A 144179-nucleotide genomic window follows, 5' to 3' on the forward strand; every position below is an offset into this window, starting at 1 on the left:
CTGAATCAGCTTGCTGGGCTGGCTCCTTTAGGACAAGTCCTCTGTCAGGAGGTCCCCTGCTCCTTCTAGAGTCCTGAGGGGTCTGCACTGCCAATGAGAACATCCTCTATATGCCTGGTTGTGTCCAGGACTTGATTGCAGCTCGGGCTGTACCCACGCACCTTTTGTTTGCATCTTTCAGTCTGTCCTAGTGGCTGCACCTAAAATTTCTCTCCCTATCATGTGCTTTCAGTAATGCTTCCCCTACTGTTCTTGTGAAAAAACTATTGATTGACTTTTTGGTATTTGGGATCTAGGGGCTGGGCTGTTTTTCTTTTTTCTTTTTAAACAGTTATCTGCTCAAGGTAAAGCTGGTTTAATGATAAACTTTGTTCTTTCACAATATGACCTGTTAGACTTTCCATGGCTTCTTTCTTAACAGGCTCCTTCATCCTTCCAGAGTTATAGGACACTTATAATACAAAGAAGGAAACCAAGAGAAAATGAAGCAATGGTTCCTGAGGAAATAGATAATTCACAGAGCAGAAAAATATAAAACCAAACCTCCTTGAACTCACAAAAATTAAAGAAACTAAGCCAGTGGTGGTGGCACATCCTTTAATCCCAGCACTCAGGAGGCAGAGACAGACAGATATCTGTGAGTTTGAGGCCAGCCTGGTCTACAAGAGCCAGTTCCAAGGCAGGCTCCAAAGCTACAGAGAAACCCTGTCACAAAAAACAGAAAGAAAGAAAGAAAAAGAAAGAATTGGGTTTATAAACAAAGATATTAAGTAGCAGGCTATGATGGATGTCACAATGCATCTATAAAATGAGGGCAGGAAACTAAAATCTTCAGAAATAACTGTTTAAAAACACATCATAAATTGATCTGATATATAGCATAAAATCAGCAGACAAAAAAAACCTAAATAGATTCTAAGCTATTCATAGAAACAGCTGTCTGTTGTCTGGGTAATTAAGATCACATAGAAGAAAATAGGAGTATATATCCAAAGGTGATTATATATATATATATATATATATATATATATATATATATATCAGGAAAAGCACAGTATTAAGAAAAGTGGAGCTGAGTTGTGGTGGTGCACACCTTAATCCCAGCACTTGGGAGGCAGAAGCAGGTGGATCTCTATGAGTTCAAGAGCAGCCTAGTCTACAGAGTTAGTTCCAAGACAGCCAGAACTACACAGAGAAACCTTGTCTTGAAAAACAAACAAACAAACAAACAAACTAGAGAGAGATGGAAATCACCATCGAAAGAATCAAAGAAGCGAGGAATGTTGGTGCATCCTTTTAATCATAGCACTCTGGAGGTAGAAGCAGGCCATTCTTTGAATTCAAGGCCAGCCTGGCCCATATGTGGAGTTCCAGGACTGCCAGAGCTACACGGGGCAGTAGCTGGATTGTATGTATAAGATGCAAACTTCAGGGGCTGGACAGGTGGCTCTGTGTTTAAGGGTGCATACTGTAGGCAGGAGGTGCATAAGCAGGAAGTATGTCAGATGTATGTTGTCCCTTATTGTGTAAAGGTGGGAGTGATGTAGCTTTGTGAGTTTTGCCTTTATAAGCACCTAACTAGTGGAATCACATTTCTCTGGGAATCCTGGGTAGGGACCTGGCCAGTGTCCATCATCCTGGCAGGTACTCAATAAAGTTTGGTTCAAATTTATTGTTGTGGTGGTGGTCTTATTCTCAACTGCCTGGATTAACAGTTGGAGAACAACTGTGCCAAATATTTTGGAATGTACCGTTTAGAATAGAATGAAAGTATATCTGACTGAGTAAAATGTCTTTGACTGGTTTTGGTAGTACATCCAAATCTGGCACTCAGGAGGCTGGTGGAGATAGATCTGCTTCACACAGCAAGTTCCAGGCCAGCCAGAACCACAAAATGAGACCCCATTGCCTCGGACCACAGAATTGTGTAACGGGAGCTCTGTGAGTACTTCAGAGGTCAACCCCTCAGAGCTGTGTATCTCATGGAGGACACAGTCATTTATCAAGGTGATAAGGAATGTTGTCACCAGAGATGCACATCTCATCAACTTATCTGCAAGATGATAAGGAATAGCTCCCTCTGCTGTCCCCATTGCAGATTCCTCGCGTGAAGAGCTCTTTCCCCTCACATCACAGCTTGGAGATCCTTCCCACAGCACTAGAGTGTGTTAATTGTTTACCGGGCACGATTTCCCCGATGCGTTTGTATATTGGGTGACTTTTCCCAGTAATACATGATTCTGGCAAGAAAGTAATCACAGTCAATACCCTTCCTCTCTCAACCAGGTCTTTGTATAGACTTAGACGTCTGCCCTCTTACAATTATCTTCCTTGGCAGACAGTTGGTCAGTGTTGGTATCCAGGCAAAACAGACCTCTACTGAGACATTCACAGATGCCCAAGGACAGGAATTACAGCCTGTCTGAAGCTGTTGAGCCACAGCTCTCAGAGAGATAGAGAGCAAGAGCAAGATAGGATTCACTCAGCCAGCAGGGAGGAGAGTGCTCTCCCAAGCCAACCTCTCATTAACCTTAAAGCATGCCGATCCTTTGCTTGTCGGTCTGCTAACTAATGACCTGTGTCTCAAAGCTTATCTCACTGCACCCTCTGGTCACAGTCTTCCTTTTGTAACCTTTGACCTTTATGTTGCCACGGCAATGGCTCTGCCTTTGTTGCTCAGCCTTAGCCTAGGTATGTGTTTCTGACCAATGAGAGCTAGTCTTGTAACTCCTTCTTTTGCTTCAAGCCTCCAGAGGAAGAGAGATTTTGGAGAGAACTAGAATAGAAGAAGAAGCTGGAAGAAGCAAGGAGGAGTTAGAAGCAGGACAGGATTATTAGAGTAGAAAGAGAACAACGAAGAGCACATGAATAAAGAGAACATGTGTGTGAGAAGATTCTTTTTCTAGAGCCCTCAGACTCTAGTTCATGCACTTATTGGAGCATCATTTTCTGAACCCCAAGTGAAGACTTTGAAGGCAGGACCTTGAAAGCTTTAATACCCTGTATTTTTTAAAAATATATCTTTGAGTTGTTTGTGGTGGTACACACGTAAAATTTTACCATTTGAGAGGTAGAGGTAAGAGGATCACAGCAAATTCAAGGCTAGCCTGGTCTATGTAGCAAGTTATTGGCAAGCCAGGGCTCCTGGTGAGACTGCTTCAAAATAAGAGAAAACCAAAAAAAAAAAAAAAAAAAAAAAAACAAAAACAAAAAAAAAAAACCAAAACAAAACAAAACCCAGAAGTACCCAACAGGATTGCCATCTATGAATTTCTTCTTAAGGAGAGAGTGCTGGCTGTCAATAACAGTGTCCATATGCCCAGACAACCTAATCTGGCAGACAAGAAATACCCAACCTTTTTGTAGTGAAGCCATACAGTCTATTACATCTCATGCTTCAAGAAGGGACAGTTTTCCTGGAGACATTTCTACTGGTACCTTCCCAAGGAGGGCATCCAGTATCTCAGAGATTATGTCCACCTACCTCCTAAGACCACACACCTGTCGCCCTGCACATCAGCCATCCTGAGACTGTAGGTCCTACTCCAAATGTCGAGAGGGTGAGCGACCAGCAAGGTTTAAAAGGACCCACAGAAGGAGTGCTATGCCCCTGGGTGCTGACAGAGAAGCAGGGGCTGGGGCTGACTCAGCAATGGATTCTAGCTCGGAGGCACCTGTGGTCCTAGACGTGGTGTGGTGGAGAAGGCTGTTTCCTGTTGTATAAACTTAAAAGAAAAACAAGAAAATGTAAACACCATAACAAGGTCTTGAGTGAAACACCATTTCTGAGTTTCTCAGGATTCATCACATTTTCCTCTTGACCAGGATGGTGGTTTGAATGATCCTGCCCCTTACAGTATCTAGGCATTTGTGTATTTGGTCTCCAGTTCGTGACCCTGCTTGAGCAGGGTTAGGATGTGTGGCCTTGCTGGTGGAAGTGTGTCACTGAAGGTAGGCTTTGAGGTCTTAAAGCCTTGGACCATTCCCAAGGGCCCCTCTCTGCTTCATGCTTGCAATTGAAGATGTGAGCTGTCCCCATCTGCTGCTGCCCTCATGCCTGAGTGCTTCCATGCCACCCTCATTTGGTGGTGAACTTTTATCCCTCTCAAATAAACACTTCCTTCCATGAGCTGTCTTGGCCATTGTCTTTAATAGACCACAGAATTGGAACTAAAAAATGCAGGATTAAGAGAGGGAGCTCTGGTAATGTTGCTTTCTTTGCTCTTAGATAGGTAAAGTTGTCAGTAAGTCAGATAAAAAATTTACCCAGTGCTCTCTTCTAGAGTGTCATCATCAAGCTATTTTATCTTTTAAATTATGATTATTTTAATAATAATCCTAAACTGGGTGATGGTGGCACTCACCTTTAATCCCAGAACTCTGGAGGCAGAGGCAGATGGATCTCTGTGAGTTTGAGGCCAGCCTAATCTACAGAATGAGTTCCAGTATAGGCTTCAAAGCTACACAAAGAAATCCTGTCTCAAAAAAATAATAATCATAATCATAAAAGCCCCCAAATCTTTGGGCAATACTATAAAACACAGAAAAGGTGACCAAGAGTGTTAATTACACAACTTCTTGGCAAGTCTCCCTCAGTGAGAACAAAGTTTCCACATAATTATACATTGCGGCCTCCGTTGTTCTTACTGAAGGGTGACATTGAGTGAGGAAAGTAAAGGAAAGGGCATGAATTCAGATTACAGGACACACATAGGAAGGACCCAGAAATATGTCGTTCCTTCCTGCCAATATCTGGACCAACATCTCATTGGTCCGGAGATGACAGACAGCCCAGCACTCAGTTACTGTGCATCTTTCCAGAACCTAGACAACTGGTGTGGCCAGTCATCAGCTCTGCTATTGGCTCACGGGAGGTAAAAGACTGGAACAAGGGTGAGTAACGAAAGGAGAGGCAAGACTGAATCAGGATCAGAACAGGGGACTAGAGTACAAAACCTGAGGGCTTTTGGCATGCTAGAAGTCAAAGTAATTTGCCAAGAAATCATAAAATGAGACCAGGAGGAGTCCAAGATAAAACTCGGGGGCAGAGTGGCGGAGCGAAGGATCAAGCTGGGATTGTCAGGCTAAGGAACCCTTCTACCTCCTTATTCTGTGAGTCACGTGAGCTGACGTGGCCACTGCGTCAGAGTCTTGTGTTGCTTTTGTGATTCCTACTGGGAGTGTTCCGTACCTGTCTTACTGGCTGGTCAACAACCGGGATGTCACTCACCGATCTTTCTGCTTTCTTTATCCTTTGTGAAGTGCTTTTGTCATGCTTCCAAACTTGGGGTTAAGGAGGTGGTGGTGTAAAATACAAGGCTTCTATGAGTCATCACATGCTTCTGTATTTGTCTGGTTATTTATCTATCTACATATCTATCAATGTACGTATATATGTTTGGTAAGGGATACTTTGTTTTATCATTCATTCATGAGGCAATAAGTATTTATTTTTATTTATTTTTTGCTGCTGATTAAGAGCAAGACATAGGGTTTCTTTAACACATATCTTTTCATTTACACATTTATGAAATATTTGTTACAACAAATAGTTAAAAGTTTACTGTACGCTGACGTTGTTGTCAGTATAAAAAAACGAAGGCAAAATAAAGGTTTTAGGGAATAACAAGCAGGCATATAAAACAAAGAGCAAACGATATTTTAAATTACTTAGTTATTTGTTATGTGCTCCACAGCACACAGGTAGAGACCTGAGGACGACTTTCAGGAGTTGGCCTCTCCTTCTGCAATGCGGGAGTCAAATTTGGGTTGTGAGGCCTAGCAGCAAATGTCTTTGTCTCACAGGGCCAAGGAGATGACCTCTGAAGTGAACTCTGACTCATGGGTTTGGCAGTTTTCAGTGTGGGAGTTGGGAATGGAGAGGTCATTCCAAGAAGGGGGACCAGTGTGGACATTGGTGCACATTCCTGGTGACCTCATACATTTGAACAATTTCAAGCAGTTTAGTTTGCCTAAAGATAGAGAGAAGAGGGAAAGAGAACAACTAAATGAGCATGGAGAAAAGACAGCTCTAAAACCGGCATCAAACGACTGCAGGGATGCCCATTGGTTTGCAACCCACTAGACGTAGATTTAAGTAACGGCAGAGGAAGGTCATTCAAGCATCTGGCTCTGGTGAACCCTAGTTTTAGCTAACTTACTTATGTGGTGTGAAGCTGTGTGTGCTTCTCAATTTCTATGTGAATTGTGTGTGTGTGTGGGGGGGGGGGATGGAGTGTGGGGTTTAGATTGAACGGAGTCAAGTCCAGGCACTTACAATATCTTTGTAACTTCCTTTACTGGGCCAGGCTTTTACACCCCACCCTGCCTCAGTAAGGCTGATTATCTTTGGCAGAAGATTCATTTTGCTTTCTTGAAGATATAAAATTTGATAGATGAAATGAAAAAGGAAAAATAAAGAGTGTCATAATGACATCAGTGTGAGGGAGAGAAGAAAAGCCAAGTAACAAATAGATGGAGAGACAAAGAAAGCATGAACCCATGAGCCTGACTGATGAGTCGTTTTTATATGAAAGTCAGCGGAGGTGAATCAGCTCTACCTCAAAGCCAGAAACCGGAAAGGGGCAGTGGATAGGTGCAAATGATTCATGTGAGTTTTGATTACGCAAATCAAGAGTACAAGGATATGTGTAACTTTGCTGCTAAAGCAACACATGGACGCTTTGATGGGTTTTAGTCTCCAAGACAACAGGTATGAAACCCCATGAATGTCCTGCGGTGTCTGGAAGTGTTTCAGGCATCATTTAAAAAAAAAAAGACAATGATCTACTAATGTTGAGGCACACTCATGTAGCCCAGACTACTGTGTGTTGCAAATTCTAATTAGTCTTAATAATAAAAACCTGGAGTCAGATATTAGGGTGTGAAAGTTGAAAGGTCAGAGAAGCAGAGCAGCCAGACACTAGAGTTCTTACCTCTATGAAATCCTCAGACTGGAGGGTGAACTCCTGTCTCCTCCCACCTTATATTCCTCTCTCTGCCCAGCCTTATCACTTCCTCTCTTCATATCCCTAGTGCTTGAGATTAAAGGTATGCTCCTCCCAAGTGCTGGGATCAAAGATGTGTGCCACCATTGCCTGGCCTCTGTGGTTAACTGGTGGCTAGCTTCACCCTCTGATCTTCAGGCAGGCTTTATTTGTTAGAGCACAAACAAACTATCACTACACTATGGCATTTCATTTAGGTTACTATTCAGTCAGTGCCTCAAATGAGCATATTGAAGCTCTCTCTCTCTCTCTCTCTCTCTCTCTCTCTCTCTCTCTCTCTCGCCCTTTTTCTCATATTTTTCTACACTACTATTTGCATGATTTTACACTGAAAGCTAATTTCATTTGGTGACTCTGCAAGATCAAACTTGAGAGCACTGATCTTGACATTGGTTTTCTTCCAGTCCTCCTAGCTGTGGACAGAGGACGTGAAATGATAACCTATATTTCAGTGGGAGCTCCAGGATTCAAAGGTTCAGGGAGTGAAGCTGAGACTTGGTACATGTGGTATCATCAGAGCACCGGAAGGGAGTCCAGGAGAGGCTATGGGCGAAGGTGCAGCCCAGGTCTAGTTGAGACACCAGCATTTTGGAGATGCCAGGGCTGCAGGATGACCACAAAGACACTGTGGAGTGGAGCTGGTCTGAGCATAGGAGACACACTAACGACGGCTTGTAAGGTCCAACCTTAAGAATCTTCTCCGGGTTCAAAAGAGAAGCTACAATAAGCAGAGAAAGTCCGAGAGCTACAGAAAAAGAATCTACTCACAATGTGTTCTATCTATGTCTATTGTTCTACTAAAAGTTCTTGAGGGGACCGGTATATATACATTTACAACAGCGATTCTTTTGGCAATGTAATGCGAGACTTGAGTTTCTCGGAGTGACCAAGGTAGATAAGATTTACACGCAAAGCAATAACTGTCAGCTATCAATTATGGCACCAGGTAGTAGCGTGATAGTGAAGGCTCCTCAATGAGGTCAACTAGGGATTAAATCAATAAGGGAGCCTAAAAGGGAGACGTCTTGTGCGTATCTACATTCTTTAAGTATTAAGTATTAAACTAAGAATCTGTTAATCAGCAGATATCATAAAGTAAAAACTGATTTTTTTTCTCCAAGCTCCAGTTCCAAGCAGCACTCGGGCAGTTTTTTCCGACGGGCGGGGTAAACTACAGGTGGTAACTAGGCAACCTCCGTGAGCGGCAGAAGAAGCCAAGCGGCTTTTCGTCTGCTGCGGCACTTTCGCTATAGTCAGTGGCTTCAAAGAAGCTTTTTAGGTTTAAGGATAGCATCCATTGCTTAAGTTTGTAGAACAAAGAGAGGATTTAGGCTTAATTTGCACAAGAAACGGAACCTGGCACCTTCCAGCCAGGTCTTGGTGGCTCAGGTCTTCAGCGGGTGTGCAGGAGAGCTTACTTTTTCGTGGGGCCAAGCAAATGACTGATTACCTTTCCATTTATTGTCTTAGGGTAAACACAAGCAGTAAATCTCTAAGCTAAAATCTTGGGTTGCTAGGCCGAGATGAAGTTAAATGAAAGGAGTTAAGAATCTTTTGGTGCGAGGTTAGTTTAGGTCATCGCTTCTCTTTCCTACAAGCAAGGTAAAACCAGGGCATGCTTATTTTCAATCTAAGTGGCAATGAATAAACAGTTGTGGCATGTAGTAATTCTATGTCCTTGGATATCCTGGAATATCTTAAGTGAAATACTTTTGCCTGGACACTTAAGGCAGACCAAATGTCTGCCAATAAAGATAGTTGCAGGAAGGCAGATCTCTACACTGGAGAAAGGAACAAAGACCTGGCAGTGGGAAACAAGTCTTTTTGACTGTGCGACTGTTTTCACACATAGCTAAGGGATGTTGTCAACATACCCCAAATGCATAGAGCAAATTGTGCCCAATGAATGGTCGAAGAGTGCTGAACTGTAAGAGAAATATCCCAAATTTGTAACAGCTGGGAATGAGCTAGCGCGAGAAATCTACAGCAAGAAAACAGCCAGCCCATTCACAAGACAGCAACTCCAACACGCCTCACGTCTTGGTTTAATCCTCTAACAGAACCCTTGATTCTGATGGGTTGACCTTATGAAGTGACGACTTCATAATCCTGTGACTTGTAGAAACACACTGTGTGTGCTGTGGGAGGCAGAGCCAAAGAACTGGGGCTGCCCAGGCCTGTGGGAACCAGAAGATTGTGAGTGATTCCCAGTTGTCCAAAAGTGAACTTCTTACACTGTTAGACTTAGCTGAGACTATGCCCTGACTCTTCCTTCCAGGAATAAGAAAGGGTTAATTTAAACTTGTTTTAATTTTATAAGGGCCCACATCGAGAGACTTTGAACTTTTAAAGAGACTAAACGTTCAGAGTGTTTGAATTTTAAAAATCCTGGAATTTTTAAAAGTTAGAATGATTTTTTAAATTGTGATATTGCTATTAATATTACATATGATATTCTAGGGATAAACAAGAAAGTATATGCTCTTGTTTAATAGTGGGTTTTTTGTTGCTTTTGTGGTTTTGTTTGTTTGTTTATGTTGTAATAGCGTATCAGGTTTTGGTCCACTTGGCATAGGCTAGAGTAGTCCAGGAGGAGGGAACTTGAACTGAGAAAATACCTCTCTTAGACAGGCCATGGGCAAGTTTGTTGGGGGGTTTTTCTTATTAATAATTGGTGTCAGAGGGCCTACCCCACTGCGAGCAGTTCAACCCTTGGGTAGGTGGTCCTGGGTTGTAGGAAAAGCAGGTTGAGCAAGTCCTAGAAAGCAAGCCAGTCAGCGGCAGTCCCCTGTGGTTTCTGCTTCAGTTCCCATCTCCAGGTTCCTGCTTGAGTTCTTGCTTTATTTCCCAAGTTATCTACATCTCTACTTCCAACCCAATCAATATGTATGCCTCGCTCCTGCTGTTCTTGGACTTTCTTGTTTGGCATCTTGTTTTAACCCACATTCCCTGGCTGGTTGCTTTGATATAAGCAGAATGGAATTGAACCCCTTGTTTTGATACTGTTGTCCTGTGAGGATCCCACATTTATATTTGCTGTTAAGTTTTATGCAATTAGACACTTTGGGGGAAAGGCCTTTTGGTCTTGTATTCAAGTGTAGGACACAGAGGGTAGAAGAAGCTCTTTCTTTTGGGGTTGAGGAGCAGGAATCACTGTTCATTCTGCTTATCAGTGAGACATAAGGTCTCCTCCTCCCCAAGCTTTCGGTCTAGGGTTCCCTTCTTTCTAATCACTGGGAAATTCCTTGTTTTTCCTTCTTAGGGAAAGACTCACACAACACTAGGACTTTCTTTCTAGGCTCCCGCACCTTTATACAGAAATTGTTAAAACAAAGAAGCAACCATTGATGAATGTGTTGTTGCTTGTCCTGCTGAACGGGGGTGGGGGGTGGGGGGCGGAGCTCCTGGAGCTGAGAACTTGTCTTACCTCTGTGCTTATCAGTAGTCAAATTTAAAATTCTACAACTTTGAAGGTTTACTTAGTTGAGGGGGGAAAAGATTATTACAGAAATGGCTAAATGGGCTGCCAAGTTTAAGTTATACCTGTTGCCTTGATTATGTAATGTTTTCTATTTAAAACAAATGACACCTGACTCAACTGATAAATCTATTCCTTCTTGCTCTTACTGTAATGGTATGCAATCTTTTCCCAGTACTGGAGACTACTTTACATCTTTTTATATTTAAGACCCTTGGCATGAGATGAGTCATCTAAAAAATAAATGACCCCTTTCCCATAGTTCAAGAACCATTAAGCAAAGCTCTGTGGTAAATCATACTATCCTTGCATTATTATATAATTGGGTAAGTAAAAACCAATTGAGATTAACCATGATTAGATTTTAAATTCCATTTTACTTTATTTAATTTTTTTGGTTTCTTTTTTACATTTACTTTAGCAGATTTAATAATAATAGGACAGAAATTTTAGTGCAATGTAGCCCTAATTCATAGGAAATAGAAGAGGCCACTGACTCCGATCTGCAAGGTTTTTTTACTTCATGTCATGTCTATAGATAATCAACAGAGATCTTATTATCTTGGTTAAGCCAAGTCAACCCTCTAATATTTCCCTTTGGTCAGCAGTGCCATGCCTGCAGTATTTCATTATGAAATGTAATATTGTATGCCACTAAATTAAAAGGACAGAAAGAGAAAATAACACAATTAAAGGGGTTGAAAAATGTCAACTATGCTTTCATTATGGTCGATAATACCAGCCTTCAAATGAACCGAAATTCAAAGTGAGTTTGAGGAGGGGAAAAGCAAAACAAGAGGCTTCCTATCTTCCTACTACTTAATTAAAGTAAGACCTTGCATTTAATATCTGCTTTTTGTTTTGCTCCTAGAAATGAGAAGTAGAAGGAATGCTGTAGTCCTTGCTGTAGGGCTTGCTTCTGGGGGGTGTAACTTCCCACCCACCGGCGTTGATTCCCTGGCCTCATGAGCTGACTGAGAAGTGTTCTGAAGCCGTGTTTGAGTTCAGGAGTAGAAGACGGAGTATTTAGTGACCGCGTGGCTGTGGGGATGGCAGCTCATGTATGTGTATATTGTTACTCTAATGGTAGCTATTAAAGATAGTGCCAGAAGCCAGTCCTCAAGACCACAGAAGTTCTCATGTGATAAATATTACACCATGAAATAATATACATAACCACCCTACTTATGTATACAAATTTTCTTATACAAAGAGAGATTAGGAGGTTAAATGGCTTGACTGGCAGCCAGCTGTTAATCAGCAAAGCTAGGATTTCAACCCAAATGGGACTGATTTCAGAAAGTCTGATCTTTTACTTGGCAGAGAAGTCATTTTTGTCTCTTTGTTTGTTACAGGATCTTGCTGAATAGCCCAGGATGGCCTCGTATTAACATGCTCTCTCCCTTAGTGTCTTGAGTGGACTACAGGCATATGCCTGGATTCACGAAGGAACTATTCTTAGTTTCAATTACTAGGAAAATTCCATGGGTATATCAGGGATTTCCCTAAGTTGGAAGACTAGGTTATTTTACTTAGCACAGTGACCTTACGATTAGTCACTGTGTAGCACAGGCCACACTCTCCTCCTTTGTCTGGCAGAATAAAATGGATGTGGTGGTGTACTCCTGTGACCCCATCACTCAGGCGTCAGAGGCAGGAAGACTGGTGGAAGTTTCAGGCTATCCTTATCTGCATAGCAAGTTCTAGGACAGCCAGGAGCAAATAGTAAGATCCTATTTCAAAAGCACCAATGAATTCAAACACAGACAAAAATGAAGAAGAAGAAGAAGAAGAAGAAGAAGAAGAAGAAGAAGAAGAAGAAGAAGAAGAAACTGAAAAAGAAAAACAAATGGCTAATTAATCTTCTATTGTCTGAACACACAGCATTTTATCTATCTGTTGTCTTAAATGAAAGTTTTATAGCATTTGATAAAAAAGACTCATTTGATATTTCTTACAAAAGGAAATTTTATTTTATTTTAATATTTATTTATTTATTATGTATACAATATTCTGTCTGTGTATATGCCTGCAGGCCAGAAGAGGGCACCAGACCCCATTACAGATGGTTGTGAGCCACCATATGGTTGCTGGGAATTGAACTCAGGACCTGGGAATTGAACTCAGGACCTTTGGAAGAGCAGGCAACGCTCTTAACCTCTGAGCCATCTCTCCAGCCCCCAAAAAGGAAATTTTAAATTGGAAGTCAGGCGATAATACATAGCTAAGCAATGTGGCCAAGGCGTGATCCAGCTTGCCATGGTCTAGCTTCCATTCTGTCCTGCAAGGCTACAAGTACAAGTTGTAAATCTCTCCTGGAGACAAGTTCCTCTTCTGGCTGTCCCCACCAGCCTTTTTCTTTACCCTTGTAGAGTTTTCTGGGAGAGCTCTAATTTCTTGAGGTCCTTTGTCTCAGTAGTCTGATAGCCAAATGAAGGGATGTAAGACAGGCTGAGAGCTGTAAAGGGGCCCTGAAGGTAGGTTAGGAAGAGCTGATTCAGAGCCTCATGAGTGCCTCCAGTAGAGAACTTCCAGTGTCTTCGATTTCAGGCTCCACTGGACATTTTAAATAAACCTGGCCTCTTTTGTAATAACTGATACGCAGCTGAAGAAGAAGCTGGCTGTGGAGGTGAACAACTGGGGGTGGCTGATAAGAGGAATTTAGCTGTGGACTTGGAGGGAGGTGATAGGCCTGGGAAGGGTGTCTTTGGAAAAGGCTAGCCTCATCATTCAGCTCACCCAGCAACTTCCAGTCTTCGCTGCATAAGACTGTGGTAAGTTATTGGAAATGTTACTCGTTTTCATAGGCTTTTAGCAAACTGTTAGCCTGCAAAGCGAACAAGGCCTGTCTAATCACAGATGTGTGGATAGCTAAGCCACTGCCTTGCAGTAACCAGTCTCTCAGGCTGGGATGAAAACATCTAAGGGGACATTTGTACTCCTCCCTTTGGCGATCAAACTATTGAAATGGAATATCTCCAGGTATATCCTGCAGGGAGCTGAGATAGTTGAAGCTCTGCAGGGCTCCAGAGGAGGAATTTGTCTTCCAGAGAAAGATTAAGAACTTTATTTTCATATGACTTTGCAAGAGAGATCCTGAGCTGAGACTGTGGTGGGTCCGGGACCACACCTTGACCAGACGCCTCTTTGAACCCTATCCTTTTATCCTACAGGAAAGGCAGACTGGTGTGTGTGTGTGTGTGTGTGTGTGTGTGTGTGTGTGTGTGTATGTGTGCACATGTGGCCAGATCTCTTTGTTCCTCTTCCCTATTTAGTCAAATACATTAAATAAATCTTTCCTTTTGCTTTTCATTATTAGCTTGTCTTTTTTAATTCGCTTATGGAGGATTGCTGGCTTGTTGGGGAGGAGTGTGGCTTGTTGGGGCACGGGTTGGACCCCAAGCCTGTAGTTCTGTACTGAAAATCAGCTGACTTAGAAAGTTTTAATGTTCCCAGCTGCTTTAGGTTGGGAAACAGGATCTGGACTCTCATCTTATTTAAAGCTTCTCTTAATCTCCTGGGGCGGCGGCTGCTGTGGGAGTGGGGCTGGGACTGGGGAGGGGTAGATTGTTGCTCGTTACTAGTTCTTGCTAGACAGTTTAGAAGTGAGTGTTCTTCCCTATCTCTTCTCTGTTCAAATGGATTTAGAGAATTTACTGGTGTTGGGCAATGGGTATCCACAGGTCAAAGCACGCCTCGTGATCTTTCCCCCAGTCTGCACAGGTTAGTCAACGTTGGGAAGCGACGTGGTTAACATTTTTAAATACAGTTCTTTTCTTTAGCCCTGAACATTTTTCTTTGGCAAAGTAATGCAAGACACAGACTAAAGGCTTAAGAGGAAATGGAACGAAACAAATCCCATGCATTTCAGGTAGCACTTTATGAAGTAAAAGAATTCTGTCACATCTTTTATAATTTGTGCACTCTGATTCCTTTAGAACTTTTTGTAGGTGATTGAATAGTTTGTGGAGCACTGCTGGAGTTAAAAAAAGGTGTGTGTGTGTGTGTGTGTGTGTAGGCTAAAACCAGGTGTGGTGGTGCCTTTAGGATTAACCTAAAGGCAGAGGCAAGCGGATTTCTGGGAGTTCGAGGCCAGCCTGGTCTACAGAATGAGTTTCAGGACAGCCAGGGCTACACAAGAGAAACCCTGTCTTGAACAAAACAAAACGAAAACAAAACAAATGGGGGGGGGGGGGTAGCTCTGTAAATTCTCATGGTAAATTTGAATTCCATATTCAACCAATCATTAACACAAACACACACACAGCTATTAGCGTGTCTCACACTGCAAAATGAAATTCCAGTGGGAGTGGGTATCCTATCGTTTTTTTGAATCTGGCTACCTTGCTTAGACACAAGTAGGTGCCTTTTGTCTTAAGCATTATAGGCAACAGGTGTGCATTCAAAGACATTTGTAGAGAAAAACAAAAAAGTGACATTTCCTCAGGGCAACAATTACTAGTGAGTAAAAACCTAAAGAGCATAGAAACAGAACCCTTTTAGTTTCAGATACGTAGTCCTAAAAGCCGTCCTTGCTTGGAAATCAGGTTGTGCAGCTTGGCAACCAGGCAGCCAGCCTTCCCAGTGAACTGGCTCCGCCCAGCTGCTGCTCCGCAGTACCGGCTGGAACCGAGGCGGAAGTCGGTCAGGCTGCCTCTGCCCAAGGTAAGAGTCCCGCTCTGTTTAGTTTTCGCTGTCAAGACTCTTGGCAAAGCTTATAAAAATCGAAGCCAGCTGGGCGACAGCGGCGAGCGTTAGCAGCTTCCCGCCGACAGGGGCAGTCAGGAGGAGCGGGATGGGGGCTGCGCCTCGCCAGCTGGGTTTCTTGATCTCCCTGAAGGATTTAGGGTTCCGTAGCCTCTTTGACTTTGAGTGACGAGCACTAATCCCCAAGAAAGGAGGTAGTTGCAAGGACAGGCAAGTCGAAGGCCTGCAAGTACAGACTTTATTGTACAACAACCGTAAGAAAAATTGAACAATTGCAACCTGCTTTAACATTTAACCCTAATGTCTAATTCCATGACATTGTCCTCCAGTGTATCTGCATAGAGTCCAGTCTCTCTCTGTTTCATCTATCCTATCTCTCTCTATTCTCTATATTCTCTTTTGTCTCTCTCTCCTTCCTCTCTTTTGCTCTCATTTCTCTCTCCTCTCTCTCTCCATCTCTCTCTCTCTCTCAATCCTCTCCTCCGTCTCTGCCATCTTTGCTTTTGTCAGACGCCTAAGGTCAAAGGGAAATTTTCAACTACTAAATTGGTATGTGGAATTTTTCGTAACACAGCTAAACTTTGAACTTTAAGTTGAACTACAGTTTTCCTTTCCTGAATTAAGAGAAAGGAATAGAGCAAGTCTATTACACTTCGCTAATACAGAGGTGGGATTTATCTGTTGGTTTCTTAGTATCAAAGCTAGATTTGTTCAGCAAAGTTTTAGTAGTCAATTAGCAGGCAGATGTTTCTTCTTGCTCTGCCTTCAGTGGCTTACCTTTCTGCTCAGGGAATGTCAGACTCTTGAGATTCAATTTACAAAAGCATTGGGACATGTCTTTTTTGTTGCTACCTGTCAGTCACCAATTGTGGCAGGAAAATTATGATACAAGCTTTATGGTAATATTTCTAAGAGGAGGACACTTATATCAGGTTGGCACAGTTAGGCAAGATTCCAAAGAAAGAAGGTTATTATTTTCTTGTGTGTGTGGTTTTTCGAGACAGGGTTTCCCTGTAGTTTCTAGAGCCTGTCCTGGAACTAGCTCTTGTAGACCAGGCTGGCCTCGAACTCAGAGATCCGCCTGCCTCTGCCTCCCAAGTGCTGGGATTAAAGGCGTGTGCCACCACCGCCCGGCTAAAGAAGGTTATTTTAAATGGAGACCTGACTTATGGTCTCATTCAGTAGCCCTTGACTGGCCTGGCACTTTCCATAGACCAGGCTGGCTTTGAACTCACAGAGATCCACTAGCCTCTGCCTCCTGAGTGCTGGGTTAAAGGTGTGTGCCACGGCCCACTTACAGGGTAGATTTGATCAAAGAATTATATGCATGCATGAAATTCTCAATAAAGAAGTGAGGCTCTGGGCTATAGCTGGACTGTTTCCCACCAGTTTAGCCTTGGCTGAGTTTATGACCTTGACTTCTGGCAGCGGATCCCAGAGTCGGATCCCAAGACGAGCTCTGCTCTCATTGAAGAGGACTGAAGTTGTCAAAGAGCTTTTGTTTACGTCTACTGTGTCAACTGGGGTATTTGTCATATTAGAAATTCAAACTGGAGTTTGGTATGGTGGCTTACTCCTGTAATCCTAATACCTGGAAGGCCGAGGCAAGAGGATTGCCTTGAGTTTGAGGCCAGTCTGGGCTACACAGTAAGTTCAAGGTCAGTGTAGGTTACAGAGTGAGACTCTGTCTCAAAGAAACAAAAAAGGAAGTCAAACTGAAATTTAAAACAGTAAGTAATGCACATTAGCATAAGTAACATTTTAATGACAGATATGAACAATACTTACCTAGAACAATAAAATAGCAGTTTTAGATCTTGAAAAGAAAAAAGATTTATTACATATATTAATTCACATAGGTGTGAGTGTATGTATGTCTATATGTCTCTGCTTTTCTCTGTCATCTGTCTATATCTGAGAAAGGGCATTAAAGAGAGGAAATGCCCTCTACTTCCCATTCTTAGAATGCATACTGTGCATTCTAAGGGTGAATGACCACCTTTGAGAACTGTTAGAAGCATTACATAGTGCTTTTTCCTTCTCTTTTTCCTTTTACGCTCACTTATTCGTGTATGTTTTGGTACACTATGTAGCATTTTGCCATTTCCTGAAGTTTTTACTTCTCAATATGTCATAAATGTGCATTTACTTGTGTGTGTGTGTGTGTGTGTGTGTGTGTGTGTGTGCTTTGTTTTTGAGATGGGGTTTCTCTGTGTAGCTCTGGCTGTCTTGGAACTCTATCTGTAGAGCAGGCTGGCTTCAAACTCAGAGATCTGCCTGCCTCTTCCTTCTGAGTGCTGGGTAAAGGCATGTGCCACAACTATCCTGCTCATTCTTTTACTTAAATGTTTTAGGATTTTTGCGAGTTGAGTTAATCCTTGTGAAACACTTAATAATTAGTTGTTATCTTTGTCTTTAGGAACTATTTCATTCTTCTCTTTTGCTTTTGAGACAGAATCTCATGCGTCACAGAGCCTAGCCTGACCTCAAATTTGCTGTGTAGCCGAGGATGCCCTTGAGCTCCTGATGATTCCACCTCTGTCTCCTGTGTGTTGTCTTTCCTGCCTTCTTCGGTGTTCCTTCTTGAACTTGGTAGATAGTAGTTTATAGTTTGGCTATAACACAATTTACTTTTGCAAGCTTTTAAGTTATCTTTTTTTTTTTGAGCCTGGTTTCACCTGCCTCTGCCTCCTGATTGCTGGGATTAAAGGTATGTGCCACTACTTCCCTTCTCTTAAATTATCTTTAAGCTTTGGTATTTTAAATTTTCCTTGACTGAGTGTTTTTTCCTATAGGATGAATTTGTAGAAGTGGGTGTCTTGTCAGAGGCTAAGCTTATTTTTAGCGTACTAGGGCACTGTGAAATTTCTTTTGAAAGTATTGTGACCGCTTGCTCTCTGTACTCTGCATGAGTGCTCGGTTCTTTTTTTGAAATTTGATTATTTTATTATTCTTGTTTTCTATTGATTTTTATTGAGCTTTACATTTTTCTCTGCTCCCCTCCCTGCCTCTCCCCTCCCCCCTTCAACCCTCCCTGAAGGTCCCCATACTCCAAATTTACTCAGGAGATCTTGTCTTTTTCTACTTCCCATGTAGATTAGATCTATGTAAGTCTCTCAGTGTCCTCATTGTTGTCTAGGTTCTCTGTGATTGTGGTTTGTAGGCTGGTTTGCTTTGCTTTATGTTTAAAAACCACCTATGAGTGAATACATGTGATAATTGTCTTTCTATATCTGGGTTACCTCACTCAAAATAATGTTTTCTAGCTCCATCCATTTTTCTGCAAAATTCAAGATGTCGTTATTTATTTATTGCCGTGTAGTGCTCCATTGTGTAAATGTACCATATTTTCCTTATCCATTCTTTAGTTAAGGGTATTTAGGTTGTTTCCAGGTTCTGGCTATGACAAACAAAGCTGCTATGACATAGTTGAGCACATGTCCTTGTGGCACAATTAAGCATCCTTTGGGTATATACCCAAAAGTGGTATTACTGGGTCTTGAGGAAGGTTGTTTCCTAATTTTCTGAGAAATCGCCACACTGACATCCAAAGGGGTTGTACCAGCTTGCATTCCCACCAGCAATGCAGAAGTGTTCCCTTTTCCTGACAACCTCTCCAGCATAAGTTGTCATCAGTGTTTTTGATCTTGGTCATTCTTTCAGGTACAAGATGGAATCCCAGAGTTGTTTTTGACTTGCATTTCTCTGATGACTAAAGATGTTGAACATTTCCTTAAGTGTCTTTCAGCCATTTTAGATTCCTCTGTTGAGAGTTCTCTGTTTAGGTCTGTACTCCATTTTTTTTTATTGGATTATGTGTTCTTTTGGTGACCAATTTCTTGAGTTGTTTGTATATTTTGGAGATCAGACCTCTGTCTGGTGTGGGGTTGTGAAGATCTTTCTCATTCTGTAGGCTGTCGTTTTGTCTTGTTGACTGTGTCCTTTGCTTAATAGAAGCTTTTCAGTTTCAGGAAGGCCCATTTATTAATTGTTTCTCTCAGTGTCTGTGCTGCTGGGGTTATATTTAGGAAGTGATCTCCTGTGCCAATGCGTTCAAGTATACTTCCCACTTTCTTTTCTATGAGGTTCAGTTTGGCTGGCTTTATGTTGAGGTCTTTGATCCATTTGGACTTGAGTTTTGTGTATGGTGATAGATATGGGTCTATTTTCATTCTTCTATATGTTGATATTCAGTTATGCCAGCACCACTTGTTAAATATGCTTTCTTTTTTCCATTTGATATTTTTTGCTTCTTTATTAAAAATCAGGTGTTCAAAGATGTGTGGATTGATATCTGGGTCTTCTTTTCAGTTCCAAGTGCTCGGTTCTTTATATCCTTGGTATTACTGAGATTTATTAGTCTTGTACATTTTATTATTTATTTATTTTTGTACTTTTGTTTTATTGAGACAGGGTTTCTCTGTGTATCCCTGATTGTCCAGGAACTCTAGAACAGGCTGGACTTGAACTCAATCTGCCTCTGTTTTCTGAGAGCTGGGACTAAAGGTCAGGAGTCCTTTGCATTTTAAATGAAATGATGGTGTGCGCCTATGTGTGTGTGGGTAAGCATAGTGTATGGAGAGTATTATCTATATCTGTATGCTATAAACGTATATGTGCTTTTTTGTTTTTTTTTTATTTTTAAAGATTTTATTTATTTATTATGTACACAGTGTTCAGCCTCCATGTATGCCTGCAGGCCAGAAGAGGGCACCAGATCTCATTACAGATGGTTGTGAGCCACCAACCAATTGTTGCCGGGGATTGAACTCAGGACCTCTGGAAGAGCAGTCAGTGCTCTTAACCTCTGAGCCATCTCTCTAGCCCCCCTTTTTTTTGGTTTTCAATACAGTATTTCTCTTTGTAACAAGTCGGGCTGTCCTGGACTCACTCTGAAGACCAGGCTGGCCTTGAACTCACAGAGATCCGCCTGCCTCTGCCTCTCCAGTGCTGGGATCAAAGTAGTGCACCACCATGCCCATCTGTACATAAACATTTTTAATCCCCCTTCCCTTTCTACCATGTTGATCCCGAGAATTGAGCTCAGGTCATCAGGCTTCGTGACATGAACCTTAACACACTGAGTCATCTGTAGGTCCTATGTATGTGCATGTGTGTATATGGGTGTGTATAAACACACATATACATACATATATTATGTAGGAAATTGATGAGAAAACAAGAGGTTCCAGTTAGAAGACAGAACACAAATGGAAAAAAAAAAGATCTAGTACATGTTATGTCATCAGTATAGTGTAGTATAGAGAAAAATATCCTCGAAATTTGAATTAGGCTAAAAAGTATGAAACACAATATGGCTAATACTGGCACCCTTAGTTGCTTATTTCTGAGTAGGTAGTAAATGGGGAAAGAGGAGATTGATGGAAATTGTTCTTTAGGGAACCATCTGGTGGGGTGAAGGGTGGTTAGGGTGGTTTGATGGCTATTCTTGGTTGGCAGCTTGGCTGTATCTGGAATGAACTATCATCCAGAAATCTTGATGCTAGAAGACACAGGCTTTTGATCTAGATCTGGAGGCAGGATGACACATGCCTTTGATCCAGATCTTGAGGTGGGAAGACACCTTTGTTCTGGGCCATACCTTCTGCCTGAAGCCTATATAAGGACAATGGAAGAAGGAAGCGCTTGTTCTTTGCCTGCTTCCCCTTGCCTTGCCAACACATATATTCCTTCACTGGCATTGGAACCTACTACTTCCAGATTCTGGCATATATAGAAGACCAGCTGAGACACCCAGCCTTGTGGGACAGTATTCTTAGGCTTTCCATTCACAGATGATAGTTATTGTTGGGTTAGTTGGACTGCAGCCTGTAAGTCATTTCAGTATATTCCATATATACATATATATTCACACACATGCATACATGGACACATATATATTCACACACACTTGTTCATCCTACAAGTTCTGTGCCTCTAGAGAACCCTGACTATGACAGATGGAGCGAGTATAGAAACAAGAGTGCTTCATTAGCCTGGGATGAAAGAGAGGGCGTTAGAGGCAAACCGCAGACAGACGCAGCAGTGGCAGGAAACAGATGGCAGAGGAAGATGGGAAGGGCGGGGCAGTTGTGGTGGGCTCTGCCCAGCACGGGTGGAAGACTGAGTGCAAGAGTGTGGCATCACATTCTGAGAGGTTGAGGTTTCAAGGCTTTTGGATCGGAGATATGTCGACAGGCCAGAATCAGACACAAGAACCAGGCCGGAGGAAAAAGTGTGCATCTCATTCAGCAAGTTGAACTTACTGTCGCTCACATAGACAGTTGAGTCACAGGGTGGCAGATGTGGGTTTAGAACAGTGGAAAGATTATGAAACATCCCAGATGGCGTGAGGGTGATGAGCCAGTGAGAAACTGGGTGAGAAATGGGAAGACAGTGGCCAAGGTTGAAAGTCACAGCGATGGATAGATGGAGGTGGGAAGATGGCTCAGTGGGGAAAGGACTTGCTGCAAAAGTATGAAGACTCTAGTTTGGATTCTGGACAGTTATGTAAATACACTGTGGTATCCTGCCTGTAATCCCAGGGTTTAGGAGGCAGCGATGAAATCCCTGGAGCCAGCTAGCTAGTCAAATTGGTGAGCTCTGGTTCAAACAAGAGACTCTACTTCAATACATAAAGGAGCAATTGACTAGGAAGACATATTTGCACATACATATGTTCTATAAACATTTGTATACACACACATGCACACTAAACACACAGACACTCAGGCACACATACTCGGAGAGAGAGAGGAGGGAGTTGGCTTGTGAGGAGTGGGAGAGAGCGCTAGAGAAACAGAAACTCATGGGAATGGCTATCTTCATGTAAAAGGAAGGTTTAATTTGAGACAAAAGTCATGTAGTAGAACCTGGCTTTACAATGTTCCTGAAGATAGCCTAGAACTTCTGGCCCACCTGCCCTTGTATCCTGAGTCCTGGGATTGCAGATATGTGTGCACCATCATACCTAGTTTTGTGCAGTGATGTGGATGGAGACCCAGGGCTTCCCATGTGTTAGGCAAGCACTCTTATCAATTGAACTACATATGTGGCCCCTAATATGTTTACAGAGACTATTTGTGACATTTGTCTTTTGTTCTGGTTATATTGTTCTTTACTTGTCCCTTAAAGTTTATTTCCAGCTCTTCTTTCTTCCTGTGATTCTTTTGTGGCTTTTACTCAAATCGCACTCAACGGAACCCTCTCTACCCGAGGATTCGAGCTCAGAAAGTATGACAACCATTTTCTCACCGCTCATTTTCCATGACTTTGGTGTGTCTGAATCAGGTCCTTACTGTACATATTTGGGTCATTTTTACTCTGTTTCCTGCTGTGAAAATGAAGTCTGGAACTTTTTAATATATATATATATATATATATATATATATATATATATATATATATATATTAAATCTGGGCAAGTGGAAATCCTTGACCCAGCTTTTGATTTCCCTATCATTTGAGATTCAGCTATCAAAGTCAATTTATTCCTTGGTATGGAAATTTTCTAGAAAGGTGAAGTTACTAGAAAGAAGGAGAGACAGAGTTTCTGAAATATTTTAGAAGGTTTAAGCAGAAGTCTGGCAAATCCCAGCTGTTAACCACTGTGGTGTCTGGAAGAAATGAGTGTAAACACTGACCCAGAAGTTAAGCATGATGGCACATCATGGCGACCAATGTTTTAAAAGATTCATTTTTTTATTTTTAATGATGTATGTGTTTCTGTGTGTGTGCATGTGAATGCTGGCAGAAGCCAGAAGCATCAGATCATCTTGGAACTGGAGTTATAGGCAGTGTGAGCTGTCTGATTTGGGTTTTGAGTTTTAGGGATTGAATTCAGGTCTTCTGCAAGAGCAGTATGACCTCTTAACCACTGAGCCATTTCTTCAGCTGCTGCTTCTCTCTCCTCTCCCCTTTCCCCTCTCTCCTCTCTCTCTGTCTCTCTGTCTCTCTCTGTCTCTCTGTCTGTCTCTGTCTGTCTCTGTCTGTCTCTGTCTGTCTGTCTCTCTCTCTCTTTCTCTCTCTCCCTCTCTCCCTCTTTCCCTCTCTCCCTCCATAAGACAGGGTTTCTCTATGTAGCCCTGGCTGTCCTGGAACTCACTCTGTAGAGCAGGCTGGCCTCGAACTCAGAGATTCCCCTGCCTCTGCCTCCTGAGTGCTGGACTAAAAGTGTGCACCATCACCATCCCACTTGTCTCCCCCCGCCCCGCCCTCCTGAGACAGGTTTGTCTGCCTCAGCCTCTGGAGTGGGGATTAGAGGTGTGCACCACCACCGCTGGGCTTCCTGTAGATTTCTGTGGACACTTTTCCCTCCAAGCATTGAACTAGTTCTACATCCATTCTTCTTGAAAGATCCTATGGGGAATCTTGACATTGTTCCTCAGATTCATAAAGTGACTGAGCAGTTTGAATTAAGCAAGACTATTGTCTTCCTTAGGGTTTCTATTGTTTCAATAAACACCATGACCAAAAGTCGTGGGGAGGAAAGAGTTTATTTCGGTTGACGGTTTCACATCACAGTCCAACCAAGAATCTTCAGGCAGGAACTGAAGCAGAAGCCGTGGATGAAGGAATGCTGCTTCTATGTGAACAATTGTCACAATGAATTCCCTACTCACGTTGTTCACGGTGAAATCTAGCATATTTACCTAAGAAGTTAATGGTGATACTTTGTACTCATTCCGAAAGAGTACCCATGTATTTATTATAGTAAAATCAGATGACAAATGGGAGACTCAAAAAAAAAAATAAATAAAAAAGGAAGGGTGTGGTGGTTTGAAAGAAAATGGTCCCCAAAGGGAGTGGCACTATTAAGAGGTATGGCTTTGTTGGAGTGGGTGTGACCTTATTGGAGGAAGTGTGTCACAGTGGAGGCGGACTTTGAGAGCTCATATATGCTTAAGCCACACCCAGTGTCTCAAGTTACTTCCTGTTGCCTGCAAAATGTAGAACCCCCAGTTCCTTCTCCAGCACCATGTCTGCCTGCACTCTGCCATGTTGATAGTGGACTGAACCTCTGAAATTGTAAGCTGCCCAACTAAATGTTTTCTTTTATAAAAGTTGCCATGGTCGTGGTGTCTCCACAGCAATAGAAACTCAAACTGAGACAAAGGGGCTAGAGAGATGTCTCAGCTCAGTGGTTAGGAGCACTGGCAGCTCCTGCAGAGGACTCATATTTGAATCCCAGCATGCACATGGTGGCTCACAACAGTTTGTAATTCCGGTTCCAAAGGGCCCAAAGCCCTGGCACTGCACAAATGTGGTGTACAGATGTATATGCAGACAAAACACCCAAGTGAAGAAGTGATTATTTCCGTGCTAGAATGTAGTTGATTGAAACTGTGTAGGCTTTAGCTGGGCAGTGGTCGTGCACATCTTTAATTCCAGCACTTGGGAGGTAGAGGTGATCTGATCGCTGTGAGTGAGTTTGAGGCTTGCCTGGTCTACAGAGTGAGTTCCAGAACAGTCCTGAAGTGTAGCACAAGCTACAGAGAAACTCTCTGGAATGCTGCCCCCCGAAACCAAACTGAAACAAACAAACAAAAAAATCTTGAAGGCTTTCAAGTCCTTTAAGGATAGCAATGGTTTAGATTGATAGATAATAAATAAATAGATAGATAGATAGATAGACAGATACTCATTCCATAACTTCTGTGACTCTAGAGAACCCTGACTAATACAGGAGTCAGCTGATGTGGGAGTTGGGAAGCGAACCCTGGTCCTTTAAAAGAACAAGTACCCGTAGCCACAGAGCATGTCTCCAGCCCCTTGCCTTTTTTTTTTTTTAAACATGACTCTTTCTTCCTAGTTAAGAGAGGCTGTTGCCGTGTGTACCAGCTAGGGCTATATAGTTTGTAGACCTTGAATGCAGTATGACAGCACTTGATTAGTCATTTGTGGGCTTAATCAATCAACTTTTTATTTTCTTATGGGGATGTCTGCGGGGGCAAGGATTGCGCATGCTATCTAGAAAAGGTTTCTACCACTGACTACGCCCCATACTTTTCAGAAACTTAAAACTTACTAGTGTGTATGTGTGTGCACGAACACACATGTGCGCACACACAGGCAGAGGTCAGAGGACATCTCTTTGGACTTGGTTCTCTACTTCGACTTTTGCATGGAATTCAGGGATCAAATTCAGGTAGTCAGACTGGGTGGCAAATGCTTTTACCCACTGAACTGTGGTGCTGGTCCTGCTATATATTTAATAAATGACACATAACTCTACCTACTTGTTTTAATACCTTGGGCCAAGACCACTTAAAGTGTGGCCTCCACCTTCTTCTGTGCCTCTTGCTTGGTTGTGAAGGCAAGTCAGTCTCTTACAACATTGACTCTTCCCTTGGGCACATGGGATAACGAAAATGCTTGAGGCTGGAGTCAGATGAGATTCATGGTCGTCAACTTGCTTTCACCTTGGATTCTGGAAACAGTACAAACTCGCTGGGCAGGTGAGGACAATAATTGGATGGTGACAGTATCCTGGAGTAGGGCAATCATTTTAGGGGAACCAGATTGCTCCCCTCCAGCAGTGACAGCAATGACGGGTCATTGGATAAGAGCTGACATTATGGCTAGTCAGACCACACTTGTACCTCTTGCTCACTGCCCCAATTCTTCAGATCACTGAACCCCTCTGTTGTTTATCTTCCCGATGGAAGAATTGATTGAGTTCTTTGTCTCTGATTTTTGCTATTAACATATCTCTTCAATCGGAGTTTTGGGATGGGTGGCTGGGCCTAGTCTGTTGGGGCATCTTGTGCTGGGGGATTTCTCCCTAAAATTATAGTAACAGGTTTCCTCCTAACAGAAGGCTTTAGAAGCCAGGATTTACTTGAAAAATCTCCAACTGCTTTGCCTAAGTACCAGTTACCTTTGTTAGTATTCTGCTTCCTTGGGTCACACTTTTCTTCTAAGTCTGCCTAGAATTGTTATGCTTCTCATACTTTTTCTGAAGGTCATGATTGGTTGCACTTATCACTTTTACAGAGGAGAATTCTATATAACTGATGTTTGACAGAAGGTAGGAGAGCACAGGACTCCTGGGCCCCATGCCGTCTGCTTGGTAGCTCCTGAGATAGAGTGTATATCCTCCAGAACAGATACTGGTTTCTGACCACATACATGACATAGAAAGTTCCATTTCTGTGGAGAATGAGCTGCTTCTGGGCTTTTCTGTCTGCAGCCTGTCCACAGAGTTAAACATAGTGCCATGTAACATGACTCTGCCTAGCTATTTCTAGTCCCCTGGAGTACTCTGGATCTGGGCTAGAGGAGGAGGGGGTTGGTATAGAGTGGCTGTTTTTCTAACACACAGCTGGGAAGAGGAAGTCAAGACGAGGTTTATGTGACATTTAGCTGACAGTCATTTCTTAATTCAGAAATATCTGGGGTTCCAGGTATTTCTGGACATTGTTTGTTCTCCATATTACAGATTAGATGATACACCTCCTGTTACAGTTAGTTTAATAGGAAGTTGGGAGAAATTTGTTCAGATAATGATTGTTGAATCCAGAAGAGATAAAGGAAGGTGGTTGGGTGCACCTTTAATCCCAGCAGAGGCAGAGGCAGGCAGATTTCTGTGGGTTTGAGGCCAGCCTGGTCTACAGAGCTAGTTCTAGGACAGCCAGGGCTCTGGAGAAACCCTGTCTCGAAAACAAACAAAAATCCAGAAGAGACGTTCCTCTAAGCTTCTCAGGGTGAGGTGGAGTGAAACCTTTTGTTTTTATTGGACCAGGTTATTTTTTTTTCAACATTTTTTTTCTTTAGCGACAGGTCTTACTGTAGATCTGGCTGGTCTGGAACTCTCTATGTAGACAGTTCCAATTGTGCCAATCTCAAAGAGATCCTCCTGCCTCTGTTCCTGATGCTGGCACCACACCTGGTTCCCTCATATTCATAAGATCTCTCACTAGCTCCCCTCTTGGACATTGGGTTATATTTTTATCTTGTTAAAATAAAAGAACTCATTTTTTTTTTCAGGTTGGGAAATAGTATCTTGGTGAAGTCTCACAGTAGGCGTTCTGATAAAACTGAGGTTTGGATCACATACTACACTCTTTTTATTACGTAGCTCAAGAATGTGGAGAACCAAGCATTGAAAGCAAGTAATTATGTAGGATTCCTGCCCTGAGTTATTAAAGCTGCCATTGTCTTTTCGTTATATCTGCAGGTGACGTGCTCTTAATCTCCACTTGGACATGGCAGCTGCTGAGTTTGCCGTCAGCGCCCTCGTGTCTGCGCTGCTCATTTGCTCTGTGGCTAGTTACCCCAATGGAAAAGTAGCAATGTCCTGCGGTGGGATGGCCCCCCAACATGGCCACAGCCCACAGCCTGAGCCTGTTCACCAAATCACATTGAGTCAGACGAAGTTCAAACCTGGAGACCAGATCCAAGGTACTCAGTGCTGGGAATAAAGACTTGCATGTCGAGTTTGAGCCTTTTTCTACTCGTTGAGTTTGTCCTATGGCTGGAATCAAACAATTTCATTTTAACCTAGTCACTTGAGTTATCATGGCATTATCTACTTTCATTGTTTTGTTTACTACAGATGTCTGTATTATGTCAGTGGCATCTATTCCTTATTAAGAACAAGGTCTAAAATAAGTTATTTTTTATGATTAATTTAACTTTATTTTATGTGAACTGGTATGAAGTTGTCAGATCCCCTGGAACTGGATTTTCAGACAGTTGTAAGCTGCCATGTGGTTGCTGGGAATTGAACCCCGGTCCTCTGGAAGAACAGTCAAGAGTTCTTAACCGCTGAGCCATCTCTCCAGCCCAAATAAGTTTTTTTTAAGATACCAAGGAATTTATTTGTTTTATTATATTAACATTACATTCACTGTGTGTTGTATCTTGAACACTATTAGCTCAGTGGAACAGGAAAAATATAATTTTATATTGTTTTACTTCCTCCCATATTAAAAAGGAGTGTAATCTCTTATGTATCCCTGATTCTTCTGGCAAAATGTAGGTTGAGTTTTAAGGCTTATCTATAGCCAGTTTTGGTGGTGTATGCCACCAAATAATCTGAGCACTTTGGAGACTGAGGAAAGATCAGGGTAGGAGACAGCTTGCACTATTTAGCAAGATTCTGTCTCAGAAAAACAAAACAAAAAGTATGTCTGTGATGACATTTGAAATTCCTGTGTTTTGCAATTATAGAATTACATAATGCTAATAGAAAAATGTTTTTGTTGTTTGAGATAGGGTTTTTCCATTTTACTGCCCTGGCTGTCCTGGGACTAGCTCTGCAGACCAGGCTGGCCTTGAACTCAGAGATCCGCCTGCCTCTGCCTCCCAAGTGCTGGGATTAAAGGTGTGTGCCGCCACCGCCTGGCTTGTTAATAGAAATTCTTAACAAAAAGGATGCATGAAGAAATAAACGTCGAACACCCTGTGTGCTTTAGATATCTCTTAGAATTTTACTCTGCGACAATAGAGTACTAAAGATAGTCAGATTTGTAGTAAAGAAACATGTTCTTACTTTCTTCGAGAATTTTCTAAATTAATGTTTTCTGTAGACTTACGTAGTCATCGCCCATGCTTTTACCCTCTTGTGGGACAGCTACTAATATCTTACGGTGCCAGACACTCAGTAGGCTGAGACAGGATGATTGTAAATTCAAGGCCAACCTGTGTTACAGAATGAATTCAAGGCTGGCCTGGGTGACTTACTGAAGCTCTGTTTCAAAATAAAAACTAAAAGAGGACTGAAGACATAGTTCCACGGTGGAGTGTTTGCCTAGCATGTGCAAGGTCCTAGGTATAATAAAAAATCAGCCTCCCAAAACATGGCGTGCATGCTCCAGGGAACATGATTTAGACGTTCTTCTACTGGGTGATTTCTGTCCTGTGTATTTTTCAAAGATACATCAGATTCTAACTAACTGAGCTTCTTCTAAACGCTTTTTCCTGAACTATTACTAAATCTTTTACCCTAACCTGTCTTTTTTTTATCTGTTGCCCAGTTACCTTATCAGGGCCAACATTTAAAGGCTTTCTCTTGGAAGCTCGAGATGCTGAGGATCTGAGTGGCCCTCCTGTTGGCTCCTTTACACTGATAGACAGTGAGGTGTCACAGCTCCTGACTTGTGAAGATGTCCAGGTTTGTGTGGGCTTTGAAATTCATTTCCATTGGTTCCTCTGGGCCACTTTTAACTCGAGGGTGGTGACTAGGTCAATGGCGGCATTACCATGTGTAGCAGGCATTCGAACAGATTTACAGGCATTAGACCTGGCCACTGGTTTACTTAGCAGCAGCGTCTAGGAATGGGAGGACAATAGCTTGAAGAGTTTATAATTGGTGATGTTTATATTACAATGGCAAATATTGACTTAAAATGTAAGACAATTACAAGCCTTTTACCCCAGTACTCGGGAGACAGGGGCAGGCGGATCTATGAGTTTGAGGCCAGCCTGATCTACAGAGCTAGTCCCTAGACAGCCAGGGTTACACAGGGAAACCTTGTCTCAAACAAACAAGTGAACAAACAAAAAAATTAAAGGCAATTGTGTGTGTGTGTGTGTGTGTGTGTGTGTGTGTGTGTGTAGGAGGAGGAGGAGGAGGAACAGTAGGGGTATGCTGTCATGTGCATGGAGGTCAGAAGAGAACTTAGTGGAGTCATTTTTCCTCCCATCTTTACATGTGTTCTGCCAGTCAAACTCAAGTGTCAGACTTGTGTTATTGGACACCAAGTGCCTTTATCTGCTGAGCTGTCTTACTGACTTTTAAAGGATTTCAGTAACAAAGAGACAGTTTTAGGATGGGATAGGGATGTAAGGTTTGACATTCTTTCATTCACTCAATCATTCAATAGACACTATGTCTGGAACTCTCCTGAGTGCCAGAGATGTGGGAACAAACAAAACTTGCTCCTTTTCCTTGAAAAACTCAAACTCTTTTTTGTTTGTTGTTTGTTTGTTTTTGAGATAGGGTTTCTCTGTGTTGCTTTGGAGCCTGTCCTGGAACTAGTTCTTGTAGACCAGGCTGGCCTTGAACTCACAGAGGTCCACACGCCTCTGCTGGGATTAAAGGCTTGCACCACCACCGCATGGCGAAAAACTCAAACTCTTGTACAGAGGAGAGAGCCCATGGACACAGGGTAGCTGGCACAATGGCATGGCACGTGCACTTAGGACAGACTCATATGTAGAATAGAGTGAAAACTTAGGTTGGCATGCATACAGAGTCCGTGGGAATTGTAGCAGGGGAAGCCATAATTGGAGCAGGTGAATTCTAAGTTAGACTTTGAAGAATGTGTAGGCGTTTGCCAGGTGAAAGAAATGGAAACAGGACTGTTCAAAAGTAAGAATTGCTAAAATAGTATACATGTTTGAAGGTGTAAATTTTCTTGGGGGGGATATTTTGTATTTTATTCATGTCTCTTAATGAAAGGGATATAAATTTAAAGTGTAAAATAAGACAAAGAACAACCTTCAAATAACATTAACACACCCAATATTCATGGTTTCCTTCCATATTTAAGTTTCTGATGACTCTAGTTTATAACAACTGATAAATATGACATAACACATTGTCAAACAGTGGGTATGAGTTTACTGAGGTCCTGGTCTTGCTCTCCATTCAATAGTCTTCCTCCAAATGCTTTGATCATATAGCAATCATTTATTTTGCCAGTGATTGCATCCTGACCATGCCGAGCTGTCCAGTGATGAGATGGTTGTTCTTTCCTGTTTTATTTCAGGGTTTAGCTGTGAGTCATACGTCTTCATCCAAGAAGACCGAAATCAGAGTCTACTGGAACGCTCCACACAGTGCCCCAAATCATGTACGATTTCTGTGAGTACGAGAGCGCACATCCTGAAACCACTGCGGTTAAGCCTGAAACCATGATGATGTGTATTGCTTTGCCCTGGACCATTCACCCGTGTAGTAGAGCTTTAGCAGTCACAGCTTACAGACAAAAGAGTTATCTTGCTTCTTTCCTTTGTTGTTATCTGAGACAGCATCTTGCTATCCAGCATTGACTGCTAGGAACTCCCTGTTTAGAAGAGGCTGGCCTTGAACTTGTAGCAGTCCTCCTGCTCCTGCTTCTGCTTCTGACTCCCAAATGAGCCTGGCTTTTTTTTTTCCACCTCCTTTCCTCCAAAGCAAACTTTTAGCACATAGCCCAGGACTTTGCACTGTACTTTTTTTTTTATAAGCCTCCTCCTGCTCTATCCTCCCTCATGCTTGGTTTACAGGCATGCACTGCCAAGCCTGGCAGGACTTGCTACTTGAGGGGCATTTACTAGACATCACTAGACATTGTCAAATGAATGAAGTATTACACTGCTTTAGGACTCCTAAGAGCCATCAATTAGTACTTAAGTATGTGTGTACAGAGTAATACTTTCTGTTTTAGTGTAAGAGTCTAGATAAGACAGGCCTGAAAGTAGGGCGGCTTCCTTGGCAGCGCTACAACTTGTCCTTAGCTTATCAGAAAGTAAATCTCTGCATGCCTCTTGGAGTTGTGGAACCAGAATTACAATGGCGTCCTTTTCCTATTCATTTGCACAAAGCGGAATAGAATATCATGAGCCATGTCATAATTCCTGAGTGGTAATTCCAGACATATGCCTATCTTATAGGAGGGAATCTCCTCTGATGTGCTCCTTTTCTGCTTAGCTTTGTCCACAGACCCCTGGCACACTGGAACACTGCTTTGTCCCCGTGTGCCAGCTGCTGAGGTGGATCTCAGTGAGCGCTTAGGTTTCGGCAACCCCTATGGAGCTTTTGGTTGGAGATCACGTCTTACACGTGCCCTTTGGAGGGGCGTGACTAGTGTGCACTGTGGATTGACAACGAGTGTGCTCTCGGCAGGGAACCCATGTGGTTGAGTTGTGCCGTCCGGCGTGCGTGTCTGTTAATAGAAGAACAGAAAACGGATAAGGAAAGGGAGAGCGAGGGAGAGAGAGTGACAAAGCTCATCTAGTAACGGGTGGAGGACAGTCATAAGAGCTTGGCCCCACATGTGGGTGTTCGTTGTTCCCCTCTCCTCGCACGTTTTTTTTTTTTTTTTTTTTTCACTTAAAGTTTTGATTTGCCCCTGATGGGCCACTGCTGGGGTTTTGCCTAATCCCACTGGTACTGTGTTTCAGAGCCACGGTTGTTGAGAAATATAAAATCTACTGGGTGAAGATTCCCAGTCATGTCCTTTCGCAACCAAATGCTCCTCCCTTTACGACGCCTACAGCGACAGCACAACCTTTGACAGCGTCACCTTCTGTCTCCCACTTACCCAAGTCGGTGAGTAGCATCTCCGTGCCTTCACCAAATGCTGTCTAGAGTGGCTATCCAGGCAGCTGGTCCTGCGGGCGGCGGCATTAGCTGTCCTGCTCTGTGGGAGGGAGTTTTGGGGTACCCTGTAGAAGTCTGAAGGAAGTCTTCAGGGGGACATTCTGGTTTATAGGTTTGAGTAAAGGACATAAAAGAGTCCCCATTCAGATATAGTTGCCACACTCACAGGCAATTTTGCAAACGGGGAGTGTGTGTTCCCTTTGGAAATGAAGCCAAGAAAGCCTCCCGCCCCCTTCCCTTCTCTTCTCTTCCTTTTTCCCAGTCTTCCTTTCTGCGGAATACTAAGCATAGAGGGGAAATTTCAGTTACATGTAGACATGATTTGGAGGGGAGCCTTGAAGTGGTGTATAATACAGATTTTATCCTATTCAGATTAGAGTGTTGGGGAACTCAGTGGGCTACGGCGGCACCTGCCCAGAATTCTAGCAGTCAGGAGGCAGAATCAGGAGGATCACTGCCCGTTTGAGACCAGGCTGGGTTATGGGGTACATTCTAGGTCAGTCTGAACCAGGTAGTAAGATTGTTTCAACTCCCTGCCCCTCAGCAAACAAACGGACAAAGCAAACAGCATAGGAAGTTTGAGGCTAGCCTGAGCTACACGAGCTTCTGCTGTCTACGTCCCCACCTCCCACACCTGAACAGAACCTGAAAGTTCAGTGTGCTGAGTCCCAGGAAAAAAAATCACTTGTAAATCCTGTCAGCTGCAATTCCACTTAGGCTGTCTGATTCAAAAGAGCGACGATGAATAAAGAGGTTTGGAAAGGGTAATGCACACTAGAAACCCCAGGAAGGTGTGCACCGGAGGAAATTTGGATGCATTAGACTGCATGTTGCAGAAGTGCATACGTAGAATGGAAAGGTGTCAGGGCATTGCCACAGTGGAAATCTCGTGATTGTGCCTAAAAGTTGACTTTTAGGTGGGTCTTTGGAGGAAATTATTCCTGTTTCGGCTTCACTTAAGGATGATAAAGAGTCACGTGCTGCTCTTTATGGCCAAAAAAAGGCATCAAGCTAATGAATACATGCCTTACTCTGCCTTGTGCCACACAGATAGGAGGTAAATGCTAGGTCAGGGCTTCTCAGCCTTCCTAATGCTGTGACCCTTTAATACAGGTCCTCATGTTGTGGTGACCCCCTCCGACTGTGAAATTATTTTTGTTGTTATTTCATAACTGTAGTTTTGCTACCATAAATATCTGTGTTTTCCAGTGATCTTTGGGGTCACGATCCACAGGTTTAGAAATAGTTGTCCAGGTCTCCCCATGCCCTTTCTTTTTTGTCTGTATATATCTCTGCTTTCACCAAATAAGGGACTGGAGAAGGGACTCAGCAGTCAAGAGCACTTGTTGTTCTCCTAGAGGACCCAAGTCTAGTTCCAAATCCCACATCATGCTGATCACAGCTGCCTGTAAGTCCAGCTGCAGGGGCTCTGATGCCCTCTTCTGGCCTCCTTGGACCCCGAGCATACATTCACACAGACACATACATACAAATAAAACTAGAAATGACTAAATAAACCATTTAGTTTACATAATAGTTGTCTTCTTTGGCACCCTTCTCTTCCATGGGTTTAAACACCTCTGTGGGTGTTGTATTTGATCACATTATAAGCATGGCGCACTTTCGTTTGAGTGTACATTATTGAAGAGGTTATTATCTGTATCAGCTCCCACTTCACTCTTAATACTCACTTAAAAACTGCTTTTAGTGAGTGAATGGTTTGTACATCACCTTCCTAATAGAAAATATTGGCCTTCATGCTGTCAATAAAAGGGATCTGTTCTTTGACATTTTACCATGCTTCTGTACCAAGGTGATAATCTTTAATTATAGGGAGATTCATTCAGAACCCTGGCACTTTTAGGGTTAAAAGAGACCTCTTTGTCTCTTTTGGATTGCCAAAAGTAAAGAGACTCTTAGAGAATAGGATCTTGGACAGGTGGAATAGATCAAAGCGGAGCTCATAGACCAAAGTCATGTTTTCAAGGTCCTCTGTCTTCTGTCTTTACCCTACTGTGGAGTATTTAATATACCTAGTAAGCCTAAGGTGGTGGTGGGGGTGTGGTTGGGGTTCCTTAGGTGCTGCACTGGGACTCTCTGGGTTCAGTGAATGTAGAACATTAGCTGTGCCTCCCGACACAATAGAGTTTCTCCGATGGTTATTTAGAGTGGTCTACAAGTGTGACATCTCCTGTATCCCTTAAGTACAAATTTTGAATGTGAATTTTAAAAACTGTTTCCAAGATATATACATAAAGACTTGTCAATGGTTGCTTTTTTTTTTTTTTTTTACCATCTCTTGAAAACTAGAGGGTACCTGCTAGGCAAGACTGTCAGTGTGGTGTTATTCCCAATTTCTCAAAATTTACAGGGAACCTTGCTCCTCCTGGTCTTGGCTGATGCGAAGTCTTTTTATATTAAATGAACAGAAGCACTCTTGTACCATTACAGGCTGACTAGTATACTTTTCCAAATTGTAATTAAAACTAACTACATTTAAAGATCCCCAGCTGAAGAAAGCTCTGATTGTTTCTGAATCCCAGCATTGTTTGGAAGGCGTTCTTGTTGCAGCCCATCCTTGAAGGTAATGGCTGTCCAGTCCTTGGCTGTGAATGGCTTGTTTCATACTTAAGACCTTTCCTTCCTTGTCATTTTTTCTAGTTCAGTGCTTCCGAGTGTGGGAGCAAGAAGTTCTGTGTTCGGAGTCCTTTGGACTGTGACCCAGAGACCGAGCCTGCCTGCTTCTTCTTGTCCTTCACCAGAGATGACCGGTCGGTGATGGTGGAAATGAGCGGTCCCAGTGAAGGCTACCTGTCGTTTGCGTTGTCCCGTGACCGGTGGATGGTTTGTATCTATTGCTTGCACGTGGGATGACAGCAGGAGATTAGCATCAACAGCAGATTAGCTGCGCCTTCCAGCTCTAAGGGTAGAATGGGAAAGGAAAGCACTAAGGACAGATCCAAATCTCAGTGGCTCGTTCCTGATTTCAACAGGTGGGCAGTGATTTCTTAGAGCAGGTCAGCAGGGAAGACCATCTGTCATCTTATGTCCTTGTCTCTTGGTGCAAAAGCAGGAACCACAGGCAAGAGAAATGTCTGCATAAAATGCCGTGTTTGTAATGCCCTTCAGACTATTGTTCACGCAGGCGCCGGAACTAAAGCTGGTGCCTCTCGTGCTGGCGCCTCTCCTGCTGGCGCCTCTCCTGCTGGTGCCCCTGTCCTACCGCCACCAGCCAGTTTCCCACCCATGCATGCCACGTATGTGCAGGCGTTCTGACTGCTTCTTTGCCTGATGTGTGCAAGGCAACCTCTTTTTCCTGATTCCTTCTCTTCCTGGGATGGGACTGCTGGCTGGATTTAGGGATTCTGTAGGTGGCAGCCTTGTGCTGCTGGGGAAAAGCAGAATGCTACAGAAGGGTCCAGTTCCACCAGGGAGAAGAAAGAGGACCCGTGGCAAACATAAGTCATTTTCGTAGAGGCTTGACAGTGAGCAGAGTGGATGCCCACCAGCGTGACTTCCTCGTTAGGGAAGGCAAAGTTTTTGGAGACTTTTCTTCATTGTCAGGGTTTAAACTTGACATCTATTCCCCTACCTTTTTAGGGGACCATAGCTCAAAATAACCAAACCAAGCAAAAACAGAACTCTGACATGGCTGTGAAAGACGAGCCAAGATTTATTCTGAAATGCACGCCACTCAAGGTGTTGGCATAGGCCTTTGGTCCCAGCCTTCAGGAGATTAAGGCAGGAGGATCAGGAGTTCGAGGTCATGGCAGATTTGAGGCCAGCAGTCTGGGGTTGTAAAGCCCCCATCTCAAAACACATAACACCATAGTCACAAAGCAACACGATACCTCATGCACGTTCAAAAGGAAGAAAGCGTCAACCTTTTCTCTGCAGAGTTACTTTTCTGGGAAGCCTTATACATCTTGATGGGATCATAATGCTGTGATTGTGCAAAAATATTTCTCCTGCTCTCTCTGTAATTACCATCAGACCTGCAGCTTATTCTTTTGGGTGTTCTCAGTACTAGTGAAATGAATCAAATTTGGTGCCTGAGGTGAATAATGAGGTTGAGATCAGAGTCAAATGTGACTCTAAAGCAATAAGGAAAGGCTTGTTGTGTGAACGGGATGGAATTGGCTGTGAGGCAAATGTGGAAGAGGAGTCCAGATGGGATTAAAAGACTTTGCTGTCTAAACACGTAATTTCCTTAAGGTGGATCTCTGGGGCACTGCGTTCATTTACATATGTCAGTTATGTATTATTAGATGTGACATATTACATCATATTTGTCATTGAAAAATAAAAAACAACTTGTTTCTGTAACGGTAGAGCTCAAAATTTGTGCTGTAATGTAATAGCACCATTTCCTCCTATTGGCCACAGTGAATGAGAAAGTGGGGAGGATTTCACTGTTGAGTGTGATGGTGGATGTCCTACAGGTAGGTTGTTAGCTCTTGAAAATTGTAGGCAAGACGGCACAAAAGCATTTATCTCTAATTTGAGATATTTTAATCTCACTTAGAAATCTTACCTATTTCTCTTATAGTGCTCATCAAAAGTGTTTATAAAAAGACTTAATTATGCAGGTGCAGTTGGTTTACAGAGAGAGCCTGCTTAATGATTAAAATCAGTTATACACCTGGTTGCCTAAATTGGCGGAAATGGATCATCTTCGGGATATACTTTTAAAAAGTGGTTATTTCTATTTAAGGTTGTTATTTTCAAAACTTTAGTGTATTTTTATGAACTTTTTTTTTTGAGACAGGGTCTCACTATGTAACCTTGGCTAGCTTGGAACTCTGTAGACCAGACTGCCCTCAAAACTCCCATAGATCTGCCTGCCTCTGCCTCTTGAATACTGGGATTAAAGGCATGTGCCATCACATTCAGGGTCCTGTTATTTTTGACTATATAATAAGTTGAGATACTGAAGATGCTTGATATTTTAAATGCTGATTGAATAACAACCTAAGTTCTACCTTAAAAGATAGTACCTCATAAGTTGACAGCAGTTGCTTTCATCACAAAAATTGAAAAGTATAATTTTCCAAATTTTTGCTAATAGTGACTTGCTTATTTTTGCACTTTGGTCTTCTTTGTCTGTGATTTTTTTATGATATAAAGTCTAATAAGCAAACATATTACTAGCTTCTATCCCCATTTCCCTCTTAAGTAGAAAACAGAGTCAATTTCTTGAACTATACACTCATAACACGGCTGCTTCTGTGATCCTCCGAAGTGTGGGGATATCTTATCATACACCAAGCAAGCGGTTAATTTTGCAGCAGGCATTCACTCTTGAGATAGTGTCCGGTCCCCTAGGTTGAGCACTCAGTCCCCAGGACTCCTCAGCCTCCTGCTGTTTGACCTGTGATTTTGGCTCTAGGGATGACAAACCAAGTGCGTGCATGTGTACATGCGCAGCGTGCATGCAGAAGTCAGGGGACAACTTTGTGGAGCCAGCCTCCTCCCTCTACCTTTCTGTGAGCTCTGGGAATTGAACCCAGATCACCAGGCTTGCTCTACCAGCATCTTTACCTTCTGAGCCATCTTTCAGCTCCTAGACTAATGGATTCTTCTTGCCCATTGCATGGCAAGTTGTTGATGGAGTCTCTTTAGCTGCCTTCTGGCCCCTCTTGGCTTCTCAATCCATTTTTAGCGTGTCTTAGTTTGCCCTGGTGTCACAAGATACTTTCCACTCATACTTCATCATTCCTCAAAACAGCCTGTTGCTTCTCAGCAGGAATAATTCAGAGAAGTTAAGATTTGAATGCTAATATGTTACCGGATGCTCATCTGTCTGTGGATTGATTTTTGAGGGGCGTATTCAGGATAGGCAAGTACTCGGTACTACTGAGCTACCCACTTCTGCCCTCCCATGTACTTTTCACAAGCATTATTTTTTTTATACTTTCTTACTTGGAGTATATGTCATTTTGCAGGTACAAATGTGGGAGTATAGGAAGGTGTGTGTGAGTTTGTTCCTCCTTCCGACATGTGGGTCCTTAGGTCATCAAGACTGGCAGTGAGTGCCTTTATCTACTGAGTTGTCTCACCAACCTTCCCATGGCCCCCAACATTGTGCTTTAATTCTCTTAACTGCATCGTCACCGTCTCTGATGTGACTTGTACCTCTACCTGGCCCTCCTGTGTTGCTCCTGAACCCCTCCTTAGTCTTCCTGTCTCCATAATCTCTGAATTTCCTATATTGTGTGCTTCCATGCTTCAGACATGGATTTCTGTAACTTCAGTGTTTATAAACAGTGGCGTCGTCTCTTACCCTTCATTTAGGAGGTGAAGATCGAGTTATCTGTTCCCATTCTCTCCTGTGTTGTCTTCTCTGATATTCAGGATGCCTTTCTGTTCTTGTTAGTACTGTAGCTCTAATCAGGTTGCTGCTAAGTCAGCTGCTTTGACTGTATTGTTGTTATTATTTTTTTATGTGCACTGATTTGCTGGTGCATTTGGAGGTCTGAGGTTGAAGACAGGAATCTTTCTCAATTGCTCTCCACCTCATGTCTTAAGACCAGGTCTCTCACTAAATCTGATGTTCTCACTGTTTCATGTAGACTGGGCTCCTCCTGTCTTATCACCCACAGCACCTGGATTACAGGTGTACATTGCCATGCCTGGCTTTTTACGTGGGTGCTTTTGTTGTTGTTGTTGTTACCATGTTGGCTTTAGGGATCAAATTCAGGTTATTAAACTTGGCACTGGTCACGTTTACCCACTAAGCCATTTCGTTGCTTCTCGCCCATCTCTTTAAACAAATTATTTATTTTTGTTTTTATATAATTACATCATTTCCATTCCCCCCTTTCCTGCCCTCCCTCCAAACTTTCCTATGTAACTCCCCATCTCCTGTTCTCTTTCAAATTCATGGCCTCTTTGTTTGTTGTTATATATACTAGCTCCAGCTGGTACATCTGCAACAGAACTCCTACACCTAAGGCTCAGAGATCAGTGTAGAAGAGGGGATGGGAAGGCTGTAACAGCCAGAGGAACGGGGAGTTCGTTGTGAGACTTTGTCTCTTAGAAATGTTAGACGCTATACCCGCAAAGTCTCACCCACATGGCTGCCTGAATATAATCTGAACAAGGACAGCGCTAATAGACTCACTAACACGGACGGGGAGAGCTCAGTAGCCCTCAGCCCTAGAAGAGGAGTTACAGGCAACTATGAAATTCTGATAAGTGACAGAAATAGTCTTCCCCAGAGTAGAGCAAACCAATTGGTTGTTTAATATCAGATTATCATCTCTGAAAAAAGTATATATAAACATATATATATGTTTATATAGGCTTAGCACATTGAGTATATACACACATGTGATAACAATAAAGAATACAAAAGAAGTTAGTAACTCAAGAGCCTTGTTAGCCTATGGCATATGGGCAGTGATTTCAGACCGACATAATTCATTTGTTCCATTGCTTCAGAATCCTTTGAAGTGGCAGCCTGTCTCCTCAGAGCCATTCTAAAGAGTCAGAACATGACGTTCAGAGTTAAGGACTATTGGGGACTAAAGGATGGGGAAGAATTGTCCTGGTGACAAGTTTCTCCCTCAACTCTGGTAGGTTTGATCTCAGTCATGCCACATCAAAGCCATGAAAATGTGCAGTATACAGCCATATTTGTTACCTTAGCAAAATATACATCACCGGATGCAGCATATTCTCAGTCATGCATGTAGGACATGGGTATTTCTCTGTAAGTCAGTCTCTAATATAGTGCTCACAGTGAAGTGAAAGGAAGAACTTATTTTTCTCCCCTGAGAAGGCAGAAGTGGACAGATGCAAACGTTTGAATCCACACACATGGAGGCACTCAGTGGTACCCATTTGTGGGTGCGGGACTGTGAAAGCATGCTTCGTGTCTTTTAAAAAAAGCAGTTCGGGGCCTTTCACATGCTAGGAGGGTGCTCTGCTGTTGAGCTGTGTACTACCTCCAACATGTCTCTATTGATCTATTACTTTAGAATTTTAGTGCCCTTTTATTAATGAACGCTTGAGATAGGGTCTCACTGTGTAGCCCTGACTGGCCTGGAACTTGCTATGTAAGTTGGACTGGCTTAGATCTCAGAGATCTGCCTTTCCAGGGCAGGGATTAAAAGTTTGTGCCACCACCCCCAGGTATTTATTTATTTTTGAGACAGGGTTTTACTGTGTAGACATGCCAGCAGGCCTCAAACTCACAGAGATCTGCTTGCCTCTGTCTCCTGAGTGCTGGGCTTAAAGGTGTGTACCACCAAGTGTAGCTAAAACATTCTTTACGCTCACAAATAAACAACTGGTTCTCTAGACTTTATAGATCATTTACTGCTGAGTCAATTATATTTTGAAAGTATCAAGTCCTATTTGATTAGGGGTTGCTTAAAATAATGCCCTTGTTTTTCAGGGTGATGACGATGCTTACTTGTGTATCCGCGAAGATCAGACAGTGTATATACAGCCTTCCTATTTGACAGGGCGAAGTTATCCTGTGATGGAATCCAGGGTGAGTGTGAGCATGCTGGGAACACACTTGGTTGGTCCTCCTTCCTGCTATGTGGCTGCCACTGATGTGACTGTGTGTGTGTGGTAGCCCCACAGTTAACCTCGCCCAGGCAAGGGCCCGGCAACAGGATTCTTCTCTGAATTATCTCCAAGAAACATTCCGTACTTAAAAAAGCACAAAGGTGAAGTTCTCTGTCAGGAAACAATCAGTTATTGCTCACGTCACTTAAATTCTTTTCGTTACATCTTATGGAAAGATATTTTATGGCTTATGGACATGATCGGAGGACTAGCCCTTTCCCAAAAGCTTATAGGACAGGTTTATAAGATGAGGCTTGAGGGAAAGGGTGCCCCATGGTTCAGTCCCCAGAACTGCAGAAACTGGGCTTGGAGGCATTATGACTGTGATGCTGTCACTCAGTGGGTGGGACACCAGGGTCAAAGGTCAAGATCAGCAGCAGCACCACCACCCCAACCCATGATATCCATGCCTTTAATCTCAGCACTCAGGGAGGCAGGTAGATCTCTGTGAGTTTGAGGCCAGTCTGGTCTACAGAGTGAGGTTCAGAATAGCCAGAGCTGTTACACAGAGAAACCCTGTCTTGAAAAACCAAAATAACAAAACAAAACAAAACAAAACAAATAAAAGAAATAAAATAAAAAAAGGTTCAAGATAGGGCCTGGAGAGGTGGCTCAGCCATTATGAGCACTCGCTGCTCTTGCAGAGGATCCCGGTTATGATCCCAGCACCCATGTGGCGGTTCACAATTTTCTGTAGCTCTAGTTCCGGGGAATCCAATGTCTTCTTCTGACATCTATGGGCACCAGGCATTCGCATACCTATATGCAGATTAAACACTCATACACATAAAGGAAAATAAGTAAATCCTAAAGGGAGTGGATAGTTTAAAATCACTATTGGTTATGTAGAGAGTTCAAGGCTAGCCTGGACTACACCCTCTCCCAAAAACAGTCAATCAAACAGCCAAACTTCTGTTAGTTACAGAAGTGGTTCTTGGCTAGTGGGAAGGAAGAACCCACGTAAGCCCCGGTGCCCAGGTGGTTGCCTTGCTTGCCTCTTGCTGGCACCTGTGCCAATGAGGAGTATTATTGTTGTTTCCTAGGACAGTTGACAAGCAACTAGTTGACAAGCAACCTAGGCGCAGTGGCCCTTCCTAAATGTCACAGTGAATAAAGTGTGGCTGGGCAGTGGCTTTCCTTCATGAAACCACTGCTAGCTTTCCTGTGAGGTCAACTTCCTCAGAAGCCTAGGACTCTTGCCTGGATGCCTGCTGCCTGCTGGCTTCCAGGGCATTCTTCAGCGTTTCTGTTGGTGTGCTGGGTTAGCACATCCGCTAGATTTTCTAGCCTGGGTAGAGGAACTAGGGAGATCCGGCTCAGAGTGAAAAATAGCGTTTGCCAAGTGGCATAAAGATAAACTGGAATAATTAAAAATATTTGGTGTTCTTTGATGGGGAAAACTAAGGAAGGACACTGAAGATAAAACGTGCTCCTCCAACCTCAGAGGAAGGAAACGGAGCAGGCCAGGGTTTGGAGCGTGTCTTGCTTTTAGGAAATCTTTGGAAAGTGTTGAGAAGCTCTTGTGTTTGTAGGGGACCCTCGAGGATATGGCCTGGAGGCTGGTGGATGGTGTTTTACAGTGTTCATTCAGAAGAAACATCACCCTTCCTGGGGTTAAGAACAGATTTGTGTTAAACGAAAGCTACTACATCTTCCTAGCAGAAGGAGCCGCTCATGACGGTAAGCACTCAGGTTAAATCTATCTTTGCACTTTGTTTTTCTCTCTTCCTTTTTCCTCTCCTTTGCAGATACCACTATAGTTGCTCATTTTTTAATTGATTTTTTATTGAGCTTTACATTTTTCTGCTCCCCTCCCTGCCTCTTCCTTCCTCACTTCAATCCTCCCCCAAGGTTCCCATGCTCCCATTTTACTCAGGAGATCTTGTCTTTTTCTACTTCCCATGCAGATTAGATCTATGTATGTCTCTCTTAGGGTCCTCATTGTTGTCTAGGTTCTCTGTGATTGTGGTTTGTAGTCTGGTTTGCTTTGCTTTATGTTTAAAAACCACCTATGAGTGAATACATGTGATAATTTACAGTTGCTCATTTTCAGGTGTGGAAGGAGCTCTCTTTGGATTTTAAGTCTCTGGCTGTGTTTCATACAGAGAATGTCAGCAGGTTACACGGCAGCATTGTTTATGATTTCAATGGCCCCTGCTTTGTACAGTGGATTTGAACCAGAACTGTAAGCGCCTTGTAAGATGTATGTCTTTGGGCTTTCCTCCACTTTCCTAGGAACAGTGCCTTTTGGATTGTTGTAAGAAGTATCAGTTCTGGTGTGACATTCTGTCTAATCTGGATCTGGTCTCCTTGGACATGAGTGGGTGCAGTAAAAGTCCAGGCAGCCATTCAGACTAAGAAGGGGTTGCATCTGGTTGCTCTGCTGAAGTCATTTCCTGTCATGCACCTTCCTAAGTAAAACGGGTACCCTGTGGTCCCTGTGTACTGTAGGAATCTGAATGTTTAGTTTTAATTTTCTTTGGTTGGTTGTTTTGTTTTGAGGCAGAGTCTCGCTATATAGCCCTGAGTGGCCTCCATGAAACTTTCTGTAGATCAGTCTAGCCTTGAACTCATAGAGATCCACCCATTTCTGTCCGTCGAGGGCTGGGATTAAAAGCACGCACTGCCACACACAGCCTCATCTTCATTTTCGTAAACAGTGTCTTCAGTGATAGCAGCTTTGCCATCTTGTTTATTTCTAACATTGTTTGAGACGTCTGTGGTTTGAGTTACCAAACACTTAATTGAGTCTATTGATATTTCCTTAATTGAGTCTATTGATATTTCCTTCCTGATTTTCTAGACTGCTGATTTAGTTCGGCTCTCTGTTGCTCTGACCAAAAGTACCCACAGGGGACGAAAGGTTCTCTTTGACAGGTTACTGTCCATCTTCAAGAGGAGCCAAGGTGAGAGCTCGAGGCAGGGACTGAGGCAAAGACTGTTCCTCTGCCTTGCTCAGCTACTTATATATCCCTGGACTACCTGCCTAGGGATGGCACTGCCCATAGTGGTCTGGGCCCTGCCACATCAACCGTCAAGCAAGAAAATGACTTATAGACATGTCCAAAGACCAATCGGATGGTGGCAGTTTCTCAGCTGAGATCCCTGGTGACTCCAGCTTGTTGCAAGTTGATTAAAAACTAACCAGTGTGGTTACATCTTGTTTTAACTAAACCACAAATTAAACGATCACTTCAATACTTGATCTTTACTTTGATTGCATCCAAGTGTTTTGAGGTGTTTTCAGTGTTAGCATCTCTAAAAAGGCCTGTGGTTTTAGTTTTGATTTCCTGTTTAAACCAATAGCTTACACAATAGTTTCGGTGCTGGAGAGAGGGCTTAGTGTCCGAGAGCAGTCCTGCTCTTCCAGAGGACCTGGGTTCAATTCCCAGCACCCACATGGCAGCTCACAACTGTCTATAACTCCAGTTCCAGGGGAATCTGACACTCTCACATCGATGTACATAGGAAAAAGAATAAATTATTTAAAAAATAGTGCTGTAAGTATCTAGCTGGATCATCTTTCCTCTTTTTATTTTTTTTCATTTTGTTATACAGATAGTATAACCTATATCCTTCACAGATTTTTAAAAATTTAGTTATTTCAATTATTATTATTATTATTAGTGTGTATGCAGGTATACCCATGGTGATCTTGTGGCAGTCAGGGGACAACTTGCTGAGTCAGTTCTCTCCTCCAGGCTGCCAGGTTTGCACTGCCACGTTCTTTTACCCTCTGCGACAGCTCACAAGCCCCATCCTTTTGAGATTTCTGTGACCTAGTCTGTTGCCTGATATCTAGTATTTGTTTTCAATAAAAGTTTATAGATCATTAAATTTCTTAACTATTTTTGTGCTTGAATAGTTTTCTAAAAATATGTTTGCATATTCTGTAATTTATTCTGTTCTAGTGGTGGATGTTTAGTTGACGTTTTCTCTTTTAAGTAACATAAAAATGCTGTTACGAATATTCTTGTGCCTATATTTTTGGTTCAAAATTATTCTGCAGAAGAGGAGAAAGAAAGATTGCAAGAATCAGAGGAGGTGGATGACTTCAAGGAAGCAGCAAGCGGCATCCTCCAGATACAACAGGGCCGATGTGTGTGTGAACTCACAGAGCTGTGACAGCATGCACAGGACTTGCCATTGTTCAAACCAGACAAAACCCCAGCAAGGAGAAGGGGAAATGGACATGGAGTCCTGTTTCTAACCACAAAGCTATTTGCAATTGATACCTGCTGTGGAAGGGAAGATAGATTTTCTCCAATACAGTGTTACTGGGCACATCAACCAGATGCTAGGGTTTAAAAAGTTATTTTACCGGTTTAGTAGGGGACATACATATACACATATACGCAGACATTTGGAATAATTCCTTATTTTCCTGTTTTGATTTTATGTGCAACAAATAGTAATAAAAGACACAAATAAGACCATCTATGGTGGTGTGTGCCTTTAATCCCAGCACTAAGGAGGTAGTGGAAGGGCAGGGGCCGCAATGGGACAGGGGCAGGTGGATCTCTATGAGTTCAAAGCTAGCCTGATCTACATAATGAGACCCTCTCCCCCCCAAAACAAATCCCCAAACCAAACCCCCATGAATGAAAGAAAGGGAAAAAAAGGGAAAAAGATAATAATGTTTTTTTTTTCAGTTTAAAAATAGTTGTTTTCTATTTATTTTCTGTAATTTCACATGTATGGGTGTTTTTCTTGCATGTGTGCCTGGAATCTTTAGAGGTTAGAAAAGGTTGTCTGGTTCCCAGGTCCTCTGCAAGGGCAAGTGCCCTTAAACACTGAGCCAACTCTCCAACTCTTCCCTCTGTTTGTTTGTTGCTCGTATTTGAGACTCTGATCTGTTCCTCAGACCCAGTCCGAACTGACCATCTGGCAAATTCTGTTTCATCAGAATGCTTTTTCTTCGTTGTCTGCTCGTTGTCTTCCTAGGCCAGTGTCTGTTAGCATGTCTGAGGATTTCAGAATGTAGGCGTGGTTAGAGGGTTGTAGCTTTAGAGTACACCTGTTACTGTGCGAGAATTACACTGGGTGTTTTCAGTGACGTCATCTGTCATTATTTTGACAATGTTTGACCTGTTAACTGCACACGCTGGTTCTTCTCGCTTTAACTCTTCCGTTCTCAGTCCTCGTTTAGATTCATCTCGTGGTTAGCTAAATTACTTCCTTGATTTTCAGGAAAGCCATGTGTTCTTGAAAATATATCTTTATGTTGCTTTTACCTGTGAATGTCAACTCTTCCTATCTGATTAGTTTTCATTACTGTAAAACATTTCCTTTCTGTTCTATGTCCACCTCTCAGGCCGAATTTTTAAGCACCTTCAGCAACCTTTGATAACGTACGAAAAATATGATGTGACAGGCACTCCAAAGAATGTAGGAGGATCCCGCTCTTCACCCCTTTTAAAGGCGCATGGTGAGTGAACAGAGCAGCGTTGGTTGTTACATTTTATGGGATACACTAACCAACAAGCAGGCCTTGGCTGGATCAGGAATGGGGGCAGGAGTCACTTAGCAAATTGGAATGATTCTTTTATCTTTAAATCTTAACATTTTATATTAATATAAATCAGAGAGGCAGATTGTCTCTCTGAAAGTTTGTCAGTTTTTATTAAAAGTGAGAAGATCTAATTCAGTGGTCTGAATCCTGACCCATTAAAATCAACAGTGGAAATTTTTTAAATTCATCCAAGTTGAGTATTACTGGGATTAATTAAGTTAATACTTTTGAATCCTTGATTTTTGTCTTTTTTAAATTAAAATAAGTGCTGATTAGAAAGCGGTGTATGGTTTTGGTTGTAGTAGCCCTCTTGTGTTAGTATTTCAGCACAGGAAGTACACAGCACAGTGCTTAGATATTTGGATAAGTGGGAGAGTAGTGGGTTGGACAAAAGGCTCTCCTGTGCTTTGGGTCTACCAACGAAAGTGATTCTACTTGCCGAGTGCACTGGCTCATGATGAAAAGAGGATTCAAAAGCAGGGAAGCTGTGCAAACTGTACTGTTACATGTTAGCCTCTCTGGGGTTTTCTTGCTGTAGTCCCTTGACATTCTCTAGAGTTCTTCACAGAGGTGGCTTTCCACGACTGTCACCGCAGCTCACCTTGGAAGCCACTTTCCCGTCTTCAGCTGGATTCTGCTCCTGACTACACCTCCAGTTGGGCAGGAATTAGATCCGGAAGTCACGTGTCCTTGACTACGGGAGAAGAAAGCTGCAGGCAGACTGTTAGAAAGATGGTTAAGAACATAGTTGCTGTGGTCAAGCTGTTTGGGTGCTCTGTGCCTTTGTTTCCCCATCAGCCAACTGGGGACAATATAAATACCCATGAACAGCGGCAAAGACCGTTTGATTAATATGTGTAAAACACTTGGCGTACCTCATACCTGCTAGGGTATGAGCTTGTGGACTGTTAGCATCAGCAGTGGAGGTATAATAAGAACTATGATATATTGTGTGGTTTTTTTTGTGGGGGAGGGGGATTATTTTTCTATCTCTTGAATGTAGTTTGCTGGCCATTTATATTTTCTGACCACTTTGACCATTGCTGCAGCAGCTTACTCTGTGATGTGAGTCACTGTGCCTTTCCCTCCCGTAGGTGCCTTAATGTCTGTGGCGTGGATGACCACAGTTAGCATAGGTGTATTGGTTGCCCGGTTCTTCAGATCTGTGTGGTCCAAAGCCTTCTTCTTCGGTGAAGCAGCTTGGTTTCAGGTTAGTAATGAAAAAGGCTTAAAACCATTTCCATGTTATTCAAACACCTTAACGTGAAGCCTGTGTGTGTGTGCTTGTGTATGTGTGTGTGTGCGCGGGTGTGTAGTCAGAGGACAACTTTTGGGAGTCAGTTTTCTTCCACCGTATGGGTGCTGGGATTGCTCAGGTCATCAGGCTACACAGCAAGTCCGTTTACTTGCTAAGCCATCTCGCTGGCCCACGTGTTTTTTTTTTTCCTTTTCTCAGTTATAGCTATTGCAGGTCTTAGATCCATTCCCCTCCCCCTAATTTCCTAAGCAACTAAGAACCAATGTAAGATTCTTAACAAAGTCTGGTTTCGTGACGAGTGGGCTGGATTGGAGAACATGTCAGGGTCAAATGATCCTTCCTTACCCTTAGGTTTGTAGTGGGAGAAGCTGAGAGGGATTAGCTCACTGCACTAAGTCAGTTTGAGTCAAGGTCTGGAAAGCAGAGGAAGGAAATGCTGGTGCTCGCTGCATGTCTGTCCTCTACTTGGTGAGGCCCTGAGAGCGGGAATCTCCCTATTTAACAGTCAAGAGCATCTGATGATGTGTGGGACGAGAAACGGGAAGTGCTCTTTTCCATGCTGAGCCGTCCTGTGGATGGGGAGTTGGGGTCCTACAGAACACGGTGAGGGTCAACAAGCAGGAAGGCTGGCCAGCCTTATCTTCATGGGCAGGAGACTGTGGGTATTCACACATGTACTGAGCCATCAGTCAGTGTGTGGCATGACATTGCACACACCTGCGTCTAAGAAAAAGGGGAGGAGTCCTGACCTCATCAGAGCACACCCTTCACTTCTGGCCATAGAAACAGCTCTTGAGGTTCTTCTTATCTTAACCTCATTTCTCTTCTTAGTTGACAGGGTTGCCTATTTAATTATTCTCTTTAAGAACGCTTTCTGAAGATTATTGTATTATTACTTTTTTTGTGTGTGGGTGTTTTGCTTACATGTAAGTCTGTGTCTCATGCGTGCCTGGTGCCAGAAGATGCCAGAAGAGTGTGTTTGGATCCCTTGGAACTGGAGTTATAGATAGTTGTGAGCCACTGTGTGGGTTCTGGCAATTGAACCTGGGTCCTCTGCAAGATCAGACGGTTCTCTTAACCACTAAACCACCTCTCCAGCCCTTTTTAGTTTGATCTTTTTGCTATGTGCCCATTCTGTCCGTCTCTGCCTGTGAGCACTCATGCCTATGTTCTTTCTCCTCCAATCTGCTCTGTAGATTTTCTTGTTAGAAGACCATGTTCCTTATTAGTCCAAGTACTCTACTGCCTTTACTCTTTGAAATGCATGCATGTATGATGTATGTATGCATGCATGTATGCATGCGTGTATGTAAATGTGTGTGTCAGGAGAGCATGTATGCATTCATGTGGCTGCTCATGATGTGACGTGGGGGTGTGTGTTCCTTAGTGAGCATGTGTCGAGGTCAGAGGACAGTTTTGTGGAGTTGATTCTCTCTTTACAAAGCAGTGGGCTTTGTGTGTGAGATCTCCATTACGGCTGCTGTGAGGAGACAGCCTGCCAAGAACTGAATTCACGTCATCAGGCTTGTTCACCAAGTGCCTTTACCCACTGAGCCAACTTGTCCATCCTTCCGCTGTTCCTTAACATACGCTGTTGATATGTGTATGTATATGTTAGGGACAGTCACACATTGACAGAAACATATAGTGTCTACCTATCCTCCTCAGTATCATGTAGGGTAACCTTGTCCTGGACCAATTCTGGCTTACACCAGCTGTCCAATACATAACAATGTCCATTTTCATTCTTAATATTTTCTTGATTTTTTTTTCCACAAAGAATTATATGTTCCATATAATGTTCATTTATCGTGTCTGATTATACTATAAGCCCTGCAGGATACAGCGTTTGGGTTTTCTTGCTGTCCCTCTGCACATGGCATAGCACTCTGCATGGTGACAGAGCTTCATCCATGCCTGTGGAAGGAAAGGAAGGCCTTGGCAAGTAAGCGTGCTTTGTGTGTGAGTTATCCGTTCCTGCCGTAGGGAGCCGGCGAAGCCTTAGTGAGCCCCTTTGCGCGAGGAGATGGCAGCGTAGAGTTTTCTTTAGCTTAATGGTCTATGACATTTTATTTTGACTGTTTTGATGTAAGCGGGATGTATGGCTTCAGTGAATCTCCCATGAGTGCCCTGCTGTGATACCAGATGTCTTTTATGAAGTAAGCTGTCTTCTCACGCTGCCATCTCCCCTTGCAGGTGCACCGGATGCTCATGCTCACCACATCTGTGCTCACCTGCGTTGCTTTTGTTCTGCCTTTTGTGTACAGAGGAGGCTGGAGTCGGGTAAGGCTGCCTTCAGTAGCAGGTTTCCCTATAAATCTGTTTTGATGTCAAGGCAGATTGCTGCTTTATTCTCAGAGGTGGATAATGAGACATTTCTGTGTGCATCCTATTTTCCTGTTTTTGAGTTATCTAATGACTTCACCTGGTTGGGGATTGGGACAGAAGGGAGACTGTGAATATAGATTGCTTGGTACTGATGTATTTTTAGGCTGTATTACATCTCATGCATTTCTTTAGTGAGTGTATATTCCTTATTTTATAGAACGTTGAAATTTGAAGTATGATGTCTAATATTTATTATTTATGTATGCATTAATTTTTGAGTTAGGTTCTCTCTCTCTCTCTCTCTCTCTCTCTCTCTCTCTTAAAGTAGGGTTTCCCTGGCTGTCTTGCAACTTATTCTGTAGACCAGGCTGGCTTTGAACTGAGAGATCTGCCTGCATCTGCCTCCTGAGTGCTGGAACTAAAGATATGAGCTACCACAGCCGAGCTATTTTTGTTATTTTAATGATGTCTATGTGAATTTGTGAGGATCTGGGTAACTCCAGCATCAGAAGCTGGATGTGGGTGCTGCCTGATATGGGTGCTGGGAACTGAAGTTGGGTCATCTGGGAGAGCAGTAAGTACTCCTAACTGCTGAGCCATCTTTCTAGCCCAAGTGTGATGTCTAAGAAACAGGATCAACTGAAGTGTCTTTCTCTTACAATTATCATTAAGTCAACAGAGAATTGCATCTCTACTGTATGATCAGTCTTGCTATATATATCAAATTTTTTTTTTTTTGGTTTTTTGAGACAGGGTTTCCCTGTAGTTTCTAGAGCCTGGAACTAGCTCTTGTAGACCAGGCTGGCCTCGAACTCAGAGATCCGCCTGCCTCTGCCTCCCGAGTGCTGGGATTAAAGGCGTGCGCCACCACCGTCCGGCGTATATATCAAATTTTAAAAATTAATTAAGATTAATAATTATATCATGTCCCCCTTTTCTTTCTTTCCTTTAACCCTTCCCATGTCTCCTCCCTCCAACTCTTCACATTTTCCCCTCACTCCTAAAATTGATGGCCTCTTTTTCTATGACTATCAGTTTCTTTCTTTCTCTCTGTCTCACACACACCACAAACATGAGTATGTAATTATAACCTATTGTGACCATTTATTGTTGCTGCGTATATATGACCTCAGGGTTGACCCTTTGTATTGGTTACCAATTAGGAGCCTCAACCCTGGGTGAGACTAATTCTCCCTCTCTCAGCTGTCGTGAGTTGCCTGTGGTTCTTTGTCTAGGGGTGGGACTTTATGACAGTTCCCTCTTCTGTGCTAGCATGCTTATCGTGGGGTGTTGTTCAAATCTCAGGCTAAGGGTATTTCTGTGTCATTTCTAGGACACACAACCTCCCAGCAGACTTCCTGGTGCTCTGGCTCTTGCAGTCATTCCATGCACAATGTATATGTTTTTTTTTTTTTTTTTTTTTAAACTCAGTTTAAACTGACAGGAAAGACTGACTATTAATGATGCCCTTTTCAGCGTGCAGGGTACCACCCATACCTTGGCTGTACAGTGATGACTTTGGCTGTCCTTCAACCTCTGCTAGCAACCTTCAGACCACCTTTACATGACCCAAGGTACAGACAGCCCTTCCATATACATGCCCTTCGTCCTTCGTGTGTGCGTCACTAGATGGGCAACTACTTTCTTTTCAAGGTAGAAGCACTTTGCATTTGGTAGCTCACAGTGACTGACTGCATTTATGTTTAAGGATTTTAAAATGGGTTTCAGATACCCAATTCCCTGGCAATAGGGAAATTGCATGCTTCTCATTCTCTTGGGGATAAATTGCTATTCCATCACTTTAAAGACTACCGACTGGCTCTTTATTTTGGTAGGAGGCAGGTGTTTAACTGGACTCACTGGAGTGTAGGGACGGCGGCTAGAATAATAGCAGGTAAGTAAGCTGGTGCCACTTACTCATATATAATTGCCGGTTGTTTACACCGAAGGTTGTAATTTGGCTTAAATGATTTTAGATGCATTAGTAATTGGAGTAATTGGTTGTTGAGGAGAAATCAGCCTGAAACATTGAAATCCAGAAAGTAATTTCTACAAGGAACTATTTAAGTCATTATTTAAAGCTAAAGTTTTTTTTAAATGGCTTTAAGACTTTAAAACTCAGCCCTTTCTTTCCCATTTCCTCACGTTTCCTTTGCACACAAATGAGGCTATGATAATGGCCAAACACTCAGGCAGGGTAAGTGAGGGTCCCGGGGTGGGGAGGATGAAGGGCGCTGGTACAAGTCTGCCGGCTCCAGGCCATTTCTCTGCTGTCTGGACTTGGAGGGCTAATGGTCTCCAGAGGGCAGCTGGAAGTATCTGACAAGGCCTTTCTTTTTAGTACTGGAGAATCGGTACCCAGGCCTCATCCATGGAAGGCAAGCACACTACCACTGAGCTACGTCCCAAGGCCTTTTTTTTGTCAAGACTAGGTCTCACCAGTTTGTCAAGTCTAATCTTGACCTTGCTCTAGCTCAGGCAGTCTTTGAGCTTGTGATGTCCCTGCCTCAGCGCCCCCTCCCCCGCGATCCCCCCACATCAGATATCTTCTGTTGATTGCAAGGGAGCCACCTCTCACCTGTATATTCTATTGCTTGTGGGATTAAGTGCAGGATGAGGACAGCAGTCATTTCTTCATTTCTCCCCCTTTGCTTCATTGCAGACTTACATTTCTGGAAGATTAGGTACCTTTGTTGTTGTTATTGGTGTTGGGTATTGAAGGCAGGGCTTTATGCCTGCTGGCTAGTCCTCTACCCCTGGGCTACCTCCCTGGTTCGTGGGTGCTTTCTTAGCAACTGTTAGATCATCATTTCCTATCTTGTCTTATGTCATCTTACACTAAGGAAGGCCATATTCTCTCAGCCCTAAAGATTATTCTTTTCATAAATGTTTAATGTATTATAATTAATCATCAATTATAATCATAATGCATCAATTGTTCTTTTCACTGGGCACTGTATTTGAGCACTCCCCCCCGCCCTTTTTCTACATAGTGGCAGCAATGTTCCTAGGAATGGATTTACCGGGGCTGAATCTCCCCGGTCCACAGAAGACCTATGCAATGATGGGTTTTGTGGTCTGGCACATCGGGACGGAGGTGCTTCTGGAAATACATGCTTATCGGCTCTCTCGAAAAGGTAGCCTGCTTGAAAAGCCTACTGCGGGCTGGAGGGATGGTGTAGGGTACGTGCTTGCCATGCAAGCATCAGGATCTGAGTTCAAATCTCCAGCAGCCACATGAAAAGCCAGGCATCGTCATGTGTGTCTGTAACCCCGGGGCTGTGCAGGAACGGAGACAGGAGGATGGCTGGGATTTGCTGGCTGCCAGCCTCGCTCCAAGTTCAGTGAGAGATTCTGACTGGAGGAAATAAGGCAGAGAGTCTGCATGTGTGCTTGTACATGGCACGTGTGCAAACACACGCGTGCACACAAACATATGTGCACGCACGCCCCACCCCACCCAGGTACAGAAAGTTTGCAACATTTAGTAGCTTGAGATGCAGGAAATTGGGGTGTGTTAGGACTCAGGTTTTATCTTATTCTTGTGACAGCCGGTTGACTTGCATGTCACCGTTGTTCTTGACAGTGGAAATACTGGACGATGACAGAATTCAGATCCTCCAGTCACTAACTGTCGCCGAAGCAGAGGTGAGCTTCTCCTCTCTTGTTGATCGACACAAACCTTAATGATGGTGCTTTCTGCTAAATCTCAGTTTTTATTTCAGGGTCATGTTTTCAAGAAGGCAGTGTTGGCGATTTACGTATGTGGGAATGTGACTTTCGTCATGGTATTCTTATCTGCAATCAACCAAGTATGAGCAAGCGAAGACTGTTTTGTTTGTTTGTTTGTTTGTTTGTTGGTTGGTGGGCCTGAGTCATAATTATCAAAACAAGGAGACCCGGGTTCATGTTGACTACCTGGAATATGTTTTAATTCAGAAGACCCATGGGCACCGTGAGAGATTTCCGGTCAGCAGATTCTATCCAGCTAGTCATGCAACCTGTGCATTGATGTCAATCAAGTCTTTTTGTGTGTTCTTCTGCATCTTAAAAGGAACACTGTACTCGAGGTGACATGACTGTCAACATCCCACACCAGATTTGAAATCTAGTAAACTAGAATGATTAGCAAATGAAGATAATTATCTCAGGCAAAGGATAAATGGGGGTTGTGTCTTTGGGAGTGAGTTGGGTTTTGTGTAGCCCAGGCTGGTCTCCAATTGACTGTGTAACCAAGGGTAACCCTGAACCTATCCTCCTGCCTCTGCTTCCGGGTGTGGGATTACAGGTGTGTGCCACTATATCTGGTCTTAAGGGGACTGTAACTTTCATGGCAGTGCCACTGTGGGGACTGAAAAGAAAGCATTGTGTTGACTAGTTTGTTCAGAGGTCTTAGATTTTAAAAAAAAATTGTTGCTACGTTTTGTTGTTTTTATGAGCACACACGCACACCAAACAAAGTAAATCTACAAGAACAAAACATGTTTCCAGTCCAAGGTTGGGGACATTTTCTTTGCTGTGTGCGTTCCATTACTTCTGGTTAAAGGTGGAGGTGTGGTTGATTTATATCTCGGTGTACATTTCACTAGCTTTTCATTATATTATGAATATGAAATTTTCTTTGTTAGCAGTGAGATGCAAGAGTAGGCATCTTCTGCTTAGAGATACCATTTCTTTTTTTCAACCGTGGAACTGAAACGACATTTTGTTTGGTTTCAGCTCTAAGATTAGTCCTTCTGGGAGAGAGAGAGATCAAAGTCATGGATTTCACATTTGCGAAAACTCAGCCTTGTGAGCGTGTCCGGCAGGTGTTCTCGTCTCTGGTGAAGATGGAATAACACGGATGGGTTCCTTCCGAACCTCCCTGGTGCTCTAGGAATTCAGCACTTGGCACAGCTGTTTTCCTTTCTCCTCATTTGTCTCAGTGTTTGCTATGAGGCCTTATAGCCAGTGGGTGGCGCTGTGATACCGGAGAACTCATTTTCTCAGACCACTTTAATCACTGTTTTTTTTTTTTTCCTTTTTTCTTTCTTTTTTTAAAATGGGGGCTATTTTCTTACACTCTACGGCTCTTAACTTTTTTTTTCTTTTCTTTTTGGGTTGGGGAAATAGGTGCAAGAAACTTAAATTAGTGACTGGTGCTATTACATTCTGACTTAATTTTTTTTTTAAATTATTTTTAATAACTGATATTTTCTTTTATATTCCTCCAACCCTGTAGCCAATGAAGATAATTTTCTTAGGCAAGGGAAACAAGCAAAATTGGACATTTAAAAAATAAAATAATGGGAGGGTATATTTTATTTCTTTGGATATCCTTTCTAATTATTATACAATTTCTGCTTGGTCCCAGAATGCTATTTTTATCTCTGAGTAATGAATGACCTCAGCATCATGTTTTTTTATTTCTAACAAATAAAGTGAATTTTTTTCTTTTATCTTTTTCCTCTACATAGATCTTAGTTAAAAATAGCTTAGGGTTCAGGTCAGAATTTTCTGTGTTCTTGTTCAATGAGTTCTGTGCTACAGTTTACACTATCTCCTGAGAATGTTTTTATTTCAGTTCAGTTGTGCGATAGTTGAGTAGTGTGTATGAGGCTCTGGGCCCGTCCTAGCACAGGAGAAACAGACATTCTGAGTAACAATTTAAATCTATGTGAAGACATTCTCTTCCCATTTTCCATTATAAGCTGCTGAAGGCCAAAACATCTCTCTTAATAAGTCATGTTCAATATCTGACAAGAAAAGATTCTTCTTGGGAAAAGGGGGAATTTGCTTAGGTTCTTTTTCCAGATAGGTGAGCCTGCTGGATTTCTAGTGCTGAGGCCAATGTTGTAATGTAGTCTCTTAAAAGAAATATTTTTATTAATTCACTCTTTAAGAATCTTGCGTAACGTGTTTGGATCATATTCACCTCACTCCTTCCAGATCTACCACTACTTTCCTACCTCCAGACTGTGTGTGCGTGCGTGTGCATGTGTGTTTGTGTGTGTGCGTGTGTGTGCGTGTGTGTGTGTGTGTGTGTGTATTATAATATATAATTAGACTCTAATTTGTGCTATCTGTATTACTCCTGGATCTGAGGCCACCCACTGGGGAATGAGGTTTATCATAAGCCACACCCTTAAAGAAACTGGCTCCCTCCCACCATAGCTCCTCAGGGATGGGGCACGTGGACCTCTTCCCGCTCGTGCTAGAGTGCAGATTGGCTTGATCTTATGCGGGTGCTGTGCAGGCAAATGTGAGTTCACAAGCGGATTGGTGCTGCCAACTCCTGAAGACACTGTTTGTACCCTGCTCCTTTTTCCCCAGCCGCTGGCTATTGTAGTCTTTGGGCCTCTTCCTCTGAGATGGTCCCCGAGCCTTGGGAGGGTGTGATATAGATGTCACACTTGTGGCTGAGCACAGCACAGACTTTTGCCCTCTGCCCTTTGGCCAGCTGTGAGTTTCTGCATAGCATGTTCTCTTCTACAGATGGATGCTTGCTCCGGTTTGTTCCTCCATAGACTTGTGCGAAGGAGGTCTGTTCCTCTGTAGACATATGTGCCACTTACTCCCAGCATGCTTGTTGTTTCCCTTATGGACACATTCCAACTCTTTGGCTCCCTGTGCTCTGTCTCCACAAACTACAAATGCTACTTCTTGCCCCTCAGTTTTTCTTCTTGTGTCTGTAATAAACGATATGGGTAGTTAAATATATTTATCTTTTGATAACTGTTGCTAAGCTAAATGATTTTCTATGTTGGGCATATTGTCAAAAACAGTAAGATCATGTTTTCTTTTTCTTTTCTTTTTTTTGGTTTTTCAAGACAGGGTTTCTCTGTAACTTTAGAGGCTTTCCTGGAACTAGCTCTTGTAGACCAGGCTGGCCTTGAACTCGCAGAGATCCGCCTGCCTCTGCCTCCCAAGTGCTGGGATTAAAAGCATGCGCCACCACCGCCCGGCGAGATCATGTTTTCTTAAAGAAGGGAGGTTTTGTAAAATGGGGATCAGTGTGTTTTTAACAAAACAAACAGCATAGACTAGGAAACCATGGTTAGCATGTGTAAACTAAGTCTGGGTTTGTTTCCATCTGTTTCTTGTGTAAGGTGATGAAGCCAGGGCACAGGTGGTCTGTAACTTGTTAGTGAGTGTGTGAGCCACTTTCGTGTTCGCCCTTCTCAGTGTGTGTCGGGATTTGGAGCTGCAGGCCAGGTGATACGTCACCCTTCCATATCCGGCTCCAGCCTGGGAGGCTGTGGGAAGGATAACACAGCAGATGCCGACCAGGAAGCCATGGGGGCTGTGTGGCTCTTGGCTGAAAGTCTATTTATCTATGTATTCTAGTGAAGTAAGGGGAAGCAGAGAACAAAGGCCCTTGTTCAAGATAATCCATTATTAATGGAACTGGAGCAACGATTCTTTTAAGTTCTTTATAAACCGGATCAGCTCCTCACAGCACCCATGCCCTTCTTCCTTCCTGGTCTAACCCTTGCCACACTCACTGCTGTGCCCACAGCCTTGCTACTCACCCAACGCAGTGCCTTTCTGCTCTCGTCCTAGCCAGAATCAGCAGATTTATGTTTTACTCAATTCTTTCCTCTCCTTGGTGCCTCCTTGTCCCGTTCCCAACACGGTCTCCCCTTGTCCTGACCATCTTTGTGAGTGGGTGGTGGGGTGGGAGGCAGATGCTGCTGTGAATTAGAAAGGGCCAGGGACTCAGAGGCCTGAGTAGCCGCATTTGCTTCTGAGTTCCGTGCTCATGGCAAATTCATTTGTCTTCTGTGAGCCCTCTTTGTCATCTTCAAAAATCTATCTCACTAGCCGGCGATGGTGGCGCCCACCTTTAATCCCAGCACTCGGGAGGCAGAGGCAGGCAGATCTCTGTGAGTTCGAGGCCAGCCTGGGCTACAAGAACTAGTTTCAGGACAGGCTCCAAAGCTACAGAGAAACCTTGTCTCGATAAAAACCAAAAATAAAATAAAATAAAAGCCTACTATCTCACTAAACTTTGTGAGGACCGAACAAAACGATGCCAGTCAAAGGTGTTTGCTTTGTACATGTTGGTGGTAAGGTCTTTGCCACTTGATTACAGTGCTAAACTTTAATAATTTTTGCATATGAAATGTGTATTTTTTATTATAAGAATATGTATGATGCTCATCTTGAAAACATTGAGCCAGATGAAATGATATAAAGGCCAATTGATTCTGTTGTGGGACCCAGCAGGATCAAATGTGCAGAGAACCAGGGTAGAATGTAGGTCAGTGGGTTGAGAGAGTGGGTAGCTAGGGGATGGGAGTTGTTATTTAACAAGTATCAAGTTTGTGTCTGGGGAATGGGTAGTGATGATTGTACAACTTTCTGAATGTATTTAATGCACTGAACTCCGCCTCAAACATGATTGAAATGGGAATAAACACATGGAAACTGAGAAGAATGTTCATTGCGGCACTGTTCATGTCAAATGACGGATGGTACAGCCCACATGCCCATCGACAGATTGTAGAATACGCAGGCAGAGGAGCGCTGTCCAGCCAGACAAAGGAATAAGGCGCTGATTCCCGCTGTAATGTGAAGGAGCCTTTGAAATACGCTAAGTGAACGAAGCCAGAGACACGGGTTAACTATTGCATGGTTCCATGTATACGGAATATTCAGAACCGCTAACGCAGTAGAAGCCTATTGATGCTTGCTGGGGGCTAAGCAGAGGCAGGGCGTGGGAGGGAGCTCCTTAGTGGATGTGAATTTTGATCTGACAAAACGTCTTGGCGCTTGATAGAGGCACGAGATGAATGCTGAAGATTGTCCATTTTAAGTCGGCTAAATTTTGTGCTGTTTGCGTTTTCCTTCAGTATTAGTGTTGCCCTGGGGTTTATAACATTGGGTGACAAAGATCCAGAGGTCATGCTGATCATGAGTGTAGTTCCAGGTTAATCTCTTATTTTGCTGTCAGAGAAGTTAATGTGATTATAGAGTACCCAGTCTTTGAACTCTGCTTTTGGGGTGGGAAGGGTCTAAAAGAATGTACTAGAAAATTTGTCTCTTTCATATGACAGTGTATTCACATATAAAGCCAATTTTACTGAGCTCTCCTTCCCTGTGGACCTCAATAACCTTTTATATTTTCACTCAGGCCCTGAAACTGATGATTGGAATAAATTTCCTCAAACCATGGATTCTAAATAACTGACGTTCTCTAACACTATTTTCTGATGTTCAAAGAATGTTTTGAGTAAGGCCCTGCCCAGCCCTCACAAACAGACAAACAACTCATGTAAACATGGAAACTGCTAGTTTCCAGAGTAAACAGACGTAGTAAGGTTCTCATAGGGAATGCGCACTCAGAGGGGGAAAGTCTGTTTTGGAGCCAGGGCCTTGTTTGGCTTCTGTCACTTCCAGACAGTGGCAATCAGGGTGCTGCGGAGCATCAGGAACCCAGCAGAAAACTAGCAGCTTTTCTGGTCTAGAAACCTGGAAACTCGGCTTGGAAAGCAGCAACCCAAAGATAGGTTGAGAGGATTCCACAGGAAAATGTTTTGGGAGAGGGAGACCCTAATTGCTGCCTGATCAATGCCCTATTATACTTGGAGGTGAATGACTGGACACTTCTCCTTGTGATGCAGTGCAGGAAAAGGAATGTCTGGTCTCTCCACTTTGTACTGTGTAGTTGAGGCTGAAGCTGAAGCTGAAGCTGAAGCACACGGGTGCTAAAGTCTCTTATGGAAATAGACCTAAGAGAGCCACTAACCCCCCAACTGTGACATCCAGAAAACCAATGCACAGAAATCAACAGCATCTCTCCACGTTAGTCATGACCACGAAATCTGAAAAATCCAGTTCCCATCAAAATAGCATCAAAAAACCCTAATAATTTAACAGAAGAAATGCAAGACAACATGGAAAACTAGGAAGTACTGCTGAAAGCCATCAGAAAGAATTTAACAGAGTGGAAATAGATGTTGTGCTTTTGGATCAGAAAACAGTAATGTAGCAAGATTTCCATGTAGCTCTACAGAATCAACACAGTCATGGCCAGGCTACCAGCTGTTTCTTTTTGTAGAAATTGGTAAATCTTATCCTAATCTTCCTTTTAAAAATACTTGAAATAATCAAGCGTTGGTGGCGCATGCCTTTAATTCCAGCACTTGGGGGCAGAGGCAAGTATATCTTTGTGAGTTCTAGGCCAGTTTGGTCTACAGAGCTAGTTCCAGGACAGGTTCCAAAGCTAAACAGAAAAACCGTATCTTAAAAAACTGAAAATATTACTTTAAATATGTATATAAGTATGTTGGTGTGCAAATGTGGATACCTTCCTATTGAATCCCCTGGAACTGGAGTTACAGGTTGTGAACTGTGTGATGTGGACGCTGGTAATGAAACTCAGGTCCTCTGGAAGGGTAATAGGCACTCTTAACCACTGAGCCATCTCTCCAGCCCCTTACCCTAAACTTCCTATGCAAATAGGAAGGACCTAGAATAACCAAAGAGCTATGATTGTGATGGAGAACGTACACTTTCTAATATTGGAACCTGTGAAACCATAACAATCCAGGCAGCATGATCTTGGCACAAGGATGGGTATTTTTTTTTTTTAACTAAACACAATGTATGTTCAGAAGTAGAGCTTCACATTTATGATCATCTAAACTTACTGTATGGTGGGTGTTTTTCCTGCATGTATGTCTGTGTACCATGTACATACTTGGTACTGGGCAGAAGATGATATTTGATTCCCTGCAACTGGAGTTAGAGAAAGTTGTTGCCTTCCATGTGGGTGCTGGGAATTGACCCAGGTCCTTTGTAATAGCAGCCACTTCTCTTAACTGCTGCCATCTCTAGCTCACATAAACATTTTTAGAAGGCACCAAGGTAATCCGAAGGAAGATTGTGTGACAGAAAGTGCTTAGAAAGCTATGTCTGTATGCAGCAGGATGACTTTAGACCTTTGCCTCACTCTAGAGACAAAGATTCATTCAAATTTGATCATAGACCTTAGATGAAAACATAAAACTAATTTTCCTGACTTTGAATTAAACATGAATTTCTTAGATATAACATCAATAGCATAAAAGATGAAAGAAGAAAAAACTGAAATAGATTTTTTTTCTGCTTCAAATGACATTATCAAGACTCTAAAGACCTGGTAGATGGTTCATGCCTGGAATTCCAATATCTGGAAGGTACGAGTATCCCTTTGAGTTCTCAGCAAGCTTGGTTACATAGTTTGACATAGTAACATAGGATTACTATTGCTGTGATGGAACACCCCGACCAAAATCAGGTTGGGTAGGAAAGAGTTGATTTGACTAACACTTCCACATCATAGTTCATCACTGAAGGAAGTCAAGACAGAATTCTAGCAGGGCTGGAACCTGGAGGCAGAGTTGATACAGAGGCCATGGAGGGGAGCTGTTTACTGAATTGCTCCACATGGCCTGTTCTTTTAAAAAGAGCTCAGACTGTACTTTTAAACAGAACCCAACCCAGGGATTGTACCACCCACAACAGGTTGGGCTTTTACAGAATATTCCGTTACACTGTGTGAAGATGTGTCACTGTGATTAGTTTAATAAAGAGCTGAATGGCCAATAACTAGGCAGCAAGAGGTTAGATGGGAGAAGAAGAAAGGTGGGGTCGCCAGTCAGACTCGGATAAAACAGCATGAGCAGTACAGAGAGATGAGACAATGAGCCATGTGACAGAACTTAGAATAAACAAATTAATTTAAGTTATAAAAGCTAGCGGGACAAACCTAAGCTAAGGCCAAGCTTTCATAATTAATAAGCTCTGTGTCTATTTTGTTTGAGCTGGCTGCCCAAAGAAAAATCTGTCTAAATATGGCATCCAGCGTCAGGACTTGAATATCCAAACAGAGGGCCTGAGAAAGCTAAGAAATGTCTGTACAAGGAGTTGGATGTGGCTTTCTAGTCCTGCAGTCTCTAGATGGGTGGGTGCTTGGTACACAGAGGTACAGCCACTGGCCGCTGCCTGTGAACTGGAGTCAGCCACCAATGCCATGTGCCAGCACCGTGCACCAGCATTGTATGCTAACCTGAGTTGTAGGGCGGCTCACATGGTAGTTTAAGATTTGTCTCACACAATCAGAGAACACTGCCTGTGCTTAGTAAAGCCACATTCAGACACAGAAAATCTCTAAAAGGTACAATATGTTAAAAAATATGCTTAGATACTGAAGAAAGGAAATAAAATGGGCATGGGTGGCCATAGAAAAATAGTTTAAAAATAATAAAGTAGATAAAATCTTTGAAGAGAGTAAAGTAGTATAAAAAGGCTACATAAAGATAGGAAATACACAGGGTATATGGATCCTATATGGTAGGTACTTTGTTGACTTTGAATTTTTTTAAATTCTAATGAACTGAGAATGACAGCTGATGAGAGACATTGGATTGTGGATGAGACTGCTGAATTAAACCAGCGTATATACTTTAGCAATGCCTTGGCTTCAGAATGGAAGTTGGGAAATGTGTTGCATTGGGGGAGAGGTTATACTTCTGTTTCCAGAGGAAACAAAATGCTATGGATTCCTTCAAAGTTAAATGAGATTATATTTGACTTGGAGAGACCTCCTGAAGATCTTGGCTACAGACATGAGGGAAAAAGCTGAAAAAGATTGCAAGACAGGTGATGTATAAGCTGATCCCTCAACATGGGAACATCTCTGAGACTGGAGGAGACATGATAAATCTTGTTGGCTACAGAGTCCTCATGACTTACTGTTACATGCCATCCTTTCATATGAATTGATAGCAATTTATATTACAGTTTTGTTATGCAGTCCAAATGGACTTATAAAGTTGACAGATGCTTTTTACTTGCCGAAAGATAGATTAAAAAAAGTCATCTTTAGCTGACTTGTATATACTGCTCATTCCATACATGTGTTAATACAGATATGTATGTTACCTTTAAAAGTCTGTGTGTTTTCAAAAAAAAAGGATCAACAGCAATAAAGATAAGTAGTCCAGATGATCCAGCCTCTCAGAATGCCTCAAAATTCTGCATCCAGAACAACATCGAAACTGCTAGCTGAGATGGTCTAGCCTCACAGACTATCCAGTCAGAACTTCAGATCAGCCTTGCACTTTTCCATGACATCAAGACTGGGCAGCAGCTAGCTCTCCCAAGACATGACTATTATTCAGTTTTTTCAGGGTCTTGTAAAGATGCCATCATCCCCACACAATTGGAAGCAGTCTAGAGAACATGATGCTCTCATTTCCAAGAGTTGGGGTGGGTGGTATTTTGTCATTTGGTGGGTTATGGATGTTTGCCATCATTTAAGGGGATTGGTTATAAGCTGTTATTGGTCATGGACATGGAGGAAAATAAGCAAAGAAATTAGATTCAGGGATCTCATTCTGAAAAGAAAAAGGCGAGATACAGAAATGATGGGATGAAAGGGTAGATTATTGAATCTTCTTTCAAACTAAACAAGCAACTACTATTCCCAAATATTTTTACATTGATGTGGATTTTTTTTTAATATTGATACAAATTTAAGGTTATTTTTGTTATACTGTATTATGTTTCCATTTCTTGTTTAAGGTATTATACCATGTGGCTCATTTAAAAAAATTAATATAAAGATCTAGTCCTTGAAAACTATTTAGAATAATAAATAAATATAGGTTAGTAGTTACTCATCTATAACAAATTTATATTCATATTAGGAATATTTTCAAGTTCAATCAGAGATATATTTTAAATAGATGGTCTTCAAATACTTTAGAGACCTACAAAATATGGCATTTTAATGTTTTAATAGCATAGGGCTTTTCATGACAGTGAGATGTATCTGCTTCTGTAATCACCAATTTTCTCCAAAAGAAGATGATAGACGTTTTAAAAAAAACCCTCCATATGGAGTTTTCTTTCAGTTGTGGCAAAGTTAGCCACTGGGCAAAGAAACTGCCCTTGCTTCAATTGCTGACAGCATGCTGTCCAGATTGGACAAGCAAGACACAAAAGAGGGCAACTGCTTAATTTTACCATAACAAGGTGGGGCAGTCCTTCAAAATTCCTGCTCCACAGAAAAGTCTGCCAGATATCCTCGGCCTATAGGCCAAAGATGGATACCCCAACATTGCAGAGGAAACCTGTGACTATCCAGGCAGCCAGGTGTCTCTGTCATTTCATAGTTTTAGAAGTTGCTTGTTCTGTACTTCCTGTTTACTCAGGTAATATTATATCTTTCTTGGGTCTCTGATAGAGTTGAAGATGAGATCATTATAGTTATATTTTTTGCTACCAAATTCAAAAAAGAAAGTCACAAAAGCGGTATAAAATGTATAAGGTTGAGAGACATAAAAACTTAAATTGTTTATCTAAAAAATTCAAGACGTCATTGTTTTTTTACCACTGAGTAGAACTCTAATGTGTATATGTGCCACACCTTCTTTATCCATTCTTCCATTGAGGGGCACCTCCTAGGTTGCTTCCAGGTTCTGGCTATTACAAATAGTACCCACCATGATGATAATGGACTAAACCTCTGAACTGCAAGCCAACCCCGCTTACGTATTTTTCTTTATAAGAGTTGCTACAGTCATGGTGTCTCTTCATAGCAATAGAAACCCTAACTCAGGTCGTAATTGAATACCTCTTGGGAAAAACTACCTTAATCTCTCTTATTTTTAAAATTTATTTTATTTCTCGAGAGAGTTTTACAAGGCATCCCAGGTTAGCCTTGAACTTGTGAATCCTTGCCTTGCTTGCCTGAGTGCTGTGGCTAAAGGCTTGTGTCCCACACCTGGCTCACCTTACCTCTTGTTTTATTTACCCCTTCTTAAGCATTTATATTTCTAACTTAGGCACTAAACTGTATACAACAAGGAGTGTTGTGGGTTCGTCTTAGATGGGTGACTTCTTAGTTAAAATTGACTGGCTGGGACACTTGAAGTGGTCCACTGACTGACCTCCTGAGTCCTCAGACAACCCTGCAGGGCATGTGACATTAACTGACCTCATTTTTGAGATAAGAAACCAAGTTCAGGAGAGTTGTTTGCCTGAGTGATAACAGAGAGTGTGGCAGATGCTGCTGGTGTCAGTGCCACCATTGTGCCGGACTGCCCTGAGTGGGTTGAGATGTTGCCACTGTCCCCACAACCTGCGCTGTGCTCGTGTCTGTCTCACTCTGAACCCTCTCTAAGGCTACAGGAGCCAGTATGACTTTCCTGTAACTGCAACCCAGAAGTGTGGGAGAGACTAAGGGGAGCTGTGGACCAGTTTTCCAGCATTCTCCCCTTCAGAAAGACATATTTAGATGTGTTCAATCTTTAGAGCTGTGGTCGGAGTCAGTTGCCTGCAGCACTGTCTTCATTTGGTGATGTGAACGGCCGTTCTCAACTGTGTCTTTCTTCCTGAATTTGAGATCATTTCTGAGAACCATCACTAGGTTTCAGTAGGAGTGTCCAGTCACTGGTCAGATGGCAGTGAAGGTGGTAAGTGGATGGTGACAGCCTCTGGCGGGCTGTGTTAGGACAGTTTCCAAGAATCACACTTGCATTGACTTGGGATGATGGGGGAAAACCCAGAATAGTCAGATTCTAGGGTAGCTTTGAATTTGACTGGTTGGGACAAATGAATTGCTATGCCCTGACCTGTATTTCAAAGTTGGCTCCTTTTTAATAACTGTCTCAGAAACCTTAAAGAAAAAGAATTCTGGTCAACTACTGGGACGTACCATGAAGCCAGAGAGGTTCCAAGGCATACCTAGAGTCATGTGTTGCAGATTGTGTTTACTGCAAGCCTGTAAGTGGCAGGGCTGCAGAAGGACAATTTACAGGTCACTCACTCATGCTAAGCCCAGAACTAGGAAATGAAGGAGTCCCTTGGACCCAGGCTAGGGTATCTTTTGAGAGTATCTCAGCAATGTAAACCTTCAGATTGTCCAGAAGGAGCTCTCTCCCACCAAAGAACAGCTGACCTTTGACAAGCAGCTCATCTGAGGCAGCTTTATGGGCTAAGGCTTGTCCTCCTGAAAGGAACTCCTGTCCCATCCTCTCGTTGCTGAGATAAAGCAGAGGTTTTCAACCTGTGGGTCACCACCATCAGAAAATACATTTTTTTTCTGAAGGTCTTAGGAACAGAGACACTGCTCAGTAGCAAAATTACGGTTATGAAGTAGCAGCTAAATAAATTTATGGTTGGGGTTTCCTAAGACCATCAGAAATATGTGTTTTCTAATGGTCATGACCCACAGGTTGAGAACCTCTAATTAAGACCAATAATTAAGAGAAAGCCTTACCAGACAGCATCCCAACAGGGAAAGTCAATGTTTGTCCCAGAAGGAAAGAGGCTAGTCCCTCAACATGGAGGACCTGGGTAATGCATACCCATAGGATGCCTAGGGAAAGATATGTAGAAGCAGTCTTTATTTTTCGAATATATTTATTTTTATGTGTATGAGTGTTTTGCCTGCATTTATGTCTGTGCATCACATCCATAGCGCCTACAGAGGTCAGCTTTTGATCCCCTGGGACTGGAGTTATAGACCGCTGCTAACCATCATGTGGATGTAGGGAATTGAACCTGGGTCCTCTGGAAGTAGAGCCAGTGCTATTAACTGTTGAGCTGTCTCTCCAGTTCCATGTGGGCACAATCTTGAGTGTGTTAGATGGAGGATGGAATAATGATTAGCACAGAAATATTCTCTTTCAAATCAGGATTGAATAGCTTGGAAGACTACCTAGGAATGACATGTTATACATGCGCATTGGTTTTTGGTGTGTGTGTGTGTGTGTGTGTGTGTGTGTGTGTGTGTGTGTGTGTGAATTTGCAGCTACACATTCATGGCACATATGTGGAGGCTGGAGTGCCACCTAGGGTTTCACCAGGAACATTGTCGATCTCCTTTGAGAAAGATCTTTCTTTGAACTGGAACTCACCAGTTAAGTCAGACTGGCTGACCAATGAGCTCCAGAGATTCTCCTGTCTGTGCCTCTCCAATGCTGGGATCATGAGCACATGCCACCATGCTCAACACTTTCACATGGACTTTGGGGACTGAGCTTACGCTTACACGCCAAACACTTTTACCAACTGAACCATCTCCCTTTAGCCCCTCTTTCTAGTGTTAAGGTGAAGACTCTAACTTGTTCACCTAGACCAGCTTTGTGCCCTTAGAGAATGTGGGAAGTTCCTTACTAGTGTTCTTAAGCTACAATCATTTACTGCACTTGAACTGAGTTAAAGAGAAGATGGTACCAGAGGAAGAATGAACGTGCCTGTTCTCTTCTGGTAAGTCATGTGCGTTAGCAAAATGATCTAAGCGCGCTCTCAAAACATGAGCATAATTGTCGTGTATGCCTTTTGGATGAGTGCAGTGGTTTGGAGTCTCAACTGAGCTCACTGGGTTGATCTTTGGCATGAGAATTCAGTTACCCTAAAGAGATACTGAACTTTAGAGAGTTTGTGTCAGAGTTCCTCCCGGCTGATATCTCTGGGATGAGGTGCACCTATGTGTCATCTTTGCATTAGCAACGTTACAACACCATTTAAGATTGTCAAGATATTTTAAATAACTTTATTCTTAAATTTAACAAGCTCTTATTAGAAATGCTTTGGTATCAAGACAATAAAAATATACTGGTTCCCCCGACCCACTGAGTCATGTCAAGTAACTGGAAAAGTTAGCATTTGTTTTCCCCAGTTTGGGGGGGATTTTTTTCATGAATAAAGACTACTATTTATTTATGTGGCTTACTATGGGAATAATTATATATATATTTGGACTTTGGGAAAAAGAAATAAAAGTATTCAGAAGAGAAATTTTCAGGCATTTCTTGGCTTCTCCCAAGGTTCTTCAGGTGGGCACTAAGGCTCTCAGATGACCTTTTTCCCCAGCTTTGCCATTCTTATCCTTAAAGCTGTAAATTAAAGTTAAAAAAGCAAGTTATAAAAGAATCATAATTTTTACTCTAAATGACCATTTCATAGAAGGCATGAAAGTTGAGAACATACCTCAGATGGTTTTATCCAACAGCGTGAGCATTGTTATAGTAGCGTAAAAAGATAGAAATAATGAGCAGTGGTTAACTTTGGGAGAAGTAGGTTGAGAGCTAGGAGGAACCTATGTCTACAAAGGTCAGAGGATGAGCAGAGCACACACAGTACAGGTGGATGTCACGTGTTTTCACTGTCAGCCTAGATATCTATTCCTTTACATCAATGTTGTGCACATTCTTAACTATGTACCACTGAACAAAATAATGATACTAATACTTTAACTATATCTAGTGATTAGGTCTTGTAAAAAATCTCATTAAGTTTGGTTGGCCAAAGGATAATCAATGACAAACCTAAGTGTCCATATAAAACAGTGTGAACTAATAAATGGGCAGTAGTGTGTGATTATGCTTTCGAGTGGCAGGTGTCTCTCTGAGTATGTCCTACCGCTGAATAAGTGTTGGCTGTAGAAAACATTTTTAAAAACGTGGGTGTAGGATTTATAACACTCCTTTGGCATCCTGGTATCTTGCCTTAATTTTTAGGGCCTTTGAGTATAGCTGCCTCAGTTGTGTTCCAAAAGTTAAAAGATGCTTTCAAGGCACTGAGCAAATGATTATATTAATTATGTAATATTACATTCATGTGTAAAATGGCCCAAGAAGCAGCCATTTAACTAATTGTACAATTTTGTTTTAATGAAACAATAAAAGGGAAGACCTGCTTTTCCCCCATCTCTATGCCACACGTTATTATCTTTTAACCAAATAAATGATTCAATCTCCAAAAGGCCTTTTATAAAAATCTAAGAAGAGATGGGGACCTGCTTCTGTCCTGAGGCCATTTTCATTGTCGTGCTAGCTAGCTCTGTGAGAGCATTTCATTTCAAGGAAGGTAAAAAGCATGATTTCCCCTTGAAAGCAAAGTGGAATGATCACTTCTACCCACAAGACCAAGAATATTCCTTTGACTTCAGGATGTGTTGCGAGATTTTCCTTTGCTCAGTCAGCAGGCTGGGCTCTGGTGCTTGGGAGCTGCTGGGTGGAGACCTCTGAGGAACAGCCTGCAATCCCACAGCAGCAGAAGAGGCAGCAGGCAAGGCTTCATGAAGAGCTGCTCTTGGGTTTTGTGGCCCCTTGCATTACCAGTGCCGGGAGAGAGCAGGGATAAGGGATTGTTTAAAGGTCTGTTTTACGGCAGGGACAAGATCCTGTTCCCTACAGTTATGTCTGTAGACAGAGCCCACCCCGTGTCCCAGGACATGCAGTGAGGTCAGCTAGCGCCAGTATTCCTTTTCCCAAGGCTGTGGCAATAGCCCTAATTCCAGAGGGGGGTGTGGAGATAGAGCAGGCCCAGACAATGCAGGGAGCATCTCCCTAAACAACGTGCCATCATTCTCTTGACCCCTCTATTCTGAACTTCTCTGACCCCAGTCCTTTTCCCCTACAACCACTCAGACAGATAGTTTTAGCTGCTTAAACTTGGTGGATGAGAGATTGGTGTTCTACCCTCAGTCTTCCTTGAACCCTGCTAGCAGTTCCTAAATCAGGTCTTTCTATCTCTTCACCCCAAAGTACTGTTGATGTTTTAATGGTCCACAGAATATTGATCTGGGACAAGAATAGGTGTGTGAGGTCTACCAACGAAAAATGGTTGTCTAGTTGTTGTTGTTGGGGGTAGTGGAATCTCATGGAAAGCTTGCGGAAGCCACACAATAGTGGGTGTGTCTGGACCATATCAAGCAGATAGATGTAAGATTACCTAAGTTTTTCTGTCATATTTTACAGTGTTCAAATGTTTACTAAAATATACTGTCTTTAGACTATCAACACTGGACTAGTTTTTATCTTTCTTACACCTACAAATAGTCTTTCAAGTTGAAAACTCAGTGTGTGTGTGTGTGTGTGTGTGTTTATGTGATCCATGCAATGCACAGGAGGCCACAACAGGACATCAGGTGTCTTCCTCTATTAATCACTCCATGCCTTGTTGCCTTGGGACAGGGTCTCACCCTGAACCAGAAGCTCACTGTTCTGGCTAGGCTGGGTAGTCAGCAAGGTCCTGGGATTTGCCAGTCTCTGCTTCTGCAATGATGGGGTTACAGGTATGCACACCATGAATGGCTTTTTATATGGGTGAATGGAATCAAACTCATGTCCTTATTTTATAGACCAAGTGCTCTTACCCATTGAGCTATCTCCCACATCCCTACAAATTGCTCTTGAGATATGATTTTGATAACTATATGTATAACAAGCAAAAAGAGACTTACAATTCTTAATTATTGTGTCTACCAGAGCCATTAGTATTTAATAGGATATTTGTACTTTAGTAAAGAAATTGACTTAAATTGTGTTTTTAAAAATACTGTAGCATTTCTCTCTCTCTCTCTCTCTCTCTCTCTCTCTCTCTCTCTCTCTCTCTCTCTGTGGGTGTGTGGGGGGCAATGCTGAAAGTACAGTGTAAAATGTACTTATGAAATTGAAATTGAAGTACATAGGTAGTATCTATCTTCTTAAAGTACATAAATGGTCCCTGAAAGTATAATATGATTAACTTATTTTTTAAAAGTCATTCATACTAAACACCTCCACTCCAATCTACGTGATGAATTGAAAGGCAGAGATGTAAAACAACATCACAATGAAATGTAAGGAATTTGGAGCATTCTCTTTACAAGATATTTAGTTCGATAGTACAAGACTTTGCATTGTTACTTTGTCTGGAACAGGTTTTCCTGTTTTCACAATTTTAGTTCTGTAGTATGGTTAGTGTTGTGTGGAAACGTTAGTCACTTCCTGCCATTTTTCTTGAGGTAAATGTTAACGTGGTTAGGGGAGAAAGAGTGAGGGTGTTTGGGAGGAGCTGGCTAAAATCCCAGATCAAAAAGGGAGTTTTTGCTTTTGTTTTTTTACAGTGGTTCACGTCAATGCAACTGCCCATAAATATGGCGTTCCTTTTCTCTGTGCCTCATGTGTTGTTTTAAGAACCAATTTCAGAGGAAATGATTGACTGCAAACAAAGCTCTCTCTCCAAATGGAAAGGAACTTAGTATCTGCAGCTGTCCATTGTGGGGGAACATTACTCCAGAGTCTGAGGAATATCTGTGAGTGAACATTTCTCAAGAAGTTAGAAATTCTTCAGATGATTCAACTTACAATGGGTTCACCTAACTCAAGGACTTAGAAGAATGGAAGAATGTCCCTATTAGGGGTCTATGAGCAACACAAGATTGGGCTTATGGTTTGAAGATGAAGAAACATTTTGAATTTATAGATTCTGCTGCACTTCTATAAAACTACCAGATTATACTTGCTGGGCTGTCGGCTACTGAGTCGTTATTGCTTTGCAATGCTCATTCCTCAATTAGCAACATTTAAAATGACCTTCCATTTCTAACATTTAGAGCCTGTGCTTTTGTATAATTTAACTTGGATTTTTTGGCTAGGCTTTGCTCAGTTATTGTAATTGTTTTTGTCAGGTCCTTATTTATTTTGCCACAAATGACAACCATTTGCCATGTTTGAATGATAACAAGGAACTTAAAATTGAGGAGCTGTCAGTTTGCAGAAAAAGTTACAGTTACTTTCCATTCAGTGTTGAGAAAGCTAAGGAGATAGATAGAAAGCCATAAAAACTTCATAGAGAATGAGAAATGTAGCTATATAGAAAATAGAAAAAATTAAATATACTAAGTTGGAGAAGACTATGAAAAGTTGAGTCATAGATGATGCAAGATAAAATGACATTCTATGCTTAAAGTGTAGAAAATTAAAGAACTGAAGTTAATATAAATATAAAAGTTTAGAGAAAGGAGATCTAGCAGAGTAATAAAATGAGAGGAAAATAGTCCGTGTTTTCTATTTCCTTGCAAAATTAAGGCTACTTGTTAATTTATGAGTAAAGTGTAAGTCACGGGGAGGCACAGGCAAGTAGTTGTTATTGGATTCTGCGGGGAAAGTCTGCTTCTGATGACCAGGACATGACATGAATTAGCAACTCCAATTATTCACACTTGGTATTGCTCTCTCACAGAAGACATATTTCCGGTAGCTAAGGGCACTCAATGTGATATTGAAACCTCACGACGGAGTTTTCACTTTCATTATCTTTTGAAGTGACTTACTCTGGCCTGATGATAATAATTCGGATTGGTGTTAAGAAAGGCTGTCAGTGAGCGTTAGTTTATGAGGTGGCCATAGGAGCTGAAAGTCAGAACGTTCATTAACACAGAGAAGACGATCACATAAGTAAACAGCAGTAGCATGCCTTGTCATTTTTATTACCTGTTAAGGACGGATCCTCAGTCCCATCTCCAGCCATTGGGATGCCCGGGGGAGAGTGGTGGGCAGGACTGCCTAAGCGTTCCTCTTGCTCTTTCAGAGATATGGAATTTTTGTGGGGAGATTTATGGTTTGTGTTTTCATGAGGTCTAACTTCTGATCTCTTTCTAGGAAGCGGGGTTGGTTTGGTTGGCTGGTAAACCTGACTACAGGGAGCTACGGGATGGTAGGATGGCGTTTCGGCTTGTCCTTCATCCTCCTCCCCCTCGTCATCAATCACAACCAGCTCGGCATGGATGACCCCATCGTACCCCGTCAGAAGCTTCTTTTCTTCCTCAATGTCGTCTGCCTGCTGATACCCCATGAAAATCATCGTCACCGGTTCTGCGTCATCCACATCAGAAGGCAGAGAATGAACGATGTTGTATCTTACATCTTCAGCCTCCTCCTGGAAAGTGGGTGAAGAACCCTGAGGTCTTGATTTCTCAGGACTCGCTCTGCGGGGGCTCAGTCCTGTCCTTGGAGAAACCTCATGTTCGTTCTGTCTGGTGTTCGATTCTTCCCAGGGAGTCCCCACCCTCTTTTGCTGGGTGTGGACCATCTCTTCTGCTTGCTGAATGGTTGATCGGGGCTGAGGTGTTGGCCGAGTAGGGCTGGTGTGAGAGGGACCATTGCTTCTCCCTTCTGAAAGCCCATCGTTCAGATTGTGCATGGATTCATTGGCATGGTTGCCTAGTCCGTTAGCTCTCATCATTATCCTTTCTTGAAAGTTTGGTCCAGGGCTTACTCTTTCTCTCTGTGGGGTCAGAGGCCTGCAAAACGGATTGGCATACACGGGCTCATGGTACTCTGTGGGTGACTTAGAGTTCCTCTCTGAGGCTTGTCTCAGGAGATCCTCCACTTCAACTGGTGCAAGGCCATCCGTGCCATTGTAGGTTGTGTTCTGATTGGAGCTGACGGCGTAGACTGACTTCTGCCCATCGTCGTATACCTTTATTCCTGTGCTTTTAAAGTCATCTGATGGGAGGGGTATTGAAGACAGAACAATACTTTCTCCAGTCTTCAAATCTTTTTCAACTTTAATTTCCATGGCATACAAAGCTGTTAAAAGACAAATTTAATGCAAGATTTAGTACACTCATTCTCTTATAAACTAGCTTGTTTGCTTTTATCCCCTTTGATGGTCTTTTAAATGACATTTAAAAACTTTTAACTCAGCAGTGGTAGCACACACCTTTAATCCCAGCACTCGGAAGGCAGAGGCAGGTGAATCTCTGTCAGTTTGTAGTCAGGCTGGTCTACTAAATTCTAGGACAGCCAAAGCTACACAGAGAAACCCTGTCTTGAACAAAACAAAACAGAGCAGAACAAAGCAAAGCAAAGCAACAACAACCCCCCCAAACCACAACAAATCCCCCAAAACCACCTTTGTGATTTGGATGCTGGAGAGATAGCTCTACAAGGACAGAGTTACAGTCCTAGCACCTTTGTTAGGAGGCTCACAACCTCCTATAACTCCATCTCCAGGGGATCTGATGCTCCCTGACCCCCACATTCCCCTACATGAACGTGGTGCAGGCACACACATATACACATAAAAATACCTTGGTTATTTCCCCCCTGGGTTTACCAGTTTGTTCTATGGTGTCTGAGGAAGTGTAGAATTTTGGAAAAATAGTATAGAGGCGTGAGGAAGAGAAACAGGTCTACGTAGCTGCTATTTTGACAGAGAACCAAAAGATACCCTTTTCCAGCGACTAAAAGTGGCCAGCCAGACCTAAACACTTTTGTTTCCTTATTAAGAAGAATCTCTGCCTTCTTTGGAAGACCTGCCACACTGTGGGCTGTGGCAGGTAAAACACGCAGCAGCGGGATCTATTGTCACATCCCTGTTGCAAGCCCAGCTGCCGACCGAAACTGTAAAGTGCTCTAAGGTCTTCACAGTGTGGAAAGTGGTTAGATGCGTCCTTGTACCCGAAGAAGTTGGAAGCTTGGAGTTCCCTTTCTCTCTCTCTTTCAAAATACAGAAATACTTTATCTTATGCATTATGGGTGTTTTACCACATGTATGTCTATGCACCATGTGTATGCCTGGTGCCCAATGACATTAGAACAGGGCACTAGACCACCTGGAACTGGAGTCACAGATGTTTGTGGTCTGCCATGCGGCTACTGGGATTTGAACCCGGGTCATCCGCAAGAGTAGCAGGTGCTCTTAATCGCGGAGGCTTCTCTCTAGCCACCCCTTTTATCCTCCCAATTTAACACCACTTCCGAGCAGATGAAGGGCTGAAAATAGAGCAGCAGCAACTGTACTGGAAAACTGAACTGGAGGTGACTGGTGAACAGGGGGGAAGCTGACGTCGGTCTCCTGACCCAGGCAAGAGCCTGTGGATGGAATTTTAACAGATGACGGGAACAGCATTCATAGAGTTAGAAGGTGTCGGCGCTTGCTTTTGATATATCTCCCGATTTCCCTTTAGCTCGTCTTATACTTCTTGTGTCCCCTGTTGCCTGATGTGTCATGCCTTTCCCTGGGTACCCAGGTAAACCTGCACGGTCTCTATCCATCATCCCTCTGCCTCACATCTCTTCCTCTTTCTTCTGCATTGTACTCCCTGAATGCTTGATTTAGTGAACCCCTGCCACGTGCCTAAGTGAGTTTGGTGTATAGTAGTTAGTTATTAAATACCTGCTATCTGAATAAGGGACTGCTACCTGCGGATGGAGACTAGTTCCTCCTTCAATTTTAAAATTCAAATTCTTCCTCTTTGGCCAAACCTTCATTTCCCAGAAACTTTAAAGTATTAGCTTTATGAAAACCATTATCCCATGAAGTTAAATAATGCCTGATCTTTCCAAGGGGACATTTTCACTTCAAAAATATTTTATAACTCAATGTCTCCTGGATGAAATTTTTGAGAAGAGAAGTTTGAAAGCGTTTCTTGCCTGTTTCAGGCCTTGTCTTATTGTTCCTGCATATTATGGAAGGGAACAAAATGCACGGAATAAATACTTCACCCTCATTATTCCTAACTGTGCAAGCCCTGGGAACTGTCCCATAGCCCTGGGAACTTTGTAAAATGGACCTTTGCCTAAACTGGAAACACAAACAAGCTGTAAAGATTAAATATAAACTCTGAAATCGAGGGACTAGGGATATGGCTCAGTGGGCAAAAATTTGTTACCTGATGACTTCAGTTCAATACCTGGAACCAACATTAAAATAAAAAGGCAGATGTGATGCTGTGCATCTGTCATTAGGTGAGGCGGGATGCAGATAGGAGAATTGGCTGACTCATGCGTCAGCTAGCCTGCAGTATGCTGTATATATGCTGTATATTGGCAGACACAAGAGAAACCCTGCCTCAGACAAGGGAGGAAGAGGGAACAGACTCCCCCAAAATGTCCTCTGACCTCTATGTGAATGCCGTGGCATGCGCGCTTCCGTACTCACATGCACTATACATACGTGTACCAATATTAGAAGAAGAGACCTGAGATTGAAAGCACGTCACTGAAAGCAGGCTCTCAAATACCTTTTCTGTTTTGTTCATCATCATCTTGGCCTTCATGTCTTTCCTTTCTTAATCTGGAAGGTACATAGGAACTTGGAAGGTCAGGGATGTTAGCATAGATGTCCTCAATTGACTCTGTAAAGTTGATAGCAATTCAAAGTACATGTAAGATATTTCTAATATTAAAACAAAGCCAACGATCTTTGAAAATGATCTAGCTTCGACATGGAACAGGTTGCTTAAAAAACATACCTTCTGGTATTTCTTCCTTTTCTACCTTCACAGACTGTAAGATAAAAGATTTCCATGATGAGCTTAGTTTAAAAAGTAAAGATCTAAATATAGCAATACTTTGAAGAAATAACATTTGTGGATTCTTTTCAGGGGGCATCATAGCTTACAACTGAGTTACACTCACTCTTATTATGTCTTCTGTTGTCCTCTCAATAGATTTTAGCTTCTTTAGAATTGCCTCTTCATTGGCTGAGATTTGCAGTTCAGCCTTTTCAAGGTCTTGGATCTCTTTCTCAAGCCTGACAATAAGAAGGACACATTTCTTAATGCTTAATGTGATGAACATGCAGGGGTCTCAGATACATCTTTTTCACATGCAGATTCAGGAGCCAGACATCTTCCCAGTATACTGCATCCCAGTGAGCGTCATAGCTTCACACCAACTATCACATCTAATACACAGAAGGTTCCAGACACTTAAGCAACTCTCAACCCAAGTCTGCTTACTTTTATTTTATTATTTTTAACATAAAGACTTCGCAGGTGTAAAGGTTTGTTTTGATTGCCGGTTGGATTGAAGAGTCCCAGGGCATTAATGGGACACACCTTTGAACATGTCTATGAGGGATTATCTTCCAGGGAGCTTTAACTGAGATGAGGAGACTCACCGTAACAAGGACTAAGGACCCCAGACTGAACAAAGATGGAAATAGGAAAGCGAACTGAGCACCAACATTCCTCTCTGTCTGTTTTTAATGTGGACAGCTACTCCATGCTGCTCCTGCTGCCGTGCCCTCCCTGCCACGACGGACTGCGTCTCCTCAAATCATGAGTTCCAATAACTTTTTAAGTTTTAAGTTGCCCTTTGTCACGGTGATGAGAAAACTAACCAGCACATTACTGAAGCATTTGGCTTTGGCCTTATTTTCTTCGCTGCAATGATTAATGTTGCTTCCATAGAAACCAGGATGATTTATTTTATAAAGAGACTTTTAAAGCCAAATGTGGTGGCACAGCACTCAGGAGGCTAAGGGAGAAAGAATGAGGGCTTGAGGCTAGCCTGAGCTACAAACAATGCTGTTTCAAAATGAGAGATGGAGGGTAGGAAGGAGGGAGGGAGAGAGAGATATTAACTAAAAGAAGAGATGTATTTGTAGTTACATTGCCATTTAATTTTTTTACTCAAGTCCCCATATATTTAGAAAAATATTATTGTTAAATTACACATAATAATTATAGATATTTAATGAGTAAATTCCTCGCCTTTTTATTTTTTAGACAGGGTCTCACTATGTAGCTGTCACTGTACCACTGTACTGGACTCACTCTGTACACCAGGCTGGCCTAGGACTTACAGAGATCTCCCTGCCTCAGCTTCCCGAGTCCTGGGATTCAAGGAGTGTGCCACCACACCTGGTCCTGGCATATTCTTACATCAAAAATTACATTGCTTTAAGCTCCTTGAGCACAGTGCTATTTTCTGAGTAGGGTGAAGAGATGGAGAAATGGACAAAATCCCATTTCTGTTACAGAGACCACATTTTCTGTGGGGTGAGCGCGGATGGGGGAGGAGTTGGAGGACGTGGGCGGGGGGGTAGGTATGTACAGCCTGTTCATGCATCAGGGAATTAGATGAAGTCGCATTTGAAGATGGACCGTTTTACACGCAGGCACGCACGCACGCAGGCACGCAAGCACGCACGCACGCACGCATGCACTGAATTCATAACCGGCATTTGGATGAGCTCCAGGCTGTGTCACCATGGCCTCTTCTCGGCAGGATGCCATGGACTCTGGCAGCTGCAGTGGCTAAGGCTGCCCTTCAAGCTATGAAACACGTGTAGTCTTAGCCAGACACCCTGAACTCGAAAGGCAGCTGCCTCAGAGGATGACTGATTTTATGCAGCAGCTGGCTCAAGAGATGACAGCTGTGGCTCTTCATGTCAGCTAACATAATCGTCAGTTCGCTTGGTTTCTTTCTTAAAGGTGGCCATGGGCCTGGCTGCTCCAGAATCTTGGGATATTGTTATATCAATAAAAATCCCAGGATGTGATTGTCTTGGCCGTTCTATTCATTGCTTTAACTGTAGGTTCTGATATTGATGCTGCCTCTGGCCACCTTAGGCCATTTGTAGCTGGGGAGGGTTTCCTGCACATGGTAGAACTTCAAGTGAGTTATAGCACCCCTAGTTTCTTAGGGGTTGCTGGGAGAGTCCCGCCATGACAAAAATTCCCCCAGGTCTCTGGTAACATTTTCCCCATCAGCAGAATTATAAAATGTGTGCTGAATTATGAAATGTGTGTTGGTCCAGTTTGGTAGAGTAGAAAACCACTAAAAGTAATAGCTCTGGGGTCAATAATTGTTTACTACTTTTTATAGTCAATTGCTTATACCTCATCAAAACTCAGTTCTGCAATGTGCATAGTGAGAACAGAATGCTGGCCTTGTTTTGTTCCGATGCTAGGTACAGGTAGAAGAGACAATGGCAACGAGAGCCAGTTGAACATGGCAGGAGGCAGGCATAAGCTGATTTGTGAGAAAGCTCTTGAGGCTTTCCACAACACATCCTAACTTTGTCTCCTTCCATCACCCACCTAAGAGTGCTCTTCCTAATATATGTGTTAGACATGGTGTATACAGGGGAACCTGGGCAGACATGAAGGAGGTTCGAATGACTGCAGCTCCTGAACTTCAGGACCCAACTGTGGAATGAAAGACAAGCAGATTTGAATTCTGCTTCATCTGCCAACTTCACTTGTAACCTAAGACTGATCACTGTCACCATCATTTACACATCCACATAAAAATGTTTATTTAGCATCTTCATTGTTGCCAGGAACTATTCTATATGGCATGGATATGATTGTGAAAAATGAAGAAGCTGGCAATTCTAGCAAGGAACAATACATCAATACACAGGCTACCAGGGTTGTTCTGTAAAAGACCTGATGCAAAATATTTTAGGTTTATAGTCCACAAACAGTTTGTGTTATTCATTCATCCATTCCCCCCTTATTTTTGCTGTGCAGCCCTTTAATCTGATAAATGTACATGTGTGTGTCTCTGTGTGTGCGTGTGCATATACCATTCCTATTTTGTGTCCATAAAAGTACAGGCCAGAGTTAGATGGGTTCTAGGCCATAGTTTGCCAGTCCCTGCGTTAGAAGTATATGTATGTGTGTGTGTTTGTTTATGGATACACACACCCACTTTCTTATATACATAGATATACACCTAATAAATAAATGTGTATATAAGCACATATATATTTATGTATGAAGAAAAATATTTCCATGGAGAAATGGAGAATAATTGATTACCAGGATTAAAGGCACATAGCATCATTCAAAAAGTCTCTTTAAGCAAATGTTATTTGTGAAAATAAATGAGCATAGGGCATAAAAATATACTTTCCAGAGAGCAGGGTACCTAAAAATCTTGAGGTAAGAGCAGAAAGAGTAAGGAGGAAAGAGCTGATAAATGAGGGGAGACTATAGGACCTTGGACATAAGTAGGCTTGCGGACCAGAGGGTCAATTGCCTATCACTCTCAGGAGCTAAGCAAGGTCAGGCCTGGTTACTGCTTGGATGGGAGACCGCACTAGAGAGGCACACATACAAATCAGTTGTTATTAGTCTGGATGAAGACGGCCTAATCTAAGGTGTTCGCTGCTAGGAGGGTGAGAAATGATGACATTCTGGAAATATTTAAAAGAGAGAGGTTCCAGAATTTGTTGATAGATGATAGAGTGTGTATGCGCGTGGGGGTGGGGAGGGTGAGGGACGAGAAGAAGGATGCCTTTGTTAGGACCCTAGTCACGGGAAATCTGCAAATGTGACAGTTTGGGAGACGAAGGCAGGAGGCTCCTGGGCTTAGCTAAATCTCAGACAGTCAAGTGTGATATGGAGGTGACGTAGATTTAGAAGGACTAAGTATGTATAGCCATATGCCTGGGCAAGATTTCCTAGAAAGTAAAAGCGATAGATAAAAATTTCAAGCTTGAGACCTGCAGGATGGCATGGAGCATAAAGATGCTGCCAAACCCTGTCAACTGAATTCAATCCTTAGTGTCTGTGTGGAGGAAGGGGAGACCTGACTCCTGCAGGTTGCCCTCTGACCTCCACAGGCACATGGTGGCACCTGTAGATCCTCTACCATTTCCTTGCAAGTGAATAAATATATATTTTTAAAATTATCAGAAGTCTAGTCAATGTTAAATACTCATCAGGAGTTAACCGAGAAACAAAAGAAGTAGAGAGCACAGAAGATGCTGCCTTCTTCTGTCTCTGCCTCTATCTGATTCAGTTCTTCGTCTGCCTGGCCAGTGTCATTTTGGTAAATTATAATGTGTACTGGTATCAGGTATTGTCTACCCCCCTCCCCACGAAGAAAAGGCACTGGATAAGGTAATTCTGTATGCGTCACACGAATGGTTTTAAATAAGATGATAAGAATGGGCTTGCTAACCCCATAAGGTCTTTGCTAATAAATGTTTGTGAAACTTCTCAAGTCTTGGGTGAAAGCCGCGTTCCTAGGAGACGTCACTCTACGGACACATCACGTTTTGTTAGAAAACGAAACAAAAGTGAATGCTTCCCTCCCAGGCCTCATTCCTTGGTTTCAACCAGAACAGTAAGAAAGCGTCTTGGTGGTAATTACTTAGAAGCCTCTGGCAAGAGGAGCTTATTGATGGAGAATTTCTTTTGTAGTTTTCACTGGGTGCAAACTCAGCTTTTTATTATTGTACCTTGATTTCTCACTTTACATCTCTTATTTACGGATGTTACCATGAAGAGATAAATGGTCAAGATTTGTTTTTTTTTTCCCCCCCTCTGGAATCCTCCTAAAAGATCGGGAAGTTTGCTTAGTGGTGGGAATCTAAATAACAGTGACCAAGAATAGAGAACTAGAAATTCTCAGAGTCCCTGCCCTTGCTTAGGACTCACCAGAATCCAAGAAGGCAGACTCCCTATGTAGCAGGATGGTTGTCATCCCTTGTTACCTGGAGGGCAGAGACCGCTTGCTTGTTGTCACATTGCCTGTGCCACACATCACCACAAGCCTGACTCTCATCATATACAAAGAAGAATGTCCCTTGTATGACCAGCTTCCTTACCTCAATCACGGTTGCATAGATTACATATTAAGTAAGCCTGCTTCCTCTTGGTGAAAGACCTTCTCTTTCCCTGAAAACCTTGCCTTTCCTGGTGGGACTGAAACCTCTTGCTTTTGACATCTGCTCAATTGTTTGTTTTGTTGTTAATAAATCATTCACCCAAAGACAACCTGATTCAGCAGTTCCTTCTCTTGACCTCTGCTTTCTCTCCCTATAAGTCTAACAAGAGAAGACCAATAATAGAAAAGGAGACAGTCACAAGGGAACCCACAGGGACAGCTAACCTGGACTCACAGGAGCTCACGGACACTGGAACCCACACAGGACTGACCCAGGTCCTTTGCATATGTGAGACAGTTATATAGCTTGGTCTACTTGTGGGACTCCTAGCAGTGGGAACGGGACCTAACGCTGATGCTTTGGCAGGCTTTTGAGAAACTCTTCCTCATTCTAGGTTGCCTTACCAAGCCTTAATAGGAGGGGAAGAGCCTGGTCTTAACTCAACTTGATATGCCATGATTTGTTGACACCCATGGGAGGCCTGCCCCTTTCTGAGCAGAAATAGAGGAGGAGTGGATTTGGGGGAGGGGCAGAGGGAACAGGAGGAGAGGAGGGAGGTGAAACTAGTCAGGATGTAAAACAAATAAATAAATTTAATTAAAAAAAGAAATAGAAGTAGTCTACTATTGCTACACTTGATAAGGCATCAGAAGTTTGAGAACCATTAAGGTGTATAACAGCATTGCAACCAGAAGAGAAGAACTCTTTTTGAATATCCCGGCAGATATTTGCAAAGTCTGGAGATTTGTTTTGATTGTCATGGTTGGGTACTGGAATGCTGTTGGAATCTACTAAATCAGAGGCTTGGGATGTTGCTAAATATCCCACAATGTACAGAAACAGTCTTAAGACAATGTCTGGTACAGTGTGGACTTCCTACTACATGTCTTATGAAGGTTGTGTTCATCATTTTGCCTGGTGTTTAAAAATTTTCATCATTGCCTCTTCCTTCTCCATTTTTTTCTCTTTCCAATATACATACGAGTGCATCTGTCTGCTACTACCCCAATTCAATGGCCATATAAGAACGTATTTATTTCTGCTTTAAAGGTTAAATAATGTAGTGCTTACCTTAGGGGCTCAGACCAAACCTCTTCCAAATATATATTTTGGTAAGAGAAAGAAATTAGCAATTTTGAATGAGGTTTTGAGGGACTAGATGATGAGATGAGCTGGTGGTTAAGAGCAGTTGTTGCTCTTGCAGAGGACCTGGGTTCGCTTCCTTAACCCACATGGTGGTTCATAACCATCTGTAACTTGAATTCCAGAGAATCTGATGACCGCTTCTAACCTCTGTGAGTAGTAGGCATGTATTTGGCACACATCTATACGTGCAAGCTAAATGCACACATACATAAAATAACCTAAAACAATAACTGAGGAGCTATATACATGTGCATATGCATACATTTATAAGTACAGATTTGTATATAGTTATATATTTCTGTATCTGTACGTGTGTTTATATATATATTGGTATATATGCATAATACACATAAGAGTTAATTTTTTTTCATAAGAAAAGCATATAGGGATGCTGGTGGGACTAAGTTTAGCTTTCCCTGACTAAGTTTCAGTGGATGGCTTAGAATTTCCTTAAGTGCTGTCTTCTGGTGTTTAGAAAGTATAACCTTTCAGAGTAGGAACTGAGCTCTTTGAATTGCTGATTCAGTTTAGTGAGAGGCAGGCAGTGTAGAGAAAATCCTTTCCTTTTTGGTGCTCTGGGCTGTGAGGTGGGGACTGATAGATGAGCCAGTATCTCTTGTAACCTCTGAGAGATGGTGGGCAGCCATCATGAGCCAATTTAGATAAATGGAGCACACAAGAAAGCATTCTCAAGCCATCCATTAATGGAATCTTTCTTCTCCTTGCCTATTTACTCAGAGGGAAAGAGGGCTATTTCCAAGAGCTCCCTATGTGAAAACAGGTGGCTTTCATTTTGGGCTCTGTGGTGGTGGTAATAACCCCCCTTAATGATTGGGAGATAATAGCCTCAATCCAATTCCAACAACTTTCTTCTTCTTTCTTTCTTTTCTTTTTTGTCTTAGAGAAAAGGACTCCTGCACCTAAATTCTGGATATGTCAAGAAGAGGTAATTTCAGAAAGCAATTTTTCTGCAGCTAAGGGTCCATTTACCTCTTTTAGGCTTTGGTGGTTTTAACAAGGACTAACAGTCTGATGAAGTTCACCATTAGGGGCCAAACAGACTGGAACTCATGAGGAAAAAATAACCACCAATCCAATTCAAAAGTTTACAGTCAGAACCTTTCAGGACTGGACATGTTAGTGATTAGAAAAATGTTCAACAAGTGCTCCATATTGACACAGTACTAACTGTGGCGTAGTGAGTTCTCACAGCTACCTGTGAGTAGCTTCCTAGTTCTATTGAACACATGAGCAAGCAGGTCACCTAAAAGGGCAATTGATCCTGAGGTTCATATGCAGTCTGAGGCTAGATGGAATTTAAAAGCAGATCTCCATTTAGTCTTCCTCAGTTAACCACTGTGGGAATAAGTCTTAAAATTGAAAATTTATTTCTGTGAATTCAGATCTAACATTAATTTTGATTGGCAGTATAAAAGGGATGTGTTATTGTTCATGGTAACAAAGTGAAGGTAGCCCCAGCTATCTCAATCACTGGGATTGTCATAGATGACCCACCCTGGCTCAGCAGACAGAGGAAGAAAAAGTGGTAATTTGTCCCTGTTAAGGAATTCCTTCACTTCAAGCTTTATCCTTAAAAAATACTGTTCTAGGCATAAAACTGATACTTCTCCAGCATCAACTTTGCTGTAATATTTGTGGTAGAGTCTTTTAATAAATTTTAGCAGAAAGAACATCCAACTTTAAGTTTTCCATTTCATTTTTTTTTTTTTGAGACAGGCTCTTAATATGTATATCTGCCTGACATGAGCTTGCACATAGACCAAGTTGGCCTTGAATTTTCTACAATCCAGTGCTGGGATTACAGGTACATAACACCATCCCTGTTTTGACTCTATTTTGAGAACCTTATTCCCCCTGTTGCCACATCGTTCCTCTTTTCTTTTTAGTAAAATACATCACCAAGTTTCATCTGCCTTAATGGACGTCTGAAGGTAGGCTAGATGTCCCATTCTCTGATGTATTTAAATCTATCTGGAGGTAGACCTGATGTCCCATTCTCTTGTGTTTTTAAACAGTGTAGGATACTAGCATATGCCTGTAGCCTTCATATCATATTCTTAAAATAGAGACGCTTGCCCTCCATTTATCTCTCCTGCCTAATTTTGAATGCCATGGTGAGCTGGTTTTGAGCGTACTGCCAAGCATATACAGTGGAACAAATAGAAAGGAGCACGGTCTCTCTGACCTCTCAAAACACTGGCATCCTCTCCTCTTGAATATTTACCATTTCAGATTTTTCTATGTGAGATAAATGAGACTCTTAATCTGATATTAAAAAGCATTTAGATAGACTCCTTTAAATCACCAGGACTAAGGGCATACTAACTATTGTATAACTTCATGGAAAAGAAGTTGAGAGGTGACAGATTTTGAGTTTCTTTTATTGTGTTGAAGAATTCTTCAGTAGTATTTTCCATTTTTGGTAATGAACTAGCAGAAAAAAGAAAAACAAGTTGCTTCTTCTAGTAATGAAAAGACTTGCTAGGTTATTTAATGATATACGAAATATGACGTGGTTTATATTGACATTTCATATATTTTTGCTTAACTATATTTTTAATTAGAAAACAGCAACAGTTTAATTTTAAATGGCTAAAACCTGATAAAAAGGACAATATTTTAATTTAATTTTTTAAAATCATAGCTTATGAGTGAATCCCTCTGGAAACTCAGTGGGTGTTATTGATTACACACAATTAATAATCTAGCCAGATGGTCTTCACTGGAAACATTAGTTAATACTAGTGAAGCAATGGTTAAAGGTATTATGATGCCAGCCAAACTAAATTTTTCCAATAAAATTGAGAATATGATTGGCTCATGCTGGTAATCCTAGCATCCCCAAGGAGAGGTAGGAATATAATTATGAATTCAAGGCTAGCCTGGACTATAATGTGAGACCCCATCACCAAAAGAAGGAAACAAAAATAAAATGGAGGCTATGTAATCTAACTGAGGAGATTTAAAAAAATTATTTTATTTTAAAAAGTCTAAACACTAATAACGTGTTTACTAAGAATGTGATTACATGCCAAATTTATTTGTTTTGCTCACTTGAGTACTTTGAAAAGATGTTGCACATTGCATGCGCAGGTAGTTAAAGCCACGAATTGCTGTCCATTGTGAAGAGGCATGTGTATAACAAAGAAGACCCACCTACCAGGATAATAGTCACATGCTATGGGTAAGTAAGCCAGAAAGAAAGGGCACTTGTAATAGCAAACATGCAGTCTGCCCTGAGCTAGACCTGTTGACTCTAATCCCGAGCGTTTAAGAACAAAGTAAGGAAAACAATGCCAGCTTTCAGATGAGGACAAGTGGACGGGCAGCACAATCGCGTGGAAACAAGTATCAGTTTGTGCTGAGGACGGGAACAGCAGGTGTTTAGGAGAGCTAAATAATTCACAATCATATGCAGACAGCTTGTGCAGAGGTGAGCCTGGCCTCCTAATAGAACTCTGTAAACACTCTTCACTGTTGCAGAGGCTGATGAGACGGCATGGTTTCCCGTGGGTGTACAGACGAGTGACATTAGAATACAGTGAGTTCACAGGGTAAGCCTACTTGCTCAGTCAGAGTCAGGTTTCGTATATTAAGAACGTCAATTGTCATAGAACATAAGAAGCAAAACTGGTTTTGTATAGAATCATCCGCACCATGTGCAAGTTATTAGAAAAGTCGTTTTCAAAGGAATGCCAATAAACACAAACCGCTGTGGCAAAAGGGAATTGGTTAGGTTGGGGCTTCTCAAGTGATCTGGCAGGACAGAAGTGGACCGGGTAGATTTTAATTAGGGCATGTGGAGAATCCAGTAGTACTTGCCAAGCACTTAACAAGAGCAAAATCATTGTAATAAGAGTTAGATTTGATCTCTGCCTAGGTGTCTGGAGTTTCTTGAGTGACTTTCAAGTATTGGTGCAGACAGAATACTGTTGAGTTAACTCAAGATTGCCCAGCCGAGATTCAGCTACCCTAATTGTTATAAACATAGGGGAGGGTCAGGCATGGTGGCCTTTAATCTCAACACTAGGGAAAGAAGGGTGGGTGGATCTCTGAGATTTCAAGGCCAGCATAGTTTGCGTAGTGAGTTCCAGCAACGCTTACTTAGTAAGATCCTGCCTCAAGATCTTTTCTGAGGGGAGATGGAGGGGAAGTGGATATGGTGGAGAGAGGAGTTGGGGGAGGGAGAGACTGGGAGGAGGGGAGACAGGAGAAACTTTGGTCAGAATGTAATATATGAGAGAATAATAATAATAATAATAAATCTGAGGAGAAAAGATGCTGAAAATAGTCTGAGGACCGATACCTGTTACTCTCAGTTTCACTTCCCCACTTTATCTGCTTTTCTTCTCTGGTTTGTTTCTTCCACAAGTTAAATTTACATAATGTTTATGCCAATAACGAGGGAGGACCTTAGCACTCCATTAAAGGTTTCTCAAAGGCATTTATTTCCTTTTAATTTATCATTCATTCATTCATTCATTCCTGAGACAAAGTCTTATGTAGTCCTGGCTGGCTGAGCCCTGAATCTGATCCTCCTGCCGCCATCTCCAGAGACTGGCATTTCAAGAGGGTATTACCCTGCCCAGAACTTTATTCAAATTGTAAGGACAGTGCTTCTTTCTGCAAGCCCTAAAAACAACTTTTATAGGCAACGTAAATAGGTGCTTCATATTATATGTCAAAATTATGTATTTTGTATAAGTAATAACAATTTAACTACTTTTAAATATTTCAAATCATTTTAGATATTTAAATAAGAAAAGGGTGGAGTGGGGAGAAGGAGAAAATCCTTTCTAGTAAACAAGCCATTTGAAGCCATGCAATGATGTGGAAAAGGATACAGAGATATACACAGCCTTTGACTTTCTTCATTCAGAAATGACTATTGGCTTTGAGCTGGGTAACCCCTTAACATTTGTCTCCAATGGCATCACAGAGTAGCTTCAGTATTTTCTGTGCACTTCAGTTTTACTTTGTTTCTTAGTGTTATTGTTCTTACTTGATTTCAAGAAGAGGGTTTTATTATTTGAAGACCAACAAGTATAAATTCCAATCCTAATATAACATCTAATAGCCGGGTGGGAGGGCAGTCCTCTGTGGGTGGTCTAAACTGACTCAGCGATAGTTGTCTGATGGCAGACAAAAGATGCTGTTGTAAGGAGAGGGCGTGGTTCATCTCGGAGTCAGTAAATATTCACTGGAAATAGAAAAGCCTGGTCTCCATGGCAGCACAGATCCCTACTCTGATACAATGTCTCTGCTTTTGAAGATTTTTTTTTCTGTAACCAAGACTTAGAGGATGATCCTTGAAATTTATTTCCTGCTTTTTCCTGTGTTTTCTTACATCATCAGAGCCAAAGATCTACACATTTTTTTTTTTTTTTTTTTTTTTTTTTTTTTTTTTTTTTTTTTGCAAAGGCTCTTAAATTTGCGTTTAAAGGCATGGAATGCCATTTGGAATGAGAATGTAAACGTAAAAATACTTTGAAAAGTTAAGGGATCTAAAGAGAGGCAATTACAAATATTCGTGTTTTCTGGGAGGTGTATGGGTCTGGAATCACCTTCAGAAGAGTGGAGGGCAAATTCAATGAAATGTCTCAAGAACGTGTGGGTCTAAAATCAGCCTGCTCAAGGCCTGGCTGTTACTTTTATACCGTTCTGTTCCTTCCTGCTTTATGTGTAAAACTGGGTTGGGACTGCCTTTGGAGGATGGCTTAGAGCAGTGCTTGGGATGCTGGTGTCACTGGGTCAAAGCGGTATCACGGAGGGTCAGAGGTTGTTCTATCTACCATAGTGGTGGGTATTTATTCTGGGCCTGTTATCTTTCAAACTCTATTTTTGATGACACGAGATGAGACTGTTAGGTCTGAGCAAGAGTGAAGGCATGGGGATGGGCTGAGAAAATAAAAGAGCATGAAAGAAGAAAAGAAAGCTGAAAACATGCCATCAACAACTCAGAACCCCGGGTACTGCTATCATACAACTTTCTCTTGACCCAAAGATTATTGTGCGTTTATTCTTTTTGTTTTTTGAAAGATACCTAAGGAGGTTTTCCTTCCCAGCTCATTACTACTCAAGTTATTTACTATTCTATTTTTAAGTCTACTCATTTGCTCATCTACTGACCCATCTGTCAGCTACAACTCTTATCACAACCTATATATTTAGAGCTATTCTTAGTACATGGAGGACTCTGCATATATTTGGTGGAACAGGCAGCCTTTGTTCCCTTTTCGGTTGGAAGTTGGGTTTTTACTCCGCTTATTTGGTTAAGTTGAAGCCGAGGCTCCTGAATTAAAAATAATCGGTCTATCTGGGAAATTAAAAACAACAGCAGATGAACTATTATTACAAATCTGGTAAACCAATTAGTCAAAGACGGAGAGTGAAAGACAAGCTTGGAACGATCTTGACTCATGTAATTGCCTCAGAATGACTTCTTAAAGGTTTCTAGGCAACAGACTTTAATAAGAGACAAGTGGTGGGTTTCTCAACCCCCCTCTTTTTCTTTCTCTCTCTCATGTTGTCATAGAGAACAGCTTACTATGTCTCTGGTCTATGGTGCTAGATAGACTTAGCTGGGTCAAAATAGGAAGGCAGAAACATTTAGAATGTGCTATTTTCATCCTAATCACTCACTTATTTGATGAGGCACTAGTTTCAGGTGGGACAAGGGCTTTGCGTTAGGTAAATAAGATCACTAAGCAACAAAGAAGAGCTGAACTTTATATTTTGGGTTTCAATTTGTAATTTTGTAATTGAATCTTGTCCACTATCTTCTGAGCTAACCAAGTAGATTCCTGTTATATGATATTGAGCAGAGTGTATTATCTCATACTTTATCTCCCTTTGTGGAGGGATTTTTTTTTTAAGTTCTGTGGGACGTGGCTTCAGCTGTTGTCATAGCTCAGTTCTTGGCTTTTCTTATCATGTATAGCCACACAGAAATCCAAGACCCCACACGTACCTTTGCTCAACTTTACTATATGAAGAAAGAAGCTTCTAACTATTTGGGCACCAATGAAAGCTTTATTAACAGAAGGCAAAAGGTCAGAAGGGTCCTTGGGAATGTGAAAAAAAAAAAGCTTCGAGAACATTTAATCATAAGTAGCTTAGCTTATCCTTCTCAAAGGGAATGCAGTGCGTTTGCATCATTCTCCCTGGCTCTTAACCTTTTACATTTTATGCTTATGACATTTCTGTCAGGCACTCTGAATGTGCCAATTAAAGTCAGAGGTCTTTGGCCACAGTTCAAGAAGTAAAAAGTATCTGGGGAGGAGCTTGAGTGAAGACAATTTCAGTCATGGAGAGCTATAGGACAGGTACAGGAGAGGACCTGGGACAGTAATGACAGTTGGGTGGGAACAAGCTCCTTTGCATACTTCTTGAGTGTGCGCGGAGAATCCTGGATGTCCTATAAAGTGTGAGGGGTGCGGGGCAGCAGTGAAGTGTTAGAGGTGATGTCTGTACCAGCCCACATGTTTGTAAGCATGGCGGTCTGGACCAAGAGGTCGAAGTAGCTGTGCCAGCAATCATGATGTGAAAGATTCAGAGGTCACAAGACAAGCATGGACCCTTTAAGAGGCAAACCAAAGTTCTGAGTAAAGTAGTTTAGAAGATGCCTAATGTGACTTTTGCCTCCTCAGGTATTCATCAGGGAACCAGGCAAAATACTTAGTAATATGTTCCTGGGCTACAATCGTGATTCAGGGACAGAAACCATGGGAACGCACTTAGTTTGTGCAATGTTGTTTTTCTCTGGAAGAAGAAAAGACTCAAGGCTGAGTAAAAGACACGACTTTACTCAAAGATTATATGTGAGTCTGGGAGTCCTGGAGCCCTTTCAGCTTTGCTAAGTGCTCAGGCCAATGTCTATCTAAATAGTGAGATGTCTTTAAGGGTGAAACGGCTGCTTATATTGGAGTAAAAAAACAAAAAAACAATAGAAAGAACCAAAATGCTGTCAGAGTGTTAGGGGCTTAACTTTTATAGAATATTTCTGGAGAATTGGAGGCACAGTTTCATGATTAGGAATTTGAATTCAGATTAAAACCCAAGCTGTTAACCTTTTAGCTGTACAGGAAGCGTGAGCTAACCCTTATAAGTGCTAATTCTTCTGTTTGTTAACTGCCTCCTAGATGGTCGTGAGATTTAATGACTTATATGTATAAAGTGTATGTGTGTACATATATGTACGTAGTGCTTGGTGCATAGTAAGTGTCTTAGAATAATTCAGTTCTATTAGCATTTTAGCCTTTAAGCTATAGGGAATACACACCAGTCACTTCCAAATGTAAGGTGATACTTCCTAGATCAGTGAGACTTTGTTACACACACACACACACACACACACAAATACTTTTTGTATTCAAAGAAGTGAGAGAGAATGAGGTCAAATAATAAGCCCACCTGGATAAGGCTCTAGGCAATATTCTAATTTTGCTGAATTTTTCTTAATTAAAAAAGTATATTTTTTCTGAGATAGGGTCTTATGTTGCCAAGACTGGCTTCCAATTCACTGTATAGCTGAGACTGGCTTTAAACTGTACTCCTCTGCCGAGTACTAGCTCAAATAAGGCTCAGTCTTAGGTAGACCTATTTTTTTCTTTTTTTAATTGTTTTTATTGAACTATACATTTTTCTGCTCTCCTCTCCCCTTTTACCCTCTCCAATTTATTAAGGAGATCTTGTATTTTTCACCTTTCTATGTAGATCCATGCATGTCTCTCTTAGGGTCCTCTTTGTTGTCTAGGTTCTCTGGGGTTGTAATCTGTAAGCTGGTTTTCTTTGCTTTATGGCCCAAAGCCATTTATGAGTGAGTAGGTATTATATTTGAGGTAGACCTCTTTTTTTCTCATTAATGTATGTTCTCTTCTGTTTTCTCTCCCCTTTCCCCCCTCCCCCCTCTCTCACACACACATGTGTACATGTGCATTGGAGTTTATGAACATCAGAGGCTGATGTTGAAATGTTTTCCTTAGATGTTCCTTTACGTTTTGCAGTCTTCTAGACTGGTTGGGCAGCACAAAGGCCCCCTCCCCGTCCATCCATGGCAGCCCTTATAGCCATGGGCTTCCATGCCTGGCTTTTTGCATGAAAGCTGAGGATCTGAACACAGGCCGTCACGTTTGCTGTGATTGATTATCTTGGTTGTCAACTTGACACACTTGGGAAGAGGGACCCTCGGCTGAGGAATTTCCTCCATCAGACTGATCTGTGGGAAATTATATTTTCTGTTAATCAATGGGAAGTGGCTTTGGGTTGTGTAAGAAAGTTAGCTGAGCAAGCTAGGGTAAGCAGGCCAGCAAGCAGCATTCTTCCATAGTCTCTGCTTCATTTCCTACCTCTGGGTTTCTGCCTTGCCTTGGTTTCCCCAACGATGGACCTGTAACTTCCAAGCCAAAAAAGCCTCTTTCTTCCTCAAATTGCTTTTGCTCATGATATTACACTAGAACACTTGCAATGGTTTTATCCAGCTCCCTAGTCCTATGATTTATACTTTCAATGAAGAATAGTATTCTTTCTCTAATATATTTATATTAATCACCTACTGTGCGTCAGGGAAATCACTGTATTCTCAAGAGGCCTGTCCCAACTTAGAAGCGAGGAAGCTGAGAGCGGCGAACGCAGACTAGCTGAGCTCACAGACTGCGGGCAGGAGACGAGAGTAAGATGCTAAAGGCGAACTGTCACAAAACCATGAACATAGAAGGAATAAACACTTCACAGGCAGGGTCTGGCCTTGTTGCGAACTCTGAGGTAATGGCATCATTTCTATTTTGATGTCCCTGTTTAACTCTTATCCTTTCGCCGAGGGGCCTGGCAGAGCGGCAAATGTCACTCCCAAGCAGGCACCTCAGTGATAAATCACAGGCAGCCCTTGGACTCTTTCTCTGCTCCGGGAAGGAGGCGTGGCTTTGCTCTGGTTCACTGTCTCAGCAGGTTGTGGGGAACCAGCAGGAGCCTACTGAGTTCATTGGTACTAAAAACCTCTTAAGCACCGCGGTAGTTACTTAGGCAGATGGGCGAATTGGAAAACACGCGCTTGATTATTTAGCAGCCTCAGAAACAGCTGAGAAAAAGCTGCTCAGAGGGCAGGTGAAGCTGCTTGGCCATGCGATTGTATAGTGCAGAGCACCCGCGGAGCTGCGGAAATACAGACAAGGCACACATAATATTCACGCTCATATTTCGTTTCAGAACGTTCTGTTCTTGCACATATTTTAAAAAACAAGATAAACACACCTCTAAAGGCCAACAAAGATGTGGATCATTTACTAATGCCTTGCAAATACAGCTCTTTAGGATAGTTGCTTGAAAAAAAAGCTTTATAAAAATTTTTAAAATTGTTATTCTAGATAATTGCCCATATCAGCTGTATGTTAGCTTCCAAAACATTTATACTTAAAGCTCTCTTTTTCTTTTCTAGCTGCAGAGCTCTGACTTTAGAGCTCAGCCTGTTCCTTGTGAGCCCCGTGGCTGGGCACAAAGTCCCCTGCCTTCTTTGAGCCCATTTTCTCATCCATGATATGGAGTTGTTCGTGTTTTATTTTTAGGGTTGCCGTGACTGTTAAAAGAGTTCATGTCTAGGTGAATGCTTTAATAAATTTATTACTTATATCTGTGGACTAAATTCACCCGGTGCTCATGAAGGAGTCCTGATGGTGTAACAGCATCCTCAAAGTCCAAAATGAAGTTACAGCAAGATGCCGGAAAGAGAGGGCATATGAGTGCCAATTTGATAGAAGGACAGAGCACTGTTAAAGACTTCCTCTGAGAGATAAACCTTCCTGTGAGGACCTTCTGAGTCCCCAGTGGTTGCTGTGTGATGTTTTGCGGTCACTGAGACAGCTGGATAAGGGAATACCTGTCTGTCTGCTTGTTTTTCAGGTCTCTCTGCAAAAGGTGATGGATGTCTTTCTCTAAAGGTTATTAAAGGTTATTAAGACCTAATGGGGACAGCATATTCTCTATACCTCATTAAACATCTACTCCTGCTTTAAAATTCTGGCTCAGCCAGGAGCTCTGTCTAGACAGGCACTATCAGAATAGCTAGAAGCTCTGTGCTTCTTGGAGCATTCAGGCAAGGCTGAAAGGCTATCAGAGAATCCTAGTAAATACTCTGGGATTAAAGACTTGCTCCGAAGCCCTGCCCCTGCGGCCTGACTGTACATAGCCATTTATTTATGACCAGGCGCAGCGAGAGTTGTTGGTGTTCAATATGTGGAAAGGCTGGAAAGTGGGGGTTCTGAGGTGTCAGCATAGCGGAGAGGTTTACAGGGATTAGCCTGGGAGTCATTAGAGATAAGGAATCTGTGTTGGGGAGTGGAGAAGGGACATCATCAGCTTAGGCTGGATGGACTCTGGGTATGAAGCTTGATCTAAAGGGAGGCCTCATAAGGGAAGGAGTGTCCAACTGCAGAGGCAGTTGGTCTTTGCCATGTCTTGGTTTTAAAGAAAATGTTTATTACCTGCTATTTGGAAACATACTGAGCAAATAACTAGTGTTCGGGGGTAATAGAATTAAAAATTCCAATGACATTATCTGTTCATTTAAAGCCATCGAAGCAAGGTAGTACAGCCAAAAGTCTAACCTATTAAATATCAGATATATGTAAATGAGCAAGTGCAGAAGAAGCCATCAAAAAAAAGAAAGGCCTTTCTCCCGAATTGTTGGTTTTAGGACTAATGAGATCTGTTTTTCTTCTCTGGAGAGCATGGAGGGAATGTGGTCACAGCAGGCCTGCTGAAGACGCTGCTGCCACACCTGCCCAGTCCTTCCCCACAAGTCTCAGGTTAGTGAGATCCTGGAAGTTCCTTCTATTTCAAAGAGGAGTAGACTTTAAATCATTGTCGTGATTAGGCCACAAGACACTTCATCTTTTGGGGCCTGAGGGGAGGGCTTAGTGGATAAAGTGCTTGCTGCACAAGCACGAGGACCTGACTTCAAGTCCCTAGCATCTACTTAAATCTATTCAAAAGCAGGGCATGATGGTGCTGCTCAGTGACCTAGCTGATGATGTGAGACATCTTGTCTCAAAAAAAAATAGGAGTGGACCAATGGCCTTCTATTGGATTTAAGACCTGTTCCACAGGGGAAATTCATGCTTGGTACTGTAAATCTGGCCAAGGACCCATGGTTGGGGAGCTCTCAGATCCCAGGGTTGAACCAACTACTATTATTCTGCTAAAATCAACAGCATCAAATTGCCTTCAAAACGTGTGTCCCTCTACCCATAGATGAGTGCAGATCTCTCAGACCATGTCAGAGAAATTTCTTTGTACAGCAGACAGTGGCTAATGCAGGCACTCAGAACATAGTGCAGAGAATAAGTGTTCAAGGAGTGGTAAGCCACAAATACCTCATCTATATTACATCCCCTTCCCAAGAATCGGGGACCATCAAGGAAGAGAATGTGCTGGATAGACTTATGTCCACTTGACACCAGCTAAAATCATCTGAGAGGCGGGAACCTCAATTAAAAAAATGCCTCCATAAGATCAGGCTGCAGGCAAACCTGTACAGCATGTTCTTAATTAGTGATTGATGGGGAAGGGCCCAGCCCCCCGTGGCCTAATGGTCCTGGGTTCTATAAGAGAGCAGGCTGAGCAAGTCATTGGGAACAAAGCAGTAAGCAGCACCCATCCATGGCCTCTGCATTAGTTCTCTGTTTGAGTTCTTATTCTGACTTCCTTTGATGCTGAATACTGTTGTGGACGTGAAAGCCAATTAAACCCTTTCCTCTCCAAGTTGTTTTGGTCATGGGGTTTCATCACAATAACAGAAAAGGCTGGCCAAGAAAGGGTTTGGAAATATTGCAAGTGTCAGACAGGGAAGATTGGAGTTAAATAGCATCTTCTGGATATGGCAGGATCATGTGTTCATGAGCACAGGGCAGCCTTTGGGGAGCCCAAAACCCCAGACTAAATATATAAAGAGCAGATGAGGTCCTGAGTGATGTGATTGTTGACATGGACACAACCATGTCAAGGACCAATGCCTCAGACCCTTGGAGATTTGGTAAAGCCTTGTCTATACAGGTCAGGCTTAGAGTGGCAAAGCTTTCTTGTGGTACAAGTTGAAGTGTTTGATCAGTGTGTGCAAAAACTAGCAACTGTAACTTCCTGCCCCTGGATGTTTACAACCCTGAGACTGCTCCCCTGTAGATAGCTCCTATCAAGGCTAGCTAACTCCTCCCTTTGTGTAGTTCACAACAGACATGTTGAGGTTCTGGGTTGCTGTGGCAGATGATCCAGCTCCTCTAGAACATGTATAACCCTCGGGATCCCAGCCTTTCTGTTTGTGTGTCTATCCTTTCTCCATTACTGCCTGCCCCTAGTCAGGTTCCATGGACCAAGGTATGTTGGACTCAGCAGTGGAGGCACAAGACTACATAAGATCAAGGCATCAACATTCTAGCATGAGTGGAAAAGGGTCTATGAGCCCACACCCCTGAGTGAGAAGCTGCTGGCCATTTGTGGCTTCTGTGAGAAGGAGATTCAGTTTTCTCTGAAGGCGTAGCTTCTGGCAGACTGACCATGCTTCCGTGGAGGTCCCCACACCCAGGTCAACACACACTGGAGCCCATGACTTATTTAAAACAACAGCAGCAGCAACAACAAAGAGGACATGAAGTTCTGGGGGGTAGGAAGGAAGGGATTCATCTGGGAGGACTCGGGGTGAATATGATCAAAATACATTGTATAAAATTCTCAAAAGTTAATAAAAATATTTTTAAAAAATAGGGGAAGAAGCAACTGAGAAGGACATGCCAACATCAACCTTTGCCTTCTATCACATACAGGATAGCTATCTTTGAGCATACCTGTACATACACATTTACATACATAAAAGGAAAACATGTCATCTATCTTCTGTGTGTAGGTTAGAAAATGACTTTTGACCCCCTCTCCTACATCTTTCTCCCATGATAGCTATGGTCATGGCATTACTAATAATCCCATCTAATATTTACACTTCCCAATTTTCTTTATGACCATCACCTCACTTTTAGGGGAGGAGATTTGAGAAGTACCCCAGAAAGGGCATACCTGAGGATACTTTGCTCTAGAACCTGGGTCTGGTGTTGGTCTTGTTGATTTTGCTTCTTCATCTCTTCCTGTTCTTTTCCACTGCTGATTCCGTCGAGGAGCCATTTCTCCCTCAAGGCTTTTTTCTGATGTCAGGAAACATAAACATATGTTTTTATATTTGCCGACGACTCCCCAAATCTCTTATTGCTTGCAAATCTTAGGAATAGCAACAGTGGGCATATGAAAAAAGAGGGATTATTTTTTCCCACTAATTTAACTCAACAAATCTGGCATTTTTCCTTCTTTGTAATCTTCTTGGCTCCTTTCTTCTTTAAAAAGAAACCAAATCAGTACTACAATAACTACAAATAACTATTGAGATCATGTAAAAAAATCTGTCAAAGTAAGAAGGTCTGAAGGCTGCAGACTGATGCTGCAGACAAATGCAGAACCTGGGTTACAGACCACTGTATAAAGGAAGAGTCCTATATCATTGTGTTTGTTGACCCTTTCAGAATCTGCAATCCTTTCTGGGACTAACACCCAATACAAGAACAGTTTGTGTTACTCTGTTCTGGGGCCAGACAGTCTTCCCAAGCTAATCAAGACTTTTATAATAATAGCTGATGAGATGCTTACAAAACTGTTCCCTTCCCAGACCCAGTGAACAACAATAATATAGGCCCATATTTGACTCCTGGGGTTTAGGACACCAAGAAAATGGATCAGCATTTTAAGAATTTATCTGAATTTTAATCTATTTTTTATTGCTGGAATTTGAGGATAGTTAATGTGTAGTCAAGAAGACATTTATTTCTTTATATCTGTCAACAATTTCATAAACCTCCTGTTGCCCACAAATTTTATGAATTGTAGTCGTGGGCATAGTAAAGAGACTCATTTTCTCCTGTTATCCTGCCTCCATAAAGTTGATGTTTTCCTTCTGTGAAACCTCTAGACTCTTCTGAAGCTAGCTTTTAGACATTGAAACCTCGTGTGTATGTGTGTGTGTGTGTGTGTGTGTGGTCTATGAGTGCATACAAGTTTGTGTGTGTATATACTTGTGCATGTAACTGCACATGTATGCTAGTACATGTGGAGGTCAGAGGTCACTGCTGGTGTCTTCCTCTCTCACTCTCCACCTTGGTATTCTTCAAATGACATTTGACTTACTTAATTTGTGTACGGGATGGTGCTCATGCCTTGTGTGCTGAGGTGCATGGAGGTCAGAGGACAACCTGCCGAAGCTGGTTTTCTCCCCCCAACTATATCCCAGGGTTGCATGTAGGTCACCAGGCTTGGCAGTAAGCAGCTTTACCCAGTACGTCATCTTGCTGGCTCTCTACCTTATTTTTGAGACAGGATTTGGCCAGACTGGTTGACAGCAAGCCTGACTCTACCTCCTGAGACCTATGATTATAGGTGCTTGCGTTTTTATTTGTATACTGGGGATCTCGACTTAGGTCTCTGTGTTTCTATGGCAAGCACTTAACCAAGTGAGTCATCTTTTTTACCCTTTAAATCTTATTTACATGCAAATCCATTCTCACACATCAGTAAGTTTGAGTCTTTCTGAATCATCCCAAAGGACAGTGCCACTTGCTTGCCTGTTGATCTAAGAAACACTCAGATGGCACAGTCCGCTGATACTAAGCTGGATGGGCCAGACAGGAATCTGTGATGCCACCAACTTAACTATTTCATGACAATGAAGTTCAGAATAAAAAGCTGTATGGGCTGCTGAGGTTGCTCCCTGGAGACTGCTTGCCGGGTGTGTACAAGGCCCTGGGTTTAATCACCATCACAACAAAGGTAGATAGTAGAACTAAAAGCTCTAGTAACTAAGCAAAAATACAAGTGCTATAGTGACATACAAGCCATATCTCTCAGTTTTTATAAAAAGGTCTCCCAAGGTGTTACTACACGATACTCAGCAATTACAATAGACTTGGAATCAGCTGGTTTTTCTTACTATGAGTTGAATGAACTTATAGCAAAAAAAAAAAAAATTCTTTTCGACTACAATTTGTTTTTCTTGATTAAAGCTATTACAGGCGATGGGGTTCACAGAATACACATTATAGGTATTTCAGAATCATTAGATTGGAATGTTAATAAATGTCTATGGAAGTGCAATGCATTGTGGGTCCAAGCATCAGGAGTTAAGGATCACAGTGTGTGTGTGTGTGTGTGTGTGTGTGTGTGTATAAGAGAGAAAGAGAGAGACAGGAGAGAAAGCTTGCAATATCTAAGTATACCATCGTGGTGTAATATAAACTAGCTTACAATCAGGGAAGCAGCAAAGAGTCATGGGAGCCAGGACAACTGGATGGAAAAGAAAATAGATAATAGAACTTTCAAAACTTGGCAAAATAGCATAAAATCAATTTAAAGACTACTTTTGCACATTTGTGAGCCTGCTTTTGGAACTGGGCCTGGTTTCTGTTGGACTAGCTGGCAATTTCTGCACACTTGGAAGAATGGTGAAATATCCACTCTTTGTCCTGTATTTTCTCTGTGGTCGTTGCTCCAGTCTAGTGCCCATGGTAGGACAAATGCCATTGCGAGTCATGTGTCAGTTATTTTTAAAGGCACAGAGCAAGCTTTGTCATATTTTTGGGTCTTGTATAGTACCTCGAAAGTAATAGGCACTATGCTCACCTACGTTCACTGCGAGGCCCTACATGTAGCGCAGTAAATTCCACTCACCATCTAAGGTTCTACTTAAAATCCACATCTTCATGAACATTTTCTCTGACCTCAGAATGTACAGTTAATGTTTCTTGTCTAAATAAAAACACCACCATTTAACTTGTCTTCTTAACTTTAATCTTTAATTTCTCAAATTAGAACACGTTATTTCCCTCTTTTCCTCATCTCCTCCCTTTTAGGTCCTTGAAGGAAAGAGGAGAACACCTTGGGACCAGAAAAAATGAAAATCTCTTGCTTCAGGTACAGGCAGGCCCTGAGCAGAAGGCACAGCTGGCAAGGGGAATGAGTAGGTTTCCAGCAGCTCATTTGTATGGTACAGTATACAATCTATACAACAGTGGACAGCCATCCAAAGTTTGGTTCACACATTGATTGGACTGGAAGACGCTCCTTGGCTCTGGAAAGCATATCAATAGGAAATAGTATATATTCTTGCTGGGATTGTTTTGACATGTACTGCTACCAAGGCCACCTCAGGCATGAATCTTGGAGTGAGTCCGCCTTTTCCTGTGTGAACCTTACTTCCTCAAAAGAGCTGAGGAAATATTTAAATGCTTTTTGTTACGGTGAGCTCGACAGTTACACGGTCTTCCATACTGCAGGGGTAGCGGCCCTTGAGTGCCAGAGATGGACAGGTTTTCTCTGAAGTAGGAAACTAATCATAGCCTGACTCAAAGTGTGTATGTGTATGTTTGGGAGGGAAAAGGGGGCATCGTTTATTCTGGATCTGTTTCAAATATTTGAGAATTCACTGACTTCCCTTGGATTGCTAAGTTTGTTATTATTTCACTGATTTTCCTGGGTGTACATGTTGTATCTCTTGAGCGTGTCCAGCACTCAACATAAATTCAGTGTGCTACTTTGTTAAGAAGAGCAGGTTAACTATGGCTTTCAGCCATCCATCACACAGTGGAAATGTCACCTTCAATAGGAGCACAGTGGCCAACAGAATCCAGAGGACAGAGGCTAACCTGAGTCCTGAATGATGTGCCTTTTCAGAGTCAATATTTTTTCCATTAGAAAAATGGATTTAGCTGAACTGGCAAGTTTAAGTTGGGAGACTTTATGACTGTGGAGCATTGTTCATTGAGGGAATTCATTCGATCTATTGATAGTGCCCCTGCCAGATAGACAGTTTCCTGCTTGGGCCTATATTCACAAGGAGCTCAAGTTTGCCCTTTCCTTGGATCCTCTGACCAAACTACGTAACAAAATGTCGAAACCCTATGTGCTTTAATTACAAAATGACCACACCCTGTGCAAGATGTAAAGTCTGAGTTTTCAAATGGAGATTTATTTATAGTTATGATCTCATGTTCTGTCAAAACAAAATAAAATAGAATCCCAACCATATGCAAACAACATTGAGCTCACTGCAGGGAGCTTTGGAACACAGGCATCCTTGACCAGGCGGGAGAGACACTGTCTGCCCTGCAGCCCCTGGGGAAGGGCTGGCCTTTCATTGATTTCAAAAGGAACTTCCTAGCTGGATCAACCCTCTCTCCCCAGGATGTTAAGCAAGGCTTCGCCAGGGCCAAATTCTCAAGGCTGATTTCTCAAGGTTACTGAGGAAGATCTGGAAACTCTGCTCTCAAATCATAGAGGCAGTAAAACCGCGTTCCCTACTTTCCTCAGGTTCGCCAAAAGGTATTAATCTCAGATGCAATTATCAGTGGCTTACTGGCTTCCTCCTGGGTGATTAGACTGGCCATTGAGCTAACCTGGCATGCTTCTCTCTCCTAAAGCATCTTTATGGCTGTGGGCTGGTAAATGCTGTCAGGCTGTTTGAACACAAACTGTCGAGGGGAAAGGGAAGTCAGATGTGGTACCTTGAGATGTTGGTGTTTCGATTTTTCTTCTTCTATTTTCAGACGTTTCTGTGAGATTTCTTCTTGTATTTTTCTTTTATCCTGAAATTAAAGAAAAGTTTAAGCATAATTAATTTTCAAAGTTTATACGGGAATGAGATCTGGCCAATTGTCATTGTCTGAGAAAGGGTAGGCAGTGCCAGGTGGCTGGCCTTGATAAGAAGCCACGTGTGTTTCGCAACAAAGGAGATACAACTTGGTGATGATGGGGGCAGTAACAGAAGAGATTCAGCTTAAGGAAAATAACCCAGAAATGACTTTTAACGGGGAGGGAAGCTTTCACTGTCTTTCTTTCTCTTTGCCCCGTTTCTCCCTTCCCCATCAGGCTGGTGATACAGACTTTGGAGTGAAGCAATGGAAAAAGGTGAGTTGTCAGGAGGGAGTTTTGAAGCAGGTGGGAGGAGACTGCTCCTGGCACAGGCTGAAGATGTTGCTGGGTAAAAGGCCTACACATGTGGAAAACAGGAAAGACCGCCAGGGGCCGGATCCTCAGAGAGGGAGGAAGCTAGAAAGTGGAGTGGCTTCCTCCTGGTGCAACAGGCCAGACAATGAAGAAAGGGAGCTTCGATAACGTTACTCTCTATCCGCCAAGGTTAAAAAAGAATAATTCATGGCAAGATATACTTTCCACCAAATTTAAGCACAGTACCTCAATGAATGAGTCAACAAGGCAAGCAATCAAACAACCTTACAACCTATTCCAGAACAGAAGAGCAGAATCATTACTGCTGTCAGGTTCTGTTTTCTAGAAAAGAGTATACGCGCTAACCAGGCAGCCTGAGTTTGGTTTCTGACTCTCCCATTTATCTGCTCCACGACATTAGATCAAATACCATGGCACCTCAGTAACCTTGACTGTGAAATGGGGAAGCTGAAGTACCTTCCTTGTAAGACAGGAACACAGGATAAGCTAGCACTTGTCAAAGTTCTCAGTTCTCAAGAGGCGTCTGTTTGGTAAAATTCAATAAATAACTACATAACTTAGCGTGCATACAGAAGCAGCCAGCTCACGCTGATAGTGCTTCTGTTGATCCTATGAGATGCACTAGCTGGAATCGATATATTTGACTATCCAAGTTAAAAGAAAAAAAAAAAAAGCCTTATCTCTCATTAAAAACCAAACCAAATCAAACCGAAACAAAAAGAACAACACCCGCCCCCCAAACCCAACCTCCCCAAAACCTAAGGAAATATTATTCTCCATCTTATTCACGAGTTTTTTCTTAAATCCAATTCAAAACTGAAAATTCTCAGAGCATAAAATTTTGTTGCCAACTAAAGCACCTGAAAGAATGTGAGGCCAAGCCAGGAGCTAATGCAGAAGGGAGACTCTGACAGTCTTTGGCAGCTCTATTGAAAGTACACAGCTTCCTGAGGTGATCCCTTTGAAGATTGAAACTCTTCTTTTTTGATGTGTAAATTCAGGTACATTTGTTGAAAAACAACATGTTTGTTCCCCAGCTGTTGTGCTGGGCTTCCCTTTGTGCGTAGGAAGAATACATGACTTCATCAACATTGCTTTTTTAAGTTTTATAAATAGTTCTTTCAGGAAAAAGCAACTAGGCAACAAACAAGCTTGGGTCTTTAGAATCACTTTTGTAATGTTTAGGGTTTTTTTTTTTTTTTTTTTTTTTTGGCAGGGTGGGGAATGTAATCTAGTCATTGGTCACAAAATTTTCTAAACTGTGAACCAATTCTCTATTGTTCTTGAGCAAATATTAGTAGCATTTTGTTTGTGTCGAATATTTTGTTAAGTGTCTCAGAGGCACTCTTTCACTTAATAAGTTATAATAACTAAGACATACCATGATAATTTTCTTTTTACAAAAGGGGGGGGGGAATGGATGTTTAGGGAGATTAACTATTCAGATTCTCAAAACTACTAAGTGATGGAACCAGGATTTGAACTCAGACAACTTGAGATCAGCCTCTTCACTCTTAACCAAACCACTGTAGCTTTTTCTCAGGTAGGAAATTCCTTAAGCAAGCTCTTTGTTCTCTGCATTCTGAAGCCCTGAGGTTTGGAGGCAGCCTCAGGACAGATAGCCAGAAATAGGACCCGTCATTAGTGTGGTTTCCCAGGGGTGATTGCTCCCCTCTTCTCCAGGAGTAGCTCCCAGAAAGGTGCACAGGAGACAGAGTGTCCACCAAACCCAGCAATCCCTCCCTATTCTCTCTGGCTGCCAGTCTATGCTGATTTTCTCTTGGAGTTAGTAACAAGTAGTGGAAGGTATGGGTAGAGGCGGGACTTCTGAAGTGTTTTGACAACACAGGGATTATACAAGTGTTGCTTAGGAATACCAGTGTTTTGTCATTTGGAGGCAATGTGATGCCTCTCTCCCATCAGTCAAGGCAGGTGGGAACGTAATTTTATAATGTTGCTGGCATGATCTTATTTTAAGATAGGAGTGCTTTTTTTCTTACAAGGCATTAATTAGCAGTAGATTATTATTCCTTTGCTAAGTCTGATTGTAATACAAGCATCACTGAAAAATATTCTGGGAATAATTTAGTCTCAGTATCATCAAATAAACTCTGAGTTGGTCTTAAGAATTTTCTGGAACTCTACTGCTGCTGTACAGAGGTGACCAGCCAGCCAGACCCTCTCCAACCTAGTGTGAAGCAAATAGATGTGAAATGCCACCTGCTTCCCCCCAATTGTCCTGGCAGGAGACTTGGCAAGCTGAGCATTTATTAATTTGACTCTTTCGAGTGACTTTCATTGTTGATTACTTCATCAGTGCACAATTAGACTTTTTGCTCAATTAGACTTTCGTTCAGTGAGCAACTGCCTGGGTTCTTGGCTGCTTTACTTAGCTCATTTCAACAGTTGAAAGCCACAAATTCCAATTCTGTAAAAGATGACCTCTTATTTTGAAAATTAATCTATTCACTTTGTACAATTGAAAGTCAAGATGAACAGGTGGTGCGCAATGATATTGCCCCTACCTCATTCCTCACAAAAGTAAGCACAATACTTAAGAATGTATTGTGGAGATGTTGATTAATTATTGATTGGTAATATTCACATATGATTGATTCTTCCAAGCAGGATTTATATTAAGTTATTTTAGTATTAATTTATCCAATACTTAGATACTTATGTACAAATGCAATATGTATATCAGTAGTTTTTGCAGTGTTTCAAAACTATTGAGGTTTTGGCAAGATGGTTTAGTGGGTAAAAGTGCTTGGTACACAAGCCTGGTGACCTGAGTTTTATCTCCAGAACCCACATTTAAAAAAAGAAAAAAAAAAAACCGTAGGCAGGATGTAGTGATGTATGATTTTAATCCCAGCACTCAGGAGGCAGAGGCAGGCGGATCTCTGTGGGTTCGAGGCCAGCCTGGTCTACATAAGTGAGTTCCAGGACAGCCAGGACCACACAGAGAAACCCTGTTTTAAAAGAAAAAGAAAAGAAAAACAAACAATGACAAAACAAAACAATCAACAAACCAACACAAAGTCTACTAGATCAGATACAATGGCACATGTCTTTAATCCCAGTATTTGGGAGGCAGAGGCCAGCAGATCCCTGTGAATTTGAGCACAGCTGGGTCAGCACAGGGCATTACTTGGTAGCCAGGGCTACAGAGTGAGACTCTGCCTTAAAAGAAAATAAAAACCAAAAACAGATGCGGTGGCACTCACTTGTAATTCCATCGCTCCTATGGGGAGATGGGGGACAGAGACAGGCAGAGACAAGGGAGACACTTGCTTTAATGAAGCAGAAGGAGATAAGTGACTCCTGAAGATTGCCTTTTGACCTCCACAAGTGCATGGTGGCATGCGTGTGCCAGCATGCACACGTACACACCACAAATCTGCTGTAATACATAAATACATGCTTCTGAAATACTTTCTCTAAGCTGCTTACATTCTCATGAAGAAGAAGAAGAGTTTCTGCAAGAAACTGCAGTCTGAGAAACACAGTGTCAGTTATTGCTCAGGCAAAAGGAAGGTGCCATGAGGCCGAGGAGAGACAGGGAGAGGTTGCTTCTGGCTGATGGTATTAGGAGAGGTTCTGGGACCGCTTCTGAGTGGGTGAGGTCGGTAGTGGCTGGAGACTCAAGAATAGGGAGAGAGGGCATCAAGTGAAAGCCCAGTGTGACCCGGAGTCTGGAATGGGAACACTGCACAGTATTTGAAACAGCAGATACGGAATCTAAATTGTTATGACGCGTAACATGCAATCAGCTAAGAGTAGCAGGAAAAGGATAGATTGCTGATGGAGACCCCTGGGTTGCCATGACAAGGGGCTCGGCAGTTGTTTATGTGTGAGATAGTAAACAATGGAACATTTTCCGGGAGAAAAGGACAGTTAAAATCCCGTTTTTAGAAACTGAACATAGCCTTATTGTGTAGTGGGGAAGTTGAAAGGGAAGCCTGGTTAGGTTATTGCAACAATACAAAAGGCTGTGAGTGTTTGGACTGCAGAAGCAGAGTGAAGGGGTTCTGAGAAATATGGAGGGGGGCAAGCAAAGATAAGTGGGTTACAGTGCTAAGGAACAGAGAATAGCAGATTCGGTCACAGAAAGAGGACATTCAGGAGGATAGAAGACTTTGGGACTCATATCGAGCCCTTGGGACCACTTGGTGGAGTGAGGAGTTAGATGCTTGAAATAAGGATGGAGGGAGCTGAAAAGAAGATTCTGAGATAGAAATAAAAGTTGGGGCATTTGTGTAGTCAGATTGATGACCACTTTAATTGTCATCATAGAACCTTTAACCAGCAACTGATGGGAGCAGATACAGAGATCTACAGTGAAGCACTGGGCCGAGCTCTCTGAGAAAGCCCAAGAGAGGGAGGAGTCATAATATGAGCAAAGGTGTAAAGACCATGATGGTGATACCCACAGAAATGGCTGACCTGAGCTAGTGATAGTTCACTGATTCTGGACTGATAGTGGACAAGTCTGCATAGGACCAAATTAGGCCCACTGTATGTGGGGGACAGTTGTGAGGCTTGGACAGCCTGTGGGGTCACTGGCAGTGGTACTAGGATTTATCCCTAGTACTTGAACTGGTTTCTAGGAGCACATTCTTTTTGGAGGGATACCTTGCTAGATATAGGGGGGAGGGCCTTGGTCTTGCCTTGAAGGGAAATGTCAGACTTTGATGACTCCCCATGGGAAGACTTACCCTTTCTGGGGAGCGGATGGGGAGGTACGGGGTGGGAGGGAAGGTGGAGGAAGTGGGAGGAGGGAGAGGGAGGGGGAGGGAGATAGCTGTGTAAAATGAGAAAAGATTGTATTAAAAAACTCTTAATAAAAAAAGAAGAAAAAAGATAAACAAAATAAATCTTAAAAAAACAGTAACTGGGCTTTGGTTGTGTAAGATATAAGAGATTTATTGCTCGTGTGGTCCAAATACTTCATTTTACAAGTAAGAGTTTACCTTAAGCAGTAAAGCAACTTGCCTCATAGGCTTTTCTTAGGAAGTAGGAAGAACTCATGAGTTCTCAGTCCTGGCCTCCACTGACTTCTCACTGTCTCCACAAAAGAAGCGAGAAGCTTAGCTGGGAGCACGGAGGCACATTTAGGTGGAAGTCAGGAAAAAGAGAGGCATCTTGTGATCGCACTAGAACCAACTTGGACAGAAAGAGAGTACCAGTGGTGTCTTCCTGAATCAACTGAAGCAACTGGAAGAGGCCGGCCAGAGCAGTGGGAGGACTTGGTCAGTCAAATGCTCAGATTCATTCTGTTAGAAGCTGAGTAGCTTAGTCACCAGAGAAATGCAAATCAAAACAACTCTGAGAGTCCATCTTACACCTGTAAGAATGGCCAAGATCAAAAACATTGATGACAACTTATGCTGGAGAGGTTATGGGGTAAAGGGAACACTCCTGGATTGCTGGTGGGAGTGCAAGTCCCTTTGGATGTCAGTGTGGCGATTTCTCAGAAAATTAGAAAACAACCTTCCTCAAGAGCCAGTAATACCACTTTTGGATATATATCCAAAGGATGCTCAATCGTGCCACAAGGACATGTGATCAACTATGTTCATAGCAGCTTTGTTTGTCATAGCCAGAACCTGGAAACAACCTAAATACCCTTCGACCGAAAAATTGATAAGAAAAATGTGGTAAGTTTACACAGTGGAGTATTACACAGCAGAAAATAACAACATCTTGAATTTTGCAGGCAAATGGATAGAGCTAGAAAACATCATTTTGAGTGAGGTAAACCAGACCCAGAAAGACAATTATCACACGTACTCACTCATAAGTGGTTTTTAAACACAAAGAAAACTAGTCTACAATTCACAATTCTAGAGAACCTAGACAACAATGAGGACCCTAAGAGAAACAGACATGGATCTAATCTACATGGGAAGTAGAAAAAGACAAGATCTCCTGAGTAAATTGGGAGCATGGGGACCTTGGGGGAAGATTGAAGGGAGGAGGGAAGAGGCAGGGAGGGGGACAGAGAAAAATGTAGAGCTCAATCAAAATCAATAAAATTAAAAAAAAAAGCTGAGTAGCTTGTGATGTCATGACCAGTTTGCTGTTATTGTCATCCTTAGGATCAGAAGAATGAAGGTGGAGGTAGCTCGTTTGAGTTTAAATACTACCAACAGCTTTGGAGCCTGTCTTGGAACTCTTTCTCTAGACCAGGCTGGCCTCGAACTCACAGAGATTCTCCTAACTCTGCCTCCCGAGTGCTGGGTTTAAAGGCACGTGCCACCACTGCCCGGCAGTGAACACATTTCTTAAAGACAATTCTGACTTCATGGAGATGTTTACTAGATTTTAGTGAAGGTAGACTTAAAGAATTCTCTGAAACAGTGACTTAAAAAATTCTCGAGAGGGGTGGAGGAATAGCACAGTGGCAGAGCACTTGCCCAGCTGCAGGAAGGCTTGATCTCAATACTGAAATGAATGCTTGAAAGGGAACAAATACGTCAGTAGTGAAGACAGATCACAAGACAAGGGTAATTAGTGAATGGAAATATCTAAACACAATGAAAAATCATCTCAGAAAGGAAGAGAAGGAGAGAAAGCAAACAAAACAAGCCAGATTAAGAAGTTTAATATCTAACTGGGACCTTCCCAATGACCCCACATAACAAAAAACAAAAAAACCAAAACTAACTAACCAACCAAAAACAACAACAACAACAACAACAAAAAGATAAGGTAGGAACAACCATTTTTAGTAGCGTAAATACTGCAAAAATTCAGTATGACATGTAGCTGGGAAACATGGAACAACCGTGTGTGTGTGTATGTGTGTGTGTGTGTGTGTGTGTGTGTGTGTGTGAGCAGTGCATTATGCTGATGGCAAAATGACAGAGGTAGTAAAACTACTGAAGATAAATACATTGTACATGCATTAAGATGACAGATATAATGAGACTGTTCTACTAATATTTTGTTTTCATATTTTGAATGTAGGAGAAAAATCTTGATCCTAGAAAGGGCAGGACATGAGCACCTAAAGAGAAATTGATGCTTGAGAGGGAGTGGAACCTACAACAGCTACACTGGGTTTCAGTCTCTGGTGGTCTTCATTTTGTGGGAAGAAAAGTTTATAAACAAACTGTAAAATTTATGTGACGTAAACTCCATGGAATCTTGGACGAAGTGAAAGGTATCAAAAGACATAAAATGGCAAATGTCCCAATTTTTGGGAGAGGTATGAAGATGTATTATGAGTATTTGAAGACTGATAAATTCATTGACTCTTCCTTGGCAACACTGCAGAATGAGTTGTATTTAGACGAGGGATGCTGTATTTAGATAGGAATGTCTGGGAGGCAGGGTTTGGTTCTGAAAATTAAGACAGGGTGAGGACGTGGCTTAATGTTACTCTTTGCCTATTATATGTGAAGCCTTGGTTCATCCTCAGCACTTCAAAACAACAAACCCACATATTTGAAACTCACCGCCAACCCCAGATCCTGTGTGGTTTAATTATTTCCAGATCCAGAGACGAGGGCTATGACAACCCAAATAATGGCTAACACTGGTGAAGTGTTTGCGTCTGGATCCACTTAATGCACATAAACACATTAACTTACTTTGTCCTCCTCAGATCTCTGTGAGGTTGGGACCATTTTATTTCTATAATATATGTGAAAGAACCCAGGAATACCTGGATCACAGGAATGCAGTATTTTGTTGTTTCCCCGTGCCCTTAAACAAAGCTTCATTGTAGGGTATGAATATGAAATGTTCCTCATGGATTCCTGTGGTGATTGCTTGGTCCTCAGCTGGTGATGCTAATGTAGGAGATGGTGTGAGTTCCAGGAGATCGGGATTAGCTAGAGACAAGCAGGCTGCTGGTGAAGGGCCTGTGAAGACTCATACCTCTGCCATCATGATGCTCTACCCAAGAGCATGAGGCCAAGCAATAGAGGACCACACTCCTGAAACTCTGAGCTGTAATACACCTTTCTTCCCTTCGTTGTCCTCTCAGGTATCACAGCTTGAAAAAAAAAAATCAAACACACTTGCTGTGTGAAAGAAAATGGCCCCCATAGTCTCCTAGGGAGGGGCTCTATTAGAAGGTGTAGCCTTGTTGGAATAGACTTGGCTTTGTTGGGGGAAGTGTGTCACTAGGGGGCCAGGCCTTGAGGTCTCAAATGCTCAAGCCAGGTCTAGTGTAACATTCACTTTCTGCTGCCTGCCCATCCAGAAGGCAGATAGATAGAACTCTCAGGTCCTTCTCCAGCACCATGTCTGCCTGCACGCTGCCATGCTTCCCGCCATGATGATAAGGGACTAAACCTCTGAAACTACGAACCAGCCTCAATGAAATATATTTCTTTATAAGAGTTGCTATGGTCATGGTGTCTCTTCACAGCAATAAAACCTTAATTCAGACAACACTCTTTTGTAAGTTTGTGAAAATGTTAACAAGAAAAGGATATTAATTTGAAATTGACTATTATGTGTGTGTGTCTACATATGAAGGTCAGTGGCCAGTTGGTTTAGAGCTGACTAGTCATGAAGCTCCAGGATCTGTCTGTTTATAACTTCCCAAGATCATAAACAAACTCTATTACAACAGGGATTTTTAAATGTGGATTCTAGGGGTTAAAAATCAACAATGTCTACTTGGAGACAACCCACTACCTGAGCTACCTCCCTGAAATCACCTCATTTAGTGTTCTTAAAGCAGCTCTCTGTAAGAAGACGGAAAACTGAAGCCAAATGGATACAGAAGCATAAAGAGGGTGAGAGCGTGGGGAAAGAAATCTCTATTTTCTGGGTCCTGTGATGATTTCTACATGTAGTAAAGGAGAATCTTAATTTCTCTTATTTAAACAAATAACATAGGCTGATTTTTTATTTATTTGTATCTTTTAAAAATGTGTGTGGGTGTTTTGCTTGCATTCATGTCTGTGTTTCACGTGTATAGTGCCTACAGGGTCTAGAAGAGGGTATCGGATTCTCTGGAAAGGGAGTTAAGGATGGTTGCGAATCACCATGTGGATGTTGCGATCTAACCCAAGTCCTCTGGAAGAGCAGTCAGTGCTCTTAACTGCTGAGCCGTCTCTCCAGCCCCAGTACCTTCCTCTTTACATCAGCCATGGCAGTATGGCTTTGGGTTGTCACTACTCCTTACAGAATAGGCTCAAAAGCTCCAGTGGTTTAAATCTCATTTCATGCTGCAAAGTTAATCTTGTTTCCTAACCTTACAGGACATTCTAGCAGTTTTGGCTCTGTTCTTTGACTCCTCTGTCTAATAGTGACAGCACAAATATGGACCACTAACAAACACAAACAAGTCCCTGTGGTACAATTGGCTGGGACTTGAGTGGAAAACACATGTATTAGTGGGCCATGTGATCATTAGCTTGCTCCTCCCCCTTCAGAACTTGAACAATATTTGCTCACTCAGTCATTTATTGTTATTATTATTTTTATTATTATTATTGTTGTTATTGTTATCACTATTTTGGTATATCAGCTACTGGGGTAGCGGAAAGATACAAAGATATCCTGGATTTACTAGGTTCTGGCAGGAGGGAAATGATTGCAATGGATGTGGGATGGGGAAGAGGTAATGGAGTGTCTACCCTGAGAGTTGACTTTGAGTCCTTCACACCTTCATAAACCAGTACCAAGTGCTCCTGAAATGGCACCAGACCCTCTCTGCCCACTCTCGTCATAGTGGACCGAGGAAGGCGGGAGGATGCTACAGTGGTAGAGGAATCCTGTGTGTTGGAAAGCGAGGTTCAGTGAAGACTCCACCAAGGATGCTCCTGCCCCACATGAAACACACGTGGTGAGTAAGGGTTGAGACTTAGAGATGGGGAAGTGGAAATTCTGTTTCAATATTAGCACTGAGATAGGCGACGTTTGTTGATTCTGTAGTTAAACATTGGAGACTAGAGTTTGTTCTAATCACCGTTTTCTAAAGAAGCATTTTTTTTTTTTTTTTTTTTTTTAGACCATCCAGTTGAGGGCCAGAAAATCCTGTCAGTAGAGCATCTAGCAGAGTGGTTTTATCATTCGGTAGCACATTGGAAAAACCTCCCCACTATCAGAAAGAAGTTTCCTTAATGAGCTATCAGAATTATTGTACCTCATCACACAACCTCCTGGATGGGTGGGCTGTTATGTTTGGCAAAGAAACACGGCCTTCTCTGGAAGGAATATGTAATCTTGGTACAGGACCATGGAAAACAGCAGAGCTTCATTGTTTGAACATTCTGGCTCAAGGGCTCTTTAGGAGATTGCTGTGTCTTCACACTCCTGATAAAACAAAGCTGTTTTTATAGCTATGTTTTAACTCAGCGGTGTGCTGGTTCACAGTGCACACAATGTATGTGCATTACACACTCTAAGTCTTTGGACTTCTACGCAATACAGCGGCCCAAACGCAATTAAGAGGTACACAGTTAGTTAATCACCAGGCTTGCTTTCTCTGGGGCTCACTGCTTCCTTTGTACATGTAGAATGAACAGAGAAGGTGGATATGCTGGGCCTGGAACATACAAAAGGAATGGCTTTTGGGGGCATGTGGCCTGTGACGTCACAAGAGACAGTCTGCCCAGAAGGGGCCAGCTCTGATTCTAACATTCTGATGTCACTACCTTGAAATCTCAAATATTGGGTTTTTGTGTTTTGGTTGTGTACTGGGGCCCTTACCTTTCAACAGGATGTCCTGGTTGGGTGATCAATCACTTTACTGACTGCTAGACGATCACAAATATTGACAAAACCAGAACACAGTGAGTGGGAGTGTCTAGGGACAGGTACTGTGAACTAAAGAACTATCAAAACAGTATTGGGTTATGATTTTCATATGCATTTCTAAGATGGGGGAGATTTCCTCAGTTTTATGCAAGTTTTATCCCGAGTTCCTGTATTTACAAGACAAGAAAATATTCCCCGGGAGTGGGAAGATCTAGGGAGTGGATCCAGGCCATGTGAGAGAGCTGTGTTCTGTGTTATTTTGCGTCATGGGCAGCTTTGGCCTGCAAATCTGGCTCTGTTGCTCAGATTGCAATGTCAGGACTTTCTGTGGCCTCCTGCCAGATGGAGGGAGGCCTAGGCAGGTGCTTTGGCTTAGGATTCCTACTGGGGTTTAACTTTTGACAGAGCCCACCTCTTTCATGACTGTGCCCAGGTATTGCCCTCCTTGGGAGACCCCCAAAACTCACAGCTGCAGCGCTTTTCCATCTTCCTACCTGACGCCCCCAATTTTTCCTCATAAAACTTGCAAATTCAATGCGTAACACTCAATATATGATCAGACTTTGAAGAAAGATGTGAGCAGATGAGTTGACAGGCACATCCTTAACCATCAAAGTTAAGCCTTCAAGCGAGAATAAGCATACTGGCTAACTCTTCACCTCTCATGTCCTGGTTGGGTCTCGGCAAATGGACATTAGCTCTCAGAATTCATCAGAACATTGCCCAGAAACATCCTGTATTCCCACGTCTATAATCTCCAGATGTTTAAGATCCCGTACTTCCATTTGAGTAGTGCTACGTTAGGTGCTATGAGTCCCAGCATACCCAGAGGAAATAAGATATGGCAATATGTTCCCCATGGAAGGGGATGTGGACTGACGGGATGTTACTTATCTAAGGGGGATCTCTCTGTTCTCCAGGAACCGGACTGTGTTTACTTCCAGAGAGTAACATTGTAGAGCTCTCTCTGTCAGTATGACATACCATCCTGCACACCTCTCAAAGTACTAGAGAAATTGGTATCGCCATTTACAGTAACACTAAATATCCATTTCAAGCTGAGTGTGGTGGCGCATGCCTTTAATCCCAGCACTTGGGAGGCAGAAGCAGGCAGATCTCTGTGAGTTCAAGGTCTGCCTCGTCCACATGGTGACTTCCAAGTCACCCAGGGCTACATAGTGGAACCTCATTTTAAAAAAGGGGGTGGGGGAAGAATTAAGGTCTATTTCAGCTGCGTTTTGTTTGAACAAAAATCAGTTATTTGATAAATGTACACTAACAAGAAACTTTTGAGGTTCAAAGCATAATATTTAGTCAGTGTAAAGTTGCCCTGTTTTCAGATCACGGTTGGAAATGGAACTCATTGGCTAAAGAGTATTTTGCTCATCAATTTAGCAGTGAGGAGTTGCTATGGGGTGGAGCGATGGAAGCAGAATGTGAAGGTAATGAAATAAAAGAGTCTATTTGGACCATTCAGACCCAAATACCCTCCTTTACATCATTCTTCCTGAGAACTCTCAAAATTCGGCCTTCATTATTTTTAAATTTTTGAGAAAACTTACGAATAATCTTAAAATTAAATTTGCTGGTATGAGAAAGGAATGGCATCATCACAGGGTTAAAATATTTTTACAGTAATATTGTCACTTGGTTCAGCCAAATTATGTGCAGATGAATTTTTTCAATTATCCACAGTAAGAAGAATGCCTTTTTAGTCAGTTGAAACCCTGTGGAGTAAGTATAATAATGGAGTTTATTTTATTTTATTGCTAGGAGTTAGAGGATCACAATTTAATAAAAAAAATACCGAACTGTTCTCGCAGAGTCAAAGTTTGTTTTTGCTTTCTTTCCTTACCCAGTGAAGTCTGTGTGTTGCTGTGTCGTTGTGCCCTAGGAAAACGCTCCTGGTGCGCTCTCTGAGGTATCTAGAAAGTACTTTACTGTAGGAGAATGGCTAAATGATTTAGTCTGGATTGAGGGTCCCATAATTTTAATGCCGTTTAGAAATGAGATAATCCTTGATAGTCCCCTGTATGCTGCGCGTTTTCTTTTCCTAGGCAGAAAGAATAGCTGGGGCGGCTTCCTGGGCAAGGCCAGGGTGGAGAAAGCTGGCATTTCCCAGGGTGCCCGGGAGGAGAGCGGTTGTGTTGTTTCCATGGACACAGCACTGCTTCACTTCCCCTCTAGGTGGTGACAAATAGGCTGAGCCCCGTGAGGTGTGGGCTAATGGAAACTCGTTCCTATAAACTTCTGCCAGTTTTTGCCCTGCAGGCTTTAAGCGAGAATTTTATTTTCAAGCTAAATTTTTCGACTTTACTTCAAAGACTTAATTAACTCTAATGGAATATGTTTGGGCTCATAAGATCATCAAAAAAAATAAGTTTATTATTTTTAATCATTAAAAATATCTCTGTATTCAGGAACCAACCCACTCAATCCCTTTTAAGGCGTTTCCACCTGCCTTCTAACTCTGTTGCATTTGAACCCTCAGTGAGAACTCCCAGGCTCTCTGGGTAACTGTATCAGCCGTCTGTTTGGACCTTGTGCTTCTTCACTAAATGGTGTGAGCTGCTAACCACACTAACAAGACTTTAAGACGTTCCCCACTTGAGTAGCAGAAACAGGGGAGAAGCGAGCTTCGATGAGTGCGTGGTTTCACCTGGTTATCTTTGGGCTGGGGGAAAGGAGCCTAGTTCTGAACAACTCCGGGCAGTGAAGTAACCCTGAGACGACAGCTGTCATGTGCAAGGACCATGCCAAGAACAACAGAGCACAGTGAAGTTCCTGTCCCTTCAAGAAGGACAGCTGAAACTGGGGTTGGATTTAACAACAAAACAAAACAAACAAAAATCCAGCCCAAGTTTTTTTTTTTTTGAAAGGAAAAATACAGTAATTCAATTTAGAAATCAAAAAGTACTTTCTATAGAAAAATGCCAATCTTATCTCTGGACTCTTGGCTTCTTTTTACTGCTGAAGAAAATATTTTTATTAATTGAATCTTTTCTGTGTAGAAAAAACCCCCACTATATTCACTGAGTTTGAAAAAAAAAATCCTAAATTAGAATTAGTTTAATTAATATGAGACTTTGAAGAGCACGGAGGAATAGCCTCCTGCCTCCCAGGATGTAGTACCAGCTCTGAGGAAAGGATTTACTTCTTTTTTGACAGCTGATTTCAGTGGCAGAAAATGTGACACACAGGGGTGTGGACTTGCGAAGCTGCTTCTCCTCAAAAAAATGCTATCGCAAGTTACAGCTAACAACGATGGATGATTGGGCCAGGGACTCCAAGGTAACTGCCAGATACAACATTTTGGAAGCAAAAAGCGAAAGAATGGTATCAGTTAAGAAAAGTAATTCCTTTCTTGCTTTGACTCTTTCCCAGAAGAAACAAAAAAATGTACTAATTTTCTTCCTGGCATTAGGGAAGGATTTTCTAATCCATCTCATGCATGGCATTCATTCTTTTATCGAGATCTTATTCAGGCTATGTCTGCCCTGGAAAACTGATCTCTGAGAATTACTCTCGTCTGTGCCTTCCCCACTTTTCTCCCGTTTAACACTTCGCTTGAGTAGACACCAAGCTTTGCTTTAATTCGGTTAGGTTTTCTGAAGTATACTCTAACACTAAGAATGAACAAGTTTCAGATTTTCTTCCTTTTAGTCTCCTCCTTAAGAAAATTAACTTCTGGGGGTTATATTCATTGCTTTGAAAAGTTTCATGATTGGGGAATCTATTAAATTTTTTTTTTTTTGGTCAGGTGAAGGGACCTGAAGGAAAAACTACATTCTAATCTCCACAGAAGGTGAGGGAGATTTACAAAGTCCTTAAGAAAAACCTCTCGATTGCTGTTTAAAACACAAACACCATCGGTAAAATCCACAAGCATCTCCCTTGATCTCAGGTTCCGAAGCCCCACTGTCACAGGGGGTCACAAGGGTTAAGAGAAACAGAGAGGAGTCCACAAAGGCTGACAGGTCTGTTTTTCCACTTAGGAGGACTGGGAGACAAGGACAGCTAACAACGGTGCCACTCATCTAAGCAACCACCTTAATGACTTAAAACTAGGCAGACTTACTGTGATGGCCTGGAGTCTTCCCTTCACCAGCTCAGCTTCTTCCATTCTAGAAGTCAAGGACAGGCAGATGCTGAAGGAAGTCCCAAGCTACCATAAATCAAGGTGCCTCCTTGGAGAGAGGAGGGAGAGGTGACAGAAGAGACGTGGAGAAGAATCTGCTCTTTGCACCAGGGAGAAAGGAAGAGAGCCCCGGCTTGTCAGGAGCGTCTCTGAGCTGAGGCACAGAGGAGGCCAGACAGACACATGTAATGAGGGTGTGCTGGGGAGGCAGACGCTGAGGCTGTTGGCAGGAGTTGACTGACAAGTTTGAACGGCAGCCGCACAAGCCCTTTTCCTTCAGGGACTGCCAGCTCTTTGTTGTTCTGTGCACGGTTAGCGAGGCACATTTTCTTATTAACTGTTCCTTACCCAAGTCATTATTTTCCCGGAGTAGCACAGGGAACTGCCGTGCCGAGTGTCAGAGCAGCCGGGGGTTCCCGCAGCACGCACTGTGTGTTGTGAGTCTGTGTGCTTAAAGTTACCTCACTTAGTTTGCCTCACTCTGGCCTCTGAGCTAGAGAGAGAGAGAGAGAGAGAGAGAGAGAGAGAGAGAGAGAGAGAGAGAGAGAGAGAGAGAGGCAGAAGTGCCAAACCAATCATTCGTTATACTCCCTCTGCTTGGCTTTAGGTAATAACGATGGCTTCTGTAGTCCTGCGGTTACTTAAGAACCCTTACAGCAGAATATTTACATTAAGCTCCCCTCCCCTCCCTAAGTCCCACTTTCAGCCTTCTGTCACGACCTTGGCATCTTAGGTCTCGGCAAAAATCAAAGGTGTTAAGGTGCCGATTTTGAAATGCTAGTTCCCTGGGAGTTCTTGGTGTCATCCTTGGACGTCTGGGGAATGCAGCTCCTGTTTTGGATCCCATTCAGAAATGACACTATTTAATTTCAGGAAGGTGTCCATTTTGACCTCAGCAGTTATGCAAGAGAAAGGAGGGCGCCTGTGAAAGTCTGACCAGGCGTTCTGTGACCCTGGGTGGACAGTCCCTATTCTTTAGAGGAAGGCAGTGAAGCCCGGTGAAACTCAGGTCAAAGCAGAGACCAGGAAGCGCTGCAATTGACTTTGTTTTCTTTTCCCTACCTGTTCTTTAGGTGCAGTTGGATGTCGTGAACCCCAATTACCGTCCACCACGTTATTATGTGTTCGGATGCTATCAGCCCCTTAATATCACCATTCAGCCGGAGAGCTTAAGTAGACAAGCCTGGCACCGAACGCATGGCTTACCTTTCTTTGTCTTTCTGATCATTGTAATAGCAGTAGCTAATATTTGTCCATAGACAAAAGCATTTCATCTTATTTATCCGAGAGGTGTTGAGTGATAGGTGCTATTATTCCTATTTTAAAATGAGGCTCCAGGCTCAGGGAGATCACTTGCCACATGGCTAATGAGTGGCAAAGCCGGGATGGGAATGTCAGCTGTCTGACTTTGTAACAGACATTCATTAAGCAATGCCCAAGGACACAGGGCAAAGAGAGACACGGGCTGAAGGTTAAATTGATCTTTATGAGGGAGTAGGACCCCAGCATTCTCCTCTACCAAGCAAGCACTCAGGATGCCTAAGGGCTGGATGGAAAGCTTTAGGCAGAACCCCATGTTATTCTATTCCGGAGAAATTTTATAGGGCTTAGTGAAAGAAGATTGCATCATACTTTTATTCTGATCTCCCCACCCACAGAGGCCACACCCTGAGTCAGTCACCTGCACAGGAAGCTCGTCACTTTCAGGAATCTGAAATCACAAGGGGATTAATATCTAGAGTATATAAAGAGCAGCAAAACATTAGACACCAAAGAAAGAAAAGGGCCAAAGATCTAAGCAGAAAAAAATACAAATTAAAAAAAAAAAGAAATATAAATGGCCAACAAGTATTTGAGAGGTGTTCTACATCTCTTGCCATCAGAAATACAAATTAAAGCAGTGAGGATGGCCACCATCCAGGAAACAGGTGACAAGAAGTCTGGTAAAGATGTGGGTAAGAGGAGCATGCACATGGTTGGTAGGGGCATCAACTAATATAGCCACTGTAGAAACCGGTGTGTAGGTTTGTAAAAATAAAATAAAATAAAAAAAATAAAATAAAATGGAGCTGCAATACGATCCAGCCATCACTCCTGGGAGTATACCCACAGGATGCCATGTCCTCCTGTTAAGACACTTGTGTATCCATGCTGAGTGCAATTCCTTTCACAGTACAAAGGAAAAAGATTGAGTCCTCATGTCTGTCAGCAAATGAATGGAGGAAGAAAATGTATTTTACTCAGCCATAAAGAAGACCAAAGTTATGAAATTTGTAGGAGAATGGATGGAAGTGGAAAACATTATTTTATGTCAAGTAACCCAGGCTCAGAAAGATAAATACTGAATGTTCTTTCTCTGCCATGGGAATCGTGGCCTCTGTTTGTTAACTATGTGTATACAGGTGGGAGTTGATATGGGCAAGCATGTGGATCTATAAAGAGTTCTGTCATAGGGACTGCTCTAGAGCTGAGAAGAGACACCAAGGCCAAGGCAACTTATAAACGATTTAACTGGGGGCTGGCTTACAGTTTCAGAGCGTGAACTCGTGACCATCACGGTGGGGAGCATAGCAGCAGGCAGGCATGGCGTTGGAGTAGCAGCTGAGAGCGATCAAATGCTTGATCTGAAGTTAGTGAACTGTTTTAAGAAGGACTAGAAAGCGTGTCCTTGACGGAAGACGTGTGTCACTGGGGTGGGCTTTGAGATCTGTCTGGGAATAAAATGGAAGAGAGCCTATAATCCCCTGTAACCTCAGATCCAGGAGGTCTGACACCAGGGCCTTTGCAGGCATCTGCACACATGGGCACCACCTACACACATGATTAAAAATATACTTCAAAAAGAGTCTGAGGGGGCTGGAGAGATGGCTCAGTGGTTAAGAGCATTGCCTGCTCTTCCAATGGTCCTGAGTTCAATTCCCGGCAACCACATGGTGGCTCACAACCATCTGTAATGAGGTCTGGTGCCCTCTTCTGGCCTGCAGGCATACACGCAGAAAGAATAGTGTATACATAATAAATAAATAAATAAATAAATAAATAAGTAAGTAATTTTTTTTAAAAAAAGAGTCTGAGATCATGCTTGAGAAAAGTTGGTCTTTGTTCTCTTGTTCTTGAGAGATATTTAGGAAAAGACAACAAGAGCCTAATTAGGCATGGATCAAATTCGATTATTATTGGATGAATATTTAAACGAAAAGAAAAAAGATTAAATCTTCAAAGTTTTTGATTTTGCTTATTTAACTGTAGATCCTGATGGATGTTAAGGACAAGAGAGAAGCCATGATGAATATCTTAGTCAGTTCTGCATTTGCTTGCCAAAACTAATGGGCAGTCACCAAATTAATAATGTGGATCTTCTCCTAAAATCAATTTATCACCCAAATCTCATTTCTGCTGTAGGAAAATGCAAAGATTTTTCTACTGGGGCAGGGAGGCAAGCAAGAGGAATTTATGATGGGGCAGAATTGTGGGAGCTGGTAAGTATTGTGTGTTTTTTGTTCATTTACGTAATTAACATTGTTAAAGCTGATAATATTTTTTCAAACACTTTCAGGCATTCTCCCCTTCATTCACTTACTGGTTGCCCATCAGGCACTAATGTGCTAGGTGTTTGTGATGCTTAAATAAGCAAACTCTTGTTCTCTAGAAATTCATATTCTAGCAAACAATAAAAGACAAATATAAAATGCAATATATAAGGTGATTGTATTATACTGGGGTCTCTGAGGAACAAATGCCAAGAAAGGCTATGTGGACAAAAGTTTATTATGAGACATGCACATAAGATGGAAAATTGAGAGGTAAGCAAAAAGGCTGAAACTGGAGCAGTTTTGGAATCTGAGTGGACAGGAAAGGGAAAGTTGCGTGGGAGCAGCTGATTGTGCAGTGCTGTCTAAAGGACATGGGTCATAACACTTGGGAGTCCTGGGGTCCAGGGCAGCTATCAGAGTGTTTCTGTGTCCTGTAGGAATGAGCTCATGTGAGTATTCTTGTCATATTCAATGACTGGCTGGGAGCAGCTCCTGGAAAACAGAGCTTAGATGCAAACACAGAGATGGAGTTCAGAGAACAGCAAACGAGATTCTTGCTCAGTCGTGCGTCTGCACTTGATGACCCAGAGAGATGCTTTCTCAGGAAACAGTGATATTGCCGTAGAGAAAAAAGTATGGAGGAGAATGAAGATTTCAGTTTAGAACTGGGTAGTTATGATAGCTTAGATAAGAAAGTCACATTTGAATAAGGCCTTAAGGGGAAGTGGAAGTTAGCCAGGAAGGTACCAAGGGCAAGAACATACCAGAAAAAGCCCTTGGAAAGACCTACAGCTGTAGGATCAGTCTAGTGTCATTACAGGTGGGCACCAAGGGAAGGGCAACAACAGGAGATGTATCTGGGAACATGATAGATCTCAATCCCGTAGTAAACCACTGTTAGGGCTATAGATTCCACCAATAATTTTTAGGACAGGAGCCTTTCAAAGATGGGAGAAGAGACAATAGGATGGAATTGTATGGTTGATGATAGTGGCTTGCTCTAAGGTGGTAACAGTAACTGCCGTGGGAATTGTTAGAGCTGTGTTTTAATCTTTTTGGTAGAATCAAAAAGATTCTAGGGACATAGGATGAGAGAGAAAAAAAATTCTGGATATCTGGGTGTTTTGGTCTGAGGAAAGAATATCATCCATCAACTGAAGCAGAGAAATTTGCTTTTCGGGGAGAAGATGGGTTAGGTTGGGTGGTGAATATGACTATTGAGAGCTTATGTTTTCACCAAGTCAATTAGTTATCCATTATCCAATAAGCAATTGGCTATGGACTTTGGAATCAAGGAACAATGTCTCAGATGGATTTACAAAATTTATGATACCTCTAGAAGTGTAAGTTGGATCACAAACTATCTAGAGTTATAAACATAACTCACAAAACAGTGTAGCCTAGGGAGCTAGCTTTCATTAAGTATTAATTACGCAGTTATGATTAGAGAGCTTTGTAGAATAGCAGTAGGGCTCTATGTGCTCTCAATGTTTTTACTAAAACCGTTCGGCTATATCTCCTGTGTTTGTTAACCAATATAAATGAGGATGAGGAGACCAAAGTTATTCTTTACTACCTACATTTACAGAAGCACCTTAAAGGAAAGCTCACAGTTCAAGGGATAGAGACTGTGGTAGGGAATGACAGGGAGGCTGAGGTGGCTTGGTCTGGGGTGGCAGAACTTGTGGTCCAGATGCAGGAAATAAAAAGAGTGTGGGCCAGAGACAGGCATGAGGTATAACCCTAAAAGCTAGTACCCACTGACTCACCATTGCTAGCCCTGCCACTTGTTTCAGAGAGTCCACAATTTTCCCAAACACGACTATCAACTGGGGATCACATGACTCTGTGGGGGACATTGTACATTCAAACTATAGCATTTCCTAATTTTCACTGGGGGTCAGTGGGGTCTAAGAGATTTGAAACAGCTCCCTCTTCTTGCAAAGAATTTTACTGTCTGGATGGAAAGGTAAGATATGTGTTTGGAAAAAAAAAATCAGTGAACAAACAAAATAAAACATACCAAAAAGCCAACCACCATTGTATCTTGCTGTAATGAAGTGTTAACTATCACACTGTTGGAGACCTTGTTACCTTGCCTTAGCAATGTCCTGTGGTGTTTGGGGCTGGCCACTAGGCCCCTTTCACAGGGCATATGGGTGACAGTCATGGGTGGCACAAACAGTAAGTGCAAAGCGATTGGAGGGAGACACAGGTGAATGTGAGGCGCGAGCAAGTGACCTCAAGGAGAAAGCTGGACTTGAAAGCAGAACAGACATTTCCTAAGGTCAGCGGACTGAAAGGTCATCCTTCTTTGGGCAGAGAGAGGCATTAGAGAGACTGGCAGAAATCCACATCTGTGCACAGAGCTCGGCGTTCATGGGAAATGAATAAAAGGAGCAGGAGAGGAAAGGTCAGACTTGTGTTTTAGGAGAATAAAGATGCCAGCTTCTCCTAGGACACAGGAAGAAGGAAAAACGAGGCAAGAAGAGCTATCAGAAGGTAGGAAATAGATCCCCAAGGACCGTGCCTCTTGGTGTGGACCCCAGTCCCCTGCCCTCCTCAGCTTTTCTTCTAGCTCACTTGCATTGCTTTGTGTTTCCTCTGACCCGCAGAGGCACTCTCCACCAGGACAGCACAGCCAGCACATTTGCCTAGAATCCAGAATGGGCAACCGCAACCAAAGAATGGGACACCTGCCCATGGAAGACACACAAAACAAAACTCCCCCTCAAATGTTGTAACTCCAGATGTGTAGACCCTGTCACAAAAACACAAACATTAACAGCTAAGACCATATACTTCCTGAAGAACCCAGTAACCCTATTGCAATAGGCCCCGAAAAAAGCAATTAAGCTGAAATATAAGACAAATACTTCCAAATAGCAACCGTGAATATGTTCAAGGACCTTAAAAAGGATACCAGTAAATGCCTTAATGAAGATCACGAAAGCACAAATAGTTGAATGAAGTAATAAAAGCATTTCAAAACACAAAAGCAGAATTTAATAAAGAAGTAGCATCATGAAAGAAAAGGCAAACTGAATTAAAACTTGAAATGAAAACTTTAGGAGGTCAAACAAAAACTTCAGGTGTAAGCCTTACCAACAGAGTACAAAAGTGAAAGAGAGAATTCAGATCTTGAAGACACGTTGGCAGAAATATATAGCTCAGTCAAAGCATTCATCTACAGAATATTCTACCTAACACTAAGGAATGTATTTTCTTCTCAGCAGCTCACAGGAATTTCTCCAAAATGCGCCTTCTATTGGAAACACAGCAAATCTCAACAGATATAACAAAATTGTAACAATACCCTGCGTTCTATATAACCACCATGGATTAAGGCTAGGTATCAACCACAATAGAAACAACAGAAAGCTTACAAACTCATGGAAACTGAAAAGCTCACTACTGAATGAAAAATAAGTCAATACAGAATTCAAGAAGGGAATTAAAACCTTTTTAGAATTGAATGACAATAAGGTATCATTTTGCTGTTAAGAAATTTAAAATTATGAATTTGAAGGTAAATAAATAGAGATAGAAAAATCATCCTGAGATAACCCAGACCCCAAAAGACTAACAGTGCATGTTTTCTCTTAGATGTGAATGTTAGCTCTTAAGCTTTCAATGTATGTGCTATGATCAGAACAACAACAGAGTTTATGTGCCTATTAAGGTGCTAGAGAAGAGAGGATCTCCCAAGGAAGGGGAAATAGAATATAGTGCAATGGAGAAGCAAATGGAAAACTAGAATGGGAGGCTTAAGTAGAGAAGGAAGAGAAGGAGAGAATATGGGGAAAGATTACTTACATTAAAAGTCATTTGCAAAACCATCTGGAAACCTCTTACTTTAGAAGCTTATTAAAATATATAAATATTTGAAGATAATACAGAGTCGCGAAATAGTAAAAAAGAAAATGGCCTGAACTAGACATCTTATACCATCCAGTAAAACCACTAGTGCCAGGAGCGGGTTACATCTTGGTGAGTTGTTCAAAGGGGCCACATGGAAATCCTCAAATATCATAGGTTATTGTCTAGCTATTGGTTACTCTCCACAACCTGATGGTAAGGCCCAATTGCTGAAGAGAATGTTTACATATGTCATAGAAAGCAGAGAAGTTGAGCTGGTGCTTAACTAGAAGTTTCATAACTCATATTCATGGTACTGGAAGGTTCTCTGCATGCTACCAGAGGAGAAAGGTAATCATTAATATCACCCATCTATGAATGCTATGACCTACAACAGCGACCTCCCTGTAAGACATACTGATGCAACAGAGGCACACATGTTGTGGGAGTAACCAACCACTTTAGGATTGGATTTATGGTCCTCTCCACAAGATGGAGCCCATCTTAACAGTAACACTACTAAACTTAACACTACTTAACACTACTAAAGCGGCCAAGAACCTGAGACTACACAGATCATGGGTCTAGGGGAGAACTTAATACTGTTATTATGCTAAAGGAACACAGCATTAAAATGATTCCCAATGACAAATTTTTATACTGACAGAAGTGCCTTGCTCAACCCACTTCAGAGAAGCTTCTTCTTGGGACTTACCTCAGAGATCCACAGCTGGACCATGAGCAGAGAGCAAAAGATTTTGGAGCACTTAGTCAAAAATTTTCCACAAACCTCACCTCTTAAGGCTCAGGGTTCAGAGTCAGAGGTGATGGTTGAGTTTGAGGACACCGTTTTTCCAGACACAACAGTACTGTGCATGTATGAACTCATAGAGACTGTGGCAGCACACATAAGACCTGCATGGTTTTGAGTCAGATGGGATCCCAGAATTGGGAGGGGAATTGAACAAAGTGTCCTGCTTCTGACCAAGAAACTATCTGCATTTGATACCTGTTGGCAAAGGGAAAATCAGTTTTCTCGAGTGGAGGGTCACTGGACTTACCAACCACAAGTCAGGGCACGCTCCATGCCTAGGAGAAGGTGGCCAACACAAAAGGAACTCAGTGGTATTTTTTGTGGATTTTTTCATATTTCTTTGTTTTGGCTTTTTTCCCCTGTATAGTTCTTCAACTTGATTTGCTTTTCATTTTTGTGTTTCTTTTTTTAAAAGAGAGAGCAAAGAAAGGACAAAAAGTTGGATGGGTATGGAGATGGGGAGGATTTGGCAGGAACTGAGGAAGGGGAAACATCATCAAAATATATTGTAAGGAATATTTTTTAGTAATAATACTGTAATACTAATACTAAAAGGTAGGTTATAGACTCTGGGACTGAGTACCTGTGGGAATATATTAAAACATTGCTGATGATTGTTAGGAGGTAAAATACCCCGAATTCTTCCTAATCTTGAGAAGATATGGACCCAGAAACAAGGTGTGGTTTAAGCATCTCTTCCAAAATACAGGCGGAAATTTAATACATGCGAGGTAGTTAGGCTCACAGGCTACTTTGTGAGTGTATTACACTAGCTAAAAAAGTATGTGTGTGTGTGTGTGTGTGTGTGTGTGTAGTCTCTTTCTCTCTTCCTTTCTTGAGCTTTTTAAATTATATGATAGCTTCCACTACTATATGATACAGCCAGATACACCCTCCAGATGCAACATCTTAACCTTGAAATATTCAGTCTTCGGAACTAAGAGCCAAATAAACTTCTGTTGTTTATAATTTACACAGCTGGTGGTAGTTGTTATAGCAGCACAAAACATGGATGAATAGAAAGGATCTCAGTGCTTAGGTATGAATATAGATATAAATGTGAATATTAGGCTTACACACATCCTAGAGTGGTTATTTCTAGGATGAATATTTGAAACATTTTTTTCTAGAATCTTTGAAACTAGGTTTTGTATGAGGAAATTGACTCTTAACTTTTTCAGACTTCTGGAGTCCTGAATTGGCGCATGCCTAAGGATAAAAGAAATTAGAAATACTGTTTTTTTTTTCCAGTTGGGTCTCTGTCTTAGGGTTTCTATTGCTGTGAACAGACACCATGACCACTGCAACTCTCGTAAATGAAAAACATTTAATTGGAGTGGTGGCTTACATACGGTTCAGAGGATCAGTCCATTATCTTCTTGCTGGGAAGCATGGCAGCCTGCAGGCAGACATGATACTGCCTACATCTGGATCAAAAGGCAACAGGAAGTCAACTGAGACACTGGGAGTAACTTGATCATAGGGAAACTCAAAGTCCACACCCAAAGTGATACACTTCCTCCAACAAGGCCATACCCACTCCAACAAAGCCACATCTCCTAATAGTGTCACTCCTTATGAATTTATGGGAGCCAATTACATTCAACCTACCACAGTCTCAGTGTCTCAAAGCTGTTCAAAACCTAGGCTCACCTTGAAGTTATGGCAATCTCCTGTGTCAGCCTCATGAGTGCTGGGATCGTAGTTATGGGCCCCAATAATGGCTTGATTTCCTTTGTAAATGTTTTATTTTGAAATCTTTCCTTTATAGATTTTATTTGGAGTGGAGTCTCCTGACTTAGCTCAGGCTAGCTTTGAACTCGTTATGGATATCAGACTAGTGTCTAACTCCTGATCCCTGCCTTTTCTGCCTGCTCCTGGCATTACAGGCATTTGTTACCACAGCTGGCTCCAGAGCTTCTTCCTTACAGTACCTCCGGAAGGCTCATCCAGACGATCCTGGAATCACAGGTTTCAAGGTTAATCCCTCCTGAGGGTCAGTTCTTCCTGACTCTTACTGTCTGACGCCCCCGACTGTACCCTTCTTCAGTAGACTGCTCAATGGGACTGAATTGCTGTGGGCCAAGAAACACAGTGGTCTTTGACTAGGGGAACCACACATGCCACAAGAGATCTCTGGTACTGATGTATTTTTTTCTTTTGCTGGTGTATTTTCGCTCCAAGGCACTCTCTATTGCCAAGGCTACAGTACTGTTTATTCCTTTGCTAGATGATTTGATCTTTAAGGTTGAGAAAATTAACTTCCGTATGGTAAACAGTAAGGTTGCTCATCTTACTGTAACTGTACATAGTGTTGTACAGAGTCCACTTTCCTCTCTTCCTTTTCTCTCTTGGCTGCCCAACGTCTCACCGTCCGCTTTGATCCCACGTCACTCGTGTCCCTTTTGCCTCCTTTTCTGGTTCCTTCTTTCATTTCTCTGACAATTGCCATCGGCTGGTGCCTAGTTGTTAGCGATCTCTTCTTTTTATTTTTTTTCTTTGTTTTCGGTTTTTGGTCTATTCTCTACGTATCTTACAGAGTTTATGCCAGTCAGATGCATAAGATCCGAGTTTACTTATAGCTCCTGCTGAGACTTCTGCCCTAGGCTTCAGACTGTTATCTCTGTACAGAGTTCACTTTCCCACCTGGCTCTGTGGTTCATTCACTTACGTTTACCCGTACATCTTCCAAGATAATCCCTTCCCAAAGGGCCCGACCTTGACCACACTATATAACACTCAAGATCTTTCTGCTAGTACCAACCCCAGCACCCCGCTTTATTTTTTGTTTTCACCACTGCCTTTATTGTTTGCTACAATATCATCAAATGTGCTTTTGCTGTTGTCTGTCTTCTTTATCTACAGTGCAACCTCCCTATAACAAAGAGGTTTTTGTTTGTCTTCTAAATGCTTAGGTAAGATTGGATAGTTAATGGACACCGATTAATTGTCATATGATAGTCACCTGATTAATTGGACTTTTCAATATGTATCAAGTGCTTTATAGGCCTGCCTAGTAGGCTGGGAATTTATAAAGTTTTTTTTTTGTTATTTAATTATTTTTAGTTTTTGAAACAGGGTTTCTCTGCATACCCTTGGCTATGTTGGAACTCACTATGTAGACCAGGCGGGCCTTGGACTCAGAGATGCATCTGCCTCTGCTTTCTGAGTGCTGGGATTAAAGACATATGCCACTGCTGCCCAGTCATAAGGTTTTATTTGTAATAGACATAGACATATTCTATACATGTATATATTGTATTTGATTGACCAGAATCAAACCAGGGTCATTAGCCCAGTCATTACCTCAACCATTTACCATTTATTTGAGATGAAAAAATGAAAAAGACTTTCTTTTAGTTATGTTGCAATATGCATCATTAGCTGTGTACTAGGGCTTCTATAGTTTGGGAAATTAGCACTCAAAAATACTGAAGTAGAAACAGGTCATAGATATGGTGAACTATGAAGTGAGGATTTAAATCTAGGAACACCTAGCCCTAAAGCTCCATCTTAGTGCTATATCCACCCTACCTCTGAGTTTACATAGTCATAATGAGATGCTTACCACCAGGCTAAACAATACATAATCATGTACCTAGAGCAATGCATTGTGAATAGCATGGAAATGTCATCATTTTGATGTTTTATGAATCAGACTTTTTAAGGGTGGACATGCCCATAATCACTTTTCTTAGGCATTTGTTGAAAAATAGCCTGCAACTCTTCAGTAACGGATGCATTCTGAAAGCACACTAACATACTATAAGTAACTCCAGTCTCAGACCTCTGTGTGTGGCTAAGCAGCCTGCTTTCTCGTTGAACATTATTAATTGCTTCAGACAGGTTTCTTAGAGGTCAAACAGCTGCTGGGGGGAAACGCTGGAAAAGGCTATTTAATGGAACCAATTGTCTGACTGCAAGAGCTAAAGGGTGCAGCTGTTTCCACCCTACTACAAATAACCACAGATTAAAAAAAATAACATATTAACAGACAAAACTTATACAGTCATTTCCCCCGTAAGCCTACTAAGCCAAGTGAAAATGGTTCCTTATTTATTTCTCTTTCCTTGTCCACATAAATGAAATGCTAACATTTAGCATATTTGAGAACCTCTACGAATTTACTGCTCATGCAGCAGCTGCTTGGACAGTGGGCACTGCAGAGGATGATGGGAAGGACCACGCTGGTCCACATCTGACTCTATTTGCTCTGAGCAGGAGCATTCGCTCAGGAGCATCCCCTTGGACAGTGGGCACTGCAGAGGATGATGGGAAGGGCCATGCTGGTCCACATCTGACTCTATTTGCTCTGAGCAGGAGCATTCGCTCAGGAGCATCCCCTTGGACAGTGGGCACTGCAGAGGATGATGGGAAGGGCCATGCTGGTCCACATCTGACTCTATTTGCTCTGAGCAGGAGCATTCGCTCAGGAGCATCCCCTTGGACAGTGGGCACTACAGAGGATGATGGGAAGGGCCATGCTGGTCCACATCTGACTCTATTTGCTTTGAGCAGGAGCATTCATGCAGGAGCGTCCGCCTTATTCATTTTCCTTCCTCAGTTAGCAGGGAAGGAAGCTGCCCTTCCCTCAGTATTGTTTTCGTGTTGGACTCTTTCCAAAATGTTGGCCCGCTGTGGTACCTTCACGTGACACTTTCAGTTTTAGACAGCCAATCCAATGTGATAGTTAAAAGGTTTGAACCTAAATAAGTTTTTGAAATAAAATGTGGTTTGAATTGTGTCTATCTCATGTGACAGTTCATCTCCTGCTGTCCTTGGTAAGTAAGTTTCTGTCCCTTCTATGTTTTATCCTTGAGGGAGAGCCACACAGAACATGCTTGGTAGGGAACCCTCATCCTGTTCAAGAAGTTATTATTATTATTTTTTTTAGTATGCCTCCCCATGAAAACATTGTTGGATTTCTGTTTTCTTTTTGGCTGATTAACTACAAAGACTGCCAAATTAATGAAAATGTTGGATTTAATAACTGAATTAAACTAAATTTTAAATCTTAAATATCTAGATATTTAAATCTTAAATATCTAGATTGCTTCTGTGTGGACTCGGATAGTTTTTGAACTAAAAATAGTTACCTTTTATTATTTTTTAAAGAAATTTGCCTTTTATGCATGTGAATGTTTGCCTGCATGTATGCATGTGTACCACATGTGTATCTGGTGCAGGAAGAGTCCAGAAGGGGCATTAGAATTACAAGTGGTTGTGAGACCAGATGAGTTCTGAGAACTGAACCTGGGTCCTCTGCAGAACAGCCAGTTATCTTAACTGCTGAGCCACCTCTCTAGTCTTCTTGCTTTTGGTTTTGAAAAGTTGTGTCTTTTTTATTTGCAGAAATTGTGATTTTAGTTTGAAGAGTAACTGATTATACTTTTTAACATTTGAATAGCTGGAAGTTTCGGCCCCAGATTAGCAAAAATGATTATTTTTTATTTTTTCACCCTGAGACAGGGTTTCTCTGTGTAACCTTTTCTGTCCTGGAACTCACTCTGTAGACCAGATTGGTTGGCTTCCAACCAAGATCCATCCCCCCTGTCTCTGCCTCATGAGTCCTGGGATTAAAGGAGTGCAACACCACTGCCCAGCTAAGTCCTTTCTAGCTGGTTAAAACCTTACATTCCCCTTTCATTTTTTTCCTGTAGCTTGAGTACATTTGTTGATGGTATGGCAAAAAAAGGGAAGAAAGAAAGAAAGAAAGAAAGAAACAACAACAAAAAACAAAACACAAAGTAAACAAACAAACAAACAAACAGAAATCCAGCAATTATACAGAACCAATAAAAGCCACCAGAGAGCCTGGAACATAGCCTTAGGAGTTGTATCCCCACGATCAATTCTTGATTCCAAGACTATTAGCTTCTCAAAATTGGACTTGGGAATGCCTCAAATAGCTGTATTCTCTAAGACGTTTCCTAGAATATTTTTCCACCCCACATGTGAGCAATTGGGAAACTGGATACAGATACGTGAGGGGATGGCTCTCTGAGCAGGAGTTCTGAGCTCCAGTTGCTTCCTCCTCCTGTCCTCCATCACACACTTTGAAAGCCATCTACTGACTTTGCGACAACATGTGGTGTGTTACAGACAAAGACAAATAAGACAGTGAACTCATTTCGAGAGGAAGACAGGCAATGGGAGACAGCAAACACTGAAGAAACTGAAAAGATCGTTGAAACCAGAGTCAGGGCAGAGGGACTGTTAGGTTCAGCCTAGCACAGAAGACAGCAGAGCTGTTTGAAAGTCTCAGATTTGTACAAATCAGAGTTAATGACAAGAATGAGTCAGGAGTGTCCAAGGGGGAAGCAAAGGGGACATTCTATAGCCACAGTCCTTGCTTTCTGAGATCTTTATAGACAAGCTAATCTTTCCAGGTTCTTTAGGAGGTGATGGGTGACATGCTCTCACATACAGGCTTATAAAGCCAGCTTGTTATACAAGACATGTGGTTTTCAAATTATGTTTCTCTGTACATTTGCATATATATCACACATGCACATGTATATATACACATACAGGATAAGAATGTTTCTCTCTATGTATTTATTAATGGCACTCTAATCCCATATCAAAATCTTGGTTCTCTTTGGCTGTGAACTGAACTCCTCAACAGGAGGTAATGCAATGTATAATAAAACGCATTCCTTCCTTCATGTTCCTGCCTTGACGTCATTCAATGGTAAATTGTGACCTGGAGATGTAAGCTAAAGCAAACTATTTCATGCCCTAAACTACGTTTAACCAGAGTGTGTTACCATAGCAGCAGAAAGGAAACTAGAATGTACATTATTTTTCATTTAGTGCTTTCACACTTGCTGAGTGCATCTCTCTGCATATTACGTCAAAACCATAACTGATTGGTTCAAGGGAAAGAGCATACTCATCCTTCCCTATGACCAAAAAGCTACCCAAAGATTCTATTTCCAACTTGGGAAAACTGAAGCCAACTTGGGCAGGGGGCCAGTTCACTAAATGGTAACATTCCCTGTCCAGCTGATTTTCCATTAGACTGGCTGGAAACCTTGGAAGGTCAGGTCTGATTCTTTGTCATTATGGAAATATTCTATAAGCTTATCCAATTAGTTCAGCTTCTAGGCAGAACCATCACTCTAAAAGCCAGGGTGTGAGCCAGTTATGTTAAAGTGGATTTACATGGCAAAGCAAGAAATGAGCCAGCTGTCAGTGTGTCTGCCCTTCAGCCCATTCCCCTGTTAAGAATGAAGGCTGGGGGTTGCTTACTGACAGATTGGGTTCCAGACAATTGTAATCCTAGTTTCAAGACTTTTGGAAATAAGTGTTTTGAAAGCTGCCAACTGAAAGCTTACTCGCAAAATATTTAATGGGTCTCTTTTTAGGGAGATGGATGCTTTGCTGGTGTTTATTATGTATGTCTTACTTAGACCTTTAGAAAAGACCTTAAAAAATGCCATCCTCCCCGCAAATCCTCGTCATTTTCCACATGGAAGTGATACTCTGAAATAGAAGGAAATATCTTTGTTGTTTCATCTTTGAATCTATTATACAAGTGAAATTCTTTTGGGTCCATACCCTTTATTTTCCTTCCTTCCTTCCCTTCCCCTTTCTCTTTCTCCCTCCCCCTCATCTCTTTCTGTTCCCTTCTCTTTTCTGGTGAGATTCTAAGTGTAGGAGTTAGAGTGCTTAATGTGTGTTCAGGGCAAAGACTGAAAGGATCGCATTATACAGCCTTGCTGTGGTGTGGGTGGGGTGAGATCCTAAACAGCACCAAGCTCCAAGAAATAGAATTACCCCAAACAGATCTGTAGGGACCTCCTTAGGGTTTAACTAGAGTCCATATTTCCTGTGGAATTTGAAGACTTAGAATGTCACCCGACAGTGACAGTGACAGCTGCTGTTTATGCTTTCATCACTTGTATGGCACCCAATTCTTAAAATCCTGGCACTAAAAATACCTTTTTAATATATTTAATTGAAATGTTACATAAGTATATTTTGAAGGGAGATATTTAAAACGAAATATAAATTTCTCTCTTTGTGGAATTCCTAAGGTCAGTCTCCCCTTCTCCCCTCCCAGGAAACTTGGAATTCTTTAAGATGAAATCTGAGGCTGTTAGGATGCCCACATTATAAGTAGCCACAGAAGTCAGTTCCTGAGTAGAATAACAATAGCCATTCAACCGGGAAACCAAGGTCCATGCGGATAGCTATCTTCTGTTAATTTTGAGGCTTTATTGCTAAACTTTCTCCATTTGACAATTTTATTCCTGTTGAACTGTATTGTTACCTCCCTCTTTTGCTTGTATCTCCTCTTTGATAATGGAAAGGGGTGGAAACAAAACAAAACAACACAACAGTCTTATTGGGAGTGGGTGGGTCCATCTTCCTTCTTTGAACTTAGCCGGTCCATCTGTGAGAAGAGGAGAGGAGGTGGGTCTCACCTTGTAGACTTAATAGTTTCTAGGAGCTGTCAGAAGGAGTAAGCTTGTCAGGCCGTGTGAAAGTTTCAGTTTTCATGAGCCTTGGATGACTGTAGGGTCTCCCCCCTTTCCTACAAATCCGCAAGTGTAGATGTATATGGGGACAAATGGAAGGCAAACAAGCGGTACACAATGGGTACACAGCAGGGGACTTGCGCAAAGGGATCCCCATACACTATTACAAATGGCAGCCACCAAATGCCAAGCTATTTATAAAGAAGAGCGGCAGTGACTTAGCATAGGGCACCAAATAAAGACGGGCTTGTGCACAAAAAGGAATGGGACAATTCAGTTCTGTGCATTTGTGTCTTGATGGTCTCCCCCTTTCCCCTTAAGTCTTGACAGTCCACCAAAAGCAGACTGCATGATCTCCCCTTGGGGAACAACTCAGGATTTAGCTTTATTTATAAAGATCTTTATATCTAAAGAGCAAAACGTTGCAGAGTACATGTTGCAGGGCAGCCTACTGCCCTCCCTACTTGGGAAATATTTACTCCTACAGAGAAGTCCTAAATGCTAGCTGATGTCTAGTCAGCGTTTCTTTTTATGTTGACCCAAACCAATGATTTTAGTTTACCTTTTTAAAATCAGTCAAGCCTTTTCTCTGTTTTATGCCAGGTTCTTCAATAACAGGGCTCTAAGCTACTCTGAGGTTTTACATATGATGTACAGACATGCATGTAGGCGAAGCACCTATATTACATACAGAAAAGCAAAAATAAGTCTCAAACAATCTCTACAAGGGGCTACCTCTAAAGACAAAGGTTGGCTAAGAGAACGTCTCCCAGTCTTCGTAAACTCTGAATGTGATTAAGTAGATAACAGAGAAAAGTCCAGCAGGAGGGACCAGTATCACTCCTAAAAGCCCAAGTCCTTTCTTTTGGTCCCAGGAGATTCCCATAGTCTCCTACTCCTCTATTGGAATTCTCTGCCTGTCTGTCGTGATCTGTTTCAGCTGCTAATTAGGAGTATTGTGGCCTCCCTGGCTAGGAAGAAGAGAGTCCAAGACCATTGCAGTTTCAGCTTTCTCCTTCATGCTTTGCCCGACTGTCTTGGACTGTGGCCTGAGGAAAGTTCTTTGCAGTGGGCAATGGCCTCTGTAATATCAAGATAAAAAATTAAGCACTGCAGCTTTTATTCCCATTTCTGTCAATAGCTCTTGGTTCTTGCTGCCAAACCAAGAAGTGCTAACACATTTAGAGCTTGTAGCCAACATACCGACTCAAGCAGCATGCATAATTAATCTCATATCGTGGCTGGTTTCATTTCTTCTCTTTCCTCCAAATGTGCACAGATTTCTTGGTCATTATCTCTTGTATCTCTACTACTTAATGAAGCCCCTCAAAACCAGAAACCAGTCTAGGTATATTTATTAGTCTTCCACTTCTCTGAGCATTTTGGTTAACTTTAATTATACAGTTAGTGGTGAAGGTACTTCCCATAGTCTCAACGAGATGTGCATTTAATCATTCAGACTCTGTTCTTTCTGAGTGGTCAATCCTTGCACTAAAAAAGCAATCTTCTCCCTAGGGAAACAGCTTGAGGTCCTGCCTATAATAGGACAACTAGGACATCCATTGTACCTACTCTCTGAGTGTCAGTAGGTCATACGCCAGTGTCTGTGTGATTAGCTGGAAAGGAGGAATTCATCCAAGTGTCAAATTAATTTGGTTTCACATTGTTTTTGGGGGCTGGAGAAATGACTCAGTAGTTAAGAGCTCCTGTTGTTTTTGAAGAGGACTTGGGTTCAGTCCCCAGCACCCACGTGGCCATTTGTGACTACTCAGAACTCCAGTTCCAGGGGATCGGACACATTCTTCTGGCTTCCATGGGTACCAGGCATGAATGTGATACAAAGACAGAACACTCACACACATAAAATAATTTAAAAAATGAATAAGAGGTTGTCAGAACCAAATGATAAAGGAAACTTTCGCGAGCACCTATTGACAGGGCGAGCACTTTTGCTGCCATGCATCTTACAGTGGTGACTGCTGTGGGCAGTTGGTTCTGTCCATACGATGCATATTTATGACCTGTCTCCTGTGGGCAGGTACTGGACAAAGGGCAGTGGTGAAATAATGAGAAAAAGACTTCAGACACAAACGGAGTATTGGACTGAGGTCAATGCTATGGAGAAAATAAATCAGGAACTCACACAGTTAGTAGATGGGGCAGGGCCTTTGGTGGGATGTATCTAATTTAGATGGAGACACCAGCGAAGGCTTTTTCTAAAGAGGCAATACTTGAGTTTTCTCAAGGTGAACACTTGGGTTCTTTTTGAGTCCGCTCCCTCTTTTCATACTTACAGACCTGTGAAATTTAGAGAAATATTTGACTTTATATGAGTGTTGTTCAAGCAATTATGTATGTGTGCCATGTGTGTGTGTGGGGCCCATGGAGACTGAAAGAGACGCTGGATTCCCTGGAACTGGAGTTACAGGTAATGATTATCAGCCACCACGTGGGTGCTGGGAACCAAACCTATGTCCTCTGCAAGAGCTGCAAGTGCTCTTAACTGCCAAACCATCTCTTCAGCCCCTTTTACTTTACTTTTATTTACAATTTTTAAATTAGGCCAAGCTTTGCCTACCCTGAACCTCAGAGGAGTATATATGAACGTTCAACAGTCACATATTCTCTGTATTGTGACCAGTTATGAATCTGTCATCATTGCTACTCCCTGCACAAAGAAGCTCCCCTATCACCGACAAGCACACTGACCTATAGGCATAAGCGTAACTGTTTAGAAGGCATCTAGAAAGACACATTTGATCTCCTTAACAGAGCAATAGCAATAGCTTCCTCACTATGACTTCCCCAGCCACAGACCTTTGACCAGGCCTACAGTACCAGATGTGAATTTCATACCTATAGAACAGGCACAAAATCAACCTAGAAGCTGGTGGTCACCCCATAGCAGTCCAGCTATAATTGCACAAGCAGTACATCTGGCATAAAGGGACTACAGCTGAGTATAATTGTGAGTTACAGTTCTTTCTAGCACCCTGCAGAGCATTTATGAAGCATGATAAACACTACCATTATGAAAGAAGCTTCCAGCTCAATCCCACCTCAATTTCTTCATGTCCTGAAGCAAAAGTGCTTGGTGTTCTTAGCTGTAGGTAATTTTTTTCTGTTTCCATGTTTGTTTCCTTTTAGTAAGTGCAGTATCTTCTAACTAGGAAAAATTACCTCCAGGTAATTGGTAGTACTTAAAAAATTGACTCAAGACTTCAATAGCCATGTATTATATCTTTCAGAGATAATAATATTTTCCCCCAGTGAGAAGCTACTTTGGATTTAGTAATTCCATATGTTTTTGTGATTATGATGGCTTCTCACTCAAAGAAGTTGCCAAATAATTTGCAGAAACTAGTTATGTGAAAAGGGGTATTAATGTAGTCAGTGTCTACCTATAGAGGAGCCACCGGCCTCCTCAGAAAATATATTCCCCCAGTGTCTGTCCTGCCACACAACTGACATCTGTTCTTTGTTCATTTTGATCAGCTGTATAGGGGACAGAATTCTGTGTGACCCTTTCAAGGGTTTCAGGTCTTTTTCCTCTTAACCCATCCCATAATTTCTGATTGATACATGTTGGTGAGATAGTTAATTGGTGCTCCTAGACCCACTCGCTCACTTCTTACCTTGTAAGACTTGCTGAGACTAGATCTCTCTGAAGCCCACCTTGAGAGACAGAATGAGTCATTGTCTCGTGTGTCTCCACAGCACATTAGGTCTAATTTCATTATTAGTAACTATTCAATGATTGTAATAATAATATGTATTATTATTAAATGATAATAATAAGTATTAATAAAATGCACTTGTAAGTAGTCATTATCTTTCATTATTCCATAAATTGTAGTTTCAACTAATTAGAGTACTGTCTGCCTGCTAGAACATAGGTCTGCAAATCTAGGAAGTCATAATTTCTGGTAGCAAATATTTGTTGAACTATTAGTGTTCAATTCATATGATACTTTTTAAAGAGAACCTTTCTATGCATTTACAAAAGCCATTTTGATAGCATTGAGCCTGACTCATTTCCCAGGTCAACATGCAGTTATCCTACATTGGGTCTGAGTATCTGGGCGGAGATATAGCTCTCCTTGTAACGGCATCACTTCTTTTGACAGCAAGAATTACTTCATCCTAAGACAAGAGTATAAGTCACAGGAGAAGTCCTGTCTGGGAGAGAAGGGAGGAGAACTGAAAGTACTGTGTTTCTCCCTCCCTCCCTCCCTCCCTCCCTCCCTCCCTCCCTCCCTCCCCAATGCCTGGAGTAGGGACTGTTGGAGTATGTATCTGAAAATGCATTGGAATCTCAAGACACCTCCCTTTCCATTCCCAAAGTTGTCCCGCTACTATGACTAAGCGGGCAGTGTGCGACAGCTACTTCCTAAGTGTTTGCTTTTCTCAGTTCATTTAATTCCTACAATGATACTATAAGCTAGGTCCGTTAGGTGTTTTTCCCACTGGTGTGGAGACTAAGAGAAGCATAGAGACTTACGTAAACTCATACCCACAGCCTACAGCAGAATTAAGATTTCAATTCATTTCAGCCTGACACTAGATACTGAACTTCATTCATGGTGCTCTGAAAACTCCAGGTTGCCCTGGGATGTGTTTGCTGGGAGAGGCATAGGCCATCTCAGGCAGCAGTGGATCCAACGTAGAGGTGGCTTAGCAATGCGCACAGAATACCTGCTGGACTCTGGGTTAAATCCCAAGATAGAGAGGGCTTCTTATAGTGTTTGCCAAGGTTTTTCTTGTAGTCTATTTTAATCCCGATCTCCATCCATCCAAAGCTCACCTGACCTTGTTCAGAGTTTTCTCTCCACCATAACTTTTAAATTTTCTTTTGTGGTGCCAAGGATTGACCCCAGGAGCTCAGGCTAAACATGCATTGCCCCTAAGCCACACTCCCAGCTTAAAATATTTTTTAAATTAAAAATTGTTGTAATGAGATACAAATCACATAGCATACAATCCACTCACATAATTTTTAAAACAGTTTTATAAAAGCATATTTTTATCACAATTAGTTCTAGAACATTCTGGTTAATACCAGAAGAAACCTCTTGCCTCTGAGCTGTTACTCCCAATCTCTGTACTCATGGTCTTACAGATTGGCCGATTTTGGACATTTTGCATAAATGGAATTATTTAATGAATAGCTTGGTTTATGGCTGATTTCATTTCTTTTGCATAATAAATCTCATTCATGTTGTGGTATACATCAGAACTTTATACATTCCATTGCCAAATATATCATTTTATGGATATACCACATTTTACTTACCTGCTCATTAGTTTCTGAACATTTAGAATACTCCTATGTTTTGACTATTAGGAGTAATACATATTGGACTATCAGCCGGTATTTTCATTTTTCTACCAAGAACTCCTATTTCTTTATTGCAGCTTTGTGTTATAGGGATTAGAGAACACTGGGCCAGTTTAATTTTCACAATTTGTATTACAGTGTCAATGACTAATACATTGTACTAGTTAGCTTTTAATAGACACAGTGAGAGTCTCCTGAGGAACTGTCCAGGTCAGATTGATTTGTGAACATGTCTGGGGGAAATTGCCTTGGTTGTTAATTGATATAGGAAGGCTTAGCCCACTGTGGGCAGCGCCAGTCCCCGGGAAGGTGGTCCTCTATTGTGTAAGAAAGGTAGCTAAGCGCTGGCCATCTAGTGAGCCAGCAAGCTGCATGTCTCAGTTGCTTCTGCTTTGAGTTGCTGTCCTGACCTCTCTTGGTGACCCGGAAGTATAGGCCAAATAAATTCTTCCGTCCTCCAAGTTGCGTTTGTAGCGTTTGTCACAGCGACAGAATGAAACTAAACATACACGAAATACGTTTTATTTCCCATTAAATATTTATTTTGATGACATTTGCTTGGCATGTTTATTTTCACCATATATTTGGCTCACTTAGAAACTATCAAGGACTAACTATTATACAGCCAGGATGTTTAGTCCACCATGTTTGCATAGTAATGGCGATGTCATCGAATCTAGTACACTAATATGCAATACACTTTTACATTACTAATTTTTTTAAAAGGAAGTGTATGACCTCAATAAATATCTAATCTGTAAAACCACTGTGATTATTTTCTTTGGAGAAATAAAGCCCTGCAGGGTCTTTGCTGACACTACGTGCCTTGTGTCATTTTCTCCACAACCACAAAGTGTCCATAGAAGCAATTCAGCAATCTGAAGTTTCTGGGAAGCTACTAACCCACAGAGATGTATTAAGACCTTTTTCGTTTTCTTCTAAGCACACTGTATTGTTCTTTTCTGTAATACTTCACCCCGGGACAATCACAAAGTCATTATTTTGAATTTTGTTACTGCCTACAACCAGAACTTCTCCCTAATTTCTTCCTTAGGAGAGCATTCTCTCCTGTAGCATTCTTTCTCCAGAACCACGGTCCCAACAGAACTTTTCATATTCCACCTGAATCTTAGATCTTACCTCCTCCCTTTCTTCTTTACCCAACTTCTACCATCTTTGACCTTTCCAGTTACTGGTTTGCTTTCGTTTTAGGCTCCTGCTTGCTGAGGCTATAAGCTAAGTCTATGTATCTCGCCACAGTACTTCCGCGTGGATGAATCTTGGTGGGATTCGGTAACACCACCCCACTGCGGATGGAGCCCCACTGTGAGTGAATGCTTGCCACTGGATGATGCTGGTACGATGGTTCGCATTTTGTCTTGAGTCACGATTCCCCAGTTCATTTACGTCCCCACTCTTCTTGTTAATTTTTATTTATATATCTCTCTCAAAACTGATGTCTTTACAATCCTCAATTACAACAGACTCTGGATATTGTTTATCCATCCACCAGTGTCTGCCCATGCACGGTGCCATCGGTGCTTGCTTCTCTTTATTTTCCTCACTGAGAAGACGGATCCTTCCACTTGTGTGCTCAGCTCATCTCTCCTCACCTGCGGAAAACCATTGTTCATGCAGCCTCACCTGCCTCTCCTGCTTCATCAAGTCTCCAGTTTGCTTAAACAGTATCACCTTTTAACATGAATAGAGAGGTATTCTATGGTAGGTACAAGACATACACTTTATTCTTATGTTGAGTGTGTGTGCATGTTTATGTGAGTGTGCATGTAAAAGCCAGATAACCTTGGGTATCATTTACCCCGCCCTTTTTTTTTTTTATTTTTTTCAGTACGGGTCTCTCATTGGAACTTGCCAAGTAGGCTAGGTTACCTGGCCAGCCGGTCCTAGAGAGCAGCATGTCTCTAGCTCCCCAGTACTGACAAACACACCACATGTCCAGTTTTTTTTTTCTATGTAGGTTCTGGGAGTGGAACTCTGACCAAGGATTTTGCCAGTTGAGATATACCCTAATTTCCATATTTTCTATTTCAAAGCACAGAACTGAAGCCTCCTGCTGACTCTTGACATCCTTGTTTGTTACCCATTTAGGGTTTTCGTTTGTTGTAATACTTTGAAAGAGTTTCCGCTGCAGCTCCTTGAGATCACTACTATTAAAGCTGACAATATCAAGCCCAATGTGTCAAGGCAGAACATCCGATCTTAGTCCATCACCCCCAATTATCCCCTAAGAGATGGCAATCCCACTCTCTTAATCACTCAGAACCAAATCCTAACTACCCTGTACTTTTCTCTTTCGTACCCTTTTCAGAAAATCCCATCTGCTCATTTTAAAATTACACTAAGTATTTTATATGATCAATTCTCCCTATCTCTATTATCAACATATCACAACAAGTCACTTATTGACTGTCTCTCTCTCTCCTTAATTGGTCTCCTTGATTCCATTTTTCCTAATTATCATAGGACTTAATACAGCAAGTGGAGCAGCTATTGAAAAGCATAAGATAGCATTTCAGTCCTCTGTGCAAAGCCTTTCATGTAGGTGGCCAACACATCAACAATGACTTGTACAGACTCAACCCTTACCTCATTTTCTCCTATTCTGCACCCCTCTTCCTATCCACACAAACTGGCATGCTGTACCTCCGGGTCTTCGCACAGGTCTCTACCTGTAATGTTGTTCCTCTCTTAGCTATCTCTCTTGTTTGCTGTGTTGCTTTCTGATACAGTTTACTCAGACTACCTTAGTTATAACTTCACTCCAATCTTTCTGTTAAGTTGGGAGTGTAGCCCCAGCCCCTGGCATCCATCTCAGCCTCCCTGACCTGGGTGTTGCTTTGGTCTGGACTCCAAATCCCAGCATGCCCAGAGAGGGGGTCAGAACCACTCCCATAGGGTATTTAAATGGGCTCCCAGGGGAGAAACACGTGGTTTTGGGGTCTGCATGGGCTCCCTGTTGTCCTGTCTCCCTGCCATGTGCTCAGTCACCCGAGAGTGTCATGCTTAATGAAATGATGGGCATTTTGTTTTGATTTGATTAGACCTAATTGGATTACTTACACCGGCGGAGCCGCCCTTTCTTATTTTTTTCTTAACACTTTCCACTTAATTGTTTTTGCATAGTGTTTGTTGCTTTTTAAATACGCCATATCATTTCCCTATTTTAAAAGTATTTACTTTGAGGGGTGCTGTGGAGGCATCTCACTTGTGCTTGCTGAACAAAAATGATATTTCAGTTTTGTTGTACTTCTTGTACCCATGTAAAAGCCAGGCACAGGAAGTGGACACAAGTAAATCCTTGGCATTTATTGGCTAGCCAGACAAATGAAGTTGATGGGTCCTGTCAGTGAGAGACCCTGTGTCAAAAAAATAAGGTGGTTAGCAATTGAAGAAGACACTCAGAACTGATCTTGGGGCCCCATATGTGCATGCACACATACACACTCAATGAAGACACCCACCTGAACTATAGACACAATGTATGTGCCCACTTGCGCGTACGCGCGCGCCCGCACATACACACACACACACACACACACACACACACACACACACACACACACACACAGATGTGTTTTCTTTCTGTCTGTTCACACTATGATGCTAGCTAGCTTCATGATGCTTGGGATTTTTTTTTTTAAACTATTTTGTCCCAAGAAATGCTATCCCATAGTAGCTGCTCAGCAAATAATTCATCAGTGAATTAATCTAAACCTGAGCCTTGCATCAGTATAGCTTATTAAATTTGTTGATCAACTTGCTCTACTAATTTACTAAATTACTCTACTAAATACCAATTAATTTAAATTTACTGATCTACTTTACTAAATACAAACAGTCTTTTAAATTTTAGTGCTGGAATCATTACTAAGTATGATGCAAATATGTATATATATATAAACATACATACATACGTATATATAATATTTGCTATAAAAAATCTTTGAGTTTTTTTTGCTTGCATTACATTTCTAGCATCATTCTTTTGATAGCTGGAACCTTCTAAATACCATGCATTTATTTTTAAAAAGACAAGTTTGAATAGTGGCATTAGCTTCAAGTCCTGGAATTTGGTGTTGAGGACTCCTCGGAATTCTCCAACTGCTGCAAATCTAGCTGACAGCTGAGAATAACTCGGAATGTAAATGTCTATAGAGGCAGCTGTGCAAAGAATTTTTAGAAGCAGAGAGACCATATAGCATTGTCAGACAACTTGGGGGATTGCACTCTATCATTTTTTTTTTTTTTTTTTTTTTTTTTTTTTTGGTTTTTCGAGACAGGGTTTCTCTGTCTTTGGAGCCTGTCCTAGAACTAGCTCTTGTAGACCAGGCTGGTCTCGAACTCACAGAGATCCGCCTGCCTCTGCCTCCCGAGTGCTGGGATTAAAGGCGTGCGCCACCGCCGCCCGGCGCACTCTATCATTTTAAGCAGTGGCCGTCTTCTTTGTGTAGCCCTGGTTGTCTTAGAACTCTGTAGACCAAACTGGAACAAAACTCCTTGAGATCCGCCTGCCTCTGTTTCCCAAATTGTGGGATTAAAGGCATGTGTCACCGCCTGGCTAATAGTGGTTGTGTTTATGACACATTTTTCTGTTGTAAATTTTAAGTGGGTAAGTTTTGTAGAATCCCGTGCTCCACCACCCACACCACCAACCCTTCATTACTGTCTTAACTTCCCTAGGAGAGAGCTGAGGGCAGAGAATATATCTGATCAATGTCAGGTGTTTATTGCCATGCCTGCGGGAGCCCTTGCAATGCTCTGGAAAAGCGCTTGGCAGTTTTACTCAGCAGGGGGTTGTATGATGCATTTGCTTTGTTCGAGAGCTGGGCCCTTTATTTTTGTCTGCAATCTTTGAAGCAGGTCTGACTGTGGGAAGTCATGTTGGTTTTGTCTACTTTCCTACCTGACCTTCCCGGAACTCTCATTTCTCTCTTCAAAATCCCTGGCTTCTGGCTTATTCCTGAAGATTCCCTGAGAGTTCTGTCCTCTTCTGTGAGTGAAAGACGTTCCCGCGTACCTGCTCTTCCCATTCTGAAGCACACCTAATCTTGTTTGGGGGGGGGGATCAATACTTTATATATATTTTTAAAAGTTGATATCTTCTTCCTGTTTGAAAATTTTGTGATTGTACAGTTCTCTCTCTTTTGTGAGAAAAATGAACAGTACTGAGGGTAAGGTTGTCAAAGGGAACGACTTCCACCATGTTTATGGGGAGACTGCTTCTGCTTTGCTGATTTCTCTTTCTCCACGGAACTCTGATTTGAACTGAAAACACTATTGTGCTTATAGAGCACTTCATATAAGGTGGCTCAGCCCTAGGTCTAGTTTCTGCTTGTGACTTTCAGGTCCCCAACAGTCTGGAAGGCTTTTGGTGGCTAAATACCCATGCATTTCTCAGTCTCATTAAAGGCTCTGTTTTACAGCCAGCTCCGTCATGTAGCTCTATGCTTTTGCACTCAGTGTGGGCCATCAAATCCACCATGGGATCAACTTCTTAAATGTGTAATATCATTGTATGTGGCTTGAAAGACTCATTTGCACAGGCAGCTCCATGTAAGAACATGTTACAGAGGAGAAAAGAGCAAGTGAGTGTTATTGTCTATTCTGAAACTGGCAGGACCCTACTGAGATTAACTGTTGGCCACTTCTCCCCAGGGCCTTGACTGTAAAACACCCCAGGGAGTGCTAAAGATTATAGTCATTACCCTGCTGG

General features: G+C 42.1%; 2 protein-coding genes across 12 annotated transcripts; one reads left to right on the forward strand and one right to left on the reverse strand.

Annotated features, from left to right (window-relative positions):
* The first annotated feature begins 13096 nt into the window (after positions 1-13096).
* Frrs1 (ferric chelate reductase 1) lies at positions 13097-71449 on the forward strand. 7 transcript variants are annotated; one of them, XM_038311269.1, is made up of 18 exons: positions 14238-14356; positions 15033-15150; positions 27371-27594; positions 29172-29308; positions 30909-31003; positions 32305-32452; positions 35165-35347; positions 40905-41003; positions 42616-42763; positions 46398-46511; positions 47690-47805; positions 50050-50136; positions 51658-51755; positions 52017-52075; positions 53175-53318; positions 53768-53829; positions 53907-53993; positions 71051-71449. In XM_038311269.1, exons 3-18 carry the CDS (start codon positions 27399-27401, stop codon positions 71117-71119), a joined length of 1842 nt encoding a protein of 613 aa, XP_038167197.1. In that variant the 5' UTR covers positions 14238-14356; positions 15033-15150; positions 27371-27398; the 3' UTR covers positions 71120-71449. The 7 variants fall into 7 exon arrangements, with proteins under 7 accessions (XP_038167198.1, XP_038167200.1, XP_038167197.1 ...); XM_038311275.2 differs by lacking the exon at positions 71051-71449 and adding an exon at positions 54901-58597 and having other exon boundaries at positions 14240-14356; XM_038311270.1 differs by lacking the exons at positions 14238-14356; positions 15033-15150 and adding an exon at positions 13097-13259.
* Palmd (palmdelphin) lies at positions 67698-117812 on the reverse strand. 5 transcript variants are annotated; one of them, XM_038311277.2, is made up of 9 exons: positions 117623-117812; positions 116357-116402; positions 101091-101171; positions 96568-96692; positions 76353-76467; positions 76187-76220; positions 75956-76069; positions 72420-73517; positions 67698-68054 (listed from the first exon to the last, which is right to left on the reverse strand). In XM_038311277.2, exons 1-9 carry the CDS (start codon positions 117688-117690, stop codon positions 68011-68013), a joined length of 1725 nt encoding a protein of 574 aa, XP_038167205.1. In that variant the 5' UTR covers positions 117691-117812; the 3' UTR covers positions 67698-68010. The 5 variants fall into 5 exon arrangements, with proteins under 5 accessions (XP_038167205.1, XP_038167206.1, XP_038167207.1 ...); XM_038311278.2 differs by lacking the exon at positions 117623-117812 and adding an exon at positions 117137-117237; XM_038311279.2 differs by lacking the exon at positions 117623-117812 and adding an exon at positions 116765-117096.
* Positions 117813-144179: the final 26367 nt, after the last annotated feature.

The sequence above is a fragment of the Arvicola amphibius genome, chromosome 14 (assembly GCF_903992535.2).
Source record: "Arvicola amphibius chromosome 14, mArvAmp1.2, whole genome shotgun sequence".
In the NCBI taxonomy this organism is placed as follows: Eukaryota; Metazoa; Chordata; class Mammalia; order Rodentia; family Cricetidae; genus Arvicola; species Arvicola amphibius.

What these genes read in the sequence shown, in the direction of transcription:
- Frrs1 (XM_038311270.1), top strand. Translation starts at nt 27,399, where the DNA reads ATGGCAGCTGCTGAGTTTGCCGTCAGCGCCCTCGTGTCTGCGCTGCTC. An exon ending in TTATCGGCTCTCTCGAAAAG is followed by an intron (nt 53,319 to 53,767) that starts GTAGCCTGCTTG and finishes TGTTCTTGACAG; the next exon opens with TGGAAATACTGGACGATGAC. An exon ending in TCTTATCTGCAATCAACCAA is followed by an intron (nt 53,994 to 71,050) that starts GTATGAGCAAGC and finishes GTTTTTTTACAG; the next exon opens with TGGTTCACGTCAATGCAACT.
- Palmd (XM_038311277.2), bottom strand. Translation starts at nt 117,690, where the DNA reads ATGAAATGCTTTTGTCTATGGACAAATATTAGCTACTGCTATTACAAT. An exon ending in GATCAGAAAGACAAAGAAAG is followed by an intron (nt 116,403 to 117,622) that starts GTAAGCCATGCG and finishes CTTGACTTCTAG; the next exon opens with AATGGAAGAAGCTGAGCTGG. An exon ending in CTAGAGCAAAGTATCCTCAG is followed by an intron (nt 76,468 to 96,567) that starts GTATGCCCTTTC and finishes TCTTATTGTCAG; the next exon opens with GCTTGAGAAAGAGATCCAAG.